The following is a 130,594-nucleotide window of genomic DNA, read 5'->3' as shown; positions in this document are numbered from 1 at the left end:
TACAAAAGCTAAACGCTCAGTCAGATCGGATAGAAAACATCTGCGGGCTTGAGCTTTAAAATCTTACTGCAGATTCTCAATTGCTTTTTGATCTGGCCTTTGACTAGGCCTTTCTATCACGAGAATATTTTTTGTCCAAACCATTCCATTGTAGTTCTCGCAGCTTCTTTCTAGTTTACTTCAGTGACTGTCCTGTCAGTCACTGACCTGCGTTCCTGCTGAAGAAAAGCATCCCCACAGCATGATGCTGCCACCACCTATCCTCATAGTTGCAATGTTTTGTTTAAGCGGTTGATTTTTTTTGGGGGGGGGATTTTTTTTGTGTGTTTTTTTTTTTTTAATAACCGCAAGGCAAAGAACCACTGCTGTTAATCATTTTGTAAAGAAAGAAAACATCACTAAACAGAACTAAACTTGCAGAGCAGATACTGAGACTGGTCTGCTAATCCACTAAGAGCAGAATTATCCCATCAAATTGTCAGCGGCCGAGGGTAATTAGTGTGTTTTTTTTTTTTTTTGTCATTGTCAAAATTCGCTCAGCACTCCAACCTCCCAAGCAGGCTGTGCGGCCCGGTCCCATGCCTGTGTATCTGCCTGCAGCCATTAGACGTGGACCACGGAGAAGCAACAGAAGGAGTGTCGACTGGACAAATCCCTGTATTGACCCCCTATCGCTACAGCATCTGCTGTTTTCTACTTTGGCCACAGACCTGACTATCTATGTCAAAGACAAAAATAGGTCCACTGAGAAGGTCAGCAATGGCATTACATCACTTGGCAACGGGTTTTAAAGAAAGAAGATATAAAAAGCCCTGAGTGGGTCCAAAGTTTGTGTCAATTATGAAAGGGATCATTCAGGACTTTTTGAAGTGAGCTTCTGTAGGGAGGTCGTTAGCAGTTATTTATTTAAAGGGGCAGTGTTACCTAGTGTTACCTTTAGTTGCTATAAAAATGCTTTATGTCAAACATGACGTAAAACAGTGTTTCTCAACCCTGGTCCTCACCGCCCCCCTGGCCTGCATGTTTTAGATCAGGGGTGCTCAAGCTACCATCCTGCAACTTTTAGAAATATCCTTACTCCAACAGACCGGGATCAGCTCTAAACAGGCCTGGTAAGGAGCCTTTCATTTGATCCAGGTGTGTTGGAGCAGGGAAGCATCTGAAAGTTGCAGGACGGTAGCTCTTGAGGACTGGACTTGAGCACCCCTGTTTTAGATGTTTCCCTTCTGCCACACACCTGAATTGTATCTCTGGGTGATTAACAGGCTTCTGCAGTACTTGATTCAATCATTTGAATCAGCTGTTCTGGAATAGAGGCACATCTAAAAGATGCAGAGCAGGGGGGGGGGGGCGGTGAGGACCAGGGTAGAGAAACAGTGACGTAAAAGAAATTTTAATTTGTGATTTAACACCTTGAAATTGGGCCTCTCTCTCTTTAAGAAACTTATGCTCTTTCTGAAACTCCGCTTTCAGGAAGTCATCTCGACATTGCTCCTCTATTAACCCTTTAACATCATTTTTACCAGCGTTGCACTGAGAAGTATCTCATATGATGAGCTCAGCAGATGCGCCGTTCCACCAGGTGTTTGCTAATTGCTTCTGGCTAGTCTGAAGGAGCTGAGTGGGGGAGACATGAGGGAGGGCTGCTCTGTGAGACTGAAGCTTGAAAACTGCAGCTCTGAGGAGGTGCTTCGTCCTTGAAGGCGGAGCTAGATTCCCCCCAGGCGTTTTGAACAGCTGAATGGTTGCCGTGGAGTTTATAGGATTTTTCAAACATGCATGAAAGAATCAAAGCAACACTCCAGGTATTTTTTTTTTTTTATGAGGAAATAACATAACAACATAACGTTGATTTTATATTTAAAATCTTGAACTATCCCCTTAATGTTCTGTTTGAACTGAACTGGGAACAGAGTGTGTGTGTGTGTGTGTGTGTGTGTGTGTGTGTGTGTGTGTGTGTGTGTGTGTGTGTGTGTGTGTGTGTGTGTGTGTGTGTGTGTGTGTGTTACTTTTATCAAGACTGGCAGAAATACGTGTGAGAAAGTCAAATTGTCTTAATTGGCCTTTCATAATACAAGGAGAGCAAGCCTAATTAACCACGCCGTGTGAGTGTCATTGAACGTCACACCGCGGTCGCCGCCGCTGTCTCTTTAATAAAAAGTTCAACGTCGAGAGAAAAGTCTGCGAGAGAGCGAGTCCAAAATGGATCTGAAGGAGCTGGCTGCGAACGCGTTGGCCCAGAATAAGAAAGCGGCTCTTCTGGTCGGCGCAGCCGGAGCCGCACTTCTGGGATTTGGACTCGGATATAAATACATGCGAAAGCCAGAAAAAGCCGTTCGCGTGGGCGTAGTGTCGCAGATCCTCATTCACCCTCTCAAGTCGGGCAAAGCGGTGCCTGTGAGCGTCGCAGAATGCCAGAAAATGGGGCTGAAGGCTGGAGAGTTGGAGGATCGGTGAGTGTGGCTACACCAGCAGGTTTTTTATTTTTATTATTTATTTTTATTTCAATCTGTTAGTAATGTCAGCTGTCACGGTTTTACTCGGACACTCAGGAGAAAGTGGTTCGAGTTGTGCAGAAACACAAACATGCAATAAAAACCCGTGATGACGGCGATGCTGGATAAAAAGCAATAACCAAAAATAAACACGGAAAACGTGTTTGTGTAGATCTACGGTTCTGTTTGCGGACCGCAGATCAGTTGGGCCTGAGAGGAGGTGTTGGTCATTAATGTGCAGCTTGAACTTTGAACTCCTCTACAGGTCAGAGCCTTATCTCCGCATAACATTGCTTTTGATGCTATCATTAATGTTTATTTAGGCTAATTGTTCATTTCACTTTCACATTTCGTTACGTTACTCCAAGATAAAGACGTGCATGTCTGTGAAGCAGATTGACGAGAATCCGCTTTCCAAAAATGTTTTGGAAATGAAAATCTGAAAAGTGTGGAAGGCATTTTGCGCTCCAGCACAGTCTTAACGGAAACATCCAAGACAGACTCTTATGTAACCAGTGCAGGTTCTTGTTTGTGCAAGTTCAGAGTGCGGAAGTTCTCATCGCCCGAGTTTTGGAGTTGATCCAGATATGCTGATTGTTGCAGCTGTGAAAGGTCCACCTGTGTGTATGTTTGTGTGTGTGTGTGTTTTCAGACACTGGCTGGTGGTGACGGAGGAAGGCAACATGGTGACGGCCAGACAGGAGCCCCGTCTGGTCCTGGTGTCCCTGTCCTGCCAGGGCGGCTACGCTGCTTTGAATGGACCAGACATGGAGGAGCTGAAGTTCCCAGTGAAACAGCCTGAGAATCACATCCTCGACTGCAGGTTTCATGTCCTCCACAGTTTAGCTGCAAATTTAAAAACAAAAAAATCTCCAATCCTCCAGAATTTTCCCCTTTCTTTCCTACCAATCCCAGAAGCACACACAGTAAAGAGTGCCAAGTTACAATAAATAAATGACATGAAATAATTATTTAAATGTGTCATTTAAAAAAAAAAAAACTGTGAATAAATACAGAAGTAATTTATTGGATATATAATCAATTATTTGTGCCTCTATTTAATGTATTGATTTCATTTTAAAAACTAGATACAATAAATGATTTTATGTTCTGGAGCTAAAGCACATCATGAATTAATTTGAACTGTCCCAGTCAGCCATCAAACTCAGTGGGCAAGACTATAGCAGACCCTGACATCTGATTGGCTGCTTCAGACAGGAAGTCAAGACGATTCCTTCCACGTTTGTTAAAACCCTGAGGTCAAATCATGAAATAATCTCCACATTTTACTTTGTAAATAATCTCTATATTTTATTTTGTATTAAAGTAGGTTTCACACTCTGCTCCTTTTCACGGCGGTCCTTACAATGTACTCATTTGAAAGTTGTTTTCTTGCTTTGCAGAGTGTTTAGCAAGGACATTCAGGGCAGGGACTGCGGCGACAAGGCGTCCCATTGGCTCACCACTTTCCTTGGAGGCGAGAAAACGTTTCGTTTGGTGCATTATGAGCCTCACATGAAGCCAAGGAGGCCGGCTGAGAGCGAGCCTCTTTTCCCCCAGTTTGAGGTAGCCATTAAACGCTGCTGCTGAGTTCAATTCCCAGATATTACAGGGTGTTCTTACACCTGGTAGTCCAGTATACCTGGTTCGATTGGGGACTAAATTGGCAGCATTTGCTAAATTTTTAGCTGGAGCGGTTTTCTGTGTCAAACCTGCGGAGATGCACCGATCCGATATTAATATCTGTATCGGTCCCAATATGGAAAAAAAATCCTAGATCGGGTATCGGTGATAATGTGCCTAATCCATAGGGGCGGTTCTATTCATTCTAGTTCTAGGTTTGTGCTCTGAGCGATGTCATGCTTTAATATTTTAAATTATATTTAGAATTCCTAATTGCACTTTCAGAACCATTTGAAAGAAGTTGCATGTTTTACATGTATAGTTTTTTTTTCGGTTCCTTTATTTATTTATTTATTTTACATTGGCTGTTCTCCAGATTTTACTGACAGAACAAATTAAAATTGTTTTTACATGTTCAAGCTTGTGAAGCTGTTGGTGTATTTAAGTGTGCTGTACTGGTGCAGAGTTATCAAGTAAATTTGTAATTCAACACATTTATGTCTGTGCTTAACAAAAAAAGAAACATTTTAAGTCAACTCGGCACTGCTTTTTTGAATTGGATCGCTACCGGCCGATACCAGATCTCAGATATCGGTATCAGAAGTGAAAAAAGTCGGATCGGTGCGTCCCTACGTCGGAGTTTGATTACGCGTTCACACCTCCCCAAACTAACCAAACTTTCCAGATGAATAAACCCGAGTTTGACTAAACAGCACTGGTGTGAATGCACCCTGAATCTACTTCACCTCCTGAAAATATTAGTTATTGGGATTTAAAACCTTTCATCCAGAAGGTGGCGTACCCAGATTATGGGCCCATCATGCTGCTGTCTGAGGCATCTGTTAAGGATCTCAGCAGCAAACTGGACCAGGAGGTCACCACGGAGCGCTTCCGCCCGAGCATTGTGATCGGCGACTGCGAGCCGTTCGATGAGGTGTGTTGGTTAGTTGGACAAAAAAAAAAAAAAAAAAAGCTATAAAACATCTTTAAAAAAAAAAAAAAAAAAACTGATTTAACGTCTTTGCTGTACATGTATTTGTTATTTTATCTCCTGCTGCCTGGATAAATTCTCACTCGTCTGTTTGTTTCTGACTAATATCTCGCCCTTTTCAAGGCGAACAGCAGGGACTAAATTTATCTCCAACTGCTTTGCTTTTTCAGGATTCTTGGGAAGAGATCCAGATTGGCAGCGTGAGGCTGCAGCGTGTAATGTCATGTGGAAGGTAACGCGGTTGGACGCTTCGCACAAGAACCTCCTCATTTGCCGACAAAGCCAGCTGCAAACGAGCAACAGTTTGATGAAAATGGAGGCAAACTCACCTGCAATCGGTTTTTATGTTTTTTGTTTCTGTTTTTTGTATTGTTTCCAGGTGCATTTTGACCACAGTTGACCCAGAGACGGGTGTGATGAGCAGGAAAGAGCCTCTGGAAACTCTGAAAAGGTGACTGTACTGTGTTTTGCAGCTTGGATTGTGCTATGAGGATTAAACACTTGACAGCTTGTAATTGGTGGCAGTATGGGATTTAATCCCACTCTCCTTATGTTGGAGGGTGGTACATGAACTGGGATTTTAGTGATACTTTACTAAGAAAGTTTTCAAGAAAAGCTTTTATTAGAAGCTGACCCTTGCAGTGTTGCAAGACTGCTCCTTTTTTAAAATCACGCTGTGATCGATCTGCTTTAATCACAGCTCCTCTGCCGCAAACCGTGCCAGCTGACATTCAGATCGCTCTTACAGGCGCTAATTTTTTCTTTGTTTTGTTTCCTAACAACCGGCTATTAATAGTTGCACACTAGTAGAGTTGCCAGAAACAACCAAAGGAAACGGTTAAACAATTTTACTTTTAGTTTTGTGTTTTTTTTTCCTGTTCAACACTTGAGGAAAGTTGGTTGCAATCTACAGCTTTGCCACTAGATGGCTCCAGATCCTTCCACATTGCTTTTTTTTTGCTCTCCGCTGACATTAATATAATTTTCCCTATTGAAAGCTACTCTAGTATCATGGTGTATAATTGTTTATAAGTCTGTCTTCAAGCAGCTGTTCAGTTTTTCTTAGCAACTCAACTAAACAACCTGAGTCAGATTGGATGAAAACCATCTGTGAACATCAATTTTCAAATCTGAACATTGAAATTTGATGAGGTCACGCTAACGCATTTAACCCCTTAAGTGGCAGTACCAAAATCACCAAAAACATCTGACAAGGCATACCCAAATTAAATCAGTTGCTGTTCTTGAACAATTTGGAGTACATGCAAAAGCTTGGTCTCTTTATGAAGATGACAAGCTAAATTTTCTATTTTTTCAGTCAAAAGTACTTCAACTGTAAGTAGTTTGTAGCTATTAAGTTTATAACACAAAAGAAATTGAAAAATTTTGCTTCACCCAGATTTTTCATTTTTATTTCTACATAAATAGACAAGACCATGGCCTCGGATTTGGAGGCATTGATCTTGAGCCAGAAAAGGGTAGAGTGCCTTCTCCGGGTCAGAGGGGTCGTCCTGCCCCAAGTGGAGGAGTTTAAGTATCTTGGGATCTTGTTCACGAATGGGGGAAGAAAGGAGCGGGAGATCGGCAGGCAGATTGGGGCAGCGTCTGCCGTAAAGCGGGCGCTGTACCGGTCCATCGTGGTGAAGAGAGCCGAGTCAAAAAGCGAAGCTCTCGATTTATAGGTCGATACATCAAGTGTTGAATGTATGGACTGGGTTTATCAAGTAAAAAAAAAAAAGTTTGTAAAACCTTAAAACGGTCTTTTTACAGTGCAGCGTAGCCTGACGAGAAATTCTTTCCACAGCTATCGACTGTGTAAGCCATCAGAGAAGCACATCTACAAAAAGGCTCCGCTGTTCGGGCAGCTGCACACCGTCAAGAAGACGGGCGTCCTACATGTTGGCGCCGAGGTCTACAAGATCACCAGCTAAACGCATAAATGTCAGATCCAGCCGGAGAAGTGTTTTGATATTAGCACATTGGACATGTCCGCGCAAACCGGAGCATATCAGTACAGAACGTGCTAATAAGAGGTAGATCTAAATTCAATTTTGTAGCATAAAAACTACTTTTTAAGTGGCAGTCATAGATAAGGTCATGGAGAAGCTGTAACTGTATTTTTTTTTTCCTGTAATCTGTTTTCTGTTACCTTAAACTTAATCTGAATCCCAATCACAGCTGAAACGTGAATAAAGAGCATTCTTATCACTTGCCCATTGCGTCTACTTATTGATAATTTTGACGATACGTTATCCTGATAACGCTTTACTTCGTACGGAGGGTCTGGTCTCTAGGCTTTTGAGAAACGATTGTTTCCTTAAGGCATGGACTTTGTTGGAGTTTAAAATTTTGCCCAGTTGCTACTTTAGTGTGTTAGTTTCATGTTATGGAGCTTTACAGAAATGGCCTGCATTGTAGCAAACTGAGAACAGAGAAGTACTGAGCCGAACGAGGAGGCTGGTAATGTTAATTGAATATTTGGAAGCGTGGCACACGAACTGAACGGCTTCGTTCACTTCCTCCGCTTCAAAGGCAGGCTACAATTGAAAAACAGCGCAGAAAATCGTCATCATTCACTTCTCCTTCTGTTTGCTGATTGGCCCAGTATATAATCTACTGGAGACAATCCGAGTGAAAGAGAGAAAGCCCAGACTGTGCTGTAAGCGAGATTTTGTTTCACAGGAACAGGAAGGGAAGGCAATGGCTGCTAATGGTGCGTCGCTACTGAACGGTGACGCAGTCAAAAAGCACAAAAAATATGATCTTTACTTCCATTTGTGCTAAGTGCTCTTAGCTAAGAGCACAAAAAGGACAAATCATTGGTTCATGTTGTGTTGACTTTTCAATGAACAATGAAGCTTGAAAAGTCATGAGAACAGAAAATAACCAGATTTGATTAAATTCAGTCTTTATGCTCTTTTATCCAAACGAGAACTCAGCTTAATATCACAAAAAATTATTTTTAATGTAAATTTCAACTATCTTGGAGATTTGAGAAAACAGTTTCTGTGTGTACAAGAGGAAGAAGAAGATTTTGGGTCATTACATTCTACAACAACAGATAATGAGTCAACACATCCACATACTTGCTCTATCATTACCAAGCGACATTGCCTTGTGTTTTAATAATTTTAAATACATTTCTTTCACCAGAGGGTGGAATTATCTCCACAGCATCATTTATTGTTACACTTCGACTTGGTCTGTCATGTGTTGGTGAATCCAGACGGTGTAGCTGTGGACTTCTGGATCTCACTGCCCCGAAGTCTGGCAGCGGAAGTAACGGCATACTGCCATACCGAAACTCATCGTGTTCAGTTTGTGTTGAAGTTGACTTTACCTCAGTTGGTAAATGTAGTGATCTCACAAGCTCTATTCCAGACAACGGCACTCCTGTACAAAATCTACTGGTTTTTACGGGGTTTTTTTCATGTGTATGTTCCCAACTAACAACATAGAATTGCTTGTGAATGAAATTAAAGGTCTCATGCTGAAATTACAAAAACCGTTTTTATTTACTTCCGTAATTGCGCTCGCAGTAGCGGGAAAACGCCTCCCCTGAGCCCTCACAAAACACACAGCAATGGTTCGGCCGCAGAAAAACTTCTGACTTGAGTTTCTCTGGCTGACCCACTGCTGGACTAAATGTCCGGTGCGTTACTGACAGGGAGACAAATAAAAAGCCCCAGTCTTTGAAACTGGTTTAGTAGTGATGGGGTTATTTACTATTTTCTTCTTTGTTTTATTTTATAACTATTTTGCACTAAAATGGTCTTGCAACAGTTTTTTTCTGTTTCTTTTTTATTCTGTTAAAAAGTTAAAACTATATGTAAAATTCAATCAAAAATACTTTGAATGAAGGGGGGGAAAACCCAGTTTATTAGGCTCAGAAGAAAATTCTTTCAGGACCTTATGGAGAAGCTCCGGGTCCCGCAGCCTGGAAACGCCCCGCCTGTCGCAGCAGTAAATCTCAGCCGTCATATTTTTTTTTTTTTTTTTTTTTTCTCTCTCTCTCTCTCTCTCTCTCTCTCTCTCTCTCTCTCTCTCTCTCTCTCTCTCTCTCTCTCTCTCTCTCTCTCTCTCTCTCTCTCTCCTCTCTCTCTCTCTCTCTCTCTCTCTCTCTCTCTCTCTCTCTCTCTCTCTCTCTCTCTCTCTCTCTCTCTCTCATCAGGTCCAGTCTGAGGCTGAGGTCTGTACTTTGACTGGGCCACTACTACAGTTTGCTGCTGATTGGTTAACCAAGTGCATGAGGCTCCTAAAAGCATCGGTTTTATTTGTTGTCATTTTGAGCTTTTGTATTTTGACTATTTTTAATCTTCAGTAAATAATGACCGTGTAGAATCTGTTGTGTACATTTATGCTTTTGGAGGATTTATGTCATTTTAACAATTCGGTAAGGATGAGAGAACATTTATTACTTACTTTTATTTGTATTAGAATAATTTTATCTAACAAAATTACAACGTGTGACATTTTTTTATTAATATTCACTCCTGAATTTTAAACTTTAAATTGTAAAAACAGTGGAAAGGAGAGACAGGAGTTTACCTTTCTACAGCAATTCATTGTTGGCTCAAATTACTGAATTCAAACAAAGTGTTATGTCAAAGCCTCTGATATCATGAAGCCTCTGAAACTGCTTTTAAAGCATGGAGTGGTTTCTTTATAGCTTCAATCAGTATGTTATGCAACAAAAAAGACGATTTTCTCAGAAATTGATTGTTTTGCTTATTTTTCTCTGTTTGTGCTTTGCCACATTATGACACCTCGTTGTTTCGACTTTCAGTTTCAGTCATTTTCTCTTTGATAATTTCTTTACGGTCTTTCTCCGCATATCTCACCAATTTTAGTTAATTCCTTGTGTTAGTTCTGTTGTTCTTAATGTCAGTGATTTTTTTTTACATTTATTTATTACACAGTATATGTTTCTGTTACCGTTTAATTTTTCTCTACATTCTTTTTTATTCTTATACTCTGCTTTTAAATTAGCTTCCCTTCCCAGCTGTCAGTCATCTCCACCATTTCCACATTAATTATTCTCCACTGGCTCCTTACGTCACTTCCGTCCTCTCCTTTGGTCCCTTTGTTCCCGCTGAGCGCCTACTTTCCTGGTTTTGTAAGTTTGCTGTTTGTTTAAATAAACTTTGATTAAATTCACTCGCAACTCCAGTCTACATGTTGGTCCTATACCACAAAATCGCACAATGTCAAAATATGAATCTCAAAAACGGACGTTTAGCAGTTATTTATTAGAGGACATGTTTATAGTTTTGTTTGGTTCTTCAGTACAAATGTATCTTACATTTTTTGAAACCTGTTTTTTTTTTTTTTTTTGAAAGGGACACTGAAGGGAAAAAAACAAAATAAAATAAACTTTATGGTGCGCACGAGCTAATTTGTCCTGCGGACCAAATCTGGTTCGCACGAGGAAGTTTATTTTCTCCTTCAGTGTTCCTTTAGGGACTCCGTAAAAGTCTAACATTGGAGGGGAGTAAAAATAGTTGTCGTACATTTATAACTCGTAACTTCCGCTGCCTTGTTTGGATAATTAAAGCTTCTACTACGTGTGGACGGTGGGGATAATCGGCTCCACGTGTTGCTATAGATTCAGACTGTCTGGTCTGTGTTGCCGCTCCGCTTCGTGACCCAGTTCATCTCTTACATAACTGAATCAAGATCAGACATACTCTTTAGGGGGGGTTCGCATCACCAAAGCAAAGAACCCACCCAACGCGTTGAAAGTGAGAGGTCTGACTTTGATCAGGGGTGATTTGTTTGACTCTCACAGCTGCAGTGCAGCGTCTTACACGGGAGCATCGCTGGAAATGAGAGTAATCAGAGCAGGCCTGCAAAATAATGGGAAGAGCACGAAACTGACAGCTTTCTAGCAGCCAGTCATTTACTCAAAGAGGACCAGTGTAGACGCTTGTTGTGCTCAATCCAAGCTTATTAGTGGAAAGTTAAGTGGAAGGAAAACGTGTACAGGTAGAAATGGGTACACAAATGGGTACAAATAAAAAAATGTGTGCGCCTTGCCACAGCTAACCACACGTGACCACGCTGCCTGATTTGATAAAGAAAAGATGCTCAATTGTGCTTTTTAAGGATTCACCTTAAGAGTTGTTTCATGTAGTTGAATTAAGTTTCTCAAACACGATTTAGGTTTGTTTAACATGAAAACTCAATAACTGTAATATTTACTTGGATAAACTTATTTTTGATTCACTTGTAACAAATTAAGTCAGTGTTTTAAGTTGGATCGCCTGTTCTCTTTTAAATATTTTTCAATAAATAGGCAAAATTCTGAACAATGTTCAGCCAAATAAAGATGTTTCACACACAATATTGTTCTCCGTGTCTAATTTTTATTTGCTGTAGCATGAACTCGGACAATGTTATCTTTAAATCCAAAGCAGCTCAATTAATAAATACAGTAAATGACAGCCATTTTGGGGGAGGGGGGAGAAAAGAAAAAGTCACATTTTATCATTATTTTCAATCATATGACGGGTGGGATGACTATGAATTGGGGGAAAAATGTAATTTGATGCAATTGACCAAAAGAACGTATATGGAAAAAATCTCCCATGTGCATTTGTACTGAACCCTCTTTACCCTGATGCCTCTAAATAAAACTATAGTGCAGCATTCTAAAGTCATCAAAAGATTTATGTGGGGGGGGAGAAAACAACCTAGGACATAAAATCCCAATTTGATACCTTGGAGACCGGAAGGTGCTTTGTTAGAAACATTTTGTTCAAAAGTGCAACGCAGAAGGGGGTTTGGGGTTTGGCAGCCTTTGTTGACGTCTCTGTTTCTAGTATTGGTGGAGAGGGGGGAAAAAAAACAAAAGAGGTAAAAGAAAAGAAATTGAGTTAAAAATGTCACTTCAGCTGTTTCTTCTCAGAAGCATAAACTCCAGCTTGAGATTTATGCGACCCCGGAGTGAAGCGCCGCACGTGGAAGTCAGATGGCTTTTAATTTACTGCAGTCGTTACGCGAAGCCACAGTCACCGCGGCTGCGCTGACGATCCGTGCTGCGGCGTCTAATTACAGAAGACCGCGGACATGTACGGACACTTTAAATGTTTATTTTTAACCCCCTGTGTGGCCTGTGAAATCAGCCGCGATCTAAAAATGCTGAGCTCAGTGTAGTTATTGTCGGGTTCTGTGCGTGCCCGGTTTTTTTTTTTGTTGTTTTTTTTTTTTTTTGATACGCTCCAGATACAAACGGGCGACAGAAACCAATGGCTCTATAATGGATAAAAATAAAACGTAAAAGAAGCTGTGTAATTACACGCGTAGCCGCGTACGACCGCGGCCCGCTGCGCATTAAGGGACTGGCTGGATATTCTGGCAGACGCAGAACGATTGTTGTGGATTCTTGGGAAACTGGAAGATGCGGTGACCTTGCAAAAGTATTGTCACGCTAAAGCCAAATTCTTATGTATTTTATTGGGTTTTCAAGTTTAATGCTTGTTTAATGCTCCCAAAATCCCAGATGTCTGCAGCCTTCGCAGTCCAGAGTCCGGATAAATGAAACTCGTTGAGAGCCGACAACTGATCAATTTTCATATCTTATACAGGAAATCTGCTGTAGAACTTTAGCAAAAAGATGACGTCTATATATTTTCTTCTGTTGGATGTTGATATTTCCGGAAGGAAGAAAAAAGATCTAAAAAAAAATATGTTACTGCTTCTTTTTGGTGTCGTTTTGTTGTTGAAATGTAACGCAACTATTCCATGAAAACGGGGCTTCAACTAAGAATTATTTTAATAATCGATTATTCAATTGATTCATCTGACAATTAATGGAGCATTCTGAAAATTTTTCATTTAAGAACTTAAGCCTTTTTTATATTAGAAATACACTTAATGCAAATAAACAATTCAATTTCTTCCTTCTTTTACATAAAAATAATCATTTTATTGCCTAAAATGCAGCAACATAGGATTTTATTTAGCATATGCTTAATCATGTGTGGCAAAGGATGCATCTGCAGCTAATAAACATTCTTCTAACATCAACATGTGAACCGGTAATAATGTTTGGATTAACCGATAAATAACTGAATAGCAAAAGGTACTCAGCTTTTAAGATTTTTTTGAAAATCTGAAATGTAAAATGTATATTTAGTTTGTGCAGTTTTGGCTTAATTACTGCTCTGACCGTGTTGTTCTTTGCTAAGCCTGTAAACTCCCGGTAACGATTAATCGATTACTAGCTCAGTTGATGATTATTTAGGAAATCGATTCATCAGAGCTAATTCGATTAATCATTTACCTGGTGGTTCTGGAGCTGCAGGTTCCTCTGCTCTGTGACAGACCGACACTTAGATAAAATCCAATCCAGTTTGCTGCATTCAAAAGTTATCCAAATAGTAAACACACATCACCTGCATCTCGTACACATTTGAGCACAACTTACTGAACACCTAAATCATTAGCTTAGCATAAACTCTCTGCAGTCTGAGGAAAAGGTGGAAGGTTGTGGCAGTTTAGAAGCTGAAATCTGCTAATTATGTGTCCTTTTGACCAATGGCAGAGAAGCAAATAAGCATATTTTTACAACATAAAAGCTTAAATATACAAAGTAGCGATGCGCTAACTTTTTATTTTTATTTTTTTCTACAGTGTTCCGGCATTTTTTGTGTGCTTGCTTCTCACCCAAGGCAACTTCTTTTGTACTTTGCTTTTGACGTTTGTCTTTGTTGCGTTGCTGAAGACGAGACGCTCCCTGTTGGATGCTTTTAGGTTTGGTCCCGTTGTCATGCGTGGATTACTCCTCTTCGAGGTGATCTTGTTTTCCCTCAGGTTCTCTGACAGCTTCTTACCGTTTAAACCGTCTGTGGCGGTCTGGGTCGCCTTCGGTTTCGCAGCCATCTTCTTTGTTGGTGGTTTCGTCTTCCTGTTCTTGTTTATCTCTTTCTCCTTTAGCTTTTTCTCTTTCTGCCACGATTTGTTCTTATTCTTGCTGACCGGCTTGGTGGGTGTTTTCCTGTCCGGCTTGGCGGCAGCGGCTTTGGTTGTGGTGCTGGCTGCAGTCGTGGTGGATCCGTGCCGACCGCTCATCGCCGGCGGTTTGGTGGCCGGTTTGTATTTTCTTAGTGGTGGTCTGGTCGGTTTCTTGTTGGTCTTCAGCACAGTCTCTGGAACGACACACATGCTAGCAGTGAGTATTTGTTTTTTAACAACTCTGCAGCCATATATTTTGTACCTTATAAAAATGGAACATTTGGCAATCGAAATCGGGTTGGGGAGTTTGAAATATTTGGCATTTCCCTTTTTAAACGTGTTTGATGTAAAAACGGGAGACCGCTTTTAATAGTTTTATAATGTACCTAATGTGGCTGTGCATCTTTGGTGTAAAAGGGAATGAAACAGAGAGAGTACGGTTTTCTAAAGACAAGTACATTATGACGATACTGCTCAAAAATTTATTTATGTGTTTAATTTTTTGTAAAAGTATATTTTGAATAACTCTTTAATATATTTTTTTTACTTAAGAAAAACTAAAGAAATGCTAGGCTAGCCTAATTCTGGTAATTTAAGTTATATAATTTTATCCACTAACTTTTTTTTTTTTCAAATAGAAACTGATTGAATTTGATGTTTAATTTATGAAAACTTACAATAATTTGTTCACATTGTCTTTTCTCCTGTCAGTCACATCATTTAAAAATCTTTATACCATTTGAATAGAAAAATTGGTTTCTGAATCGAATTGTGACCCTAAAAATTGGAATAAAATCGAATCAAGTGTTCACATTAAAGTTAATTTACTTTTATATCAGGATTGTTCGAATGTTTACTCTGTTTCACACAGGAAGATTATTGATGGCTCACCTCTTCCTAGCTTCATTTCCAGCGTGAAAAATCATCAGATTTAGTGTAAATGATCACCAAAAGCAAAGCTGACAACAGTTCAAATGGCTTTTGGATCAACCGCTGTCATGTTTTTCAGATTGGATTTGTTTTAAGAAAGACCAAGTCCACTTTGGTCTTGGCTCTTCTCAAACTGGCTGTCAATTTTAGCCTTTGGGACAAACTAATCTGTATTTATATGAAATGAAAATGCAAAGGCCGTCATCTGCTGCAAGACAGGAACTACTTAGAGCTGACCTTTGACACACACATAGTTACTTTTACTTCAGCTTCATATACGCGTCTTGTAAGTAGGTGTTACTGACGATCTAATTACAGAAAGGTGTAATTTACTAAAATATGTGTGTGAACCAGTATGGATGAGTCTTCAGACGAGGCATGTCCCAGCTGGTTATGGAGTCTTTTTTTTCTTTTTTAAAAAGCAACATTTTTATTCACTTAAGTTGATTTCAAGGTTTTGGACAAATTTGTCTTTCTTCAGCTCCAGGTATCTTTGGATTGGAAAGCCTCAGATGCAACAATCTGCTTTTAAATCACATGATGGTATATTTTTGTGTGTTATTCACTCTGTCATCTTAGTGCTCTGGGAGCTCAGTGCCATTTTTGATACGGTAAACCACAGTATTATTTTTATTTTTAAGACTTGGATCATGTTGTTTGTAATTAAGGGATCAACATTGCGATGGTTTTGAATCTCGTCTTGAGGCCATATCGTCAGAGTTCAACTGGTTGATGCGTAAGTGCTCGTCTCTCATGTGGCGTCCCTCAGGGCTAAATTGTTAGACGTGATCTTTTTGCCCTTTATAAGCTCCATCTTGGTTAAACTTCTCAGAAAGCACAGTTTCACATCTCATTAGAAAGCTGATGACATTCAGTGTTGATGAGCGTTTGACTTACGTTCACTGGGGACGAATGGAAACTTTTTCCCTTTCACCTTGACAGGCAGAGGTTTCTCCTTGCATTTCCCTGGAGGAGCTCTCCTGCAAAAGTTCACGAGTTAAACTCATTAAGTCGTCTTTTAGTAGTATAACTGCTATTTATAACATAAAAAAAACAAACTACATTTGATAATTTTTTTTTTCTTTTAGGTTGTTAAACTAAGCCATAAAACGCACACAACTCAGCTTAAAAAAGCTCGTTTGTTCTTCGACTGGCAGGAAGTGCAGGATTAGTACCCTCACTCTATTCTGAGACCCGACAGATGTTCCCTGGAGCAAAAGCACGCAACCTCTGTAATTTCTCCCTCCATCTATAGATGTGTACTATGTGCTATTTACGTAGTGTGTGTGCTTAAATTGCTCACTGTCGGCAGTGTACTCAGAGTTTTGAGATCAGGGCAAATTCCTCCACTCGCTCCTCTGTGTAAGTCTGTGAAACAATTATTTGAACCTGAATAATCTCAAACACAGCAAGGAGTAAAAAAAATGTTAGTGAACAATAAGGTTACACGCTTGTATCCAAACCTTATTTCTATCTATTTTTTTATCAGAGAAGCCTGAGATTGTGCTGATCCCAGAGACATCTGTGTTTCCTGACTCTGGCTGATCTGGAAAATAAGTTTTCCAAGGTTGCTTTTTATTGACCTTAGTTCTACTTTCAATATGATGATGCCACAAAACCTTTTAGAGAACCTGGGGTCACTTAGCATCAGCGTTTCTTTGTGTAGCTGGCTGTAAGGCTTCCGCATAGGCAAACCCCCAGACGGTACGTTTTGGGGAGAAAAAAAAAAACACCTTTAACGCAGCCATCATGATCACTGGGGTTCCGCAGGGCTGTGTTTTAAACCCCTCAATAGCGGTTTTCTCCATTGAACACGTAGTTGCGCAATCTGGCTCTAATGGAAACTGTTGGCTTTGTTGACCTTTGACTGCTACGCCAATTATGAGCTGAATTACATCATGAAACATAACAGCAGTGCGCCTCATCGGTAATAAGATGATGACGCAAACAGAGAGGAAGTTAACCGACTCAAAGCCTGGTGTGGCAACAATACCCCAACAAGAGATCACTGTTGACTTCAGGAGAATGTGAATGCCACAACAGCGAGTACGCTGGTGGTCTCCATCTTCACCACTTCCATACAGGAAGTCCATTCTAAGCACGCTGACCTGAGACGTCTCAGTCTGATTTGGTAGCCGCTCTACCGCCGAACAGAAGGCGCTTCAAAGAGTCGCTCCCATCTGTTCAACAACTACGTTATTTACATTGCCAGAGCAGATCTACCGAGTTTATAAAAGATCTCACTCACCCCACACTGTTAGACTGTCTGCCCTCTGGAAATGGTTACTGCAGCTGCACTGCAGAACAACTGGATTGAACAGGAGCTTCTTATTGTTGGTAGTGGCCATATGTGTTGGCACACACTGTCTTTTGTCTTATGTTGAGCTTTAAGAAATACAATTTCGTTCAACTCTGTCACATGGTACGAATGACAATAAAGTTCGCTAGCTCAATAACGTGCTAAAGTAAAAAGACCCAAAACTGATCAGGACTGAAAGATAATTACAAGTCAGATAAACTTGATAAAGGTGGGATTTGGTCGGGTTTTCTACTTCAAGAAAAACTGATCTGTTCAAGTCTGATCAAACACAAAACTGTTTAAAAAAAACCCCAAAAAAACAGATTTATCTTTTTTTTCATGCACTATTCCTGCAACAACCACCACTATCTTTACAGAACATACACCCAAAAATAAATAACAGCTTTTTATTTCTGCACCAATCTCTCCAGTGACTTTTGAACTGTCTTGCATTCAACTCACACCATTATAGTTTCAAGCATTATTCATTAAAATATGCCTCACTCTTTCCATCCTCATGTATATATGGATTTATCCAGTGGCTGACACAATGTGTAAATAACAGATTTTCTTCTTGAGTTTTTTTTTAATTATCCATGTAGGAAGTATAAATTTACACACTTTTTTTTATTTTTGTGATGATGCATTTTAGCCCTACGAGGAGGAAGGTGTTGCACTTCATTCAGAGTCGTTTTCCTTTTCTGCACAGCATATTTGAAATGACGAGGCGTGCCGGTGCTTTGCAGAGAGCCAGCTTTCCCAGAGTTAGTTTGGGAGAAATGGAGGAGAAATCCTAAAAGCTCCTGTGCAGAACTCCGACTGAACAGATGCTGGAAACGTGGCCGCGCTCAAACCTGTGTAAGGAGTTTACACCGGAAACTGCAGGAGCGAGCCAAATACATATATATTTATATTGAATATTTAGTCGCGATGACTGATTATGATTTTTCCCGGTATTTTCTTCGCACCCCTCAGAGAAAATAGTTTTTTTTTTTTGCTTTAATAAACTTTATGGAGTATTTTAAAGCATTGCAAATAGCGCTCCACATTCCTGAAGCATCACAACTGCAAGTTGCCAGTTTTTTTCCCCCCCAAGTCCAATACTGTCCAGATGTTTTTTTTTTTTTATCTTCTTTTTTTTTATTGATTTCAAGTTGGGACATTTACTTGAAAAGACTCGGTCATCAGAGCGAAAGAGGCCTCCAGAGGAAAGACGACCCCGTCTTGCCTGTCCTCTTCATAAGCCGATGCGAGGACTTCTGCATTTCTAGACTTGAATTTTGCACATAAAGTACATAAAGTAAGAATACTCGTGTTGATTACTTAATTAAACGCGCAAACTAAAGTTTGAGCATTTCGTTTGCAGCATCACATTGTGGAATCCTGCATGTTTGTTTTTCGTTTACACACATTTAAGTCAATCATGGAGGCTGGTGGTGACAGAGTAATGCTACTGGAGAGATGAACAGATCACATAAATGAAATATTATTTTACTTAACTGGACATTTTATGTCTGTACAAAGTGCCTACAAAATTTAATCACGTTGGATTTACATGAAGACTGAGGAGCAAAGTTGCGTTTTTGAGCTTTTACTCTATGTTCAACATTTAGACCTAGAGAATTGATCTTAATGTAAATAAAGGAAAGCAATATCTCAGTGTTACGCATGACACCCCAAGTCAAAACCAGGAACCAGAAGTGGAGAATAAAAAAATAATAAAAACCATAAATTCCTGAGAAAATAAGAAATATGTTAGCATAAGACACAAAGAAACCACCCTATGCTTTATGTAGCAGTTTTAGAGGTATAAAATGACAAACTTTGTGTTTGTGTTGACAGAGTGAACCTGAGCCGTTTCAGTGTGTTGGGGAAACCGGCAGCTGATTAACAAACCGGCTTTATTTGGCTATTTGCACACTTTACAGTTCTTGCTTTCAGCCAAAACGCTGCACGCTTGAAAGGAATACATGGCTACTTATCGGCGCCACAACATCTGAAGAAGACAGATGGTGAGATGGAGAACATCCACAATTCTGACTGTGAATGCTACAAGAGAAGAAAAGAAGATTCTGTCCAGATCTAAATCCAATCGGATATTTACAGCAGACATTAAAAGGAACAAAAAAAGTCCTTGACAAGACTCTGTCCTGCGAAGTGCATCCATCAGCTTGGTGTGTTGGAACCTGACTGATTGTTTCTCCAGATTGAAATCGAAGACTCAAAGAACTCTGGGTCATAAAAGCCAGAAGGGGAGCAGCAAAGGAGTCATGTGATCCGTTTCCATGGATGATGGATAACTTCTCTGAACTTTGAGTTGTATAGCCTCTACTTGATTTGTTCTTTATGAATGGTTCTTACAAAGCGAGAAAGTCAGACTCCAGCTAATGGGCTTGGTGTCATATCTGAAGTATTTTATTGCACAGTCTCTCTTTCGCTACGAAGTCACAAATCTGGCAAAATGTCCTCCAGCAGCACTGAGTATCGTTGATGCGGTAAAAGAAACATTGTTTGAGTAACTTAAGTAGCGTGTCTTGATAAGTACCACTTTAAATATTTAACATTGAATTCAACTTTTAACAACCAAATTGGAAATTTGCACAAAAAGAAAAACAAATTTAAATTTGTTTCAAAAGTAAAACAAAAAAAGAAAATTTCGAAACTCAAATTTTTTGTCGTTTTTTTTTTTGGGTTAGCAAACTTTCGACTTTTCAAATTAAAAACTTTCTGAAATTTTTTCTAGACAATTTCCGAGATTAGCCTCAGAATTATTAGATTTTTTTTTGGAGCAAATTTTTGACTATTAAAACTTTCTTGATTTTTCTAGAAAATTTCCAATTAAACTAGGCAGAAATTTTCTCATCTTTCTTCTTTTTTTTTCTATCTACAATGTCCTTAATACACCGCCATTGTATTCTGTAATGCGACGTGTAATGAATAATAATCTAAAAAGGTCTGTGCGTGATGCCGTACCTGGACGGGTCCATGAATTTAAACACCGTTCCAGTCGGGGACATGGCACTGGGGTACGAAGTGGCCAGAAAATACAGCTCCCCTGACAGGAAATCATAAACAGATGGTCGAATGGAGGACGAAGTGTTGGAACTCGTAATGAGGAACTGAGCAAAGCCAACCTGCTTCATCTTCAGCAAAGGAGATGATGAATTTGTGGTGATGATTGATGAGTCCAGGGAAGGAGCAGGTTGTTGTACTACCCATGCATATGCTCTTCTCTTTCCAGGTCCCTGCTGCTTTGTTTTCCTCCAATGCCATGAGCCGACTAAATGAACGAAAGGAAAAAGAAAAGTCACAGATTTTACTGGGAAGTGTATTCTGAGTCTATATTCCTTCTCTTAAGGAGCAAAAAGCCTTTATTTTTAGTCTGAATTTGGCTCAGACTAACACAATCTTACCCAGTCATGAAGTCTCCAAAAATGTACAGGCCATTCAGATTTGGTGATTCACATCCTCTGTACACATACCCCCCCGTCACAGACTTCCCAACATGATGGCTATATGCAAATATGGGGAGGATGTCATCTGTTGTGGCAGAGAAACGCACGTCAGACTTTACTAAAAATCTAGCGGATGGGAAAACTCTTCCGCCAGAAACGGCAGGTGATGAAAGTGTCGGAAAATGTCTCCTAGTTTCCACTTTTAACGGGAACAGGAAGGAGTTACTTACTCAGAGAGGCGTTCTGGCACAGCTTGATGTCGTAGCACTCAAAGCCCTCCTTCGCCCTCCATCCGTAGTTCCCCCCTTTGACGATGATGTCGACTTCCTCGTAGCGGTTTTGACCGACGTCTCCGCAGAAGATCCGGCCGCGACCGTAGCCGCTCACCGGGTCGCCGCGGTCCACCGAGCATCGCCACATGTTCCGTACGCCGTACGCAAACACCTCCGGTCGAGCATCTGGGTCTCTGGAGAACGGATTGTCAGGTGGGATCCGGTACGGTTTTCCGACTGGGTCGCTTCCATCCACATCGATGCGCAGCACTTTGCCCAACAGAGCACTCCTGAGTAACCAGATTAAAAAAAAGGAGGGACGCACAATATTGAATTTTTCGTCGATATCCGATATGCTAAAACTCATTTGGCCGATAACCGATATCAATACCAATATTTTTTTCCCTACACTTACTAAAACTACATAACTTTCTCTACTGTGGAGTTAAAATACTGCATTACTTGCTGCCAAATGCAAATGCTAAAAACGGAGGCTGAAAATGATGCAACACTTTCAACTTTCATTATGTTTAATGTCAAATTTATTCATATTTACAGTTCAGGCAGGTACAGCGCTCATGATTCTGGAAAACTTTCCATAAATCAATGACAAACGAACGGAGGAATGTATAAGAACATTCTAGATAAGAAGCTGAAGATGAATAGAGTGTGTATGTCTGTGCGGGCCAGCGATGTTTCAAACATCAAGGAATCTCTTCATTTGGTTTCAGAGAAACTCCAGCTGCCAGAACGGCCTAGTCTGACACCGAACTCCCATCCAATTGAAAAATGGAAAGATCATAGTTCACAGAAAAGACCCAAAGATTGCCAACATCTGGAGTGAGTTTTATTTCTACAGCACCATTAGACATTTAAACTGAGAAAAATTATCAATGCTTATCTGACCCAATGCACATATAATATCCATCGTTTGTATTGGATTTATTGTTACCAATCGTGGCTAACGTTTGGTCTGTCGCAGCTCTTCCATCTGGGGAAGCCGATTGGATGCCTCCCCCTAATGAGGTCGTCCTTCCACCTCATTTTGGGGTAGTTACCCGTGACCTCTCTAGCGTCTTCCTCAGTCTTTATGACTGTTTGTTCTCTAAAGTTCTCCAACAACATCAGTGAGGATTTGCCCTGATTTACACCCTAGATGGATTCGATTTTGATGTGTGAAACCTGATATCTGAAAAAGAAATGGATGCTGTTGGGATTTGACACGCTAAGTGAACCTGACTCAAGGTTTTCATCACTTTTTGTCACAACAAAAGACGACATTTTATTGCTCTTTCAGACCATATATCTGCTTTCTATAAAAACTAAGCTCCTTATTCGTCAGACTGTCAGTTCCTGAAATCGCCGGATATAAATTCCAGATTCATATCTGGAATTATAAAAAATTATAAAACTCGTAGGATTAATAATGGCCAGCTGTGTAAATCTAAGACAGGTGGCAGATTTTATGCATTATCACAAGCATCATTTTCATTCTTCTTTAAAGCCTTTCAAAATCAAAATCAGACAGGATGCACTGTTGGTTATTCCAGGTATGTCAGAACAATTTGAAACAGTAACAAAGATAGAGTAACACATTCTGTGTGAAACTAATTGGTCTCCTTCACACTGCAGTATAAACCTGGGTTGATAAAAGGAGGCTGATCTTCCAGTTCTCCAGCTCGGATTGTTAAGGGATTTGGTATTTATTTGTATCTTACTTCTTTTGTTTTAATAAAAACTTCACAATAAACATTCTAATTTTTTAAAAACCTTTAGAAAAGAAGTGATATCAATAACAGACCTGTGCCTACTTTGTATTTATGGATTATTCACGTAAATGTAGAACAAAGTAGCTTGTTTTTCTCTAACATATAGAAGTTAAGCTTGAATAATCGGTTCTAAGTCTCCGTTTTCTGTTTCGAGGGACTAAATGTATGTTTTAAGGACGGACAACTTTTTCCACATGATTGGATATGAAATGGAGCTGTGACCTTGTGTTGACATTTGTTGTGAACTTGTACTAAATGAACAACAGTGATTTGATTGTGTGTCTACATGTTCTCCCAAGCGTGAAGCGATCCGCAGGCTCCCACCTGTTCTGTGCGTTGCCGTACTTCCCAAATGGATCCCCGGCTTTCCCACCGTCTCCTGTGAAGATGTACAGGTAGCCGTCTTGACCAAACAGCAGCTGACCCCCGTTGTGATTTGCAGCCGGCTCCTCAATTTCTAAAATAACTCTGCGTATGAGAAAAGGATGAAGTTCATCATAATCACGCACACTAAGGAGCCAAAGAAGTTCATGTTTATGCCTCCAGATCGTGATTGTTAGTGAGCAGAAAACCACTGTTAGATTACAAGACCAAGACCAGCGCCCCGCACTACATGATACGATAAAATGTGAAATATGATCAAAATTGCTTCTCAAAATTGATCTAAAAAATCCATATTCCCATAAAAACACCCATAAAGAGTAACAGAAACCCCTAATTGCTTGGATTTTAATCAGTGCGTTTTGCATCCACTGAAAACAAAGATGTTAACAAATAAACTGGACAGTATGCTGTACGCTTAGTGATATTTTCACAGTTGCGGTCTTGACTGGTCTTGTAATAAAATGCCGAGTCCTCAGCGCCGGAGACCGAGACAAGACCGAGACCAAATGAAATGCGGTCGAGTCCGAGGCGAGACTGAGACCATCAAAAAATGGTCTCGAGACCAAGACCAATCTCGAGTACTACAACACTGGTAACTGTTGCCTGCAGTTGTTCTAAAAATTTTGTATATATTAAATGTAACTTTTAAAAAATTTGACTTTGTAAATTAAGGCCTTGAAATTGGGCCTCTGTCTCTTTAAAAACTCCACCTTTTTCTGAAACTGCCTTCAGGAAGTCTTCACATCATGGCTCCTTTATTAACTTTTTTAACAACATTTTTTTTTACTTTCTTTTTTTTTTTTTTTTTTTTTTTTACCAGCGTTGCTCTGAGAAGTAGCTCACATAATGAGCTCAGCAGATGCTCGGTTCCACCAGGTGTTTGCTCAGATGACAGCTCTGATTGTTGCGTCCTCTAAATCCTGTCGGATTATAAAATACTTCTCAATATACGAGTGTCATTTTCCGTCGTCTCTGCAACTTTGAGGTGCATTATTATGCACCTTTGTTGATCTGTTAAATGGCAAAATGCGGGGAAAAAAAGTTCAAGGGAGAATACATTTTTTTACAAACTGCTGTAAAATCCTGCCAGGAGTTTATATTGCAACTCATGCTAACACATCAAAACACCTTTAAAACCGTAGCTGAAAAAAGAGAGAAAGTAATTATTGAAGTGTTTCTGATTATAATTAGTCTTATATTGAAAAGAGTTTTCAGAAAATGCTCTGCAGAAGTGATGTGACATGGATTGGTGAGGGGACACTCCTACTAAAACGCAGCATAAACACTTTAAATCCAAGTAGCTACGTGTGATTTGCTGGAAAACACAGAATGCTCTGCAGCGAGTTAAGCCTGCACGCCAGCCAGGTGGTAACGGAGAAATATTTCTTCATGAAATATGACCCGCAGGCGAGCTTTCATCCAAGATTTACTCCTGCTTCTTTCATGTCCGGGGCGTAACTTAACTCTAATGCCCTATTTGCTGACAGATGCCTGAGGCGTTAGAATGTTGCATCACCCAAATAACTGCAATAAATAAATAAATAAATAAAATAGTTCTCATGTTTAAATATTAGTTAATGACATCTTAGATTTCTTTGGCATTTGTTAAGTTTCGGGGGATTCTGCCCCAGAGAAACTGCCCCCGCCTCAACGGGACGTCAACAATAAATCATAAAACACGTCAGTGCAAGCTTTTGGAGCTTTTACAACATATTGTTATATTGTATGCACTTATACACAATAGCACATTTTGCTGGAGGTTAAATTGGCCCAATAATTGTTGCGATAAACGATAACATTGTTGCTTTGAAACCATTTCAAAGTATTATATTGATAACGGCATAACGCAAGCTGTCTCTATGAAAGACCAATAAACTTTAATTTTGTAAAGAGGCAAAAGAAAACACACCAACCAAAGAACTATAAATAAAATGTTAATAAAAACCACTTAAACTAAGCCTGTCACAATACCCAATCAGTCAATCAGTCAAATGATAAATTAAAAGGAGCTTGATAATTTCCATTTTGATGATCAATATTTTTTGAAGGGCATTTGGTTTAGGTTGTAAGTGGTTTTTATTTCAATTTTATTAATCCTTAAAATATCTTCCAGTTCCAGTGAAGTGCTCTGTACAAAATTAAAGTTTACTTGTTTACTTTGAAACTTGCATTATCGTGAAGTCATCAATATAGAAATTAAAAATGGTCTTGAAACAACAATATTATCAACAACAATATTATTGTTTATCGCAATAATTATTGGGACAATTTATTGTCCAGCTCAGTTTCTTATCTTAACAGGCCTACACAACCTAAACCAAATGTATTATGAGGTCTCTGTAAACAAAATTGCCTTTCAAAATATTACTAATCATCAGAATGGAAATCATCGCTTTCCTTTTAATTGTTCATGTGATTAGTTGATGAATTGTTTAACTATATATCGGAATCGCATCAGAGGCCAAACTTTATCGCCTTACCTCTCCGAGTAAGGATCGGCGACGTTCATGTCGCCGGCGGACACTTTCATCTCGCTGATTCGGATTTTGTCCACCTTGCCGTAGAACTGGATGGAGTAGTAGATGAAGAAGCGGCCGTTGCGCCGGTACTTGGGGTGGAAGGCCATGCCCAGGAAGCCCCTCTCGTCCCCCAGCCAGGGAGTGGTCAGCACCTCCCCGCTCATGTCTAGGAAGGGCCGCTCCAGCCGGCTGCCGTCGCGCAGGTACACCCAAACAAAGCCCAGCTGTTCGGCGATGAACATCCTGTGCGTGTCGTCGCCGCTGTGCAGCATCAGCACGGGATTCCTCAGGCTGTTGGCCACCTCTGTCAGGCACACCTGGAGACACCCTTTGGGGTCCTCCACCACTTGCCCCAGGTTGCTGTTGAGGTCGGTGCTCTTCAGGACCCTGGGGTAGCAGTAGTCTTGGTCGGAGAGGTCGACGAGGCTGCAGAAGGTGGCCATGTCCCGTCCGGACGTGTCCAGCAGCAGCTGGTTGTCGGTCAGATATCGGAGTACGTGGCGGCACTTGCTGTGAAACTCGGAGCAGTAGCCGAAGCAGAGTCCCGGCAGGTCTCTGACCGGAGTGTAGGGGTCTTCCGCGTCGTACAGGTGGGCAGCGTAAGGAGAACACTCCTGGTGATTCATCGGAAGATGTTTTAGGAAATGACGAGATGACGACAACAACAACAAAATATGTCGAATGAATCACACAACACGATGCACTGAAAATGTCAAAAGACTCCCTTTAAGCTTTTATTCGGGGTTGAGGTCAAATAAGTAAAACATAAACGTCTCCAAAGAGTTAGTTACAGTTCTAAATAAACTAATTATCAGTGTGGATGATGTGTTAATTTAGAGTTCTTAAAGGGGCTGTATCATGTATTTTCCAGGCACATAGTGCCGTTTTATAGTACAATCAAGAAATCGTCACCTTCAGTTCTAAAAATGCTTTATATATCAATGACTTAAAAGAAATTTGACTTTGCCTTGAAATTGAACCTCTGTCTCTTTAAGAAACTCCTGCTCCTAGCTCAGGTGTGACGTCATTCCTAACTCCAGAAAAATCGAGCGCGCTACCAAAACCAGTTTCAATGTTTTTGTATTTTAGACTCTTGTATTTCTCTTGTATTTTAGACTTTGTGAAGCCATTTGTGATGCAATTTTCACTGAAAAGTGCTTTATAGATATATTTAGTGACTTTCTTGACACCCTGCTGAGTTCAGGTTGATATGACGTAAAGTTCATGAACGCTGAGGCTACTGCTAGTGTGTAACACACCTGCTGTCATTAGCGTCATTTGTAACTAGCTTACACCGTATCACTGTTATTATAGCTATTGATTTTAACCATACAGGAGAAGCAAACTAAAAATAAAATAAAATATTTGGATTTTGATATGTAGAGTGGTTTTTAAGTGTTTATGTTAACCATTTTAAAATAACATCAGCTCATAAACACCAAATTTACATTAAAAAGTAAATAAAAACTAGCTAAAAAATAATATAGAAATCCTTTTTCCATAGCATTTAAGTTTTGTTATTCAATGTTATCCAAAATGTATGTTGTTTTTTTTTCTTTTTATCATGCTAGATTTTTTACTCTTGTACGCCCCCTGATGGTGTGGAGGGCCTAAGGAGTCACTTACCTCGCATTGCCTTGGGCCAGCTCTGCATCAGCACCACCAGCTCCAGAGCACCCTCAGCATGATGCTGCCCCCACTATGTCTGACATCCTGACTGATTCAAACATACTCCTGATCATTGTGGTGCAGTAGTTTAATTTGCGTTAATCTGACTACAAAGCTTTCCTGCTGACAGCTTTTGGCTCGTCCACACAGCCAGGCTGTGGGTTTCAGTTGCGCCTGAAGGTGAAAATTATAGAGCGGGCACTTCTTTGGTGGTCAGGGCCTTCTCAGTTAAACTCTCTTCGCTGTGGACGGCGGTCCAGTTAATGCTGGATTTGTTCTTAAAACATCACAACAAATTTCCTGTAATCTGACTGTGAAGGTTTGGGTCCGAAGGGTGGGACTTTGAGCCAGTTGAAGGTTTTTTTTTTTCCAAACAGACGATAATCCCAAATACATACTGCTTTATTTTTTATTCTTCCTTTGGAATGGATAAAGGAGGCAACATAAAAAATCTGGAACACCCTCCCCAACATAAACGCTGTTCAAAATTTATGGACTACAGTTTAAAGCCTTTTCTGTGGTGGGAAGCCAGCCAGTTTAAAGGAGCTCTATCAGTTCTGTCAAGAAGAATGGTTGAAAATACAGGGAGGAACTTCAAATCTACAAAAACCAGTGATTTACGTGCAACTAGCTAATCCACACTGCAAATCCTCAGAGGTTAATATCTCAAGTAACCTTTCAGCAAGAGCTTGTTTTAAGTCAATAATTGCTTAATGTTGATGATAAAGTTCTTCTTCCATTGGAAAATTATTTCACTTATGACATGGGAAAAATGTTGTGATAAGTGAAATAATCTACGAATGGAACTAGAACTTTTTCATCAATATTAAGGAATTATTCAAATAAGCTCATATCTCTTGATGAAAAGTTACTTGTAAGTTAGTTTTTCTTATTTAAAATGCACTAAGATATTTGCACTAGAAACTAAACTAAAAATATCTGGTAAGATTTTGTGTTTTTGCAGTGCAAACATCAAAGGATCAGTATATGCTTGTATGTTTCATTTTGACTGTATTGAGCTTGAAATTTCAAACTTATTTTTAACAGTCAGATTTTTTTGTACGTTGTACAAAAAAGAAAACACCTTCAATGCATCTTTAAAAGCCAAACATGACTTCAACACAGTGATGATGAATGCGCAACCTTGTGTCAAAATTTCACGCTTATGTTGCATTTTCACATACTTTTGCGGTTCATCCTCTTGACTCACCAGCTTATGCATTATGCACGGCGTCAACAATTAATTATTCACCTTCACCTTCGAGGTCATGCTGTGAAATTCCGCCAGAATATTAAATCCGAATCCATCACAGCGTCGTTTGAAAGCGAAATCACCGCAGCTGTGGAGGTGGTGTACAGCAGGCTCACCTGGCACATGATCTCCTTCAGCATGTCCTCGCACAAGTCGTAGCCCGCCGTCTCCAGCTGCTCGATCACGTCCCAGTATCTCTCCGCGATCACGTTGTCCGTCCTCTGGTCGCAGCAGCCGAACTGCTCGTACTGGGAGCAGAACTCCAGGTGCCACTGCGGCTTGAAAGGGGGCTCGAAGTCCAGGCACTGAGGGTGAGCTGATGCCGGCTGGATGGCGGCAGACAATATCACTGAGATGATGATGATGGTGAAGATGATGATGTTGATGAAGATGATCTCTGGTGCGCCGCGTGCCTGCTTTGGGGAAGCACGCGCCGCCGCTGCCTCCGTGCGTAAAAGCGCGCAAACGGCACGGCTCGGTCGGAGAGCATCCCTCTGCTTCCTCGTCATCGTTACCGTCTGACTCCCTGAGGCTCCTTTACCATTGGCTGCCAGTTTATATAGGCGGCCGAACTCGCGCGGTCGTGCACGTGCGAGCACACGCGCTCTCAAAAGAATGCACACAACTTCTTGTGGCAGTTTTTTTTTTTTAAACTTCAATTACGTTTCCAGCCAGGCTTATTAGTAGTTCAATTAGCAGAAAACAAAAGTGAACAAATAAAATTAATGATATTTTAATGTTATTCCAAACTTATTTGTGTGGTTTCTGCACCGCAGCAAAAGTTGGCAAAGCTTTTACCCATAATTGCCCAGAAGGGGGCCAAGAACACACGCACGCACGCACGCACGCACGCACGCACACACACACACACACACACACACACACACACACACACGCGCGCGCGTGGTGTCGAGGCATGCACACACAAAAAAGGGTCAAAGCAACACAAACTGTAATTATGTCGCAAAGCGCCTCCGGGCAGAGCTGGATGCCCGCACAATGTATAAACTGTTCCAGCATGTCAGGAGGTATTTGAATATAAAGTCTAGTCAGGTGTGGATTACACAGTTTTGAGCTGCTTCCAAGAAAAAATACTGCTGATAGAAAATGTAGGAGCAGTGACAGACCATGCAAGAAAGAAAGAAAAAAAGGCCCACCTTGGTGATTGATAGATATAAACAGATAAGTGGTTATGAAGCTTCATCTGGCTTAAACTGTCTTCCATATGTAAGCTGTGTTCCCCTTTGGTTCTTATGGACATGAAAATACACTGTAAAAACACTAAATCCACCATCACGCCGTTTTTAAACTCAATCCCACAGAAAGTTTCTAGTCAGAACTAAAAAAAGGTTTTTGATTACAGAGCGACCAACAAAAACCTCGTCTCTGTTAACTGCAAAAGCACAAAATCGTACCAGGTGTTTCTGGTCCAGTTTCTAGTGCAAATATCATGAAATAAGACAAATTGAACTTCCAAGAAACTTTTCAGAAAGAAGTAGAGGCTTGTTTTAAGTTGATAATCTAGTTCTAGTTCCACTGGCAGATTATTTCATTTATAATATAGGAAATATGGTTTTGTTGTCAGTGAAATAATCTGTCAATGGAACAAGCACTTTATCATCAATTTTGAGGAATTATTGACTTAAAAGATCATAAATCATGCTGAAAAGTTACCTGTGAACTAGTTTTTCTTTTTTCAAGTGTACTAAGATGTTAGTATTAAACATTAAACCTAAAATACTTGGTAAGACCTTTTGATGCCTGCAGCTGTTTTTTTTTTTTTTTTTTAATGCCTGCAGCTTGTGGTGCCCTCCTGTGGTGGGGCCACTCTGGGCAGAAAGCCATATCTCTCATATTTAAGAGCACCACCATGGATTGCAAATTTACAGTTCCAACTTTGTTTGCTGGCATCTTAAAATATAGTTTCCAGGTTCTCTTGAGACCTACTTTTTTTCCCCACATTACTTCATACATTTCTGTTGGCTGAAATGTCCGTGAGTAAACAAATGGAAAATCCAAAACAAAAATGTAGATTTATTCATGCCTGATCAGAAAAATAAGTGAACTTTGATAGAGACCGGCAGGTTGGTGGAGGCTTACCTGACGATCTGCTCCAGGACGTTGAAAAGACCTAAAATCGGCTCCCTGCTGTTTGAGCTTTTAAAGAATTTGGGAGAAGAATGGAAGAAAACACCCCAAATCCAGATGTGAGAAACTTGTAAAGGTATAAAATCTACTTGTATATAAACCAAAGACATTTCAACAAAGCACTTAGTAAAACCTTATGGGCATTGGAAAATGTAAAAAAAGAAAAATCAACTTGAATAACACAGAAAATAAGTGTTGAACACATGAAGAGAAGCATATGAAAAAACGCATAAAAACTCAAGAAACTGAAGAAACTGAAAATCAGTCAAGTTTATTTAAACAGCACATTTCAGCAACATGCCAGTTAAAGAGTTTTCCATTGTGAAAACATAAAATATATATGTATATGTTGTATAATATGTAATATATTCACTTCTGTGTGAATGAGATGTGCAGCATGTTTAGCTGTTTCATAGCAAATTGATGTGTCACCTGGTGGCAGAACAAGATTAAAACTGTAAGATAATGTGCAGCTGCATTTACTTATATTGGAATTGCGCTTTATTATAAATGATCATTTAGTAAATGGAAATTAATAACACGTCCACAATGTTGTTTTCCCCGCACAATGTGATAGCCTGCATGATTTGCGTCTTTGGACAAAACACATTCCTGCTTTAGAGAAGTCAATGAGTTTAGAATAAACAGCGCCTCCTACAGTTACGATGTAGAATGGTCGTAGAATTAAGTGACTAGGTGACTGTCTGTCTAAATAAAAAAATAAAAATTAAAAAAAACATTTTCTCAGAAGCAGCGTTTTGTTTACTGTGTTTAATAGGGAACAAAAGTTAAGTAAAATATTTCCCCATTTGATTTGGGCTCAAAAATCAAAAATTGTGCATTTATCACAAATATTACATGTTGCATTTTCAAATGAAAGTATTTTTTTCTCTTTGTTTTCTTTTTATTGTGCACAAACCCGATGTAAAACGTCCTTTCTTTCTGTTCAGCTCACTTATCAAGATACATTGTAGTGACAGTATCTGTTCTGCAGATGGCAGCAACGAGCTCAATAGGTGCAGCAGGACGAGGAAGCGGAACTACGTCACTTTCTTCTGGCATTTGTTTTGGTCAGAACAAAAACGTTGAAACTTGCCGAAGAAATACATAAACATCCGCACGAGCTCTTCAATTTACAGCTCAGAAAGTCACATTTTTACCCAGTTGACTTCCAAAACTCTAAAACAGATGAGGAATCCTTATATACATATAAATAAATAAAATGATAAGCTACTATATTTTTCTTTATCTTTTAGCGTTTTCCAACAAATACAGGTAAGACAAAACTATTTCTTGCAGTGCTGTTCTTTGTTTTCAACACGGCTCTGGTGTTATATTTTCAACAACAAAAAATGCTTCATAAAACTTAATGAAAGTTATGAGATGAAAAGGGTCATAATGACGCTTCTTGAGATTTCTTTCCTCGTGTTTGTTTTTAATCTGAATCTAAATTGGAACCCACGTACAAACCGTAAGTGGGTTCCAATTTAGTGGTACACAAATACAATTTTGGTGTTAGCTTGCTAAATACAAAAAACTATCTACTTGTGTGGTCGTTTCTGAAGTCAGAGGGTTTATCCACTCAGCCAGCTGTCAAGCAGTTTGTAGCAATAAGTAAATGAGTATGTTATTCCTAGCAGTCAGAGGAAGGTTGGCTCACTCTTTTTGGTATAGAAGGGATTCACTTTAAACTTTAAACCGTACAAAAACGTTTTTGATGAAACTTTATAGTTTTGACTTTTGAAAACTTTGGGACTTGTAGGTGGCCTATCTGCTTCTGAGTAAACGAAACACAATTATACCTCATCCTTCAGTTAATAAAGCAGCATCAGTTTATACGTTTCTTTTTCGTTATTTATTTATTGTTTGTTTGTTTATTTGCTTTTATCACAAAATACAAGAAAAAACCCCAAAACGTCTGTCCTAATGGCGGAATCTGTACAGAAGAACCGCGGATATAAATCCATGTCGCGCCTTTATTTTGAAGGGTCAGCTCCTGTTTCCGGTCAGATAGACGCTAATCCCGGTCGTCTTGATGGGCGGCGTAGAGGCGCTGCCAAATCTGGCAGCAAAATAGATTTCCACCACCGCACCTCCACTGCTACAGTTATCCGTCAAGGCACCTTAAGCGTGTAACGAACTCGACGTGAATTTATGCTCGGTAGCTGACTGTATCCTGTCTGTTTCCTACGGCTGAGCTAGACGCTGACCCCACCGGAGACACGAGCCGCGGTGCGGACGGGCTGAAGCCGCCACAATGAGCTCTGAACACCAGAGCGACAGCGAGGACGCCGACGAGTCGCAGGATAGGCCCGGCAGCACCGGCAAGAAAGAAGACCCCGTTGGCAGACCGACACAGTCGGAGGTGGAAGAAGACGCCCCGCAGAGGGTCTGTGCTTCGCCGCCGGGGAGCAGCAGCGAGGACCAGCCGGAGGGAAGCGCTGGCTCCTCTCCACCCCGCCTGGAGGATGAAGAGCGCCGCAGCTCACCGGGCGCCGCTCCGCAGGCGGGGAGCGGTGGGAGCACCAGTAGCGAAGGCTACAAGGGGAACAGCCTGTTTTCCTGGCTGCAGAGCAGGACTATTAGACGGGGGCTGTTTGTAGACCCAGCCAGGGATAACTTCAGGACAATGACCAGCTTGTACTGCTCTATGAACCCGGCTGTGGAGTCGGTCAATCTGAGCTCTCAGACCCACGGAGCTGTATTCAATCTGGAGTACTCACCGGACGGGTAAGTACTGAGATGTTTTAGGACGTGGTCGTAGACCTCGCAGGTTTCACTGATTGCATTGACACATGCAACAACTCTGTGCTTCACAATTTAAATCCTTCATCTTTTAAGTTTGATCTAAAGTTCACGTCACATGCGTGATGTAGTGCTGCATGTCTTTAGAAAGCTCCCCACAGCAGTCACAGCTAATGAGGACAGTCGAGCCTCCTTGACTAGACACCAGATGCAGGACCTAAATCCTGCAGCCAAACCGGGTCAAGCTGTCTTGTCTGGGTCACGTTTGTTTGTGTGCTCATGTGACAGCGGTAAGTCCTTCCTGCACACTGTTGGCCTCAGCTGTCTGAACATACGCAGGTGCATCTCAGTAAGTTCGAGTATGATCGAAGTGAGTCAAACTCGAATATAGATTATTCGCACACAGAGTGCTTTACTTCTGTTCATTTCCGCGATAATGGTCTCCAGCTAATGCAACCCAAAATTCGATTTGGGGTGAAACGATTAACTGATAAATCGATTATTGAAATAATCGCCAACTAATTTAGTTGTTGACTAATCGTTAGCTGGTGTAGACACACTCCTAAAATGCCATTTGCTGCTGTACATAATATATATATTTTGGATTTTAAATGAAAAATCCCACTTGAATGAAAATATTTTCTAACTGAACTCATCAAGTAGCATCATATTAGCTTTAAATTCTGCCAAAATCTAATATTAAGCATTTTTTGCTGTGGAATTGTTAAAAACAGTCAACAAATCAGCCTACTGATAAGTGAACCAAAAATGAGTTAAGTATTTATTTCGATGCTGAACTGACTCCAGACTTGGTCAAACTCAGCGGACACACAGTTGCAAAAAACAACTAATTATGCAAACTGTACACTGAGCACTTTTTCGTTACTTAATATTTTTAGCTTAAAATTGCAAAATCAGACTCATTTGTAAACGGTCTTATACAAATAGAAGGTGTCTATTTGTATAACGGGCAAAGAAACAAAGAGTTTCTTTGCCTGTAAACTATAATAGTCAAAATTAACAGGAATATATGGTTGATGTGTTTCTTTCTGTGTGCAATTAATCTGCAGTTATACTTTCTTATACTGAAAGAAAGTAACTTTTCCATATTTTAACACGTTGGTGTTGTGATGATGATTGCGATTCGATATATTGTGCTGCTCTATGCTTACAATTTACTGAGATACACCTAAATGATGTAACTTGGAGCATTTTATCAGTACTTATTCTCTATCTTTCCATGTTTTTACTACTATCATTAGAATAATAAAGTTTTCGTTTTACTGTTGCACTCTTCCCCCACCTTCCTAAATGTAGAATAACTTGGATGATGACACAGTTAATCCCTGTCTTGTGGTGGTCAGTAACTGGTTTGTGTGCTCCCTGCTCAGGTCTGTGCTGACGGTGGCCTGTGAGCAGACAGAGGTCCTCCTGTTTGACCCCATTTCATCCAGGCACATCAAGACCCTCACAGAGGCCCATGAGGATTGTGTCAACAACATAAGGTGCACTTCTCACATTTAATATCAGACATTTAGGGTTTTTAAAGCTGATCTGAATCACAAAGGGTCACTTGGAGAGAAAAAATTAAGTTGGACGGATTTTTGTTCCTGCAAGAAATGGCAGTTTTCAGCATATCCCTCACCTCTTTGCTTCCAAGATGTTGTTTCCACATTACTCATAATGTTTTTGACATTTCAAGTTTTTTCCTCATCCTTTTAACTTTTTATTCACAAGAACAAATTCTGACTCAATTCTAGGTGTGGGCGTTTATTGTATCGTTTGCCATTTATCGTGATAAATTTCTGTTGATGATAAGAATTTTGATTTTTTTGTCCCTATAAATTCCAATCAGTGATGTATAAAACCTCCCAATGAAAATATCAACATATGATTAAATTCATTTACCATGTGCTGTGTAGTGACACAAGTCACTTTTCTTTATGTGAATGGTGTCGTACAGAAGTGTGTTATAAATGATTTTCAAGAGCAGTATTTATGTTTGTGGGGCTATGAATGCGGTCATACAGTCACAGCCATACAGTTACCTTTAAGAAAAATTATAATTAATAAATAGTTTTTATCACTTTTATTATCAAAATATTACCATAAAATATCATAAAACTATATATTTATAGCTGTACTTAATTCTTCATATTTTCAATATTATGTAAAAAAAAAATAAATAAATAAATAAAACTTCACCTTTTTTTCACCTCCTATTGACCTTAATATAGTTTGTATGTAAAAAGCTACTTGGTTACTTTTACTTTATTATTCTACCTGTACAGCACAAGACTGCATCCTAAGTTGATTTTAAATGTGTCCTATATACGAATGAATGAATAACCGAGGCTCAGAGGCCGAAGGTCGGCTGAAACCATCTCGTCTCTCTCCAGGTTTTTGGACAATCGCCTGTTTGCCACCTGCTCCGACGACACCACCATTGCATTATGGGACCTTCGTAAGCTGAACTCCAAGGTCTGCTCGCTGCACGGCCACGCCAGCTGGGTGAAGAACATCGAGTACGACACCAACACTCGCCTCCTGGTCACATCCGGCTTTGACGGCAACGTCATCACGTGGGACACCAACAGGTTGGTTGGGCTTGCTTTATGCAGGACCTCTGCATAATGCAAACATCCACTCAGTCCTATACTTTCCACTTTAAGTTTTACAATTTTATAAAATTGAAAAAAGAAAAAAAAATCTTATTTTTATTTATTTATATTGATTTATTTGTGTCACCACTGCTCAGAATGAAGTCCAGCTCAGTCAGTTTGGATGAGAAGTATCAATGTATCAGTATCAGTTTTCTAGTTTTATTGGCACAATTTTTTATTTTTTATTTTTTTAAGTTTACGGCTTATAAAGATTTTTGCATGATATGCATGGCAATTAAAAAAAGTTAGTAATCATCTCTAAACTACAGCATAATGGCTGTTTTTCAGTGAAGTGCTTCACGTTCCATGTAGTCGGTTTAATTACTGCAAAATTTTACCTTATTTGGTTGCTGGGGTTCTATAAGGAGGCTGTAATTTATTTAATTTTGAGATATTTATGCCTCTGAAAGTCTTGTGAAATCGACATCTTTCCCTTTGTCACCTCTGTTAAGTAATAAGAGGAAGTTTAAGTTAGTTTAGAGATGAATAAAAAAGTTTTTTAGCAGAAAATGATCCTGTAAACATCTGAAATGTATACTTTTGACTCACTCCTCAGGCCATTTCCTCTTTCATTTACCTCTTTTGTTTTAATCCAGACTGCATGTGTTTGATTATTGCGAATAAACTGAGTAACAAATGCCCTACAAAAAATGTTATTCCAACATATTAGAGATGTTACTGTATTGTCAAACGTAATAAACGTCCTCCCTGGCAGGTTTACGGAGGACGGCTGCCCGCACAAGAAGTTCTTCCACACTCGCTATCTGATGAGGATGCGTCTGACTCCCGACTGTTCCAAGATGCTCATCTCGACTTCCTCAGGGTACCTACTCATCCTCCATGACCTGGACCTCACCCAGTCGCTGGAAGTGGGCAGCTACCGCATGCTGCGAGCCCGACGGACCCCGCTCAGCTCAGGTCAGAACGCAGTCGTCGTTTAAAAACAAAAAGAAACGTGGAAGCAAATTTAAACATCTCCAAAGACCGGCATCCTTAAAAAGTCTGAAACGCGTGTATCTACAATAAAGGCTTTAAAATGTCTCAAATTTATGTATGTAAAATTAAGGTCTTAAAATATGTTAAATTAATTGAAAAAAATAATTCTACCTTAACTACGTTTTCTTTTTCTCATGGGACTTTATTGTGCAAAACTTTGGGGAGATCATGGACCTTTTCACTGTATTTGCTGTTTTTGTTTGTACATTTCTGTCATGATACAGGTCTTTAAGTTTCATTCACGTTGGTCTTAAAAAGTCTTAAATTTGTATATCTAGAAATAAAGGTCTTAAAATATTCCAAATACATTGAGGAAAAAAGTAAGTTAGTAAAAGTTGTCCTTATTCTGGCAGAACTTTACTATTGCACACAGACGTTTTCACTGTAACTCAGTGAAAACGTCTGTTGCTACTGCTGGTAACTAGTTGCTAAAAGCTAGCTTGTTTTTAATGCCAATTTTTGCAATTATCATTACTATTATTTGTATACTTCTGACATAATACAGAAGTATACAGGTCTTAAGTTTGATTCATAATGGCTTTAAAACGTCTTAAATGTGTATCTAAACATAATGCCTTAAAATATCTTAAATCAGTTGGGGGAAAAATAAATTGGCTTTAAATATTTTCTGTTTTTTTCATGGGACTTTACTGTTAATCATAATGGTCTTAAACAAAACAATAAAGTTTGTGTGTGTGTTTTTGTTTTGTTTTCTTTTTGTTACAGACGGAGGCACATCGGCGTCCAGATCGACCGTGACGCCCCGTCAGGGACACGACTCCAAGCTTCATCCTCACAGAGAAGGTCAGGGATGATCTTAGCCGGATGCTGATAGCCTAGCATCACTTCGGCTTCCAGGACTGTGATCAAACTTCCTCTCTCCTCAGGTCTGTCCCCACGGAACAGCCTGGAGGTTTTAACTCCTGAAATCCCGGGGGAAAAGGACAGAGGGAACTGCATCACATCCCTGCAGCTGCATCCCAAAGGCTGGGCCACGCTCATCCGCTGCTCCAGCAACATGGACGACCAGGAGGTGAGGAACCTCTCACTCCGTCACAAATCCAGATCTAGTGCCTCGTAAAAGTATTTCTGACCTTCACCAGTCACCTAATTTGTAATTTAGTCCATTGGGTTTTATATAATCTCACTATAAAATCCAGCTGGTCCCTGAAAGCCTCAGAGGGTTTATTAGAGCAAATTATGGAACACACGGCATCATGATGACCAAACAACAGCGCAGCTGGGTTGGGGATAAAGCTGAGTAAAATGTAAAGCAGGGTAAGTTATAAAACATCTGTCTATGTGCAAAGGTAGAGATATACCCAAGAAATCTGGAGTTGTCTTTCCATGGACAGTTTCTACTTTTTACATCTTCATCTTTTGAAAAATTCTTTCCAATTCACAATGCTTCACGATAATGTGTTGACTTATCACATAAAATGCTCAGCTTTATGGTTCTAACATGACAAAATATGACAGTTAATGGGCATCAGTACTTTTCCAAGATGCTGCATTTTTAAGCCACAGGAGTTAGGATGTAACCATCTGTTTTTATATCACAGCAACTACAGCTTGATTTCATAATTCTCTAAAAATCTAAACGGAGTGATATAGATCATTTGGCATAAACTTTATCGTCAAGATACCTCACACTTGTTCCTCCTTTTATTCTTCCTTTGTTCGCTTCCTCCAGTGGACCTGTGTGTATGAGTTCCAGGAGGGGGCGCCCACGCGGCCGCTGGTGTCTCCCCGCTGCTCTCTGCGCCTCACCCACTACATCGAGGAGGCCAACGTGGGCCGGGGCTACATCAAGGAGCTGTGCTTCAGCCCCGACGGACGGCTCATCTGCTCCCCGTACGGCTACGGCGTCCGCCTGCTGGCCTTCGACGAGCGCTGCAGCGAGCTGGCCGACAGCCTGCCCGTCCAGACCAGCTGCCTCCGGGAGATCCGCTCCATCTACTCGCACAGCGACGTGGTGCTCACCACCAAGTTCTCCCCAACGCACTGCCAGCTGGCCTCGGGGTGCCTGAGCGGACGCGTGGCGCTTTATCAGCCCAAGTTTTAGCATCCGGCGTTGTTTTAAAAAAAGGAAAAAAAAAGTTTTTTTTTTTTAGTTTTTTTTTTTTTTTTTTTACCCGATCACTGCAGACCTGGGGAAACGCATACCAGTCTAAACCGCTGTATCGAAAGGGGTGGAAATGCATCATGGAGGTGTTTTACAGATAGTTACTTTTTGCACATTTGTGCACAGGATTTGCTGAAGCTAACCAGAGATGCACTGATCTGAGTTCTATTGCCAATCTCTAATTTCTTCTATTTGTACAGCTTTAACCTGCCGATGCCGACTTTAGTCTATTCCAGTTTCTGTTTGAAAACTAATATATAGTGTAAGAACATACAAGAACAGAATTCAGGATATGTTTCTTCCTTGTTTACTTCCCTTAAGCTGCTATTATTTATTTATATTAGGAGCAGAAACTATGTTTTGAAATAGCATAACCATATATTACAGCTACTTCTCTTTTACAAAACTAAAATTCTGGAGTTCATATTTTAAATGACCTCTGGCATTTTATAGAAGTGATTTGCATTACTAAACAGAAGCTGTATTCTGTTCAGCCTTCCTGTTGTCTGTGAAAGTCTTGCTCTCTCTTGCTTTGAGGCAGCCTTTATGAACTTCAGACATATATTGTACTTAGTTCCCTTTCTTACACCTCTTTGCTTCTTCCATCTTAATTTTAAGCGCCTCACTGATTCTGAAACTAGCTAACTTTGAGTCTTCACTCAGTAATAGCATACACTCTGAAGAGTATTTTGTGCAATCGGGTAGCACTTCCGTATGGTGCATTCACTGACTCGAAAAAGGTTGGATTTTAACGCGTCCTCCATTGGCCAAAAAAAATTGTCCAACAGATTCCTTGATGCATCTCTACATTTAGCTTAAGAACATAGTCTGACTACGTGACAACCCAGGTCTGCAGCTGTTAAACGGGTCGACTTCGTTTAGGTGCTAGCCGTCAAACAGTTTGATGGCCATTAACTGGCGTAAAGAAATGACAGACTGAAGCTCTGGGCTAATTGCCAGGTTGCAGCAGAGGATGGACACTTTGAGCCCTGAATTTAAAGACATGACAGAAAAGCAAGCTCAAAATTGAAATACAAAGAAATTGCATTTTTGTTTTTGCGGACGAAACTTTCTGAGCAGAAGATGAATGCAATTCTTGATGCAACTTGACATCAGGCAACGACAAACTGTTGGTCGTTTGTGGCTCCTTTAGTTGCCGAGTTGCTTTTGGCCTCTTTAATAGTAATTTTTCTTCTTCTTTTGAGATTTGGCACATCCATACGCTGCCGTCTCAGGAGGACAACACTAACGGTGCAAAAAAAGTCAAGTATTGGTGAACCCGGGAGACGAACAGACTTTCGTGTACGCTGTCTGTCACGTAAACTCGGCATCCCGCGCTGCGCCTGGTGCCGCTCTCTGCTGCTTCACTCATGCCTTCGCCACAGGTGCTGCTTCTGTGCTCATACAATCTGAACTTCAAGGACCTACCCTCCTTTACCTGCCTGCTGCTTGATTTTGTTCCCAACATCTTATCTCTTTCCTCTGTCCAGAACCTCTGTCGTTTCTAAGAGTTTTACTTGGTGTGTTAATGTTGGCACTAATTGTTGCACAGCGTTTGATTTGATAATCACTTTAGAGTTGTTGCTCTGTAATCACCTCTTTACTTTCCCCAAGGCTCATGCTTTTATCTTAAGTCTTTAGATTGAAACATCCGGCCACCTGGAAAAATTAGCAGTAGCAAAAAGGCGGTGAATATTTCTGCATCAATGCAATTTAAAGATGCATAGTTTTACCCTCCTGTGGATTTAGCGCTGTGCTCTGTAGGAGCAAGGCGGATGTCAAGTTTGACGGGGGTTCTCCCATCACTGTTGGTTCCCGAAACCACGTGCACACACACACAAAAAAAAAAATCGGAAAAGAGCACGCAAGGTCAGCGTGACCAGGATGGACCACGCACAGGGTAAAAAGCTGGCGGGGTCCCAATGACTCCATCTCTTACGATCGCAGGAGGTTTAAGAACTACTTTTTATTTTTAACAGTAAACAGAATTTTTCCTAAATACTTTTAGGCTACTTCACATGAGTTAAAATGTTCCTAGAAGTTTCTAGAAGTTAATTGTTTTTATTAACAACTATTCAAGTAGTATAAAATAGCACAACAGATGCTTACAAACATTTATTACAAACCTTAAACCAAATTACATATAAAAATCTTGAGAAAAGTTTAGAAAAAATAACCCATGTCTAGAAATATTTCCTACTACTCACTGAGTGTGTGGGCCAGATAAATGTTGATCTTCTAGAAATATTAGCCTATCAGCTAGCAGTTAAAAGAAATGGACTTCTGTCTTACATCGTGTTTATACCCCAAGCAAACAGGAAATCTTAAAATAATTGAATAATTGAATGACTTGTTTTACCTGCCTAAAACATATAAAGGTGTTTTACCCATCATGGGTGAAACATGGTGGGTAAATATCACAACCTGATATCCAAACTATCATTTTCTGATGGTTTATATTAGTAGCTGAATAAACTATCAGGTTTACTCATAATAAACAGTCGGATTGAGTTTGCTTTAAGTGTTCATTAATGTCCTTTTACCGCCACCTGTTGGGAACAGCCACACACTGCAGCCATTTTATTTTTGGTAGTAAAACACTGTTATCGCACTGAAAGACTCCAGGACACATTAGAAGTTAGCTTACGTAAAACTATTGCTATGCACATCAGCCTTTCTGGTGATTCTCCTTTATTATTTCTGCTCTATGCTGAGCTGTCAGTTGCCAAAATATGATTTATGATGGATGAAAGTGAGCTGAGAACTTCTGCTGGTATAGATTAAAGAAAAGCTATTTAGATTTCCTTTTCTTTTTTTTCTTTTTTTTGTAAATGTACTTTTCTCTGCCCTCTGAAGAGGGCGCTGTTGCACTCCCATTTATTCCGATTTTAAAATTACAGAAAAAATGTGTGATTACAACTAGTTGATTTCAAGAAACAAGGGATTAAAAATCTGTGTTTAATAATTATTATAACATCAGAGTTGGGAGGGAAATGCGACTGAAGCCGTTTTGACCTGAATTTGACTCTGAGGTAAAGGTTTAAAAACAACACAAATTAGATTTTCAAGTTTCCAGCTCCAAGTTTTCTCCCGTTAGCATCAAACCAGCACCTCGGTTAGCCGCTTTCGTAACCTGCAGTTTGCCTTCAGCTCGGTCAGTCGTTCGGTTCGTCTAAACACAGACGTAAACATTTCGTAGCCACATGAATGGTGTCTCGACTGATATGAGTGTGAAGGGATTCTGTGTTTCCTCCGCTGCTTTTACTTCAGGTACACTCACGAGCTCTTTGAAGTGTCTTATCTATTTTCACTCTGTATTTCTACGCAGAAAAACAGAAAAAAAAAACTGGGTTTATCATGGTTTGTGTGTTATTTTTGATTGTTGTTTTGGATTTTAACTTGTATCTAGCCATGAGTTTCATGAATGTCCACACTATTACCTTTTTTTTTTTCTTTTTTCATGTGTGCACCAGTAAGTGATGAAGGATGGGTAGATGAAAATAAAACATGGTGAAATGCTTAAAGTTGCTTCCAGCATTACTATTGCCTATAAACCAAGTACTCCAGGAACGATGGTTAGAACAAAAGGTGAGTTACTTTACCGCTACTGACTTCCATGTATTTAACTTCAGTATTTCTGTGTACATTGTTTTTGCATTTTTTTGTTAGGTCAAATCTGAAAAGTGTGGTGGTCATTTGTATTCTTGCAACACTTCCACAAAAGCCAGATTTATGGAGTGCACCACTAATGGTTGCCTTGTCAACAGATGAACCTACCAAGACATGACCCTACACTAAATTCAAAAGGAGAGCATTAAACAGGATGCCCCGGTTAATTCTGGTGAAACAAACAGGATATCTAAAAAAAAATAATAGAAGCATCTTTTTTTTCTTTCTTCTTTTTTTCCTTTTACATTGTCTTTTATATTAGATTCTTGCATAAAGTCCAAATGTGTTGAGGACGGGTTTTGCTTTGCTTTAGCACAGTGTTTTATTTACTGGTACGCCTTGTTAAATTTTACATTTTCAAAGTATTAACATCTTTCTAGATGCAGCTCCATAAAAAAGTATTTACCCCTTTACACATTGAGTAGGATAACTTACTACCTATATCTGTAAAAGGCACTTTTCTGTTATGAAGTGAGTCTGTAGAAAAGTGAATGAATCTAGTTTTTTGCAGAGGTTTTGCTAATTTTGAACAGCTCAAAAATGAAAATATTTCAAGCTGTTATATTTTGTCATTTATATGATTATGGCTTATGCTCAGTAAAAACCCCCAAATCGAATCTCTCAGTAAATTAAAATGTTATTAAATTTCCATGAATTATAGTACAACGTGGCATGGAGGCCATCAACCTGCGGCTCCGCTGAGGTTAATGAAAGTCCAGGTTGCTATGACAACAGCCTTCAGGCTAACTCCATAGAATCTCTATGGGGTTAAAGTTCAGTAGTGGTGGTATACTGTATTGAAAAAGAAGTACATGTTGTTATGACTGAGAACACCAGGTGGCGCCACCGTTTCGCGGACGCAGCTGCAGCGCTTTTTTTTATTTATTTTTTTGAGTTAGAAACTGAAGGCTGCCGGAGCGGACCTGCATCGTCTCAGTAAACTTTTTTTTTTTTTTTTTTTAAGTAGGATTGAACACTCTGCATTTTATTAACATTCAACTGATACTTTATTTCTGTATCATTTATTATAAACTTTGACATTTTGCAAGATTAATTATCACATTTATTTGGGAGTTTGTGGTCCTCAATGCAGAAAGACAGTGTGATATATCAGACCAGCTGACAGATTCACATTCTACTTAGTATACAAGAAAAAAAGAACAAGGGGAGAAACTGATTTTTTTTCTAATTATCCAGTATGTGTGATGTTTTATAAATAGCTCCATGCTCAGGTTTTGACACCCCTAAAACTTTTTTCACATTTAGCTACGTTACAGCACCACAAACTAAAACTGTTGTAATACAAATCCTGAGAAATTACGCTTTTAGGCTGATATTTTACTCTTCCGTAACAAGTCATTCACAATAATAACTTTGTGTTGGTTCATCACATAAATTTCCCAATAAAATGACTGTATAGCGCAATGTGACAAAGCTTAAGTGATTTTGCAAGGCACTGTAAAAGTTTGTGTATTTTTGGATATTTGTTTTTTCTCGGCACAGCTGATCCTGCAGTAGAAGACAGTTTTTCATTAAAATCAGTTACATTTCACTTAAAAATGTTTTAACCTATAATCCATTTCATTTCAGAGTCTTCCTCGGCCCTTCGTCCTCTCCGATTCCTCTCGGGCCCTCATGAGGAGCGCGCCCGCCTCGTCTGGCTCTCTCTGCGGCGGTTGATGGCCTTGGTGCTGGCGCGGAGCTTCCTCATCCGGAGAGCGCGGAGCCGCAGCTGCAGGTCCCTCGGGATCTTCTCTCCTTTGGCCCGGAGCTCCTTCAGCCTCTGTATGGGCGTTTTGGTGAGGACGAAGTCGCAGATCGTCGGATGAGGCTCCAATCCGACATGGCAGCGACGCATGGACGGGAAGTATCCCTCTGCCCAAACGACCACCTTGTACTCGCCAGGGTTCAGCAGGCGCCAGTAGTCCCCGTCGGCGGCTGTACGAGGTTAGATGAAAACGTATATGTTGGTGGGAATGTCTGGTGCTTGAACAGCGAAAACTGGAACATTTCACTGTCTAGCAGGAGAGATTGAGTGGATTTTCTGCGTAACCGAGGATAATGTTGGAATTTTAGAGCTCGCTTTACTGCTATGTTCCAAAATTTTGCCAATTTTGCAATTGGTGTCAGATAACCTGGGTAGAAAGCTGCGGAATGCAACTTTTATTGCTTAATGGAAACAGAAATTTCGGAGAAAAAAAACTAAAATTTTTCAATAAAAAAGTTCTCTGGTAGGATTACATGGCTTTTCGGCCGTATCAAGATTAGTGTATTTCGCAAAACTGCGATTGAAACACTTTATAAGCGTCACACGGGTCACGTGATCAACAACCGGATGTTACCACTGACGAACAAGACGATGAAGACAACAAAGTGATAGAGCGATAATGGCTCGCCATGTTTTGTAACAACTTATTGCGTCAACAAACTTATTCACGTTTGATTTTAATCGCGTTTTTTATTTAATGGAAACACAGCAATTGAGAAATTGTGTTTTTTTTTTCCTCCTTAGCGGAATACTGACAAAGTTTAGCGCACATCTGTAATGGAAACGCAGCTACTGGCTGACATCTCCAACACTCAGTCAGTGAATGTAACTTACATACAAACGCTCTCTTTGGGTAGAAATACAAGATTACAGAAAATGAATTTCTCCTGGGGGGGGAAACACTCCATGTTTCCACTTTGTGAAGCTAAAAGGCTAAAAAAAACAAAAAACATCTTGAAATCAGCAAATAATGTTCCTGAGGTTGATTCAAACTGAACGATAAATAGAGAGAACCACCAAAAAAAAAGGTACATTTCCCATCACATTTTCATTTCCCTTAGTAGAAGGGAAGCTAAACAGCAGGTTGAATGAAAACTGCAGGACTGACCTGATCTGATGTCATGGTCGTGGTCTTCCACCTTGACCACAGCGTTTTCTATTCCCTGTTTGGTGCTCTTGTCTCTGATGACGCCTTTAATTCCTCTGTGAACCTGAGTGAGGAGGAAACCTGGCGTTGAGGCCGATGATGAGCTGCAGTCCCAGTAAGAAGCTCACACACACTCCTTCATGTTGCACTTTTTGTATAACCATCAACAAGCTGCTTATGTCTGGCTAAACATTTGAACAATATTGAACCTACTAGGAATTTTGTTGTTATTTTAAAAGAACCATGATTTTGTTTCCATTTTTTAAAACCCCTTAGCTGTCATGAAGATATGGGTTTCCTTAAGGATCAATCCACTAACATGTAATCGTTTTGAGGGTGACAGTTAAGGGGTTAAGTTTTAAAATGACGAAACAATTTAAAAGTTTGTAAAAAAATAAAATAAAATAATAATAATAATGTTGCTGATATTTATGGCGATAATGAAAAAAAATCCCACATACTAAAGAGTTGTTGAGACTGACCTGCTCCATGTAAATTAGAAGAGATTCCTTGTTGTTCTCCCACTCCACTGGAAGCTCCCTGGCATGAGGGAACTTATCGCAGGACAGCTCCACGGTCACCTCCAAGCAGTTGGTATGCAGGTAGCTGAAGTCGTTCATGCCTGCAGAAAAGACACAAAGTGAAAATACACCAAGCCGAATCTAACAGACCATAATCTCAAATGGCATAGTCATGTTTATTAATCCTTATTAATCCTTTGCCACCAAACAGGAAGTGACTGTATTTTCCGTCAGGAGTCCGATCTGAACATGACTGAAAGTAATTCTTAAGGTTTGCTCTCAGTGCCACTGTTGGAATAATAAGGAAATGTACTAACATGCAGCTATGCAGAAAGTCCTAAAATATCCATCCATCAATTTTCTTTCACCCTTGTCCCTCAGTGGGGTCGGGAGGGTTGCTGGTGCCCATCTCCAGCTAACGTTTCGGGCAAGAGGCAGGGTACACCCTGGACAGGTCACCAGTCTGTCGCAGGGCAACACAGAGACACACAGGACGCACAACCATGCACACACACACTCACACCTAGGGGCAATTTAGACAGACCAATTAACCTGACAGTCATGTTTTTGGACTGTGGGAGGAAACCGGAGTACCCGGAGAAAACCCACCATGCACAGGGAGAACATGCAAACTCCATGCAGAAAGACCGGGGCTGGGAATCAAACCCAGAACCTTCTTGCTGCAAGGCAACAGCTCTACCAACGGCGCCACTGTGCAGCCCGTCCTAAAATATGTTGATAAAAAAATCTTTCATAACTTTTGGATTTAGTAAATGGAAATAATTTTGATAATCCTACCTGACCTAAAACAGGAAAATATTAAACTAATCGAAACTTGGAAGTTTCTTCCAATTTTCAAAAACTCAGACATGTTTTCTAGATTCTCAGATTTTCTAGATTCTAATTTCAGAAATTCTATAAAAATGTTCAGATTCATTTCTAATTTTAGTCGTTTTTGTTGGGGTTTTTTTTTTCAGGCAAATTTTCAACTTTTCAAACTCGGAAATTTCCACGTTTTTTGGCGATAATTTACTCTTTTCTTTTATCTACAGTGGCATCGCATTGTCGTACTCAAAGATTTTTCTGCAACACGCTAAATAAAATCTGTTTTGCTCCTGAATTAATGGTGAGAAAAGACTGGACCTTTAACCAATTCAAAACTTCTGTTGTGAAGTTTTGTCTGTTACACTAAACTAAAACCAGACAATCCTCTTAACTTCCCTACTGAGCACTGGATTTTTTTTATATATATATCTCCAGTGACTCACTGCCTGGGACCGTGTGCCAGGCTCCGCCGTTGATGATGTTGTTGTGCATCTGGAAGTCTTCGTAGTGGCAGATGCGGCGGTCCGGGTTGGCCAGCACCAGGTGCGTGGAGGCGTATACGCTGGCCAGCCAGCGGAAGAAGGCGTCGTCCGCCGTGGGGGTGTTCTCCTGAGGGGCCCAGTCACGAGTGCAGTCGAAGGGATACGTGACGACCAGCTCCCCGCCATGGAGGTTTGCGCTGAGCACGAAGGGAATGTCCTGCATCCAGCTGATGACGGCGCGGGTCTCTGGCGCAACCTGAGCAGCGGCGGAAGACGGTATTAGCATTCTTAAGCTAAGTGGGGTGGGAAAAAAAAAAGAGAAAAGAAACTGAACTTTTTTACATATATATCATTGCGTTACTACGCAATGACATATCGCGTTTGATGGTGACACGCGAGATATTGAGTATTAAGTCGTGGCCTCGAGCGGTAGAATTGTGGCCAAGAGTTAATTAAGTTGTTCTCGCGAGATATTAAGACGTTCGTTGGAAGAGAGTTTCCAACGAGTTAAACAAGTCATTAGGGGCATGCCATAGCAATGCATAAGGAGAGCAGTACTGACTTGCGAAGCAAGTCAGTACTGCCTCCATGCATTGCATGGCAGGCACCTATTGTTCTACACCCAATAGAACGCCTCTTTATTAGGGGCATGCCATAGCAATGCATAAGGAGAGCAGTACTGACTTGCGAAGCAAGTCAGTACTGCCTCCATGCATTGCATGGCAGGCACCTATTGTTCTACACCCAATAGAACGCCTCTTTATTATTTATTATTCTTCCATCACCGTTAATGCGGCTCGTACCGCTGCGTGCCCACCCACAAAAGTGGTATCAAATCGTGCGGCTCGATGCCGGCATTATTGCTATTACTTTTATTGGGGATCGGAGTTACGACGGCGACGTAAGAAGCGAAAAACGAGCGAAATTTCCAACTGCCGAACCCTTAGAGTGTAACTGACACCAACTGCCGCTTTTTAGAGTGAGGAACATGGTGGAATTTTGACCCAAAAATAATTTTGAAATCGTTCTCATGGCCGTAAAACTTGTGCTATTGGTATGAAAGTTGGTCAGGAGATAGCACCGCATGTCTGCTCCGGTAAAATGTTTTCGAAATTTCTCTAGGGCTTACGGTTTTCTGTCCAGGTGCTTCAGAGCAAAGTGACGGGACATGACCAACTGACGCTCCCCCTCAGTGTTTAATATAGGTTTTTGAAAAATTACTGAGCTCACCACACACCATTTTTCTCTCATCAGTGCAATTATTGTGAATGACCTACAGATATGAATCACGGGACTATCGGAGACGACAAGTAGCCCTCTCATACGCTTCAAACGGTTTTTGGATCGGCATAACGGTTCCCGAACGGAAAGGGGTCGTTCAGACTGCTTTTTTCATTAAAAGTGACTGGGTGTTCTCTAAGTTGCATGAAGTGTCTCTCACACACACACAGCAGTTGGCAGAGGCTTGATCGCTATGGCAACTGCTGGTTTGGCCTACAAGGTCTCTGTAGTTCTAAACATGGTGGAACACCTTAATACAGAGGGCAGAGCAGAAGGTCAGAACTACAACATGGCGGATCATTCAGTTATTACAGAGGAGGGCTGAGCTGGAATTTAGAGCTACTTGCTGTTTTGGGCATTATATTGGTGGATTAACCAAACCACTGTTACACATTGATTAGTGTGTCTATTTAAAATGAAGCGTACTGAAAATTTCAAAATAAAAGTCCTGACATTTTTCACATCAGGTTATGGTCTTTTGGGCTTTATGGGACTGGTTTAAACAAACCAGAGTTGCACATTGAATTAGCGTGGTCATTAAAATGAAGCTTACTGAAAGTTTCAAATTAAAAGTCTGCCTATTCCTCTAGTGTTAGTGCACCGCCGAAGGCGGTGCAATAATATTAGCCTTTTTTATGTTATTTATTCTCAGGATAGTGAACTGCCTTGCGCAGCAAGGCAGTTCATTAACATTAGCACAAACATTAGCATTTGAGCCCCCTTGACTATATGCTTCACACGGTTTCGGATCACTCTAAAAGATCCTGAATAGGATGGAGATGTTTGGACTGCTTTGTTCAGATAAACTAACTGCTTCAAACCGTTAGAATCTGTTTATCCCTTTGTGTCTCACTCACACGATAGTTGAGCTGCTCTTTAGAACTACAATGACTGAAGGTCAGAACTACAACATGGCGGAACTCCCAAATGTCACATAGGGATGAGCTGGCTCTTAGATCTGCTTGCTGTATGGGACTTTATATAGCTGGATTAACCAAACCACAGTTACACATTGGATTAGTGTGTAATCCACTGTAAATAAAAAAGCTATTGTAAATAAAGCTTACTGAAAGTTTCAAAATAAAAGCCTTGACATTTTTCACATTATGTATTTCCTCTTTCGTGCTTTATGTGACTGGTTTAAACAAACTACAGTAACACAATGAATTGGTGTGGTAGTTAAAAAGACGCGAAATGAAAGTTTCAAAATAAAAGTCTGCATATTCCTCTCGTGTTAGTGCACCGCCGTAGGCGGTGCAATAATATAAGCTTTTTTATGTTATTTATTCCTCATGATAGTGAACTGCCTTGCGCAGCAAGGCAGTTCATTAACATTAGCACAAACATTAGCATTTCACTTCCTTTGACTAGTGTACTAGCACTTTTACCTAAAGTTAGCTATTAGATAATTTTCTCATTAATTAGAAATGTTTAGTATAGTGAATGGAGCAGTAAAATTAAAACAACATGGTCCTGTTGCTCCACATGCTACTGCCAGCATTTAGGCTAACATTGGTATATTGGCAAATTTTAGCTTATGCATTAATTTTAACATAATGAATGGTACAAGTACAGCTTAGTCAACATGCTTCTGCCTCTCCAAAGGTTAGTGACTACATTGCAGCTTTCTTTAGCATTAACGCTAATTTTTAACATCATAACGCTGCGTCAAAGCCGACGGGCACACTTTGGCATGCCCCTTTAAAATTTCTGCAGGAATTTTCTAGTTATTTATTATTCTTCCATCACCGTTAATGCGGCTCGTACCGCTGCGTGCCCAACCACAAAAGTGGTATCAAATCGTGCGGCTCGATGCCGGCATTATTGCTATTACTTTTATTGGGGATCGGAGTTACGACGGCGACGTAAGAAGCGAAAAACGAGCGAAATTTCCAACTGCCGAACCCTTAGAGTGTAACTGACACCAACTGCCGCTTTTTAGAGTGAGGAACATGGTGGAATTTGACCCAAAAATAATTTTGAAATCGTTCTCATGGCCGTAAAACTTGTGCTATTGGTATGAAAGTTGGTCAGGAGATAGCACCGCATGTCTGCTCCGGTAAAATGTTTTCAAAATTTCTCTAGGGCTTACGGTTTTCTGTCCAGGTGCTTCAGAGCAAAGTGACGGGACATGACCAACTGACGCTCCCCCTCAGTGTTTAATATAGGTTTTTGAAAAATTACTGAGCTCACCACACACCATTTTTCTCTCATCAGTGCAATTATTGTGAATGACCTACAGATATGAATCACGGGACTATCGGAGACGACAAGTAGCCCTCTCATACGCTTCAAACGGTTTTTGGATTGGCCTAACGGTTCCCGAACGGGAAGGGGTCGTTCAGACTGCTTTTTCATTAAAAGTGACTGGGTGTTCTCAAAGTTGCATGAAGTGTCTCTCACACACACACAGCAGTTGGCAGAGGCTTGATCGCTATGGCAACTGCTGGTTTGGCCTACAAGGTCTCTGTAGTTCTAAACATGGTGGAACACCTTAATACAGAGGGCAGAGCAGAAGGTCAGAACTACAACATGGCAGATCATTCAGTTATTACAGAGGAGGGCTGAGCTGGAATGTAGAGCTACTTGCTGTTTTGGGCATTATATTGGTGGATTAACCAAACCACTGTTACACATTGGATTAGTGTGTCTATTTAAAATGAAGCTTACTGAAAATTTCAAAATAAAAGCCCTGACATTTTTCACATCAGGTTATTGGTCTTTTGGGCTTTATGGGACTGGTTTAAACAAACCATAGTTGCACATTGAATTAGAGTGGTCATTAAAATGAAGCTTACTGAAAGTTTCAAATTAAAGTCTGCCTATTCCTCTAGTGTTAGTGCACCGCCGAAGCGGTGCAATAATATTAGCCTTTTTATGTTATTTATTTCTCAGGATAGTGAACTGCCTTGCGCAGCAAGGCAGTTCATTAACATTAGCACAAACATTAGCATTTGAGCCCCCTTGACTATATGCTTCACACGGTTTCGGATCACTCTAAAAGATCCTGAATAGGATGGAGATGTTTGGACTGCTTTGTTCAGATAAACTAACTGCTTCAAACAGTTAGAATCTGTTTATCCCTTTGTGTCTCACTCACAAGATAGTTGAGCTGCTCTTTAGAACTACAATGACTGAAGGTCAGAACTACAACATGGCGTAACTCTCAAATAGCACATAGTGATGAGCTGGCTCTTAGATCTGCTTGCTGTATGGGGCATTATATAGCTGGATTAACCAAACCACAGTTACACATTGGATTAGTGTGTAATCCACTGTAAATAAAAAAGCTATTGTAAAGCTATGTAAATAAAGCTTACTGAAACTTTCAAAATAAAAGCCTTGACATTTTTCACATCAGGTCATTGCCTTTTGGCCTTTATGTGACTGGTTTAAACAAACTACAGTAACACAATGAATTGGTGTGGTAGTTAAAAAGATGCTAACTGAAAGTTTCAAAATAAAAGTCTGCATATTCCTCTCGTGTTTGTGCACCGCCATAGCGGTGCAATAATATAAGCTTTTTTATGTTATTTATTTCTCAGGATAGTGAACTGCCTTGCACAGCAAGGCAGTTCATTAACATTAGCACAAACATTAGCATTTCACTTCTTTGACTAGTGTACTAGCACTTTTACCTAAAGTTAGCTATTAGCTAATTTTTCATTTATTAGACATGTTTAGTATAGTGAATAGCGCACATAAAATGAAAACAACATGGTCCTGTTGCTCCACATGCTACTGCCAGCATTTAGGCTAACATTAGCATATTGGCTAATTTAGCTCATGCATTAATTTTAACATAATGAATGGTACAAGTACAGCTTAGTCAACATGCTTCTGCCTCTCTACAGGTATTGACTACGTTGCAGCATACTTTAGCATTAACGCAAATTTTTAAAATCATAACGCTGCGTCCAAGCCGACGGGCACACTTTGGCATGCCCCTTTAAAATTTCTGCAGGAATTTCTAGTTTCCACCTGTTATTAAATATCACGCGAGATATAAATCGTGGCCTCGAGCGGTCGAGTTGTGGCCATGAGCTGTTAGTGAGTTAGTAAGTCATTCCAACGAATTAATAAACATGTCATTGCCATCTGTTATTAAGACATTCACACAAGTTAAGTCGTGACCACAATTCTTTCCCCCTCTTATATCACCAGAAACTTTAATCTCTCTATTTAGTTTATGTGATAGAGCGACACAAAGTGGAAGGAAGAGGATATATGAGTGTATGTGAATGTGACTGACAACTATTTAGTGTCACTCCACAGAGTTAGCCATTGTAGAAGAGCGGCATGAAGAAAGCCGTAGTTAAAAAATGTCATTAGAAGAAGCATGTGGAGGAAGGGCTGGTCTGGTCTGATGAGACTGAAACAGAGTTTTTTGTTTTAAGGAAAACAAGGTGGTCGCACTGCAAAATCACAACATCTTTTGATCTAGTTTCTCGTACAAATATCTTGGTATACTTGAAATGAGACAAATGTACAGTAGCTCACAAGAAACATCTCAGCAAGACATAGGAGCTTGTTTTAATTAAGTAATTCCTTAATGTGGATACAAAGTGCCAGTTCCAATGGCAGATTGGAAGCGAAAAAATTGCAGATAATCTAGAAATTTGAATCAATTGTAAGGAGTTACTTACTGCCATATTATAAAGTGTACAAAGATATTTGCACTAGAAACTGGACAAATATACTTGGTAAGATTTGTATTTTTGTGTGCGGACTTGATGGGAAGATGAAGGGAGTATCATATCAGTGAGAAAAATACCAGAATGCTAAGGCGTTTTCGCACTGCAGGGAACGGTACGGAACGATACGGAACGGAACGGTTCCAGCCCTGTTATGTTTGCATATACACTGAGAGCGCCATCGAAGCGGTACCGGAGGTCATTATTTTGAAACTAAACAATGGTTCGATGTAGCAGCCGAAGCCTTTTCCTCAGAGATCGGCGGAAAACTTCTCTTTCCTCGTTGACCGATCTAACTCATTCTGTACTCGTTCATCAGCGAGTAAGCGAGGAAAAAACCCCCCTCATCATTAGACCAGGTGATGCACTATATTGAGACGAATCCATTGCTAATTAAAATAATACAAATATTGAAAAGTCTGACTCCATAACAACCAGCGGCCAATCAGCTGCTGTTCTAAGCAAACCGATTGGAACCACAGCTCTTGTGGTTCCAAGGGTCCGGGTGGAACCAGTCGCAAGTTGTAATGCAAACACGATCGGAACCGTTCCGTTCCGTACCGTCCCTGCAGTGCGAAAACGCCTATAAAGTCCTGGGACCTGAACCAATGCAAAAGACAAGTTTTAGACTTTACTTATTAAAAATGGGAAAAGGTGCATCCATAAAATCACAACAAGGTTGTGATGTAATGTGACGAGATAGGAAAAAAGAGGGTGGAAATACTAGTGCAAAACAATGTTTGGAAAGAAAATGCTGATCTTAAAAAATGGAAACGGCAAATTCTTTCTGCTCGAAATGACAACATTAGGAATCATTTTCAGGTTTCCGGTTTCTTTTACTTGGAAAAGATTCAGCAGTTAATTTCTGTAAACAGGAAACTGACTGAGCAGGATTATTCTCAGGAAAACTTCTGGCTCTTGGCTTTGGAAATGTTTCCAATCCAATATCACGTGCCTCTAATCCAGATTTTGAGGATATACCGGTACTTCTTCATCTTTTGCTTGTGCTTCTCTTTTTTTATGCAAGAGTTCAGAGCTCAGAAGATTCCTAGCCTGTGAAACCCATTTAAAAAATCCAATGTCTGTGTTCAGAGTTATAAAAATTCAAAACTTTATTATTAATTTTGCCTCCTGTGGGGGTAAAAACCCCAGTTACTCTCCCTTACCATGGCGTCTTCCTGCGTGTAGTACTCTGGGATGGGGATGTAGTGGTTGACACTTTAGATGGATCAGCTGCAGTCTCCTGGGCATCCCAATGATGTTGTTGAGGTCTGGAAAGTTATGATTCATGTCGATTCCTTCGTAGCTGTACGCCCTTCGGCCCAGCCGGCCAGTTCTGAGCCCTGCAGCCAATCAGATCAGCCCATCAGACATGCGTCAGGAATGTCAACGAACACATTCAAACACAATGATGTACAACGCAACTGTAAGACGTCCCTTTGCCATAATTCTGTGACATTACAGACCTAAAATCAATTTTAGGGTACTTTCTTCTTCTTTTATTTGTCTCTTTCTTTCTTTTTTTTTCCACCTGTTATTAAGATATTCACGCGAGATATTAAATCGTGGCCTCGAGCGGTCGAGTTGTGGCCATGAGCTGTTAGTGAGTTAGTAAGTCATTCCAACGAATTAATAAACATGTCATTGCCATCTGTTATTAAGACATTCACACAAGTTAAGTCGTGACCACAATTCTTTTCCCCCTCTTATATCACCAGAAACTTTAATCTCTCTTATTTAGTTTTTATGTGATAGAGCGACACAAAGTGGAAGGAAGAGGATATATGAGTGTACGTGAATGTGACTGACAACTATTTAGTGTGCACTCCACAGAGTTAGCCATTGTAGAAGAGCGGCATGAAGAAAGCCATAGTTAAAAAATGTCATTAGAAGAAGCATGTGGAGGAAGGGGCTGGTCTGGTCTGATGAGACTGAAACAGAGTTTTTTGCTTTTAAGGAAAACAAGGTGGTCGCACTGCAAAATCACAACATCTTTTGATCTAGTTTCTAGTACAAATATCTTGGTATACATGAAATGAGACAAATGTACAGCATTCACAAGAAACATCTCAGCAAGACATAGGAGCTTGTTTTGATTAAGTAATTCCTTAATGTGGATGACAAAGTGCCGGTTCCAATGGCAGATTGGAAGCGAAAAAATTTGCAGATGAATCTAGAAATTTTGAATCAGTAGTAAGGAGTTACTGCCATATTATAAAGTGTACAAAGATATTTGCACTAGAAACTGGACAAATATACTTGGTAAGATTTGTATTTTTGTGTGCGGACTTGATGGGAAGATGAAGGGAGTATCATATCAGTGAGAAAAATACCAGAATGCTAAGGCGTTTTCGCACTGCAGGGAACGGTACGGAACGATACGGAACGGAACGGTTCCAGCCCTGTTATGTTTGCATATACACTGAGAGCGCCATCGAAGCGGTACCGGAGGTCATTATTTTTGAAACTAAACAATGGTTTCGATGTAGCGGCCGAAGCCTTTTCCTCAGAGATGCGGCGGAAAACTTTCTCTTTCCTCGTTGATCATCTAACTCATTCTGTACTCGTTCATCAGCGAGTAAGCGAGGAAAAAACCCCCCTCATCATTAGACCAGGTGATTGCACTATATTGAGACGAATCCATTGCTAATTAAAACTAATACAAATATTGAAAAGTCTGACTCCATAACAACCAGCGGCCAATCAGCTGCTGGTTCTAAGCAGAACCGATTGGAACCACAGCTCTTGTGGTTCCAAGGGTCCGGGTGGAACCAGTCGCAAGTTGTAATGCAAACACGATCGGAACCGTTCCGTTCCGTACCGTTCCCTGCAGTGCGAAAACGCCTATAAAGTCCTGGGACCTGAACCCAATGCAAAAGACAAGTTTTAGACTTTTACTTATTAAAAAATGGGAAAAGGGTGCATCCATAAAATCACAACAGGTTGTGATGTAATGTGACGAGATTAGGAAAAAAGAGGGTGGAAATACTAGTGCAAAACAATGTTTGGAAAGAAAATGCTGATCTTAAAAATGGAAACGGCAAATTCTTTCTGCTCGAAATGACAACATTAGGAATCATTTTCAGGTTTTCCGGTTTCTTTTACTTGGAAAAGATTCAGCAGTTAATTTCTGTAAACAGGGAAACTGACTGAGCAGGATTATTCTCAGGAAAACTTCTGGCTCTTGGCTTTGGAAATGTTTTCCAATCCAAGTATCACGTGCCTCTAAATCCAGATTTTGAGGATATACCGGTACTTCTTCATCTTTTGCTTGTGCTTCTCTTTTTTTATGCAAGAGTTCAGAGCTCAGAAGATTCCTAGCCTGTGAAACCCATTTAAAAAATCCAATGTCTGGTGTTCAGAGTTATAAAAATTCAAAACTTTATTATTAATTTTGCCTCCTGTGGGGGTAAAAACCCCAGTTACTCTCCCTTACCATGGCGTCTTCCTGCGTGTAGTACTCTGGGATGGGGATGTAGTGGTTGGACACTTTAGATGGATCAGCTGCAGTCTCCTGGGCATCCCACATGATGTTGTTGAGGTCTGGAAAGTTATGATTCATGTCGATTCCTTCGTAGCTGTAGCGCCCTTCGGCCCAGCCGGCCAGTTCTGAGCCCTGCAGCCAATCAGATCAGCCCATCAGACATGGCGTCAGGAATGTCAACGAACACATTCAAACACAATGATGTACAACGCAACTGTAAGACGTCCCTTTGCCATAATTCTGTGACATTACAGACCTAAAATCAATTTTAGGGTACTTTTCTTCTTCTTTTATTTGTCTCTTTCTTTTCTTTTTTTTTTTTTTTAAGTAACACAAAATTGAAGTATTTACATGGTGAAACAGAGCAAAAACATCTGCCAAACGTGCTTCAGGACAGTACTGTGGAAATTCTGTGAAAAGTTGTCTTTCTTTAAAGAAAGTTGTGAAGACTTTCTGACGGCTCGGTATGAACTCCGTCTAGCAGCACCCACCTTCTTGTAAGCTACTTCATGTCCGTCGGGGTTCATGGAGGGTAGCAGGTGGATCCGCGTCTCTGTGACCAGCCGTACGACGCGCTGGTTGCCCTTCTTGTACTCTTTGCACAAATACTGCATGAGGTTGAGGACGAGCTCTCGACCCAGTGCCTCGTTTCCATGCATCCCCGCCACGTAGCGAAACTCTGGCTCACCTGCCAAGAGGAAAATTTAGAGGGTCTCTTTGATCATCAAGAAATAAATGTAACTTACGGTCCGGGTATAAATATAATTATAATGTAATTATAATGGGTCGGCAGAGGGATGATGGAGTTTATTTAAACTCTGGCTCTTATTTTTCTTCAAAGTCCAGGGGGAAAAAAAGGAGCAGATTCTTCACTCAGATTACATTTTTGGAGTTTTGAGAAACACTTTTGAACTGGACCACTGTCGAGCTCTGATTACCTCAATTACCATCGGACATTCCTGAAGGTAAAATAAAAATAAAAATCAAGATCCCTCAAAGATTTCACATCGGCTGTGTCTTTCATGTTACCTGAGATTTTATTTAATGGAGCGATGTAAAGTGGTGTGATACTGTGAAGTGGAAAGAAAGTAATGTTTTAAAAATCTAAAAATTGTGACAAGCAGTGGTTTGCTGGCGCTCTGATGCCTCTAAATAAAATGCAGCGCAGCACATCGCCACCAGGAGACATCGTTTAATCTGCCTTTGGGATCAAATTTTGGAGCTTAAATTTAACTGAATTTGAATAAACCAACTTGTTTTCAGACACAGATTAGCCACTGGAAAATTCAAGATGGCGGTCATTTTTCAAGACAGTCACCAGGGTCGTCAAGAAAGATTTATTTGTACACCAAATATGGCAATATTTATCACTGATTTTTCTTTTGGGGGGGGGGAGTCAAATCGTGCATAATTGGACCAATGCAATCACATTTATTGATAATGTTTGGATTTTTCAATATGGCCACCGTAGTTGTCATGAAAAATGAATTTTTGCAATAAAATTACCAGTTAAAATAATCATAGCTACTTAGTTTGAACCATAGGAAACATAAATTTGTACTAAAATCAGCAGTGGGCACAGTTAACCAAAACGTTAGCTTCACTAACCTGTAATTAGCTAAACAAGAAGCTATGCTAACGTTAAATGCATAACAAATATTAGCAGAAGCTAACGTTAACCAGACATCTTAACCTCTATCCAGCTGATGACTGGCTTGAGACTTGCAAATTGCAAAGTCATTAACTTCAGTTTCTGACTTTTATCATTTTAAGTTGATACATTTTATGGCAATAATTGGTTTTGAAAAATGGCCGTTGTCCTGAAATTCAAGCAGCTTATGGGAAATATGGAAAACGTACCGAGGTGTGAGCATGCTATGCTAAGTTTGATGTTTATATCCACACTTGAATGTTTTTTACAGCTGCAGTATCTGCAAAGTTCTCAAAAACTACAAATCTTCATGCCTTCCTTGTGGTTTGCATCGGAGTTACACTCAGCCACAAAACCACTTTTATTAACAACAGCTGTAAAAAGGAGAAGAAAAAAACAGAACAGAAGGATTTACGAAATTTATTTTTCTGAGAACAAAGCAGAACATGCTGCCCCACATTTAATTTATTTGTGCTTTTTGGCACACATGGAGTAACCAAAGCTAACACTGAAGCACAAGTCTGAATGTCTGAAGACAATATAACAAGGAAATCAAAAAGTTAGTTTACACAAGCGAGGCCCTCTGTAGAGTCTAGGCCTCCCCGGTCGCTCTGCTGAAGGAACCAGGCTGTGTAAACACTGCAGCTGCTAAAATCTCAATAACTTGAGACCTTTCCTATAAAATCATGAATGAACCTTCATGGGAAAGTGTTTTCAGTTTAGAGATAAATTTGCTAAAATATTTCTCAGATGAAAAAAGCGGGAACACGCTAGAGATTTTACAATCTAATGTTTAATCTAAATTAGTTTAGAAGATGTTAAATAAGGTTTATATTTCAAGAATCAAGTTTGTTTGGGTTTTCCCCTTAAGAAATAAATCATTTGAAAGTGAATTTTGTATTTATTCAGGTAACCTTTGACTTGTATTGAAATATGTTTGAGGATCAGATTGATAAATTGACTGACTTTTGACCACTTACAATGAGAGATGAGAGCTAGTGAAGCAATTGGTGTATTTAAGTGTGTAGACCTATTGAATACAACTGTAATTCAATATATTTATGTCTGTGTTTAAAAACTAAAAAAATAAACATTTTAAATCAGTTTAGTACTGTTTATCTGTATCGGATCGGTATCGGCCAATAATAACCCTTAGATATCAATATGGATATCGGTATCGGAAGTGAAAAAAGTGGGTCGATACGTCGCTACGTTCAAACACCTGGTATCTAAAATCGAGGACTCATCTCATCTCTTTAGCAGTTCTTACCGAGTTCATGTTTCCCAGGGTTATCCGATATCTCCATGACGTAGAGTTTGAGGCCCGTGTAGCTCTTGCCGATGGTGTAGATGCGGGTGATGTCCGGACACTCCTCAGTCACAGACTTCATGAGCTGCAGCGTCGGAAAGATATGCTGAAGTAGAAAGCCTTTGGAGATGTTAAATCTGGAGTCAATCTGCTAACAGTCTGACTAAAACCTTCTGCTTCAGTTTTATGGGAGTTGCTGTTACTCATCGTCTGGCTTTACCTTTCTCATCTCTTTGTAGTCATGGTGTCTGAAGTCCAGATTATCCCTCGAACCTCTTTCCTGCTGGTCAGGATACGGATCTGTTGGATCTATGGGGAAAGACCAAAAAAGGTGTCAGTAACTTGGCTTTGCTGACTTGGACTTGCCTCAGGTATAGTCAGTGTCCTGTTTTGAAAGTCAAGGATGGCAATGACTCACTAGCGGTGACACACTCTGTGGTTCAAACCCGGTAAATGTATGCGTACCGTGGACACGGCAGCCGAGTATCTCGGCCCTGAGGCAGACGGTCCCGTTGGAGTACCAGGTCTGAGGGTTGATGCGGATGAAACGGGCCACGGTGGGAACAGGAAGGAGCCCGAGAACAGGAGCCTCCGGGTTCTGGTTCCCTTCGAATATCTGTACAATTCAGGGAATGGTACACAACCACTAAAAGGATTTTAGTTTCATACCTCGAAGGTCTTACGCTTGTAATTGTAGCAAAAGTTGGTATCAAGGGGGTTGAATCCAATAGAGACCCACCATAAAATTAACATAAAATCCCATTAAAATACCTTAAGGTTTGTGACAGCAATGACATTAAATATGAATTAGTTCAATACTTTACCATGCCACTGTTGGGTAGAAGATTTAGGACATTAAAATTGATAAAGTATTCAATGGAAGTGACTTTCTTGTCAGGCATGATTATAATGGCCACCTACATTTCCGTCCAAAAGCTTTTACTGTAAAAATATATATTAACAATAAAAGAAAGCAGCAGTGATCACAAACAGAAAACAAGAATTTTCATTGGAGTTGAAAGGTAATAAATAACCGACAGCCTTATTTTAAAAAAATAACGTGGTAAGTACTGACTTATTTCCACAATCTATGTTCTATGTGAGGTTAGTATACAAAGTATTTTGTTTAGTTTGACCCTCAGTTTATGTTTTTTCTGTACAGTAAATCTTTCTGCAAACAGTAAAGAAAACTACGGATCAGAGCCATGCTTTTATTTTCCAAAAGTCTCCACATGTTTCAAAGACAAACCGTCTGAAAACATGACCTGCTTGGCATCAAGAGTTGTCTTGGAATGGAACAGAAAACAGAGTAGACTTCCCCTCCTTTTTCTCCTACTTTTTCCTGGAAAGAAATCCGATTTTTCCCAAAGATGGACTTGTGGTGTTGAAGGAAAAACAAAAATGCTTGAGGTAGATTACAGACTCAGAACAAACCCTGGATGACTTTGGGCTTCAGTTTAATTTATGTTTAATGTCTGATTTTGTCATCATGAAACAGGTGAATTTTTTCTTGAGTTTGTTTAAGTCTGTCTCCTTCTTCACAGCTGTTTTTTGTTTCCTCCTGCATTATATCACCGGGAAAAACTCATTGAGATCAGAAATCTCTCTTATGAGAGAATCCTGACCAAGATTTATTTGCTTTTAAAATAATCTTAAGATGGTGAAAATTGGTTTGTTGGACATTAAAAGTTGACAGTATTTGATTAAACGCACCAGAACAATATCATCTGCATAAAACTGACATTTTTCACATGGTACATTTAAATTAAGATTAAACAAAAGTGGCCCCAGGATATTTGTAAGAATTTGAAGTTAGACCCCCATACTTGAACCTACTGAAATAGTTCAAAGTCAAATTCAACAATAGTTTGTTGATAACAAAGGGAAGTTAAATGCATATTTATTTAAAACTAATGTAAAGAGTTATTGTAAACAGTAATGGCTGCAGGCAGAAAAGATCTCTTGCATCAGTTTGTATTAGTTTGAATTTGAATTTGAAGAAGCCTCCAATTAAAAACACCTTATTTTTGGTAGAAATGAACGTATTAGGACAGCTTCAAAAGTCTCTTCAGATCAGATGACAGATCTTACCGCCTCCTCTGTCCCGTTCATGCAGGTCTGCCACTCCACAGTGTCGTTACTCAGCTGAACCTTGTAGGTCTCAACCCAATCCCAACTGCAACACCAACCAAACGCAATACATTCAGTCGCTGATGCAGCAAAAAATGAAATGTGATTTCCACAAGAGTAAACTGATTACCATATGTATTTATTTTTACTTGTGTGTGTGTGTGTGTGTGTGTGTGTCAGTCATAAAGAACAGTGATAGTACCTGACCTCCAGATAGAGTTCCTGCCCTGCAGGATGACTCCGGTGAACAGGGTGAGGTGAAGGGCGTCCACTTCCAGCCACTGGTGCTGGTCCTTGAACGCGGCGCACCAGGCTCCGTCGTACTGATCTCCGTCTTCAATCCCCGACTAAAACAAACAAAAAAATAAAGGGAAGGAAGAGGAAGAAAAGCATGTCTTTCTTCTTTATTTTCCTTTGTCAGCTGCAAAATCCATCAGAGGGAAACATTGCATGGGAGTTTTTCAGTGTTGCATAAGTTGGCCTACTTACAGCTTAACTGCTTTCAGATGGCAGACGGAGGGCGGAGGAATGGGGAGTGTGCTGTAAATGTAAGCTCTGTGTTAAACCTAATTTCTCACAGACCTCCTGCGTAGACCAACTGTTTAAAAGTCAAGAACTTGTTATAAAAACAAAAGCTACCTGCTTTGCGAAAAGATTCATACTGTAAGAGATCAGGACAAAGTGAGCGTGAGGTGAACCGATGCAAGGTTTCCAGTATTGATTATGGTTAAAATTCTGAAAAGTGTGGCGTGCATTTGGCCGTCCGCTGACAAGCCGTACAATAAGAGAAGCAGTCCAAGGTGACTCTGGAGGTGACTGTGTGTTGCAGACGAGCACGGTGGTGGCAGCATTATGCTGTGGAGACATGTGAACTGGCCTTCAGAGTCAGCTGTTTGTCACATATACTTTCAGTTTGGCTGCGGCTGACACTAAACACATCTGTATTAACTTACACTGAAAAAAGAAAACGGATGATTCAAAATCATCATAACTAACAGAAGTAAAGGCTTTCAAACATCCATCTGTGTGGAATTAATCTATTTTTGTGATAAAGTTCCTGATATAAATTTACTGCTTAATAATACTCAAATTTATTGAAAGGGTATTTAGTCTCATTTCAAAGAGTTAAAAATATACATGTGGTTTTTACCGTTACATGCTGTGCATTATTTCTATAACAGGGAATAATTTTACCGATGTTGGCCCTTTTTCAAGATCTCAAGCTGTGAGTTTTCTGTGTTTTTTTTTCAGTGAGCTCTGCCGAAGGCTGACCTGGATGTTCAGCCTCCCTCTGTGGGGACCCAGACCCGTCCTCTCCTGGGACGAGGCTCGTATCTGGCTGTCGTCAACTCTCAGCGACTCCAGGCCGAGCGGAGGGCAGTCTGCGAGCAAAACAACAAGTTAAGAAGACATAAAATATGACGTCTCCAAACGCAGCTCCTGGGCATCAGTGGGAAACTGTGGCGACTTGATTAAGGGTTAAGAGCTCGCTTTCTGGTTTGTTGACGAATGCGAAACACAAGATGGATGACGCAGAAATGAGGTTTTGAGCGGGTTGTTATGTGAAATACCGCTAATCAGCTCAGTGGAACGTTTGAGGCCTTGACCTCCTCCAAAGGCCGGGTCTGGATGGAGGAGGACGCAGATAAAACCAAGTGCCAGAGGGTTTGGATGTAATCCGAGACGAGCCAAAGGCCGAAGTAAAGAAAAAAAAAATGTTTCAGCTCCGGCTGCAGAGAGGTTTATGGGTTCTTAACGATGAGAAATGTTGTGGTTAATCAAAAATGCATTTTGTGTTCGGGTGTAGGATCTGAAATGCACTTCAAAATAAAGGAAGACACTCTTATGGAAAAGGATTAGGACCACTGAAGAAGAGTTTTTTTTTTTTTTCCTTCCTCAGAATTTTGACTTTTTCCTCCCAAATTTAAGATTTTTTTCTTAAAATTCTGAGAAAAAAGTAATCATCTTTCAATCCTCATCTTCTTCCGTACACCTTAAATGTCATTGGAAATGAAAAAAAAATCTTGATATGATCACTGTTTGTCAAATAAAGGTTTTTAGCAACATAAATGTACTATTTGACTGAACTGATACCTCTGCTGTCCTTTGAACTATAATAATCTTCAATAACTGTTGTGGTGCATTTCAACAAACTGTCCTAACTGGGAAGCATGGTGGTGGGAGTGTCATGCTGCGGGCTCTTTTCTTTAATTGGGATAGGAAAGCAAGTCAGAATTGTTAAAAAAGATGGATACTGGGGATTAAGCTTCACTTTCCAGGACAGAAATTACCCTAAACAGCCAAACCAACAATGTGTTCGAATGGCCCAGTCAAAGTGCAGGTCTAAATCCAATTGAAAATGTGGTCAAGCTTAAAAGAAAGTGTCGTTCAAAGACGCTCCCCACCCAGTTTGACCTCGTCCTACAAAGCACCAGCCTTTTTACACTTCTGTTTTTGTAAAATCACTAAGAATCACCAGTTATTTTCCTCCCACTTCACAATTAAATGCCTCTTTCTGCTGGCCTGTGTCAATCTAATATATTAAAGCTTGTGGTTAAAGCGAGACAGAATGCGAGACATTTTTTTCCTAGTTTACTTTTTTTTTTTTTTTTTTTTTACAGAGCACTGTATGCAACGTGTGTGAGGTTATGTAAAGTCAGATTCATCTCTCTGCTCCTCCAGTGAAGTGGAGGGTTGAGCGAGATTATTAGAAGAACAAAAAATTCAAACTTATTTATTTCACAATATAAAACGCAAAGTGGTTAACTGACACTTGAAATGTGAAGTCCCTGAATGCATCAGTTAATTGTGGGTTTAATTGAAATTGAGTAACGTTCACACACAGCTTCAAGAAAGGACTTTTTTTCTTCTTTTTTTTCAGCCTTACCCAGTTTTGCTTTCTTATCATCTTTTGTGTTGGGATCCCCTCTCTCCTCTTCTCCCTGCTTGTCTGCCCTGACGTTGCGTTCACTGACCGCAGGTCTCGCCGTGGAGCGCAGCTGCTCTGTTCCTGCTGTCGGAGTCGCTCCGTCTCCGCTCCGCTCCGCCGCAGTCGGAGCCTCGGTCCACTTCGCTGACTCAGGGGTCGTATAGTTCGGTAAAAGAGAAAAACTTTCTGCCGTCGATTCAGCTGCCCCTATAAAACCAACGAGAGAGAGCAAAGAAGCCAAAACGCACAATGACTTTTCCATTTTACTCGGGGTTTTTTTTTTCTTTCTTTTCTTTTTTTCTTCCTCCTGCAGAGTTGTGATGGAGGAGAGAAAATCCTGGGTAGTTAATACCCTGATGGACCCGGACCTCCAACCCTCCTCTTTGAGTCCCACCTCCTTCTCTTTGCCCATCTCTCTCTCTCTCTCTCTCTCTCTCTTTCTTTCTCTCCTTTCCTCCCTCCCAGCTAAAATTCCAGCTCAATTCCCACGAAAAATGTCAAACTCAGAAATGACTTATGAACGAATTTTTGCATGAAATGTGCGCCATGGTGGCCAATAATGACTCGCGTTAGTGAAGTGTGTACTTATTTCAAAACATTTCCACCTAAAATGCTTAAACAAGCATAAACTAAAATGAAGTGTGTGTGTGTGTGTGTGTGGTTGAAGTTTATGTAACAAAAAGTTTGTAACGGTCAATAGGCCTCCAAGTCAAGTCTGTAAATATCTGATTAGAGGTAGTAGCTGTGATTAAGGTTTGAGGAGTAGTGAATGGCAAAAACAGTCTTTTTAACAATAAATATGAATTGACTTCTCTAAAAAGAAAATTGGCGGCAGACAAAGAGTTTGGCCGAGATCAGAGCCTTGTGGAACTGATGTTGGTTTGTGTGCCGAAAAAATTTACACATGTACTAACAAAACATCCTTGTCTGTATTTTTTCTTTATTTATTTTTGGAATGATTCCTGAATCTTTAAATCAGACGAAGCTGTGGATATCTAACATATATTCCACAAAATATATTGCGAAAATCCTCCCTTTATTTAGCTTCAATCCCTTCGGTTAGCTTTTTTTCTGCTAATGCTAACTGAGTAGCCTAATTGCTGTGCCTCTTGTGACGTCATTGTGCCCTTATAAGTGACAGAAAGTTACCACTGGATAGCATCTTATATCTCTATATACCCACAATATTTGGCATTTAATGCAAAAAAAGAAAAACAAAAGTTGTTTAGAAAGTAATGCATCTTTAAATGCTAAAAGTGAATATTTTTGCTGAGCAGGTGCATCCTGTGTTTCAGGAAGACAGGAAACAGTTACAGCGTACCAATTTTCATGTGGCAGGTGATATTTGATGTCAGTTTACGCCAGCAGATCTTTTACATATTTTAATCATAATCGTGACTGATCTGTATTGGTGTTAAAACTGACAGTGTATGTTCATGTCATCTAACCTGAACACTTTTAGATTTAGACATTTTCCGTGGACACATTCATGTTTTATCTTCTAAAGTTTCCACCTCTTCTACCATACTTTGAGTCTCTGACTCTGCAAAAATGTCCGCAACTATCACGCATTACCTGTGTGAACAGAACACAGTAGCTAAATGCACACAGATTATGTTACTGTAACAAGTTTTGTCTCTTGGACAGACTCTAGAGAGTATATCAGAAGCTGACATTATTATTATATTATTCAAGGAACAGAAAGTTGTTGTTTTTTTTCATGTGATCAGAGTTTAGATTTAATAACCTGTGTTGTATGAAGAAAAGCTTCCTTCCTCTTTAGAGATAAGACATGCAGCTTATAAACTGATCAGGAAATGCACCAGTTCATTTTCTTAGTCACCTCCTGTGGCATGATGCAGAGCAGCTGCGTGGACGTGCCAGGACTCGGTGTCTTGAGCAGTTCAGTAAAAAAAAACAAACAAACAAAAAAAACTAATCTGTTTTGCTGTGAGAATCAGTCAGTCAAAACCACATTTAATGACTCAAAACAATCAGGAAGGCAACGGCACACATGATTTTTATTTTATTTTTTTAAGTGTCAGTAAAAGAGTGATTTGAAAAATAACCACGGATGCATAAAGTCTGAAAACCTACACTGTGTCACAAAGGTATTTATACCCCCTACAGATGTTCGTTTTTAATAAGTAAAGAACCACGATTTAATTCATTTTTCAAGGTTTTAAAACAAAAGAAAACATAAAACTTTTGGAAAAAGAGAATAGAGATGTTTTCTTCTTCAAAATATTGACAAGAAAAATGGTAATAAAACAAAAAAAATGTAAGCATATGTTTTCTTGTACTTTTACTTACATTCTGTTGTGGAAATTCAATCCAATTTTCCGTCCATTGTCTAGACCACCATGACAAAGATGGACTCCATAATTAAAAATACAAAGCAGAAATGTTTTGTTTTGCCTTTTCCTTATACATACATTTCATCAATAAATGCACATACAGTGATACCAACAACCCAATTTAAAGAAAAACTTCTAAAACCTGCATGTTATTACATCTATATTTTCATAATATTGGTCATTACGTATAACGTGGAAAAAATAAGAATAAGTAAGGTACAATATTAGTTTCTTTCTCTTTTTTTTTTTTTTTTTTTACAACGTCAGACATTATACAACCATTTTACACCTTAAAATTGAACAAAAACGACTGTAAAAAGTGAGTATTCATGTCATTCCTCTTGACATAGCTCGTGACCAAAGGAACCTCAACCTGATTGGCTCTTTTTTTCTTCTGACGTGTACACGTCAAATTTGCCACGCAGGCGCACTGAATCATAACACAGCATATGAAGTCACTTTACTCATCCTCATGTCGCGCGGGTCTTACCGCCTTATTTATCGGTTCCAGTGACAGGTGTAGCTATAGTTCGTGAGAGGCCGAAGTTGGGGGATGAACAGCTGGGCACGGCTGCGAAAATATGGTCGCTGCGAGGGCTGACCAGCTGGAGTTAGCTTTGGCTAGCAAATGGCTGCTCGGCTGGGACGTCTGCCACTGTGAGAAGTAAGTGAACCACCGCTACTTTTAGCTGCTTTACCACAAACATCCGCTTTATCACCTACCTCAGCCTCTCATACTGTACAACTTCAAACAATAAAGCAAGACTTTGCCTTTGTTTTGGGGGTTCAAAACGCAGAGTTGTAGGCTCTGGGTCCTTCCTCTTCTAGCTTAAATTCTGTTTGTTTGGTTGTTGATTTCTTTTTAGATGATAAGACACGGAAAAGTGTATTGAAGCACAGGGAAACCTGAGCCTCCCCCCTCCCCAAACAAGCATGTGACAAACGGGCTCCAGTGTGACCAAAGACTTGGTTGCAGCCAAAATGCCTCGTCTGGACGAAGTGGCCAACATTGCCCTCAGGGTGCCCAGCATTCTGGTTCTGGACCTGCTGTATAAATGTGACATTGAGGGTCTGACTGAAAACCTCAAGGCTAAAAACGAGGACATGCTCTTCAAATACAAATATGTCATCTGGAACATGTTCTATCTTGGTAAGTTTGGCTTTATCTATCACTTTTAACAAATTGTGCTGTCCGTACTGATCGAAAGCATCCCTGTGGCATTATGCTGCCACCACCGTGTTTCACCGTGGAGGGGGTACGCTCTCATGAATGCACGTTGAACAAAAAGTTTGATTCTGCGCTCATCTCTAGAGCATCTTTTTCAACATGTGTGGTGGAAGTCAGTCATTTAAACCCAGCCATAATTAGGGCTGAAACGATTAATCGCGATTAATCGATTGTTGAAATAATTGTCAAATAATTTAGTAATGGTTAACTGGAGTGTGCAGACTCGAAAAGAGGCCGTTTGCCGAAATAATAACATATTCAGAACAGCAATTAAGCCAAAACTGTACAAAAAATATATACATATTTTGCTTTTAAGACAAATAAAAAAAATTAAAGTCAATTAGACCAAATACTCTGGAAAAACATGAAAACTAAACGGAAAACGATTTTAAAAGTTGTCTATCTTGTTACCGTAGCGCTTAGCAGATGGAAATATTTTTAGTAATCTTAACTCGCCTACCACAGGAAAAGTTTATCCTGATAAAATGTCACAATAAAAGGGCCTGAATCCAAATTTAACTGTGAAAATAAAATGGCAAACCACATATTTCGTTCCATTTCACATTTATGTGTTACGTGTGATGTGAATCTATTTTTTTGTTTGTTTTGGAGGTGCTGTACCTGAAGGTTTCAGCTTCTTTGTCCTCAGTTTTAGTGAATCTATTGAAACTTGACTTCTGTGCCCGTCTCTGTCCTCCAGCTCACCTGACAAACCTGGTCGTGTTGATCCTGCCGCTGAGGAACATAGTTACGCTTTACCTTCATGTCCTCGTTGCCCTCCTTCTGTACATGGGGCATCAGATTTCCAAGTGAGTTTTTACTTCCTGTTTTCTCTAAAATGTCAGGATATCAGGAGCCACTCTCATTACAAAAAAAAAAGTTTGTACAGTTTTTCACTATGAACCTCTTCACACTGTAGATAAAGTATTCTTCCTAAAGTGAATAAGGTCATACTCTGAATTAGCCAAAACTTTGTTTAGCTAATTGTGGCTATGCTACATTATGTATTATCTTAATTGCTCTGCTCCATGTTTTTACTTTAATATGAATACAGATTCAGTCCAGAAGTGGAAAAATAAAAATATTTTATGAAGATTTAAAGCAGACTTTGATGTAGCATTAGATTGGGTATCACTCATTTGTTAGCTAAGCTAAGTGAGATATCCTGTAATAGGATCATGCTATTTCTTCATCTCTTTGTTTCCCGTTTCTTTTCCAGGGATTATGTTCGAGAGGAGGTGCAGCTGGGATATGAAGGGGCGATCTATCTCAATTCTTTGGCCTTTAATAGATTCGCCTCTGCCATGACTAGTGAGTATCTGAGCCAAGTTGACTCTAAACGTGAACCTTTAGAAAAAGTATTTTCTCACACAGACTCCTGTTGCTTTTTACCGCGGCAGAAAAAGTTTTGTTCCTTAATTCTTCTTTGTCAACTGGTGCTGAAGTGATTAATCGGATTAATTGTGAAGAATTGATTATTGAAATCATCGTCAACTAATGTAGTAACTGATTAATTGTTGGTGAAAGAATATCATCATCAGACAATGGTCAGCAGATTAGCAATAGACTATATTGATAAGTCTAACAGAAAGGCTTGAGGTTTTCACATGTTGATGTTAGATGTACTTTCTTTAGCTGCAGATGCATCCTTCACTACAAATGATCAAGAAAACGCTACAGGAAGGCTATGTTATTGATTTTTTTTTTATTGAATCTCTAATATTATATATAAAAAAAGACTTGGGCGGTTAAATGAAATATCTGCAGAATGTAAAAAAATGTTCTCGATTAATCGTCAGAATGATCGATTAATAAAATAATCACTAGGCACAGCCCTGTTTTCAACTTATTCTTGTTTTTGTGTGTAATGAATCTAGGAAATAATTCTCCAATATTGTATAAAAATATATAAAAAAGACTTGAATTAAACATCTGCAGAATGTGGCGATTCGCCCCCCCCTCCCCCACCTCCCGATTAATTGTCAGAATAATCAATTAATAAAATAATCACTAGGCACAGCCCTGTTTTCAACTTATTCTTGTTTTTGTGTGTAATGAATCTAGGAAATAATTCTCCAATATTGTATAAAAATATATAAAAAAGACTTGAATTAAACATCTGCAGAATGTGGCGATTCGCCCCCCCTCCCCCACCACCCGATTAATTGTCAGAATAATCAATTAATAAAATAATCGTTAGGTGCAGCCCTGCTTTCAACTTTTTCTTGTTTTTGTAAATAATGAGCATAGGAAAACTTTTTTTTATGTTCTTCAGGTCTTATGAAAGGTCTTAATTTTGTTTTTATTTTTATTTCTTTAACAGGGGGTTGATGCGTTTGTCTGAAAATGGCGATTGGAGCAGATTTCTCACAATAGTTAAAATGTTAAGACGGAAGAACCGAGGGGGGAAACGATTTTACTACAGCTACTTAAAAAAAAACCAAGAACAACATAAACCAAAATGTTTGATCTTTCTGTTTCTCCAACGACAGGTCAGATCATCCTCAGCACACTCTGTGCCTTCCTGATGAAGACTAGAAAGGTGTGGCTATTTTCCACTCACATGCTCCCCCTGCTGGCCCGACTCTTGGCCGTCCCTAATGCCACGCTGCTGACCGTCAACACTTTCTCCATGGGCTTGACGGTGGCAGGAATTGGCCTGTTTCTCCTCGCCAACCTGTTCGTGCCATATCGCCTGGCGAGGGCCGCCTACTCAGAGCTGCTTCACCTGGAGGTATTCACGCCCCGAAGCCGTGGAGACGCAAAAACCTCGGCCAGAATGGTTATTTCGCGTCTTTTCATATGCAATACCTCACTAAACTAAAACACCGGTTGTTTTTGCAAACTTTTTCTTTTGTTTTATAAATTTTTTTTATGTATTAATTAACCAATTGGCATGTACAAGACAAACATTACAGACCAACAAACAGAGGTATGAGCTTCCATTGACTAAATAGTTACACAATTTAACAAGTCGAAAATAAATTAGCGCCATGGAAACTTTTTTTTTTTTTTTTTTGGCTGTATCAAAATTGGTTTATTTTGCGAAACTGCAGTGAAAACACTTTTTTCACATCATGCGAGTCACGTGATCCACAAACAGATGCTGCAGCTGGCGGAAACTACGAGCAAAAAGAAAACAGGAACTAGCTGAAGTATCATATTTTTTAGCAACTTATAACATGACACTTGATTTTTGTCCATTTCTTATTTAATGGAAACACCACAACTGTAAATTTAATGACATTTTTTTTTTTACATTAGAGGAATATCGACAAAGTTTTGCGCACATTTCCAATGGAAACACAGCTACTTTAAACTTTTCGGGCATCTTTTCATGCTCCGCCCCCCCGTCATCACCTGGGGCCTCCTGTCTCCTAGGTGATGGAGCTGTACAGACTCCTGGCGTTGGGGATCTCTCTGTGGAACCAGTTTGCTGTTCCGGTCCTCTTCAGTGTCTTCTGGTTCGTTCTGTTCGCCGTCCAACTGTGCTCGGACGCCATGTCCTCCAGCATCTCCGCAACTTATCAGGGAATCATGTTCTTTTTGCTCACTAGGTGCGTTTATTCCTTGATTTATTTTGCACTCTCTTTTTTTGTGTGTATTTTCTCCTGAATTTATAGTCTTGTTGTATGTTTGCTGAACCGTGCAGCATGTCAGAATGTTGCGCCACGCCGTACTCTCTGCTGGGTCTTACCTTCGTGGTGTCCTATCTGGCTCTGGGACTTCTCAACCTGTGCAAGTTTTACCTGGGAGGTTTTGCTGCGGTGCAGAACGAGAACGTCATGCACAGGTGAGAGACTGTCCACCAACTTCCTGATTGTTTCCACTTTCAGTTTGCATCAAGCGACAGCTTGAATTGTTTGAAACGTCGCGGACGCTGGACTGTGTGTCAAACGTTAGCGTTTATATCACCAGGTGTTTTTTGACCAGATTCAGTTGCAGTCAGACACAGGAATTTGTGATGGTTTTTGTATTTTTTTTTGTAGTAGAAATCACTAACTTTGTGTTGCTCCTTCAGAAATATTTGCAAGGAATTTTGCAATATGTTCTCCTTATTAAACCCCTTTGAAAAAATATGCATATTGAAGAAACATAAGGCTGAGGCAGCAGTACAGTAGAATTAATAAATACTGCCCCCTGCAGGTGGGATCTAGCAGTCAGTAAACCCAATGCTTTTAACAATTTTTGCTGGTAAATTTGCAATAAACTTGCAGTTATGTGATGCTGTGATAAAATCTGCAGATTTCTTGATTTTTGGGTGACAATTTTTTCAGTTGTGGAATCATGAAAAACTGGAGGGACTGATTAGGCTGTTATTAAAATCCATGCGGAGTCATCAGGCCAAATTCTTTAGCTCAATATGCAAATAAACATAAAACAAAAATCACATTGAGGAACAAATTTTGTCCTTTGAAAGCAGAATGCAACGTTGAGCAGTCGGGTCAGACAGCATGGAAAACATCCCAACATGTTGGCTCCGTTACATGCAGTTGAATCACGTTTTTTTTTCTCTCTGCCTTAAGTTGAATCTTAACCAAGTTTTCTTATTTTAGTTTAGTTAGAATTACTCAAATTATTTGTATTTGTTAGATGCCAGAAAACCTGGTGAAAACGTTTTTTGTTTGTTTCTTTTGTTTTTGGTTTTTGTAACTTTCCTTGAATTTAAAAGTTTACATATATTGGTCACTAGAAAGGATAATTGTGTTTTATAATGTATGACTTGTGTCAAACCTTTTGGGTTTCCATCCCGGATACTCACCAAATGTATGTAAACTTTTGGATTTGAGGAAATGTGCAAAATAATTCTTAAAAAAAAAAATTTCTTGCCAAGTTATTTGGCATTTAACAAACAGAAATAATTTTTGGTACGTCTAACAAGGCTAAAACCAGAAATGTTTGATCTAATTTATCTTGAAACAGTGAGGAAAAAATATTCGTTGACCTTTTTTTTTTTTTTTTTTTTTGTATCCTCACATCAACTATCAATCACTTACAAAAAGTGCCGCGTCCTCATTTGATTTTGACCTTTGTTCCATGACATCTTGTGCAAAATTCTGTTCACCTATGAAGATTTCTTCACAAAATGTGTTTCTCAATTAAAAAAAATAAAACAAATTAAACAAAGATATGTCCTTAACTTCTCCTTGTGCTTGTTTGGTCAGAGGCGTGACGGAGGGAGTCACTCTGCTGCTGCTCGCCCTGCAGACGGGCCTGCTAGACATGCAGGCGCTGCAGCGCACCTTCCTCCTCAGCATCATCCTCTTCATTGTGCTGACTTCAACCTTGCAGTCCATGATAGAAATAACAGATCCCATCATTCTAGCCCTGGGCGCGTCACGCAACAGGTACCAATCATTCAGCGAATTTCACGTCTTTGCAAGCGAGTCAGAGCTGAGAAAAAGTTGTACAAATATATATATATATTTTTTTTTCTTTCTGCTGTTCTTTGGTTTTAGAAGTTTGTGGAAGCACTTCCGTGGCCTCAGCATGTGTCTGCTTCTGCTGGTTTTCCCGGTGTTCATGGCTTATAAAATCTCCCAGTTTTTCCACATGGACTTCTGGCTCCTCATACTGGTTTCCAGCTGCATGCTAACCTCCCTCCAGGTCTGTTTGTCGTCATGTCGTATAAAAATAATTGAGACGCATTTCTTTAAGTCTTGTTTAGGATGGAATTTCTTGAAACATAGTCCCTCCATAGTACGTAGGATAATAACATCTTATGTTCTTTTTAAATTACAAAATTTGACATTCGTGCACAAATTTTATTCAGTTGGCATGGAGGCTCGATACAAACTCTGTTAATCCATGGATAGGTTCATGTTTCCCTCTTTCCTTGTTTGTTTTTGCTTTCTTTGGCAGCAGCCCAACATCAGTAACCAGAACCAATGCTGGACGAATCTCCATATTTTTTCCTTTTTCCGTTTTTGTGTTCAGGTTTACAACTCAGTTGTGTAGCTCAGCAGTTATATTCAGTTCCATGCAGTTGATAAAATGATCAAAGTGTTATTTTAAAGACACCTGCTGTCACTTCAAGCTAATCAGATGGCAGCTGCGCTCAAATACTCTCACCTTCATTTGGCTCAGACACTGGGAAAAAAATGTGCAGTTTATTATCATGGCTAAACATAGTAACCATTGATTTAATTATGAATCTGACTCTCAGATACCAGCGTCTGATTTAACTGACAGAAAACACAACAGTGAAAAAAGGAACTTGGTAAAAGAACACATTTTCTTCCTTGAGAAAACTTAGGTTCACAAACAACAGCGCTGACTTTCTGCTAGAGCTTATTTTGTTTTTCTGGCTAAGTCAGACTCTTCAACGTGCCCAGAAAATAAACAACTTTACCACTTTGAGTTAAGAGTAATATTAAAAAAGTTTTTTAAAAAAAAGCTGACTCTCCCATGTATTAATAGTTCCTAGAAACAATGACGACGACGATGAATCTTGTCCAGGTCACAGGCACCATGCTGATCTACTGCCTCTTCATGGTGGAGCTGTTCCGCATCGACCCGATCGAGAGCCTGGACGAGGTCATCTACTGGGTGAACGCCATCAGCAGGGTGCTGGAGTTCCTGGTGGCGCTGTGCGTGGTGGCCTACGGCACCTGGGAGTCGCTGTTTGGCGAGTGGAGCTGGATGGGCGCCTCAGTCATCATCATCCACTCGTACTTCAACGTGTGGCTCCGAGCCCAGTCTGGCTGGAAGAGCTTCCTGCTCCGGCGGGAAGCGGCGAAAAAGATCAACTCCCTGCCCAGAGCCACGGCGGAGCAGCTGGACCAGCACAATGACGTCTGCTCCATCTGCTTTCAGGTGAGTTGCTCGTTCCACAAGGGCTGATCGCTGCATAGCCGGTAAAATGGGATTTAAACAATAATATGTACTGTAATAAGCTGTGATCTCAGTTAGCCGTGGATCTTTATTTTAAAGATCATAGCTTGCGCTAGCGGAGCGATAAAAAAGTAAATTGGAGGCATCAGTAGTTGGTGCAGCGAAACATGTTCTTTCTTGTGAATAACCTTCAAAGGTCTTAAATTCATTGGCCTTAGCGTCTTAAATCCGTTAAAGAAACTAAGTTGGCCTTTAAATACATTAATCTCGAGTCTTAAATTTTGTCGCGGCTATGTAGGTCTTTTCCTTAATCGGGGTTCAAAGTTTGAGTTTCATCATCACTCACAGCATTCTGTGTCTCAAGGCAGTTAAGGCTGTCGGTAACAAGTTGCTAATAATTGCTAGCTTGCTAGCTAGCTAGCTAGCGTTTTATGAGTATAAATTTATATGCAGGTGGCTGGACAACATTCACAAAAAAATATTTTAAAAATCTCAAAACGGTTAGCTAACAAAAAGACCACAGAAAATTCACACTGTTGGTCCCCTGAAAAAAAGAAAAAGAAAAGTGCATTTCTTTTGTACATTTCTGTCATAATATAAGTCTTAAATGGTCTTAAAAAGTCTTAAATTTGGTGAAACCTGCAGAAACCCTACCAATGGTATGATTTTATGGCTGTTCTAAAGACCGTAAAACCATCATAAGATGCCAACAAATACAACAAACACAGTTTTCTCTGAATCTCCCTGCAGTGATTTCTCACATAACAAACAGGCTTACACTGTTGTCTTTAAAAGACTGAAATTTTCACTGGGAAAATAAGAGCATGCTCAGCATGTAATGCAAAGTCTGTTTTTCACCTGATACGGGACTTTTGTAGAAACGTATGAAATATTGTGCTTGTGAAAACATTCATCCAATGAAAAAATAGAAATGAATACAATTCTGATGCGTACACATGTTTTGGACCTTTCTAAATTCTGACCCAGACAGAGATTTCCAAAGTACATATGACGCTTTTAAAACCATAGTGTTATCCCAAAGTGCTTTACAAATAAAAATTGAAACATTACAAGCAAGATACAACAATGACATATTTATAGTTTCCCACAATGTATTAAAAGCCTGGCAGGCCTCCATAACCAGTTAAGTCAGCAGTGAATTTATTAGTTTATCTCTAAAAACTAATATACTCGTTCATTTCTGATTATTTTTTTTATTTACCAGTTTAATGCAATTTTGGAGATTTTAAACTGAGTAAATAATTCAGAGATTAAAATTGGTCACTTGAGTTTTCACAAAACAGCTGCTCTGATTGAACTGGATGAACACGATGTTTAATAAAAAAAATCCCAAGTGGATGAGGGATTTAAAATGTCAGTAAATTGTGTCTACAGGAGCGCAGTGTAGAACTGGAGTCTGGAGCCGTTCTGGTCGGTTCGGGCTGCAGGTCCGCTCTGTAAACAAACAACAGTAGTACAAAATGCTTCACGCCAAGTGGGGCTTTTGAGACGTGTTCTTCCTGTTTTTCCAGTTTGACTCCACCTTCTTTAGTTCACGCTTTTGTTTTTGTTTGCATCACTGTAAATGCAGATGGAAATCTCATAATATTAATTGGACAAAAGATGACAAAACCAAGCTAATTTAAAATTAGAGGTGATTCTCTACAGAGAACTGCAATTCTGAATTGATTTAAAAAAAATACACTCAAAAATCGATTATAAAATGAGTTTAAGTTGTACGTTTTTGACGCTCATATTTATGAATGTACTGCATGTCCCACTGTATATATTTTTGAATTATTCTTTGAGATTTTATTTTTAAAAAAAAGTCAGGCAGCTAAGCTAGCATAACAACAATTAGGTTAGCAAAAACAGGTTTTTGTTTAAATATAAATTGATGAAACGTTGGAGAATTGTTTTAAATGATAAATGTTTTATTTGTTTACAGCGTCTTTTCCTCTGGTCTTATAATTTAAACAAAATTTCTAGACCGTTTAAATAGAAAACTGGTTGCTGAATTAAAAATCGCTTTTGAATTAAATAGTTTCTGAATTAAATCGTGACCCTAAAAATCTGAGTCGAATCGCCAGACACTGAAAGATTTGCATCTTTATTCAAAATATAAAATAGAGCATGAGTTTACTCTACTGTAAATTAGCAGAGCCAATGGATTTTATTATTTAAAGCGTTTTCAATGATGGCAACAAAATTATCAGAAAAACTTTATTGACAGTGGATGAGAACGAGCAGGCTCACATGTTGTAAAATAAAAATACAATTATGGAACATCCAATCTTGGAAAAACAGTTTCTTTAGTCAAAAGCTACTTCAAATTGCAGACTGCTACAGGTGTCAGCATGTATCACCTTCTACACCAACTCTGAAGAATTAATATAGGTTACAACATTTAATTTCCCTTTGGGAATCAATAAAGTATTTTTGAATTTGTTTTAAAACCAGATTCGTCTTTCTCTACAGGAAATGAGCTCTGCCGTCATCACGTACTGCGGCCATTTCTTCCACGGCAACTGTCTCCGCAAGTGGCTGTACGTGCAGGAAACGTGTCCCATGTGCCACCAGACCGTCCGACCGACACCGGCCGTTCAGAGCCCAGCTCCGGGTGATGAAGACCTTGCCTCCCAGGAGGACCCGGGGCCAGATCCGGCGCCGCAAGAAGGAGAGCAGGACCTGGAAATGCCGAGCGATGAGGGAAACCCGGATCTCGCCCAGCAACAGCCGGAGAAGGAGAGCGAGAGCGAAGACTGGTCGTCTGAACCTGAAAGCGTAGTCGTCCGAGATCTCGCGTTCAGATCCGACGGCGAACTGGACGTTAGGTTTAGTTCCCAGAACCAACTGGGAAGAACTTCTGAGAACTGTCGCAGCCCGTTTGAGATGAACGGCACAGACTCATCTTCACGAACAGATCTTGGAGCCGTGAGCGAGAACCAAACAGCCTCCGAGTTAACGGGACTCTGCGGTTTTGCGTTCCATCCCAACCATGACAGGACGTCTAAATCGAGCCACAGCCTTCATTCACACGAGGGAAACGTTGGTGATGAAAATCAGAAGCTGGTCTCAGGTGGCGCGAGTCCTGTCGGCGCCCAGACATCTCTCGAATCATATAATCAAAACTCTGCCGACTCCGTGAACAGTCGTCATGGTTTCAGCACGCATTCAGATGTGACCCTCAAGACGCCGTCCTCGGGTACCACAGATTCCCAAACGACGGTGGCCGACTGCGCTCCATCTGTGCCTTGATGGGTTTGAAATCCAAATTTCCTTATTGGGCTTGATCATCAAACACATCTGCCTTCTCTATATGAATATAAAAAGACTCAAATATCTCTTGTATGGAATGTTCTTCACACTAGCAAAACAATATGAGTATTGGACCTATCTGTGTAGACTTACCGTACAATTGTAAAGCAGGACATCATTAGAATAATTATCATGAACTATAAAAAAATCATCTTGAAATTATATTTTGTCTTTACTATTCATTCCACTTTTATCATCCATTGTCAATTGATCTATTTTTGAGTTAGTCTAAACATTGCCATCATGCAGTTTACAAACTCACTTTGACCAACGTTTTTTTTTCTTTCTAAAATGTGAAATATTTAGAACATGAACGTCTCAATACATTAAAATGTGATTTAAAAATTATAACAGTAATTAACTCAAAAGGTAAAACTCAACAGATTCATGAAACAGTTATTAGTTTTATGTCTCAACCTCGAGGAGCAATGAATTTTAATGAGGGGTTTTATGTGATAGTTACTAAATAATGGTTGGAAGATCCTTAAACAAAAATGTGTTATTTAAGGATCCCCTATTAACTGCAACTGACTGACACGTTGCTCTACTATAAAACCTTTATTACAACTTTTATGCTTTTCTTTTTCTTACAAATAGCGACTCAGAAAACCCAAACACGAAGCATCACATGTCAATTGATATTTTTGGCGTGTTTACAAAGGATTAGATTTCACGACTGGTCCGACTAGTTTAGTTTAACTGTGGGCTTGCACCCAATTTGCCATCATATCCGCTGCGTCACACGCGGTTAGGACCGCCTCCCATCGTCATAAAGCTTCACATATATGTAGACAGCCGCTAGTTACCTAACAGCGTCGACCGAAACCAAAACGAGAGGAGCGCAGTCGACTAACGACTTTTTTTTTTTTTATCGATACAGGCACTTATTTAGTTTCAAACGTGGATATCAAGAGTCTTATATAAGTAACTGCCGCTGTGCGAAAAAGAACAGTTTATCAGAAGAGAGCGTAACATCTGGTGTTTGAACTCCGCGCATACGTAGTTTTAGCACGCTAGCTAGCCAGCTAACTGCGCTAGCTAAAGAAGAAAGGCCGTCGAGTTGACCCAGCGTCAGTTATTCCAACTGAACGAATCGCCCTGGCAGATTACAGCTGACATTTAGTAGCTGGACCGAAAAACCTTCACCCTAAAGACGAGAACACCGAAAAAGGATGGCTCTGAAAAGGATTCACAAGGTAAGACACCGTCTTTAAAATGTTAGCTAGTCGCGTTAGCCGGACTAGCCACCCACAATGCAGCCGTATCCTGTGAAACCAGGCGGTGATGCGTGTTCGAGGAAGCGTCAAGTTCACAATTCTTTCACGTACGCCACTTTGATGAATTTTGAGTTTAGTTAGTCACCGGTTTGTGTGTTTCTTATAAACTTCGTTCTTACCGGCTAGGGCTGACATTCGTTGGTTAAGGTTTATTCGCTAAACACCAGTCGGCTCGTTGGCTATTGTTAGCAGTTCAGTTACAGGCTAACTTTGTTCATCGAGACGGGTTGACAACAAGATGTCGCATAGTTGTCACAGTTCTTCATACCTTCACACACAACGCGCTGTTTCGGGCCCTCTGGTCGCCCAGAGCTCGTGTTAAAGTACGGCAGTTGCGAACATTTCCAGTCGCGATACTCTTGACTCCATGACTCATTTTCTTTCTCTTTTTTTTTCTTCTTTTTTTCCCCCTTTTTTACTTTCTGAATCCATCTTTGTACTCTAAGCCGGGTGAAATGATACATTTCCTGGGAATTTGCTCATACTCATTTACCTATATTTACATTTACGTCGAGCTGTTAAATGGACACCAACGCTAAAAGTGTTGACAGGTCGGCTTCATTTCTTCACTCTAGAATATTCCTTCAAGGAAATCCCTTAACTTGTTTGTGAAATGGTGTCTGAAGGCCGGGGTGGGGCAATGCTTCCACCTCACTCCAAAATAGCTGTATACCCATAAATAACAGGGTAGCTTTTACGGCTCATACATGGGGCGAATTTTCTAGTTTACAGTGTAAAATGATGGTAGGTGGTCCACAGATGCAACTGGAGAATAGAAAGGGTGTCAGTGGATGTTTGGGAAAGGAAATTATTTTGACACTTAAACTCGGGGTTTTAAAAGCTCAATTCCTTACACTGCTTTTAAATAGTAATAGTGACCTTCCACTGTCAGCTAATTGGTTGTTTTAACTATTTTTAAAATTATTATTACAGGAACTTAATGACCTGGCTCGTGACCCTCCAGCACAGTGCTCAGCTGGCCCAGTGGGTGATGACAGTAAGTTTTTAGCTTTCATTTTCATTTTTCAAAAGAACCCATTAATTTACTAATGTAAAATAATTAGTAAAGATGTAAAGCTCTGGCTTATCCTGACCTACCAGTTTAAGTTTTGATCTTTGTTGTTGCTCCTCTGCTGTATTGTTTTAATTTAAAAAAAAAATTGCTGTATTGATGTTTTGAATTTGAAAGAAATGGAGGGGGGGAAACCCTCAAAATCAAAACAAAGTGGATCCGAAAACATGGCTATTGGAATATGTAATAATTGACTAAAATGCCCAAACTGTCTTCTCATGTCAAATTTAAAAATAGGGAGGAGGTATAATAACCATTTTGATTGGTCGACGAAAGCAGAATGTGCAGATTTTAGTCTTCTGTATATAAAATGTATTTTACGGTGTTGCCCAGCCAGAGGGAACACAAACATTTACTGTCGGGAAGCTATGAGAAATCTCCGGCTGAATACTTCCCGTCAGATCACATACCTGTGACCTTTCACCATTTCTAACGCTTTGCTTTCTGTTCTCCGCAGTGTTTCACTGGCAGGCCACAATCATGGGACCAGTAAGTATTTTATGACATAATAGTTGTGCACTGACATAAACTGGAATGGCGTTCTAGGCTGCCTTTGAATGCGTCCGTAAGATAAAAGGTCAAAATTTGACTTGATAATGTTGGAGAGCTGCGTTCAGGAAGTGTTCATGAATCCTTTCTAAAGCAAAAACTGTGTCCATGTTGTTTCAGAGCGACAGTCCATATCAGGGAGGAGTTTTCTTCTTGACAATTCATTTTCCAACAGACTACCCCTTCAAACCACCCAAGGTAAGCTGACATACCACATGGTCGTGGTGAAAATATATATATATATTTTTGTAAAGTTACTGTCTTTTTTTTTTCTTCTTTTTTTTCTTCTTCTTTTTTTCATCAAACGCAGCTCTTGTAAATCAAACTGGTTTTTGGAAACCTGTGACGCACTACCTGTCATTCCAGAAGCAGACAGTCACAGCTCTGGAAAAAGGAATTTGAAATATGTAATAAGCGTGTGCAGCTTTGCCTTATCTGACATTGCATTTGTTTTTTTGTTTTTTTCCTTTCCTCTTTCCCTTAAGGTTGCATTCACAACAAGAATTTACCACCCAAATATTAACAGTAACGGCAGTATCTGTCTGGATATTCTCAGATCACAGTGGTCTCCAGCACTTACTATTTCTAAAGGTATGAATATTCACGTGACTCAAGTGGTGAGATTTAAAGTGTTTTTTTTGGGGGGGGGTATGCACGCGTATGAAGTCTTAAGTTTATATTTTGACAAGATTGTCTTATGTGGTCAGGTTAAATGACAATGCTAGATACAAAAGACACTGACAGAAATGCTAAATGGCTTCGTCCTTTATCAACACTTGAGGACCCCAAAATGTTTCACGTTAGTCACTCACACACCGATGGTGGTTATCTACTGGACAGTAGCCACAGCTGGCCTGGGGCAGTCTGACAAAAGTGAGGCCATGATGACAGCATTTAAGTTAAAAATGCAGAAAATGACATTCAGTATCTAGAATGGCTTATTTGTAAAGTTTTTATTTATTTTTCTTTCAGTTCTTCTCTCCATTTGCTCACTCCTATGTGACCCAAACCCAGACGACCCACTAGTGCCAGAGATTGCACGAATCTACAAAACAGATAGTCAGAAGTAAGTACACATGTTGAATAAACTTGAAAATGAGCCAGTTGTGTATCTGGTTAACAGTCATTTCAACTATACATATATATTTATGGTGTGTTGGGAACAATATTTGACTCTTTTTATATATAGTTGTAACTTTAAAATGGTTGGGATCTGTTATGTAATCTGGTTTCACTTTGTTAGGTACAATAAACTAGCTCAGGAGTGGACAACAAAATATGCCATGCTTTAGGGTAAGGTGAAGGGCTGGAGCTGCATCTTGGCTGTTGCTATGAGACTGGATGTGCTGCCATGCTCTGACCTCACTGGCCTAACCAGAGGCTTGTGTCTGTGTTTATAAAAGGGGAAAAAACATTTTAGTCAAATTGTTCCATAAAATATACAGGGACCTATTTGTTGGTCTTACGGTTTTGATTTATGCTTAAAAATTTTACCCATTTTTATTTTGACACTGAGACACAAGATCATTCTGTGCGAAATGAAATTCAGATTTTTTTTTCTTTTGGTAGAGATGCACTAGTGCTGGACAATAAAACAATTTATATATTGCTACGGATACATTGTCAATCTCAATGCCTAATAGGTCTGATTGAATATTCTATCACCAAACTCTGATCCGGAACAGCAGATCCAGATCAGAGGAAAGACTTTAGCCATTGGTGATTGGTGTCAACTAACTCGCTCTCGTTACCTAGCAACAATGTGCTGAGTAATTTGCCCAGCAGTAGTTTAAGTTTCCTCTCAGAACCACTTAAAAAAAAAAAAAAAGCATGGAGTGAAAACTGGCTAAAAGAGGAAATGTTATGCCACCATTTCATACATTTAGAACAAAAGACCTAATCAATAACCAACTGATATGAAACGCTGGTATCATGATACATTTTTCAGCCATATTGTCCAGCCCAAAGATGCACCAATCAGATTTTTTTTGGGCCAATTTTTGCTGACGCCAATATTGGCAGATTTTTATTTAATTTTTTAATTATTTTGATCTGATCTGTAATGTAAGAAAGGCATTCAAACTTGTTTATAGCTTTTAGTTTATGGATTAGTTGGCCTTCCCATCTGAAAGCAGATGGTATAAAACTCTTTTTGAAGCAAAGACGAGAGATTAACCAACATCTGTAAACGGTCTTTGGCATCTTCTAATAATGATTGACAAAGTCAAAAGCAGTGTATTTATTTATTTATTTTTTTCTTTAAGATTTCCAAAAGGCATCCAGCATGTTGTAACTCAGACATGTTGGACATTAAAAAGGATAAATCTGATGGTAGAAAGCTATTTGATAGTAGAAAGTCGTCTTTATTTAATGTCACCCAAACTAAAGTGTCTTGTGTATCAGTGTTGCCTGGTAGCAATTGCTTGGGGTGCATTCAATGATCAGGAAAAAAGATCAAATTTTTGAGTTTCCAGACGGGCAGCCGCTGAATCGTTGGTGCATCTCTATTTATCTGTGAAACATACAAAAAAAATGCCAACATCTTCCATATATGGATGAAAAGTGTTCTAAAATAGTCTTCCATCATAAGGCTTTGTATTTTAACAAATTAGAATGGGTTATGTGTGCATGTGAAAGATTACTAACTTCAGCATGAACATAATTTCTCTCAAGTCTCCATTAATGGAAATGGAGACAAACCCTGACATGCGAGTGAATAATGTAGGACATGTTTTTGACCTGAAGGTGCATGTGTTTAAAGAAGTCTAAAGCCAGATGGCAACCTCACTGCAGAATCTGAAATATTGGTTTTAAAAATTAAACTGTATTTCTCCTCACAGATACATCAAAATGGCAAAAGAATGGACACAGAAGTATGCAATGTGATGACATCGTTTGAAGAGCAGGTGGAAATCGTTGCTGGTTCAAACTTAAAATTACGGGATTCAGTTTTGTTTGTTTTCTTTTTCACTGTATTTTTGGTTAATCAATGCATTTTACCTCCCCTCTTTTTTTCTTTTCTATTTTTTTTCCCCCACCTGCACGCTCATAAGAAGATAGTGTTTTCTTAGGTTACATGCCAGTTTCTGTCAAATTGTGACTCCTTTTTGAGTTGAACAGAAAGAAAAAAGAAATCATAGGGTGAGTGCGCTCGACACATTGTAATAATTTCCACACTTCAAAACTCTGACGCAGCTGTTCTCCTGAAGCGTGCTGAAAAATCAATCCCACGATGCTCTCCAATTTGTCATCTGGCTGGATTTTTGTCTTGGATCGCTGCATTTCTCTTCGGGAAGCCAGGTTTCCAAAAATCCTATTTTTTTATTTAATTTTTTTGAGCTCGCAGTATCTTGAAAATTTCAAGGTTTTCCCCTAATTGGTATAATTCTGCATTTTATCAGATAGCAGAATTTGAGCGTGAGGAAACTGGTTGCATCTCATGAACTGAGGTGACATCAGTATGTTTCTCTGATCAGTAGTGTAGGAATCTGTTATCTGATAAGTGTATCTTATTCCACTGTCAAAGTGTGTACAGAGAAGCAGAGCAGCATATATCAATGTTAAGGAAACGAATATAAGAACTTCAATGTTGTATTTTATGCATGTTAATAAAGGTAGGCTATTATATCTGATGTTTCTGCAAATTAAGTGAATTGTAAGGTTGAACAGTTGGGGAGAAAAAAATTGGTTCTTCGCAAATGCTTTCCATTTCTTTTTTTTTTCTGTTATTTAGAAGCCAGTAGATGAGCATTTTTCTTTACTTTTCATTTTTATGCCCACTCAAACACTGTCTTCTTGTAGCCCTGAAATATTGATGCAAAGCTGAAGGGTTGATGATCGACTCATGGCTCTGTTTCTTTTTAGTTTTCCCTTCAATAAAGTTTCTCCAAACTATATTCTTTTGATGCTGTTTTTCATCAATGACAAACGACAAAAAAAATGTAATCTTTGCTCAGTTTGATGCTGTGGGTAAAAATCTGTGGAACTAACTGCAATAAAGTGGTTTGATTACAAATAGGATTGAATACATTGTGATCAGTCTCTGAATGATTCCATGGAAAATACTCAAGTTCTGAATAGAAGCATATTTTCGCACCTGCATCTAGTGCTGAAAGTACCCGTTTCATTGGGTTGGAAAAAATTATTTCATGTATTCATGAACTTAAAAAATTTAGACTTATAACACGTCTGTAGTTGGACAGCTGCCTTTCAAATGGTCACCATGACTTGTCTGAAAATACTGGCTTCTGATTGGTTGATCTGTCTGCCAAGCTTTTGGCCCCGCCCTCTCCCGTTTAAGGCTGAGAAAAATGTCCTGCGGCAAACGAAATTTAACTGAAATGGCTAATTTTTCAAGTCCTTGCATACAATTTTTTTGGACTCCTGTTTCTAATTTTAAATGAAAAATGTAATTGTTGCTGTGGGATTATAAAATTTGGTTTTGCACCAGTTTCACCCAACCTATCTAATGCTTTAAATACTCTCAAAATGCTACTTTAAAAAAATGTGCGACATTGGTATTTAATGTTTAAAAAAAAAAAACTACCAGTGTGACGGTGTTCTGTCAGATAGCCATACATGTCAGAATAGCATACATGTAGTAAGTGCGCATGCGCACGCATGCGCATTCTGCAGGAGGTCTGCGATATCGAGAGGAGCCGTCAGCTCATCATACGCGAGAAGAAAAACAAGACCCAATAAAAAGTAAGTAAATAAATCAAATTTAATGCTGCTGCAGCTGCAGTAAACTACAAAACAAGCCCCGTTTAAATTCACGTTCCCCAGTTCATTGATATTTTTGGGTTGGATAACACGTCTGCTAGCTTGGATACAGTGATGGCTTTCCAGATAGGACTTCGACACATAGGTTTACTTATTAGGATTACTTAAAACTCTTAAATGTTGAATTTGAATTATTTGTTTATTTTTTAACTTTCCTTATCGTTTTTTTTCTTCACGCTACCAGACTGTACAAGCAGAAACCGTATTGGTATGGGTATTACCCACACTGAAACTGGGGCAAAACCAGTGTTTCACCTTCGAAATAAATCTTATCTTTATTAATGTATATGAAAGCATTCATGTTAAGTTTGTTTTTATATGTGCTTCACATTTACATATATTAAGATTTTGCAAATTGAGGTTGCTTTTGGAACATGAAGGCTTTTCTGGTTCACAGATCACATACCCGAGTACAGCCCCTGTGTTATGTAGCCAACAGTCACTATCTGTGTGACTTTTGCCTCAATTAATAAAAGACAGGAGATGTTCTTGAGTCACTTGAAGTCCCTGTGTCCACCAAGCGTTGCCAGGAAGGACATGGTGTCCACCAGTGTTGTCAATAAAAATTGGGATCTGTCAATTGCATTTAAACTCGCTGTTGCGTTTTCTGCAGTATTTCAAGAATTGTATTGTTGGATGTACATTCATAAACATGTAGATTAGAAGTTTTTTTTTGTGAATGTTCGGAGATTTATAGCTTTGGACAGCTATGATTCTAAGAAGTTTTGGTCAGAACACAAAAATTATATTAATGTTGGGTATAAAGAACCAGTTCCCCTGTTCAGGGAACTGTGGAAGTCTGTGTGAAACCTGTTGATCAGTTTTTGTTAATATTCTAACAATCAAAAACACAAGATGGCTTAGGAGCATATCACAGAATTTCTCATTCCAAAAAGAACAAATTTTCCCATAGGCCATGCAGGAACAGTCCAAAGCATTAAAAAATCCAAAGATATATGAAATACTAAATTGCAGTATTTTCTGTTATGTACAAGTAGAACATTATGGCTTGTCAACAGAATATAAAGAGATAGTACTTGACTATTTTTGGTAAAGTACACTCAAAATGCCTTTATTTGTTCCCAGACAAGGTGGAAGAGTACTGTGTGGCATGCAACATGCTTCATTATAATGCAACAGAGAACATCATTGACATGGTAAACAATTAAACTGTACAATTTAACACTTCAAACACATTACACTTGCTAACTCATAACTGTTTTCTTTTTCTGTCCACTTCACAGATACAGTGTGACTACTGCTCAAGGTGGACACACAAAGAATGTGCCACAGACATGGGTGACATGTTCAAATGTGAAAAGTGTAACATCAATTAAACAGTTTTACCCCACCAGTGACAGTGTGGATTATTAAAAATACAGAAGTAAAATGTTCTATATTAAATATATTGCATTATACAACTGATGTCATTGGTATTAATCAAGAAGTTACATAGTCGCTAACAACAAAGTGTATGACAATCAGACAGGTTAACTGAGAAATCAGGATGTCATACAGTAGCTAATAATAAAGTGTATGACAATCAGACAGGTTAACTAATAAATCAGGATGTCATACAGTAGCTAATAATAAAGTGTATGACAATCAGACAGGTTAACTGAGAAATCAGGATGTCATACAGTAGCTAATAATAAAGTGTATGTCAATCAGACAGGTTAACTAAGAAATCAGGATGTCATACAGTAGCTAATAATAAAGTGTATGACAATCAGACAGGTTAACTGAGAAATCAGGATGTCATACAGTAGCTAATAATAAAGTGTATGACAATCAGACAGGTTAACTAATAAATCAGGATGTCATACAGTAGCTAATAATAAAGTGTATGACAATCAGACAGGTTAACTAATAAATCAGGATGTCATACAGTAGCTAATAATAAAGTGTATGACAATCAGACAGGTTAACTAATAAATCAGGATGTCATACAGTAGCTAATAATAAAGTGTATGTCAATCAGACAGGTTAACTAATAAATCAGGATGTCATACAGTAGCTAATAATAAAGTGTATGACAATCAGACAGGTTAACTAATAAATCAGGATGTCATACAGTAGCTAATAATAAAGTGTATGTCAATCAGACAGGTTAACTAATAAATCAGGATGTCATACAGTAGCTAATAATAAAGTGTATGACAATCAGACAGGTTAACTAATAAATCAGGATGTCATACAGTAGCTAATAAAGTGTATGACAATCAGACAGGTTAACTAATAAATCAGGATGTCATACAGTAGCTAATAAAGTGTATGACAATCAGACAGGTTAACTAATAAATCAGGATGTCATACAGTAGCTAATAATAAAGTGTATGACAATCAGACAGGTTAACTAATAAATCAGGATGTCATACAGTAGCTAATAATAAAGTGTATGACAATCAGACAGGTTAACTAATAAATCAGGATGTCATACAGTAGCTAATAATAAAGTGTATGTCAATCAGACAGGTTAACTAATAAATCAGGATGTCATACAGTAGCTAATAATAAAGTGTATGACAATCAGACAGGTTAACTAATAAATCAGGATGTCATACAGTAGCTAATAATAAAGTGTATGACAATCAGACAGGTTAACTAATAAATCAGGAAGTCATACAGTAGCTAATAATAAAGTGTATGTCAATCAGACAGGTTAACTAATAAATCAGGATGTCATACAGTAGCTAATAATAAAGTGTATGACAATCAGACAGGTTAACTAATAAATCAGGATGTCATACAGTAGCTAATAATAAAGTGTATGTCAATCAGACAGGTTAACTAATAAATCAGGATGTCATACAGTAGCTAATAATAAAGTGTATGACAATCAGACAGGTTAACTAATAAATCAGGATGTCATACAGTAGCTAATAAAGTGTATGACAATCAGACAGGTTAACTAATAAATCAGGATGTCATACAGTAGCTAATAAAGTGTATGACAATCAGACAGGTTAACTAATAAATCAGGATGTCATACAGTAGCTAATAATAAAGTGTATGACAATCAGACAGGTTAACTAATAAATCAGGATGTCATACAGTAGCTAATAATAAAGTGTATGACAATCAGACAGGTTAACTAATAAATCAGGATGTCATACAGTAGCTAATAATAAAGTGTATGACAATCAGACAGGTTAACTAATAAATCAGGATGTCATACAGTAGCTAATAATAAAGTGTATGACAATCAGACAGGTTAACTGAGAAATCAGGAAGTCATACAGTCGCTAATAACAAAGTGTTATTACATTAGCAGCTGTATGACGGTCTAACACTGACTTAATAAAGATGATTAAATATAAAATATGGTGATCATAGCGTACAATTGTCTGACAGAAATAGCTGTCAGTTTGTCCTACGTGTATCGCGATCTGACAACGTATGATGATCCGACAGATATAGCCATCAGATTGTCATACGCGTATGACAATCTGACAACGCATGGCTATCTGACAGAACAACGGCCTTTTTTGTGTGCTTAAAAGAAAACGCTCGTTTTCGCGCCACTATTATTCCTCCGCCATCAGCTGACTGTCACAGGTTTTGTCACGTGACGAACACGGAAGAGCTCTTCATATATCAAGCCAACCAGTCACGGGCATGTAAATTATGCCTCCATGGCGCAGGTTTGGACTCCTTTAAGCTGGGGTTTGCTGTGGCTAGTTGTCGGAGTTCTTCCGGCTCTCTCTTCAGCAGAGGAGCAGCGACTGCAGCTGAGTCTGAACGGAAAATGGAGGCTGTCAAACTCCAACGGGTCGCTGCATCTGCCTGCGGAGGTACCTGGCTGCGTTCACTCCGCCCTGCAGCGGCAGCAGTACATCCAGGTAGGAAGGAAAATTATATTTTTATGTATCATGAACTCAAGAGTTAATTGTAAAGCTGCCAGGTCTCTGGAGGAGCGACATCCGTAAACATTTTTGCTAAATTTACTAAGCTTACGGCTTGTATAGAAATTTTCGCAGGAATAAAATTCGTTGCTGGCATTTCCTGATGCAATGCAGAATAGTCCCTAAGCTTTAGAGGCAGTATTTGCAGAGTAATAAAAAAAATGTAAATTATGTTGAGTTATTGGGATCCATAAATTTAAATAAATGTAAAAAAGGGTTTTTTATTTAAGTCGATTTAAATTCAATTCATTTAAAAAGACTTTACCAATCCCAGATGGAAGTTAAGTATAACTTGTATCATCAAAGTATCTTAAAAGAGCCATTTTGGAATATTGATACAAGGATTCATGTAGCAGTCAGCCTTGCAGCAAATCTGTGGAGGCCTCTGACTGAAGAATGATAATCTCTTCAATGTCATGACATGCTAACAATTCATTATCTGGACAGCAAAGATGATGACATGTTCTGGGTGGTGGTGAGTTGGCAAAGTATTGCTAATCCATGTCGTTTGCTTTTGCTGCCCCTCTTTAAACCTCTGTCTGACCATATGGTTAGAAGGCCAAACAGAGATACGAACATCATCAGACTTAACTGAAATTTCTAATTAGTAATCCATGACTTTTTGTTACCTTGATGAGACACGGATGCCAAATTATTCCTTGAGAGTTTATACAAAAAAATGTAGCAACCTCTGGCAGAAAACTGAAAGTGGATTGTTGGTGGTTCTTTTGATTGACTTTCTACACCAAGTTCAATTCACAGACTATAGAAAATCAGTGAGTTGAGCTGAAGAGAAGAGAGCATGAGATAGAGCACAGAAATCTGGACGATACAGAGGGAAGAGGAACAAAGAAATCTTGACATGACCTTTGATTAAAAGTTCATCCATAGTCTATACCTGCTAAACCTTGGAGAACCACCAGGGGCCATTTTATGGTGTCAAATTTACACCAGAAGTCGTGGTTTTAATTCACCACAAGCCTGTATTGACTGTCCCCATGCATACATGCACAATTCAGTGACCAGGAGCGCATTGGACACTCAATGCACGCGTGGAGTGTATAAGTTTGCCAGGTAGTCTTACAACAGTGTAATGTCAGTGGATTTTTGCTGTATTTTATGGCGTTCTAAGCCATAAGCAACTGGTGGGGGGTTTTGCGTGACATGTTGTAAAATTACCAATTTATGGCCCATGTGGCTTTCCATACAATGCTCTTGTGGTCACCGAGTTACACCCTCATTGCACATTCAATGCATGCATGTCGAGTGTAATACACACACTTTATGATTTAAAAGCAGTGCTCCTTTTGGTGTAAATTTGACGCCATATAGTTTAGACAAACCAATTAACTGAATACTCATGTTTTTGGACTCTGGGAGGGAACCAGAGTGCCAGACAGGGAATTGAACCAGGGACCGTCCTTCTATTAAAGTTTTTTTTTTTTTTTGTGCGTAATTGTGAGAATATGATGTTGCTTTATAAGCTGAATATATTTTATTCAGTTTTAGACATAAATACCATAAAACTTAATGTACTAAAGCAGGCATGTGCAATTATTACATCCAAAAAGACATTTTTGCTCTCAGTTGGACTAAATAAAACTCATTTACAGCTCCAAATGTTAAATTACCATTTAGAAAAAAGGCATTGTATAATTTGTCTTACACATATTCTAATTTTGTGCGTGAGTTGCCGAGAAAAATCTTGTTTAAGTTGTTAAATAGTTTTTTGATTGGTGATGTCAAATTAAGTCATGTTTTGTTTTTTAATTCTAGGATCCATATTTCAGGTTTAACGATGTTTTGTACCGATGGATCGGCCTTGACAACTGGACGTATACGACCACATTCACTGCGTCTCCTCAGATACGGTCAGTGTTCGCGTTTGTAATATTGTCGGTCGATTTTTATGACCCGTTTTTTTTATTCTCCGCTACATCAGGGTCAAACAGAAGGCGCTGCTCGTCTTCGACGGCGTGGACACAGTCGCATCCGTCTCTCTTAATGGGATCGTCCTGGGGAAGACGGACAACATGTTTCGCAGATATGTGAGTTCGGCTCGAAAGCGGGTCAGGTGTTGATCTGTACCAGTGTACCATCTCTTTAAAACTCTCTCTCCTTTGTGTGGAGAGCAGGACTTCTCCGTCAGAGATCTGCTGAAAGACGGCGAGAACGTTCTGGAAGTGGCTTTCCTTTCTCCGGTCCTGTACGCCGCGGAGCGGAGGGACGCTCACTCTTCCTACGCCGTCCCTCCTGAATGTCCGCCAGACGTCCAGAAAGGCGAATGTCACGTCAATTTCATTCGAAAAGTAAGAAGGAAATATGCTTTTGCCTTGAATACAAAACGTCAAAATTTTGTTTGTAGACAAAAATTTCAGCTCGTACTTTGTTTTCCTTTCTGTCTGATTGACTTGAGATTCTCCGTCTGATGTGGGTCTGGACTTCTGACCGGATCATTCTCACACATGCATCTTTGGTGTCGCGCCGCAACTAATGGTTATTTAAGTAATCAACTATTCTGACGATTAAGCAGATAAAAAGTTGGTTATGCCAGATAAGAAATACATTAGAAAAAATACAAATAAATGATTCCATTCCTTTTTAAAATAAGAGAATAAACATTATTGCGTGAAATGGAGTGACATTTATATTTTGCTCAAAAGATGAAGCTGAAGCTTGAAAAAAAGTACTTAAAACATTAGCACGGTGTAGATGTACTGTGTAGTTGGTTGTTACATTTTTTTGTACCAGGTGAAACTAAAACTGTGCGTCTTCACTGATAAGTTACGTTTTTTTTCTATCAAATACAACATATATTTTTTGCACAGTTTTAGCTTAGTTACTGTCTTGTTTTGTTATTTTGGAAAAATGTAAATTTTTACCTGTCTGAAAACTCATGCTGACGATTAATCGATTACTAAATTACTCGACGATTATCTCAATCCCGATTCATTCATCGCGATTAATCGTTTCAGCCCTGCTTTGTTGTTTTAATCGTTCTGTTGTATGTTTTCGCTCATGCGAAACCAGTTTCAAGTTGACTTTTACCAGCTTTCCTGTTCCTGTGAATAAACATCCCCACAGCATGATGCTGCCACCACCGTATTTCACCGTATTCATGCTCTGTTCAAGCTGCTTCACTGTGTTTATGTCATTTATCTCAACTTCTTCAATCCACAAGTTGATGCATCGCTGCCTGTTGGTTTATCACCAAAAAAAAAGAAAAAATCCTAAGAATTTCCCTTAAAGTTTGTAGTTCTCATGTGAAAACGTCACTATTTTTCTTTAAAGCTGATCTTCATCTCCGTCCTTTTTAATGCAGGAGCAGAGCTCCTTCAGCTGGGACTGGGGCCCTTCCTTTCCCACCATGGGTCTCTGGAAAGGTGTCCGACTGGAGGCGTTCGACATCCTGCAGCTTGTCCAGCTTTCCTCTCTTCCTCTGTACAGTAAGTTCCATCTGATTTTCGTCACCGACTCATTTTCTTGCTCAAAACTACAAATAAAAAAAGAGGAAACATGCTTTCAGACATGGGCTGAATCTTAAAGGAATCTCAGAGGACATTAAATGGGCCGGTTTGTTTCTTTGTTCTGCTGGTCCAGATCGCAGCTCGTCTCAGTGGAGGCTGCAGGTGGAGCTTCTGGTTGACGCAGTTCAGTCGTTCCACGGCAAAGTAGAAATCTCCGTATCTGAGCTGAACTCAAAACGAGCTGCCCCGACGACGTTCCTCCAGGGAAAGTTCAACTACAACTTCACCTTAAACATCAACCAGGTGCCCTCTACAGCGCTGTTGGAAGTTTTTAGATTTAAATAATCCCTTTTCTTATCTTTTTTTTTTTTTAAATCCTCTTTTGGGGTTTTTGTTTCTTGTTTTGTCCAGATCAGAGAGGTGAAGCTCTGGTGGCCCAGTGGACTCGGCGATCAGCCCGCTTACCTCCTCACTGTCAGGGCTTTTCTGGGGACGTTTCTGATCCTGCACAAAGAATCCAAGGTCAGGCTCTTCTTCTGGTTTTCAGACGTTTTGCTTGCAGTGCAGCTGGCTGACATTTACGACCAAAGTATCATCTTACCGTCGTGAAAATTTTAGTATGACTACAGGAATTAGGATTTATTGTTACAGTGATAAATTACAATTAATGATGTTTGAAAATGGTTATTCCATTTTCTCCTCTGTTCCCTGAAAGCATCAATAAATCCATAAATCTCATTAAATACGGTTACTACATGCAGTTTAGTAATAAAAAACACTTCTTTGTGTAACTAGTGTCCTAGCGAAGCCTATTTAGTGTTTTTATGAGCAGTGTTTGTGTTTTATGGGCTATTTTTCAGTAACATGCAGTCTCATCCATACATTTGATTAAAAAAGACTGTAAAGAAGTTTTAAATCCTTTTTTATTGTCACTTTTATTGTAATCACAATAAATATCACAAAATATAAACTTTTAGGTCTGTACCACCCAGCCTTACCTCACACACCCTGCAGGCTTCAAAATCTTAACTTAAATAAATTTCCCACCACAGGTTTATGTTGGAATCGAAGGAAACTTGGCTGCTGGAAGTTATTAGATTTGCAGAATTAAACTTAAAATAATAAAAAAAAATTTAATATCTTCAATTATGATCTCTGTTGCAGGTATTTTTTCGCACTGTGGAACTCATCCAGGAGCCCGTCGTCGGTTCTCCGGGCTTGAGCTTCTATTTCCGCGTCAACGGCCGACCCGTTTTTCTCAAAGGATCCAACTGGATACCAGCTCACTCCTTCCAGGATCAAGTGACGCCAGCGAGGTCAGTCGCTCCTTTTCAGAGTGCTACTTAAATAAACTCCTTTTTTTTTTACGTCACATTCTTCCTAAGATCTCGCTCCGTTCGTCCTGCAGCTTGAGAAATCTGCTGCAGTCGGCTGTCGACGCTAACATGAACGCGCTGCGGGTCTGGGGAGGAGGCGTGTATGAACAGGACTTGTTCTATGACATCTGCGATGAGCTGGGCGTCATGGTAACGTCTACCGACTGCACAGATTCATCACATCCAGTCAGTAGTGAGAAGATGATGTTCAGAAACTGCAGTGCTCAAACAGCAGAAACAAGAAGCGCAAAACTGAAGCTTAGAACTGGAGCTAATGTCTATAATTATGTAACTGTTTTAAAAACACATCTTAAGTTTTAAATGTACGAAAAGTAGCGTGTTAATATTACATAATGTGGGTTTAATCATGACCTAAAAGCCGCTCCCCCATCTCTCTGCCCACTTCCTGTCTGATTACTGTCAAATAAACTCCACCAGTTCCCAAAAAAATTTCTTAAAGGGGCAGTACCATGTGTTTTCCAGTCACAAAGTGTTATTGCACAATCAAGAAACCCGTTTACTATAAAAATGGGTTTATATATAAACTACACAAATTTATAAATATTTATAGCATTAAACCATGTGTGTTTAGGTCTGGCAGGACTTCATGTTCGCCTGTGCCATGTATCCCACCGAAGACGACTTTGTTCAGACGGTGAGAGAAGAAGTGGTCCAGCAGGTGAGACAACACAGCGACACAATCCGCTTTCCGTTTGTTTCCCGTCTGTAAACGGGAACGTTTGCACGTTGAAACGCAAAGCTGACCAGAGAAACATCCACGCTGTGGACTGGTGGCGCTCACTGTTTTTGCTTTTCAGGTGCAGCGCTTGAAGTCGCACCCTTCCATTGTTATTTGGAGCGGGAACAACGAAAATGAAGCTGCCTTGGCGACGAACTGGTTCAACATCCCGGCTTCCCTAAAGCCGATATACTTGAATGACTACGTGACTCTTTATGTAAACAACATCCGGCGGATCGTCCAGCAGGTCAGAGTTTGAGGGGTTTTATTTAAGGCCATGTCAAGATCATGAATGTTCTTAATTAAAGGGACGGCCGTGCCGGAACATATTGATGAAACCGAGTAACAGACTGGTAAAATAAAAATAAAAAAAGAGCTCTGTCTTCTTAAAATTAAATCACTTATTACACTGATCCGTCCCTCAAATATTTCACAATGATTTTTATGATGATCTGCTGTTAATTTAGAAATATTTGCAAGAAACGTAGCACATATAGCGGTAGATTTATGGAGCTGAATTGGGGCCACAAAGTTTGTTCACAAGAAAAAAAAATGACAGAAAAAGATTTGAAAGTGGAAAAAAAAACTTTAAACTGAAACTAAAATCAACTTTGAATCTTAAATGTAGTTGTTTTTTTTAGTTTAAAAATGTTTTTCAGGTTCAAATATTTTTTTTGTTAAAATTATTTTTCAAACTTTATGGCCTCAATTTAGCTCTATATAATGTGATTTTTTTTGCTATGTATCCATCACAGATTATAACTCGATTATAATCTGTCTACACCGATATTTCTTCTATCGGTGTAGTAGATAGAAGAAATATTGCCACCTGCAGGTGGGAGTTGGCATCACAGAAACCCGATGTTTTTGAACATTTTTACTGAAAATTAGCAATAAACACAATTAGGAATTTGCGCAAAAAATGTGGAGATTTGTTGATTTTGTGTGAATTTTCCACGATATCAGAATTTTGAAAAACTTGAACTGCAGGATTTCCCTCAGTAAACCTGCTAAGCGTCAACTACGAACCTAGCTTAATCCGTCTTTACTGTAACTGTTAGTTGTGTATACAAAACCCTATTAAAAAAACCAGGCTAATTATACACTGGGAGAAACGTTCAAGTGATTGATGTGATTTGGTAGCAAACTGATCTAAACTGTTGAACATCAATCTGACTTGATTGATGTTATTAAGCACACAACTGTTTTCTTAATTTATGGGTCCCACTGAAATCTAGAGGGCCATATAAAAAGCTACGGCGAACCGGTTTTGGCCCCGAGCCTCGAGTTTGACACGTGGTTTAGGTTTTAACGTGTTAAAAGGGGAATATTTCTTTTAATATTTGAGAAAATCATATTTAACAAAACATATCCGCTCCAGGAGGACCCAAGTCGTCCGTTTCTCGTCTCCAGTCCAACCAACGGGGCTGAATCGGAGCAGGAGGGCTGGGTGGCAGCGAACCCGTATGACCCTCACTACGGAGACGTTCACTTCTACAGCTACTTCCTGGACTGCTGGGACTGGAAAACGTTCCCACGGACGCGCTTTGCCTCTGAGTACGGCTTCCAGTCCTGGCCGTCTTTCTCCACTCTGCAGCCGGTAATTCAACAGAAGTGTTTTCTCTTACGCTTTCAGAAAATTTGATGGGTTTTTTGGGGGGTTTTTTGAAGATTTTTGCTAAACCAATTCAAACCAGCACATAATTGTGGAAAATGTATGTATGTTTTCAAAAATCTGTCAGGCTTTTTGTTTCTTTCAATCGTGCACTCCATAAATTTAGCCTTTAATGGAAATAAAGTCATCGTTGATAGTTGACCAATAAAATTCCTATTTTATTTAGGGATAAAAGAGTATATGGGGCAAAATCCAAATGCGGGCCACACTTTTCATATCATATGTAAAAAGATTTGAAATGTATGTATCAGTGTTTATCCTCTGCAACATTGTGTGCTACTTTGTCGTAGTTTTCTGCATAGGTAACTGCATCTAACTAAAATATGTTGGAGTGGTTGTAACGGGGCGAAATGTTTTCTAATTCCACCTGAATGTAAGATACAAAGTTAAAGATATAAAACTGACCACGGGGAGAGGAAGGAGGCATAGAAATGATCAGATCTGAACTAGTAAATCTCACTTATTGGTGGGTAAAAATTTTGAAAAAATACAAAATCTTACCAAATATTTTTGATCTAGGTTCTAGCACACTTGAAATCAAACAGAAGTAAATTACAAGTAACTTCTCAACAAAATCTAAGAGCTTGTTTTAAGTCAATAATTATTTAATAGTGGTTTCAAAACTTATATTTTCAAAACTTGTATTTTTGCATTTTATAAGTAAAATAATCTGCCAGTGAAACTAGAACATTTTAAATAATTATTGACTTAAAACAAGCTTCTGTGTCTTACAGAAAAATTACTTGTAAATTTGTTTTGTTTTATTTGAACTATTAAGATATTTTGCACAAAAAACTAGACAAAAAATACTTGGTAAGATTTTGCATCTTTGCAGTTCGCCCTTTGAATTTTTGAATTATGAGGAATAAAAACCGACCTGGTCTTCCATATTCACTTTTCACAGTTTGAATCTTTTTCCTGCTGCCGTGTTTTCAGGTTTCCATGCAAGACGACTGGAGCTACAGCAGCAATTTCTCTTCCCACCGTCAGCATCACGAAGACGGGAACCGCCAGATGTTGCAGCAGGCCGCTCTTCACTTTATCCTGCCGAACTCCACGTTTCCCCTGAAGAGATTTACAGACACTCTGTACATCACTCAGGTAAACCTCTCAACACACCTGGTGTCCTACCCATTCAAAGGCGCACGGAAATTATAGTTTGGAAACATATTTTCATCTCCTTTACAATTATTTTTTTCTTGTTTTTTTATAGCCTCCTGGGGCTTTTGGTGTAGTGGTTATACAAGGGAAATGTCCATATAAAAGATCAATCTGTCATTAATCCCTTTAACGCCTAAAGTCTCATTTTTGATACGACTATTTCTTTAACAAAATATTTTTCTAAAACAATCTGCTGCATCGCGTAAACATGTTCTATATATAAATATGTAATATACTTCTTAAATTGGTAAAAGTTGTGAATGCTTTTTAAGTATCATTTAATATTGGTTTTATTGTGTTTATGGAAGTTATGACGACGAAACGAACGCAGAACCCTGACATATCAATTATACTACAAAAAAATTTAGAAAACAAGCCGATGAGTCAAAAACTGTTTAATGAAACACAATGAGTACATAATTAAAAAAAATCTGAATTTATGATAAATGTTTAACAGACTTTAAAGGGTAGACATATAACAAAATGAAAGTTATTAAAAAAAAAAAGAACCTCAAAGATCTGTTTAAACCTTATGTTTAATTAAAATATATCGTGATTTATTTCGATAATAAAAATGTGATTTCAGTAATCTGTCTTGTCATCTCCCTTGTGTCTTGATTATTGCGCAGGTCATGCAGGCCGAGTGCGTGAAGACGCAGACAGAGTTCTACCGGAGGAGTCGAAGTGAAATCATTGAGGGCAAAGGTCACACAATGGGCGCCCTCTACTGGCAGCTCAACGACATCTGGCAGGCGCCGTCCTGGTCATCAATCGGTGTGTGAACCTCTATTTGTTTTTACTCTTTTGCAACCCAGTTTAAATTTTTTGACCAACATTTTTCTGACCGTCATTTTAATGCTTTCAAGGAGACTAGTTGAACTTACGAAGCAGCGCTGCGGGTTTTGCTTTCTCTTTGTGCAGAGTTCGGTGGGAAGTGGAAAATGTTGCACCACTTTGCTCAGAACTTCTTCGCTGCCGTCCTTCCTGTGGGTTTCGAAGGCGACGACGACACGCTGTTGGTCTACGCCGTCTCGGATCTGAGTCGTGACCTGGAACTCAGAGCTGTGGTTAGCTTCGACTTGTACACTTTTGAACATAAAAGTGTGTTAATTTTTATGTTCAACAGAACATAAAAATTAACACATTTTTAGGTGATACTTTCCAAAAAGTATCAGTGACACATAACTGTGAAGAGGAGAGACAAGGAGGCAGAGATTTTTGACCTGTTTTATATTTTCTCATTAAGAAGATAAATAAAAATCCCTTCAACTGAATTAAACCTTTGATTTCAGTTAAAGAAAATAAAATGTCCAGTTTATCTACAAATTAAAGAGAGCATGAATCTTATTTATCATTTGATTAAATACATTTTTGAACCTTAATGTAAAAACAAAGATATAACACAACATTTCAGTTTTAGACATTTCATACTATGTCAGTTTCTTCTCACCATGGCAACAGTTTGCAATTGCTTTCGCAGCCTGTGGTTTTAACTCATAGCTAATAGCCTGCTCATTTTCTGCTGTAAGGAAATTTAGTGTTTGACTTGAGCAAACATCATCTATAATGTATAGTTTTGGTTTGATCAGGAGTTTATTATCTCTGTTTGTTGGCTCAGTTAGGGGCGAGAATCTCTAGGCCAGTGGTTCTTAACCTTTTTTGAGGTACCGAACCCCCCAGTTGCATATGCGCATTCACCGAACCCTTCTTATTGAACACACAAAATACTTTGCGGTAAAGGTGCGACTAAGCAGCAGATTTATACTATAGAATTTGGTAAAAACTGTGAGTTTTGCTGAAGTAATTAAAGACAAAAGTTCAAATCCATGCTGAGAGTGGAGCTCCTTCAATCAGGGCTCCTCCGCAGCACTGATTGGCCAAGCAATGTAACGTGATCCTCTGCAGCAAGTGATGGCAAAGCGGGGCGTCATCACAACTTTACACAAGTGTGTCTTTACCTCCGCGGCAGAGGCTCCGCCGAACCCCTGAGACCGAGTCACCGAACCCAGGTTAAGAACCACTGATCTAGGCGATTTAGAAGGATATGACGCCATTTTTAATTTAGTTCAACAAAAAATACAGAGGACACCTTGAATTAAAAAACAATCCATTTAAAAAGTCATTAACCATCATAGAGCTAGAGCAATAGCATTTCATCAAACTTCTCTTTATAAAGACTTTAAACTTTGGTAGTAAAATTTTACAAGTTTTGAAATCACAATTGTTTGAGAAATTTTGCACAAAACATACTTTGTGTAGTTTATGCCATGAGGAATAAACTAAATATTTATAGATAAAAAAAAAAGGTACAGAAGTATAAACAAACTGTATGTATTTATGGGGCATCTAATAGGACCATAATGCCTAGTAATTTTTTAAGATGTGTATTTTTTAAAATATTTGCACATTTATTTTTATGTTTTTATGGATTTAATCTATTACTGCTTTTAGAGTCTTTGCTTTTTTATGTAAACCACTGTCAACATGTCTTGATTTTTTTTTTATCAGTCACAGATCAGCAGAAACAATGTATTTTATTTTTTTTTTCGTCTCTGTGTGTGTGCTTGTGTGTGTCAGGTCACAGTGTACTCCTGGGCTGACCTGGACTCTGTTTGCACGTTGACATCAAGCCCGCTGCTGGTATCTGGAGGCAGCGCCACCGTCATTTACAAACAGTCTGTTGCCGCCCTGCTGGCCGGGTGCGGTCACTGCACCCGCCTCACCTGCCTGCTCACCTTCCACCTACAAGATGAAGACGGCGTGCAGCACGGCCCAACAAACCGCCACTTCCTCTGCTCACCCAAAGACGCCGTGGGGCTGCAGAAACCCAACATTACTGTAACTAGATATCCTAAATTCATTTTAGACACATAATGGATGATAAAATCCACAATGTTTTGTGATTTTTAAATTTTTTATTAAATTTTTTGTAAACTTCTTATCTGCCAATTTTAGCCATTTCCTTTTTCTCTTTAACATCTTTGAGAGTCAAAGAAATGTTTTTTTCCCCCTCTGGAAAAGGTGAAAACTTAACAGACCTAACCACATTTTTATTGTAAAGTTAACACAAAGACTTCCTCAGAAACAACCCAAGGTTTCAAAACTTCACCTCTGCATCATTGAAATTTTGATAATCCAGACAAATCCCTTAGACCGTGTCTGTACTAACAATCAAAACATCACGATAGTTATTATAACATGAATAAACACTGTGTCCATCTAACTTTGAGAAAATAACTGTGATTTATGGTTACTTGTTAGACAGATAAATCATTCATTCAATGATCGTAACATTAAAGTATATTAGAGCTGACATAATGTGGAGAGATGCGTCAATGCTACACAGCTCCGCAGTTAAACTCATTTTTAAAATTTTAAATGAGAAAATAAAGTAATTAGTTAGCATTGTAAAACTTTTATTAAGAACTGCAATGGTTAGCACTATTAGCATGGTTGGCATTGCAAGTACCATTTACTTGTATGTTTTCCTGTACAGTGAGTTGACTCTTCAATTGACTGAGATTTCTGAACGTTTCCCAACACATCCTACTTCAGCACATTCCTCAACCTACATTTGGTCTCCTCAAAATGATGAAACGCAGCAACTTAACAGTAGAAGTTCACTTTCCTGTTGGCTGCGACGTCGAACTCTCCCGAATAAACAGACGCCACAGATCTCTGGAAGTTGGTTTCCTTTCTAGAAGCTTCTAAACTGTTAGTGTTTGGTTTTGAAAACCACAAGTACCTATAAGGAAAACAACTGAGTCTTCTCTACTCGTGGTTATATCTACCACACAGATGAGCGACTGCTTAACTTTAACTTTTTGAATGAAGTGTTAGTTGATTTCTTTTTTTTGTTTTGTTTTTCTTCCTCTGCCAGGCGAAGGTTCAGGAGGACGAGTCGGGCTTCACGGTTAGCCTCCACTCTGCCGCCGTGGCTCCTTTCGTCTGGCTCGACGTGGGAAACATCCCCGGTCGCTTCAGCTCCAACGGCTTCCTGATGGTTACAAGAAACGCAACCGTCAGGTTTGATACCTGGCGCCCCACCAGTGTGGGAGAACTGTCCGGATCGCTCACAGTCACAACTTTAACGGACGTTTACTGATCTGAGACCCGCCGGTTGCAGTGGATGTTTAGATCCTTTGTTGCCGTCTTCTGGTTTAAGATGTTTTACACTGGTGGGACTTTTGATGCTTCCGATCAGGAATTTTTTTGTTTCCTAAGCCTACTGAAACAACAAAGATAGGATTATTAGTATTTGCTGCTTTTGAAACAGGGTGAGGTCCTGCATGTGCTGAGCAGCTGAGTATCTCAGGGATGTGAAATTTTTACAGTACATGAAGCATTCATACTCCCAGAAATTGTCGGGACTGCCATAATGCAGAATGACTTGCATTTCTTTTTTTTGCTTGATTTTGCACATTTTTTGTCGTATCAGTCTCTGATGCTTCCCACCAGGAATGTTTTTTACCACAGACATTTGACAATTAAATGTAAAGATCATAAAAGTAGCTGCGTTACAAATGTGCCCAAAACAATGTCGATATTTCCACCAATGTAAAAACAACACAATTTTGTAATTGTGCAAGAAATGCAATGAAAATCACATGATGAGCTGACATAGGTATCCTAAATTCATTTTAGACACATAATGGATGATAAAATCCACAATGTTTTGTGATTTTTAAATTAATTTTATTTTTTGTAAACTTATCTGCCAGTTTTAGCCATTTCCTTTTTCTCTTTAACATCTTTAAGAGGCAAAGAAATGCCCCCTCCCCTTCTTGCGCAATTTAGTAATTGTGCAAGAAATGCAATGAAAATCACATGTGAGTAAGTTTGTTGTCGTAAGAAGCCGCTGCACCATCATCGCCTTACTACTTCCTGTTGTTTTCTTACGGGATTTGCGGCAACATCCGGTTGTCAATCATGTGCCTCGTATTTCCATTGCGGTTTTGCGACATAAACCAATTTAGCCTAAAACCACCTCATCCTAGATTTAAACTTTTCTTTAAACTAGTTTTTTCGAAATTGTGTGTCCATTAAGCAAACTTATTGTCGATACGTCAAATTATATTTCAAAATGTAAATTATACGGTCAATGGAAGCACAGCTAGCGTTGTTACTTTTTCCTGATTTTTTTCACAATAAATATCTATCCAGTCATTCTTTGCCTATATTCACTCGTTGATAACATTAATATGTGGCTATCGGTCAGTTTTAAAGTGAATTTGACTTTTTGAACTCGTCCTCAGTTGCTGCTTTAGCAACCGCCGCAAGATACTTTAAAATGTAGTTGAGGCCTGGTGTTGACATTGTGTTGCTCAAACAGTGTGACCCGGTAGGAGGGCATCGCTGGGACGGACTGATTCACACATGATGCACTCATTCTCTTCAAGCTGCTAATAACCGATTCATTATATTTGTCATTATGGTAGAGCACACTTTTAATCAGTTCCTGTAAGGACTATTTATTTATTTATTTTTAGATTTTTGCATACCCCTTCCCAGCTTGACGGCAAAGTGGCTTCAGTCGGTCAGGAAGGTAAACATGTCACAGATAGCGGTGAAGGAGTGACAAACACGTGACTTTAACTGATCTCTAACTCTGAATGCTGTAACATTTTCAGCTTTTTTTTATTTATTTATTTTTTTTACATTTTATCTTGATAAAACCTCAAACCTCAATTTATTTAGTCTGGAACAAACTTCCAGAAAACAGCCAAAACAATGAGTTCCTTTTTATTAAGGCTAAAACTCCAGTTGCTTAGAGCTGCCTTTGATTCATAATTCAGTATGTTTTCTTGATGATGGCATTTGTAACATTTATTGCATTTTTAATTGGTAACTGAATTGTGTTTTTATGGTGCAGAAGTATCGATGCTGGATTGGACATCTAGTGATGCACACCTGCAAGGCTCCATCCATTACGATGCATTAAGTCATGGCCACAAAACCAAAGAGTCGAAGCAACTTGATATGTTATCTGACTTCTATAAAATATGGCTTCATTTGATTCTGATAAAATTGCAAATGTTTTAATAGAGCACTTAATAAAGCTCACTTCAGCCTAGGTGCTGAAATGAGCTATACAAATAAGGTTGACTAAATGCACAACTGCACGTTTGGGTTCTGCACAAAAAGAGAAAGATATGTGGTTTAATTATTTTTGACTCTACTTAGTTGGGGAAAACCACCCAGAAGAATTTATTCTATTCTCAACCTTAAGAACAGATTTAGCCAAATTTACCTATCCTGCTTTTAACTCTTAAGTAATTGGACAGATGTGGCCCTATTTACTATGAAAGAAAACAACAAATACTTTCTTACATTTTCCATTGTAAAACAATTTTAATTGGTAATAATTTTGCCCTTAATTACAAAAAGAAAGTTTCTGTCTGTATCAATGTTCTGTGCTGGCAGGGCCAAGTTTGAATGACTCTTCATATCCAATCCCGGGATACAAAAAATCTGTCAGGAGGCCACAAATGGGCCCCTGAGCCGCACTTTTGAACACCCCTTATATATCTAGTTAGTTAGTTAACCATGTGTTGCCACAAGGGGGCGACACCACTTAGTGTTCTTTACGTTTACTATGTTTATATGTCACTGTCTACACGAAGATATTATCAACTAAAGACGTACAGCGAGTCATACATCCCGCGCGCGCTCCCTCAGTTTTGTCACGTCACACATTTTCCAACAGAACCTGTTGAATGTCATACTCTACTTTCCTCACTGTTTGGCGTGAGCGCTTTGTTGTTGATTGAGTCGGGATTTAAATGAAGCGTGGAAAAGAGCGTGCGCGCGCGGCCACTTTCGCTCGGTCACCTCACCCCGCCTCCCCCCGTTATTTCTGGTTGGATCTTTGAACCTCATCCACCTCAGAGAGCAGGGACTCATCCTACCGAGCTGCTCAAACCGCACGAGGAGCCCGTCGAAATAAAGTCATCACGAGAGAGGAGGGGGGAAAATCTCAGCAAAACTTTATGGCTCAAACTCCACGGACGTCGTGATTTTTACGGGGCTGATTTAAATGCTCTCGCGGCGGCTGTTGTAGTGGGTTTTATTCTCGGGAGAAATTGCACTCCGGAAAAACAAAAAGAGTTGAGATGTTTGATGTGAAGTGGCTCACCGCGTGCGCTCTGGCGTTGAGTGCGGTCACCCACGGCGTTGAGGTGGCTGGGCGGAATGGACAGGAATTTCTGGAGAATATTTTACACTTTTATGGTGAGAATAAATCAATTACGACAGAGAAGCTCGAAGATATGCTGCTGTTGATCTCAGCCAGAAGGTCTGAATCAATAAGTGAAGGAAATCCGCTGGAAAGCAAAGAGGTGTGTATTCCTTCACTTTTGTGAACAGTTTTGAGTCTTTTTCATTAATTTTCTTTTCTTTTATTTGTAGAAATACATTTATTTATGGTTGTCAGGGAACATTTCACATGTTCCCATTTTTATTTTCCTTGTGAATATGATTAATTATTCTCCTATGGCAGCTTTACAGCTGGATGGACTTAGCTCCACCCTCGAGACGCAGCTCCCCTGCAGTTTCAAAGTTTCCAAGCTTTTGCCTCACATAGCAGCCTGACTCCCTCACTCAGCTCCTTCAGACTAGCCAGCAGCAATTAGCAATCATCTGTGGAACTTTGCATCTGCTGACCTCATTTTAGGAGCTACTTCTCAGTGCAACGCTGGTTTAAAAAAAAACCAAAAAAAAAAAACCATTGCTTAAGGGTTAATAGAGGAGCCATGTTGTGATGACTTTCTGAAGATGCAGTTTCAGAAAGAGCAGGAGTCTCTTAAAGAGACAGAGGCCCAATTTCAAGGCATTAAATTACAAAGTAAAATTTCTTTTATCTCATATTTGATATATAGTTTTATACCAACTGAAGGTTGCAGTTATTTGATTGTGCTATAAAATGGCGCTACATGCCTGGAAAACACATAATACTGCCCCTTTAATTATTATTATTAAGGAGCTTGATGAATTGTTGAGCTTAAACAAATAGAGAGCACAATAAGGAAAGAACATTATGTTGAAATATTGACCATCACAAACCGCTGATCTCATTAGTAAAGTTTATTTAATGGTAAAAATGAGAAAATACTTTTTTATGTTTTTTTTTTCGTTTTCCCCCAAAACAGCTAAAGTTGTAAAAGAAAAATGTTTATGAAACCTACGCATCTTCAGAGACTATTTTTAAACTCTGTCCATGTCTATGTGTAATAACAATTAAACTTTATGGTGCAATATAATGTCAATCGGAGCATCCAGGTGGAAAGAGAAACTCTCCAAACAGCAAAACACCAGAAGCATGGAAGAAATGAATCTAATATCCTCTGTGTGCCCCTCAGTGTCCCTCAGCGGAGCAGATTTTGTCCCACTTTGGCTTCGGTAACGTCACTGAGCTGACCGTGGGACACCTGGGGCGGATCTGTCCCGCCGTGTTGACCCAGGTGCTGCTGCCCTCCTGCCCCTACGTCAACCCGATAACTGTGCCCTCTGTCGACTACTCCGGTGAGCTGCTGCGTTTCAACACCTGTTGGACTTCTTAATAAGGCGAGATTAGATAGGCGGTTTATTGCCTTAAATTAGAAATGTGGCAACATTTTCAGCCACAGTGACTCGGATCCCTTTTTAAAGGTTACTGAGGTTTTTCTTTGTGTAAATGAAAATGGGAGGGTCAGGCAGAATGCATCACAAGTAGCATTTTTCCTACATGATCTCAACTCTAGTTCTATAAAAAGGTCAGAGTCAGAAATTATATTAGTTATAGTTACATACTGGTTCTGCAACAGGTTGTTGGAAATCTGCCCTAATTTCCTGTCCCACCTGTCAGGGCCGGATTTAGAGGGAAAAAAGGCCCCTGGGGTGGAGCCAGTGTTGGTGCCCAATCCCTCCCCAAAAATTAAAATATATATTTCACTCATGTAAATTACAGAACGTTAACAGGTAGGTCGACAAATTAGCAGGTACAAGTTGATGGATGGATGCTTGGTTAAAAATATCTAGCAGATAGCTCCAGGTTGGTCCAGAAAGATGTGCTGCAACTTTATAATTTTTATATTTGAGTGTTGTTTAGATAAAAGAAAAAAAAGAGTTTAATATGCAGCACAAAAAACAAACAAAAAAAATTGGGGGTGCCCCTCAAAACTTGACTCCCTGGGTTACCGCCCTTGTAAGCCCTTTCTAAAGTCTGGCCAAATTGCCGGCAGACTGTCATTATTAGTGTTTGTATTATTTTGTCCCTCTTGGTGAAACAGATGCATTTATACCACCTTGAACTTTTCAACACTTTGTCATTAAACAACCAACAAACTTCAAGTAAAAATATCACATGGGTTTGTATTCAACCACCTTTTGGGGAGAGAGTTACCAGTTTATTCAGAGCTAAGTTATCTAACTTAAATTTATATCACTTAAAAAAAAAATTCTTCTTCTTGAGTCTTATTATTAGTTTTGACGTCTCATGACGGCGTCCGTCATCCCACTGCGTTCTGTCTCTATTAACGTCCGTCATTGATTGTGGCGTGATTCCAGCAGTAAGCGCCGCCGCAGCCTGACTCATGGAGCCACTGACCTGCCAACCCGGTTCCCCCTCTGAGCCGCTGACACAGATATGGCTCGTCCCCGACTTTCCTCTACTGGCTTGAAAAGAATTTACCCTCTCCAAATAAAACTGCGTTCATTAACCTTTTCAGATTTCCTTTCAAATAAAAGAGCCAACTGTGACAAGTTCAGTCTACAAATTTATCCTTGATGTCTGAAAACTGTTGTCTCTGTAGGAGTGGAGTTGTAAATGACTCTTCCAGCCGCGAGTTGAGTCATTTCTGTAGGAACTACTGGGGGTTTTCTCCAGCTTCCTGTTTGCTTGGTGAAGGCGTTGTGGTTGCAGCCTTGCTATGCTTGTTCTGTTACTCACATGACATGGTGTTTTTAAGCCACCTTTTGCATCTGATATTAGCAATTAGCGCTTTGCTAACCACAGACTGTCAACATTTTGAAACAGAAAGAAAATAACCAATGTCAGATGCTCAAAAAGACAAAATAGAGCAACTTGGCCTTCATTAAGCATCCCTATCAGATGTTGTTTTATCAAATAAATTCAATAATTGTTTGCTAAATTCCAATGTTTTGTTCAACGTTGTGACAGTGTGGGGTTATGGATTTCTGGCTGTTACCATCATCAACCTGGCGTCCCTTCTTGGTCTGCTGCTGATCCCCTTCACCAAGAAGCCTTATTTCCCCCAAGTGTTGACTTACTTTATAGGCCTGGCCATCGGGACTCTCTTTTCCAATGCTGTGCTTCAGCTCATACCAGAGGTCAGTAAAGATTTGGAGGTGCCATTTTGTTTTGTTTTTTTTACTTTTTTATTGGGTCAAAAAATTCAAAATTTAAGTAGATTTTTGTTGCTTTTGTAATAGAGTCGAATAACAAATAATCAAGTCGAGAACACCTGGTTTCTCAACCACTAAAAAGCTCTGTTTTGTTTTTCCTTCACAGGCTCTGGGCTTTGATCCTAAAGTAGATAACTACGTGGCAAAGGCAGTTGGCATATTTGGAGGATTTTACCTTTTATTTTTTGTGGAAAAAATACTGAAAATGTTCCTCGGGATTGGCCTTGAGGTGAGCTGTGTAGAAAGTGAATTTGTTCACTCTCTCTTTTATAAGTGATACTCTGTTCCTAAACAAGCCCACAGTGTATAGTGTTTTACTTCATTTAATTATTTTGTACTACAATATAGAAATAATAGCACATTTTGCTTAAGATTTAAATTTGTATAAAACTTATATTAAGCAAGCTCAAAGCCATACCTGGTTACATTTAAGCCACTGATGATGATAATACATTTATCTCTGCATTCTATACACTTCTATTCAAAGTTAATAATTAATTTGAAGCAGATTTTCCCCCAAATCTTTATTTTTAATTGTGCGTTTAGCATTAGCATGTTAGCAAATGACTCATGCTAGTATTCCTCACTTAGTAGAGTAGCTTCCTTTCAATCAACAGTTTTTAGTAATACAAATTTCCATTGGAGTGTCCACTTTATGGTGTATAAAGGACATAAACATAGCAAATGCAGCATCATGCTAACTAGCTTATGAACTGCTCATTGGATTTGCTACGTCATCTTAGATTTTGGATTTTTCTTTGGGAGCTTGCTAGATTAGAAAGATTTTGCTTAAATATCAGACTAATTTTTCCTTATGCAAACTGATAATTGACAAAATTAGTAACTTTTAAGGTTTGAGTTTAGTGTCTAAAGGAGAAAGTTGTGGGTGGGAGGGAGAACCGTTTGAGGAGAAAAAACAGAATTTGGCTTTAACTGAAAATGACAGAGGGTTTCTACTGTCTCACAGTTGGACATTTTTACTTTACGGCACAAAAACAGAAAAGGTAAATTATTTCAATGAGAGCAACTCCATTAAGCACTGAACTATAGTGGCATCATGTGAGCATAAAGGGGAAAATTTGCTAGCATCCTGCAACATTTAGCAACTGCTTTAGGGTAACCGAGCAACAAGTAGGGGAAAAGGTGTGCTGCGCTATTACGTAGGGCCTAGAACTTTCTCTGGCATCTGATTAAAATTACTGTAAACTTCAGGAGTTATACATCAGAAAATGTTAGCTGTTTTGAAATTGTAGCTTTCCCACCAACTTCTTTGGAAGTAGTTGAGGCCAGTAACTGCATCTCCATGCCTTTGAAAGCACTTCATCCTGCTTACTACTCAGGGTGAATTGTGAAAAATAGTGTTTGAGTTATTATTTCAAGAGAGAAATTTAAAATACTTAAGTGTTTCAATCCAGTAAAGCCAGTGATGTTGATCTTTTAAAGCTCTAACCAAGCCTGGCTTATTGAACTTTAATATCATTTTTTCCCCATTTTTATGGTCTTGCTATGACTGTTTTTTTGATATAAACTTATTTTGGTTGTTGCCATGTAAAAAGCATAATGTCATTTTACATTAGTCATTTTTTACTGTTAAAATGTGTTTTTTATTTTTATTTTTTTTTTGTCTTTTTGGACGCTTTTATAACTTTCCTTCTCCAAAAAAATCCTCACCGATTAATTAGTTTTAAAGATCAGTGAACTCTGTCAGACTGACCTACATTAATTGGCTTGACCTCAACCTTGTAATCCATTTTTTTTATTATTATTTCTTTGATGCCAGTGTGAACCTCAGATGTGAAGTTGTCTGTACTTTTACCTCTGACGAAGTCTTTCTGCTCATGTCAGATTAACCTAGACAACAACAGCCTCGTGCTCAGTTCCACATTATCTTATGAGTAGCTAGCTCCCTCCGGAGATAAGATTATAAAAACAGTTAGCTTTCCTGAACTGTTATCTGCAGGTGCCATGTGCTTGATAGGAAACTGCTGCTGAAGACGTTCCACTATCTCACCTGACAGGATTTAATCACTGGGATTAGGCTGTTTGTTCGACCCAATTAAACAGTGAAGATGGAGCAGGAGGAACCGCAGTGACACTTTCACCCCTTGCTTTTCAAAACACAGGACTTTTTTTTCTTTACTTTTATTTTAGTTTCCCTATACAAACATCAATGTTCCGCTTTCTCTTTGTTACCGATTCTTTAATTAACTCATCTGATGCTTTTCGTCTGTGTTTTCAGCACGGCCACAGCCACTTCACTCCCGCAGACCTGCCTCGGGAAAACAGCGTCCAGAACGGAGACGCTTGGGTGAAAGGCGACTCTGTGGTTTTGACCAACGTCGCCACCGTTTCCACGGATAAGAACAGTCCCGCCGTCGAGCCCCAACAGGTTCCGTCTGAAACGCGTGTCGTTTTTACTGAAAAGCAGTGATAAAACTGTTCTGTAGGTGAACAGGACTGATTAAAGTTTAGGAATTGAATGGGGAATATTATTACTCTTAGTCTGCCGTAAGATGCTCAAATAACATCCCATTTGTGGCTTGTTACTAGGGCAACAACTAGCGATTATAGTAGAAATCAATGAATCTATCGATTTGTTCTGACAATCGGTTATTCTGACAATGGATTATTCTGTTGATTAATCAGATTAAAAATGTGCCGCATTCTGCAGATTTTTCATTTAACCACTTCAGCCTTTTTATACAACCTTTGAAATACATAAATGACGAAAAAAAAAAGTACGTCTGCAGCTAAAACGATACTTAAAACCATGTGAAAAGCTCAGTGCTTCCTGCTTGACTTTGCATCAATACAGTGAAGAGCTAATATGTTGTTCTTTTTTCCCCCAACTAATAATTGGATGGCAGAAGGTGTCTAATAGGGATATTTGAATGGATTTTTTTTTGTGCAATTTTGGCTTACCCCTCTGAGTATGTCGCTCTTTCAGCATTTCTGTCTCTTTTTTTTTTTTTGAGTCTGTATACACCAGCTAGCGATTAATCAATTACTAAATTACTTGACAATTATTCCAATAATCTGATTCATCGTTTCAGCCCAACTTGTTACCTTTAAAAAGACTGGTTGATGGGACTCCTTTGTTTCCTCATCTTGGCTGATGTCTTAAGTGTTTCTGGAAGGCTTTCTAGAAGATTTAGCAGTGTGTTTATGGGACCAGCAAGTTCAAAAACAAGTGGGGTAGGGGCGCCGCCACGCTACTCTCATCTCCAATGGCCAGGGACTTTAATTAGTCGGATTGACAGGATGGAAAACTTTAGCGGGTTTGAAACGTGCACTTTGAAACCTTGGTTTTCCTCGTATCAGGAACTGGCCCACATCTAAGAGGGAGACATTTATGAAGCTTTTACCACAGATAAGTGCAGGTCAGAGATTAATAAGGTTAATAAATTACAGTGATTTGTCTGTTAACACATTGCTTCTGGTTTGAAAGGTATGTGAAAACTAAACAAACACGAAAGAAAATGATCAAGGAGGAGAAACTAAGCTGTGAGGAATCCGATCCCCCATCATGGTAAAGGGGACCCATTGTCCGACTTTTACACAAAGAGCCCTTGTTGGTCCATGGCCGGTATAAGCTTCTTTTTGTCTCTTCAGAGGGACTTCAAGCAAATGCCAAGAAATCTGTTTGTGTCTGTGCATTCTCCGACTTCCTGCTAGCAACACCCGAGCCATTATTTTTCTAATTAAAGAGATCTGTTGCAAATTGTTAAGTGCAGAATAATCAGTAAGGACAATTCAAGTAATCAATCTTTTTTTTTCTTTCTTTTTTTTCCCTCTCTAACAAGTTAGAGGAACAGCAGTAGGCAGTGATCCAGGACTCCTGGAAATCATTCTTTGACTGTTTCTTTATTTTCTGGTTGAAGCGGACTTTGGCGTTTGAGCTTTGTCATTGATTCCATATGTTTGCTTTGACATGACCAAACACAGGCGCTGGCTGCATGCCTTTTAACCCTCGTGTCGCCGTTCCAGGACGCCCAGGTGTCGGAAGTGATGTGTCACTGGCTGCGCGGGAAGCGCATCACCAGCATCAAGACGGTGGCCTGGATGATATCTCTGAGCGACGCTGTGCACAACTTCATTGATGGTCTGGTCATCGGCGCATCGTTCACCGTGTCCGTTCTGGCGGGGTTCAGCACGTCCACCGCCATTGTTTGTGAGGAGTTTCCCCATGAGCTGGGTGAGTGACACTGATCCAATGTCACACTGTGATCAGTCATGTGGCAGTGTGCGATGCCTTTGGTTTTACCACTCATTACTCTATTCCGCCAAAACAGAATCTAGTGCGCCCACATTCAAACCCAACTGATGACTCTTCAGTCTGTCATCTGAAAACGCATGTCGTGGTTGCTCAGTCGACCTGACAGGCCCTGCAAGAGAGGTGGCTAAGAGGTCCATACAACATGTCAATGAGTGAAAGATGATGTAGTCAAATAATCCGGTAGACTGTTCAATTGGGGACCAAAATTAAAGCATTTGTTACATTTTCAGCTGCTGCTGTTTGCTTCTCACACAACAAACCAAACCCTCTAAAAACACATGCTTACCCCCCTCGGATGTTCTGGTGATGCACCAAGAACCACTGAAGAAAAAGACACAAAATCCTCTGAAGAAAACACTGAGTGCAACTTCTTTCTTTATAAAATCTAAACAACAATAGAGTGGTGTCAAATCTTTAGCGTTTGTAAGATTTCTGTTTTGTCGTCGGTAAAATGCCACGAGCCATTTTTCCCGCTGGCAAGTTTGTCTTCATATTTACCCAGAGTGCCCTGTGCTGTAGTCCTCTTCCTGCTTTTGGAGCGGTCTCCGGTCCGCTTGGTGTTCACATATGCATTCGAACTGTGTCCAAGTTCACTTCAACCAAACAGGAACCTACTAGGTTTGTAGGCGGACCATAGTTTGCTTTTCTGGTCCACATCGGATTTTGATTGTGCATCTACAATCGAAGACGTAGATATCTCTGCAAATGACCCTGACTTTCTAGGCATACGGATTAGAGTTTGATTAAAGCAGAATAAACAGTTCTGGTGTGAATGCACCCTACAACTGAACTTTCTGGACTGCACTCAGTGTGGCGGAAGTCCGAAACCACACATCACCCACCGCATCCCATGTTCAAGGTGTAGTGTGGTAGCACCATGAGGCTGTAGGGGTGCTTTCTTCAGCAAGGATAGGGAAAACTGGTCACAGGGGATCAGAAAACACGTATTGTTAAACCCCATTCACCTCTTACGACCCTTGTCGTAAGACAACAACAAGGGTCGTTGTCCTAAGACAACGACCCTTCACTCCAGAACTACAATGGATCAATTTGGATAAAAGTAAGGTTTCTGTGCTAGAATTTCCCAGTTAAAATCCAGAACAGACTCAGAAAAACAGTGTTCACAGTTGCTCTCCATCCAATTTGACTTTACTTGAGTTGGAAAAACGTTCTCTCCCTATATGTGTAAGGCTAGAAGAGGCATACCAAAGAAGAGCTGTCGATCGAGGTGCGACAAAAAGTGACTCCACGAAGTATTGGCTTGGAAAGGAGGAATGCAGTCACCTGACTTCATATTTGTATCATTTGTCACTGTTTTGTGTAAATCGAGATCACTGGTGACAAAATGTCAGAGTTCACGGGTTGTGAATACATTTGCAGGGTAGAACACCATCCTCAGTTCTTTACAGTAGAATTTAGCCAATGGCTTGAGTTCAGAAGAAGCAGAGTTGTTCCTTAAGCTTTTTTTTTTTTTTGATGCAGCTGGTTTTAAATCAGTGTTTCCTTCTCTGCAGGCGACTTTGTTATCCTGCTGAATGCTGGAATGAGCGTCCCGCAGGCCGTTTTCTTCAACCTGCTGTCGGCAATGTCCTGTTATGTCGGCCTCGTGTTCGGCATCCTGCTTGGAAACAGCTTTGCCCCGAATCCTATCTTTGCCATCGCGGGAGGAATGTTCCTTTATATTGCACTAGCAGACATGGTGAGCTGTCCACCTGACCTTGTGATTTTAAACGTTTGTTTTAAGTTGTCCGGCACTTCAACCGACTGACTCCTACTTAGGAGAATGAAACTTGTGTCGTCTGAGCGTTTTGTTTTAATTGATTGCTTTCTTTAGCATTACTCTGCCAGCTGTTTCAGCTGGGAAAGCTCTTGCAACACACTCTGCTCATCAGTTCAGCCCAGATGCACTTGCTGGGGTCACCAGTGCAGCATATGCAAGCTAAAGATATAGCTGTTTCACCTCTGGCGGTCAGTGGAGACCGGTGTCGTATTAAGTAGAAAATATAGTCAATGTTAGACAGAAAAATAATTAACCAGAGACTTGGTATTCCGCAGAAATAAATATCTTATGAAGTTAAACTAAGCTAAACACATCAAACCTAGTGGTTAAAGCTTGTAATGTCGCCCCCAAGTGGCTAAATTCTAGACCTACAATGACCTCCAAAGCAAAATATGTTTAATTTTGACAGGACAAGCTGAATTAAAAAACAAAAAGAAGGTAAAAAGATATCTCTGGAAATTTTTGCAAGATGAGACACATTTGGTTTGATTTCAGATTCATAAATATTAATCACTCACATGATGTGGAAAAGAGGCCTAAAAAAGACATTTTGACTAGAGGTAAAAAGGTGAAGGAGCTGCTCCTTACATTGTACACCGTATCTTTTCAGGAAGCTCGTTGATATTAGAAAACTCCTAACAGGTTTTTCTACAGCTGAACCATTAGTTTACATACACCTAATAAAAAGACACAAACACTTTTTTTTCTCAGTCTGAGGTTAAGTCAGACCAAACATCTCTTGGTGTGGCTCAATCAGAATTGCCAACATTATTTCTATTTGCTCAATGCCACAATAGTGAGAGAATATGTCAGATCCTTCTTTTTTTATTAATGTCTTCAAAATCAGAAATTTACACAATTTTTTTTTCAGTATTCATTGGCGCTGTCTTTGATCTTTACGACTTGGATTAAATCTCTTAGGTTTCCTTCTACAAGCTTCTTGCAATTGTTTGCTGGAGATCCTTTCTCATTATTGTCATTTAACAGATGGTAATAATTTTGGTGATTCTAACTGACCCAAAACTAGAGTAGTTTGAGTTGCCATAACTTCAGTATGTGTCATTTTTGTTTTCTTTTTGGTTTCAACTGGCTGTTTTGTCCAATATCATTCGGTTATAAGTATAATTTCACGTTTCTCCTCCATTGCAGTTTCCAGAAATGGACAGTATAGCAAAGGAACAACAAAAAACTTCAAGCAAGATCGTCTTCTTTCTGATCCAGAACGCCGGGCTGCTCACCGGCTTCGCCATCATTCTGCTGATCACCATGTTTGCTGGGAACATAAACCTGGGATAGGAGAGGAAAACAAACATCCTCACACTGTGCCTTTTTTTTGTTTGTTTCTGCTCACACACAGGTTGGACTGAGTGTGAACGTAAAATGAATGTACAGACTAAACCAAGTGTTGAATGTGTGTTGAGCTTTTATACTTTTTTTTTTGGACTATCAATCTAGTGAAATTTTTTCTCCATAAGAAGGGAATTTTTATACAATCAACATGTAAAAAAAAAATCAAGAACATTTATCTTAAAGAAACAATAAATTATTTTTAGTCTTCAAATGTGAAATGGTTTCCATTTACCTAAAGTGTGTTGCATACAATTGAATAAAAACTGATGATTTTTAGCTTTGCTTCATGCAGTTTTTTAAACTCTATTCTGAAACAACTTGTGCATTACTGTTTATTTGAGTCTTGTTTTCTTGCTCCCAAAACTTTCAAAGGTATATTTTGTTTATTCTTATGCACATTTTTGAATATATTGATTTTTTTGGGACTCTTGAAAATGATCAAAGTGTACGTGAACATACTTTTCTATATAAAATAATGTCTATGGTTGATGAATTGTTTATGCACACAGTATACGCTCTCTTCAGTACAAAAATCATGGAACTGAAATGAACAATATCTTCTAATCAAAGGAAGAACAGCCTCTACAAAATTATTAAGCTTTTAATATATATATGCATGGGTGAAAGTAGTTTTAAATTTTTGGGGGTACTATGACATATATATAGCTTCTTTGTGTGCTTTGGAGTTTCTGTGTTGATGAATTTTTTTTGTGAAGCGATAAAAGCTGGTAGCTCTTGAATTGCTACAAAATAAAGCTGTATTTCCTCCCTCAGCCCACTGGCTGCAATGTTGACACCTTGAGATGCCATGAGACCTAAATTCTGAACATCATGGCATGGAGTGATCCTAGTTTTTCATGTCTGGCATATAACCATTAATTTTAGCTTTTAAACTATTGATTCTGTGTCCAGACGGTAATAATCAGTAGCCCAACATCATGACCTGTTTGTTCTGAAGATCCTGCAGCTTCCACTTCTCTTCCTAACATGGCGCTTCCTCACCCTGACTCTCATACTGATAGGAGGAACCACAGAGCTCTGTTAGGTTAAAGCTCATCTTCTGAAGATGGGATATTTTTCCTCCAACATGTTCCAGAGGAATCACCTCAAACCAGATGTTGGACTGGATTTTATTTCAATGTCATTTGTGAATGTTAGCTTCTGATTTTCAAAAGTGGAGCTATAATGGTTGAAAAAGGTTATTATTTTGGAGAAAATCTCATCAACATCAATATTTCCACTAAATAAGAGGCAAAACAAATTTGTTTGATAAAGGAAAAGCCTCTCGGACTCTGAGCTCAAAGCACCAAACAATTTTTTATGTCAGTGTCTGCTCAAGGGTTTGTCTCCCCCTTTTGTTTTGGGCTCTTCAGAGCCCAACAGGGGGATGTTGAGATGCTTTACCAGGTCGAGAAAGAGTCACATGTTGTTAGACAAAGGACCCATTGTAAAGAGTTACATTTTTGATTCTGTTAGACACTAAGGCCCATTTCTCAGAAAAACAGAAACTTATCAGGCCACAGAGACATGGTGTGATTTCAGGGAGTGTCTTCAGTCCATATAGTCAGCTACCCTCGTCCTTCGCCTCAGACGCTGCACAGACTTTTTTTGAAACTCTTCTCGAATGTAATAGTAAAAACGTCTCCTTTCAGCGCTGAAAGTGAATAAAATAAGTAAAGTCTGAATGCTTTTGTTAGCTGATTTTATGCTCCATGTGTCAATACAAATTATGATTCATCGATTAAGATTTCCATTCTCAACATATGTAAAAAAAGAAAACCATAGAAACATATTTTATAAAATGCATAAATATATGCAAATGCAAATATATGTCAGTTATGACATCACTCTCTCTGTGATATAATATCATTCTCTTTTGTTATGACATCATAAAACAGTCTCTAAGTACTTCAACTTTCCCAAGATCTTTCATTCGAGCTCTGAAGAAAGACTGGAGACTTTTAAAACTTGTAACATGGAGAATCCGGAGTTTATTGAGGACCTTGAAGAATTTTATATTAGGGTTCAAAGAAGGAGGTTAGAATATTTAAATTCTAGGTGAAATTGCAGGACTGATGAAAAAACTTAAAAGATCTTACAATTTAAATGCATCAGATGAAGATGAAATAGTGGAAGCTATTCTTCAAAATTTTAATCAAGAGCAGCAGCGTCCAAGCTGGAGTATGTGGGGCTTTTTATCTAATTGTGGAGAGTCGTTTATGAGCGGGTTGAGTTTTGGCCTGGGTTTTGGGGCAGCTGCAGGCATTGTTCTGATTGTATGTACAAAACTCCTGTCCTAAACTGTTCTGTCCTCTTCTGAATCTGGATGGAGCTTGAGGGAGGGGTCCCCGTCGACCTCATCTTCAGTTGCAGAACCTGGCTCTTGGGACGTGGAATGTCTCCTCTCTGGGAGAGATTGGGAGAGGGGTTCCTGCCTCAAGTGGAGGAGTTTAAGTATCTGGAGATCTTGTTCACAAATGAGGGAGAAAGGGAGCAGCAGATCGACAGGCGGATTGGGGCAGTGTCTGCTGTGAAGCAGGCCCTGTACCGGTCTGTAGTGGTGAAAAGAGAGCCAAGTCAAACAGAGACAGCTCTCGATTTACCAGTCGATCTACGTTCCCACCTCATCTGTAGTCATGAGGGTCATGACCAAAAGAACAAGATCACAGATACAAGCGACCAAAATGGGTTTCCTCTGCAGGGTGTCTGGGCTCGACCTTAGAAATAGGGTGAGAAGCTCCAACATCTGAAGCTGCTGCCCCATGACCCAGAAACAGCGGCGGAGGAAAATGGACGGATGGACAGAGGTTTTTGTTATCATGCAGTTTCTAAGGGCTCGGCATGTAAGAGGATGAGGACGTTCTACAAACAATTCTACAGATGATTTTACACTTTCACTTCTTTTGCATGACCTGTGGAGGTCAAGTTTTATTCACCAGTTAGTTGTTTTCTCTGTTTAATTCCCTGAAATTGATTCACTTACCTGGGGATTATACTGTTTCTTCGGTGGAAACTGAAATCCCGGGTACGCCTCGCTGGAGGAGAAAGGTTACTACTTATCTGACAAAATGAATACAAACACAATAGAAGAAAAGACTAAATAGATTCCTCAAAGTGAGGTCCTTACCTTGGTCCTTGGGACTTTCTGTTTGGAAGCCATAAGGCTACTGGGTCTTTTGGACCTTCTTTACTGGCATGAAGAGAAAACGACGTTACTCACCTTGAATGTATTGATTCTTTTTGTAATGGACAACCAGGTTGTTTACCTGTAATTTTGGGTTTTGTTTGGTTACCTGCAGCATCCCCTGAATTGGGTGGTTCATTTGGAGGTACTGGTTCTAAAAAGTTTTAGATACTTTGATGGTAATGTGAACTGCACAGTGGCACAGTTGGTAGGTAGAGCTGTTGCCTTGCAGCAAGAAGGTTCTGGGTTCGATTCCCGGCCCAGGTCTTTTTGCATGGAGTTTGCATGTTCTCCCTGTGCATGCGTGGGTTTTCTCCGGGTATTCCGGCTTCCTCCCACAGTCCAAAAACATGACTGTTAGGTTAATTGGTCTCTCTAAATTGTCCCTAGGTGTGTGTGTGCATGGTTGTTTGTCCTGTCTGTCTCCTTGTTGCCTTGCGACAGACTGGTGACCTGTCCAGGGTGACCCTGCCTCTCGCCAGCAAGGACAAGGATGGATGGATAATTAATTATTAAGTTTGCATGTTCTCCCTGTGATGGGTTTTCTCCGGGTACTCCGGCTTCCTCCCATAGTCCAAAAGCATGATTGTCAGGTTAATTGGCCTCTCCAAATTCTCCCTATAGGTGTGAGTGTATGTGTGCATGGTTGTTTGTCCCGTCTGTCTCCGTGTTGCCTTGCGACAGACTGTCGACCTGTCCAGGGTGACACTGCCTCTCACCCGGAACGTTAGCTGGGGATAGGAACCAGCAAGGACAAGGATGTACAGAAGATGGATTGAACCAGGGGTGAAAGTAGTTTTAAATTCTTGGGGGTACTATGACAAAAAAAAAAAAAAAAAAATATATATATATATATATACAGAGCCTCTTTTTCAACAGTGGAGCTATAAAGTTTGAAAAAGGTTATTATTCTGGAGAAAGTCTAAATAAATATTTAGCCCACTAAATAAGAGGCAAAAAAAGTTTGATAAAGGAAAAGTTTCTCAGACTCTGAGCCTGACAGCACCAAACTATTTTTTATATTAGACAATTAATTTAATTTCTCATAATTATCGCGTAAGAAGACATTTGTTTGTTAAATACTTAGTGAAAAATATTTATCGTGTTTGATGTTTGTTGTAAATGACGTAAACTCACAAAGAACGAGGTAATTAGTCCAAGTTTGTCGTTTATTGAACGTTCAGAAACTACAGCGGCTGCGATGCGCCAAAACAAAGGAAAAAAACCTGAACAGGTGATCAACTCTAAACCACTTGCACATTTTTACTCTCCGTCTGTTTCTGTGTCATTTAAACCATGGCAACCTCCTGCGCTCCACAAGCCGACCAGAGATTATGTTAAAAACATAACATTCAGTCCGTTAGATATCGAGTTTGCAGACTTGATATTTATTTTGCGATCATTAATAAGCCTCTCTGAACACAGCGGTGGTTGATTAGTTCATTTTAAATTCCTGCTCTGTTATTTTGGTAATGGAACCGAAACCCACAGAATTGCGCAAAACCTTGTTGAAACAATAATTACTGAGATTATTATTGTTGTTGAGTCATTAATTTGAACACGTTTTGTTGATTTTTTTTTGCTGTTGTTCTTTGACAAAGTTACGAACGTTTTAAGCGAGTCAGAGGAGGACGTGCTGGTCTCAGCCTCCTGGCGGCGTTCAGTTTGTCACCTAATGCCGAGATCGACTCAAAACCTTCCGCGATCAACGTGTGGCAGCCCTGGTCTAGTAAAGCACTAAGAGTTCAGAAACAATATGAAATGGGAAAAAAAGCTATTTATCAACGGATTAAGTCGTGTTTTAGATTGTTCTTGAAAAACGAATCAGTCACGGCTGATTAGTGGGTGAATTCACGGCTGCACAGTGAACCCATTCATGTTTTACAGCAGACAGCCGCTCCCCTCTTGCTGTATGTTTCTACCCCTGGAATACCAAAATGTCTGGTTAGTTTGTTGTAGTGTACAAAACATAAAATGTATTTAGTTAATTTTTACAAAAGAAAATGGAAGAAATGTGTGTAAATAAATGTTTATTACTTTTTAAGGCTTAAACAGCAATGCATGTTTACTTAAAGTTCTAATTTGGGGGTTATTTGTACTTTTTCTTTATGTAGAATACATTTTTTGAACGACGTGTATTTAAAAAAAATTACTATAATGATAAAACACGGAGCATTAGAAACACCAGATAGTCACACAGCTTGACCTAAACTCCGGAACAAAACTAGTTTGTACCGCTTTTTGTGTTTTTACAACAAAACTGCCACTCACAACATGGCTCCCCCGTTGACGTAAGATCCGGAAAGTCCACTTCTCTGTCTATGGAAGCGCGCAGTTCACTTGGAGTAGACTTTGGCTGCAAGAGACCTTAAACACCATACTTGGGCATCACCATATAAGCAAGTACTTTGTGTTATCTTCCTTTGTTGCTTTTATCGTTCCTTTAAATCTCACTACGACGTTGCAGCTGCTGGATTAGCAATGATGCTAGCTACTGTGAGCTAATCTAACTTGTCATTTCTTAAAGGAAAAACCGTTTGCATAATCTGACTCGTGGTTTGACGAGGATTACGCAAATTTACGTGGAAAGTTAACATTACTTATTTTTGACTAGTTTACTAAAAATCTGGTTAGAAACCATCATGACCTCTTATGTGATCAGCATGAGGGATGTTGCTGGAGGTCATCATGGGTAAAATGCAATTTCAGTTTATATATTTAAATAATTGTACTCTTATCATTCGTCACACAGTGACGTCATATGGTCAATTCAGGCGCTATGAAAGCAACAAAGTAAATTTATTCAATTCTCTGTATTTGAGATGATGATGACACTATATCTAATTGCAAGGGAAAAGTTATGATTTCTGTTGACCTCTGGCACTCTAGCAACACACCATGTTAATGTAAATGCTAAACAATGTACAAACCTAAAGCCTTGACCAATTTGAATCCCATGCTGCAAGAAATTAAATAGCTAAGCTATCACTCAGTTTAACCAGCAGTTTTTTTCCTCAACTGCTGGTTGGAAAAAAAAGAAAGTTTTTGATTCCTTGAGAGATGGCAGTCAAATTCTCATCACAAGTGTGTTTACAGTAAGCATATTTTCAGGCAGGTAGTTTGTGGTCTGTCAGGTTATTGCTGCTCCTTCAGGTTTGTTATGGTGTGATGCACAGCAACAAGTGGGGAGGGGCAGCTGGTTAAAAGAAAGCCATTGCAGTTTCCCCTCGCTACGAACTGAATGCTGCTTTTCTGTGTTTGGTTCTGGTTCTGGGGATGCAGAGCAGACCAGAACCAGAAGACCTGTGTGGTCTGGAAGGTTGATACAATGACAACAGGTCTTGAATGTGTTGTGGTGCTAAGTCATTCAGTGATTTATAAGCCAACAGAAGTATTTAAAAGTTTATTTTCTGAGCTACAGGGAGCCAATGGAAGGACTATAGAACTGGGTTGATGTGTGCTAGCTTTCTAGTTTTAGTGAAAACGCTAGCAGCAACTTTACCCCTTTAACCTTACAAAGGCCGACTTTGTAACTGTCTTTATGTGTCTCTGAAGGTTCAGGTCAGGGTCCATCACTACACCCAGATTTCGCGTCTGATCGCTAGTCTCTAGCTGTAATAACTGAAGTCGTGTGCTGACTCTAGATCGTTCCTCTTTAGATCCAAAGATAATGTTTCTGTTCAGGCAGTTATGGCACGTCCATGCATTGATTTGTTCTGCGCCTCTACTGTGTTTGAATGGGTTCATGGTCACCTGATATCGTAATGCAGAGCTGTGTACAGGTGTAGTTATGGTAGCTAATTTTATTACTTGCTATTTTATGAGCTAGCAGGAGCATATTGATATTAAATAGGAGGAGACCCAGGATGAAACCCTGGGGTACCCCACATGCATTTACAAGTCATATAGTTTGCCACTTTTAAATTTTTTTTTTACCTTTCTGTTTTTCTGGACCAGCTGAGCCATGGCCAACTTTCAGATCCGAAAGTACCGGGATGAGGACTCTGAAACCGTCAAGGAGCTCTTCACCTCAGGGATGAATGAGCACCTGCCTTCGTCCTTCATGCACGTCCTGAAACAGCCGCTGACTCAGATGCTGCTCATGTGCACCTTCTGCTCGCTCATGACCACCTCCCAGTCCTTCCTGCTGCCCGTCCTGGCCGTCACCCTCCTCCTGGCCGGAGTCCGGCAGATGATCGTCTATATGTTCAACGGCTACATAGACGCGTCTTTGAAGAATGACCTCAACGACATCAGCGAGACCTACCTGCGGAAGAATAATTCGTGTTTCTGGGTGGCCGAAAGCGACGGTCGGGTGGTCGGGACGGTGGCGTGTCTCCCCGCCGAGACAGCACCTGGGTTTTTGGAGCTCAAGCGCATGTCGGTGCGCCGCAGTCACCGGGGGAAGGGAATCGCTAAGGCTCTGTGTCGGACAGTAGCGGATTTCACTAGGGAGAGAGGTTTCCCTGCCGTCATCCTTTTCACGTCTATGGTCGCTACCGATGCTCAAAAACTGTATGAACACATGGGTTATAAGAAGATGAGCCAGTTTCCTGTACCAGAGTTTTTTGCGAAAATCATCAACTTCACTCTGATTGAGTACAGACTCGATTTAGAGGAAGAGAAATAAAGCGAGTGAAACCGACAAACTCTTTAAAACGTCTTTGCAGTTAGTCTATTTCATCTTTTTTTGTGACTAGTTCAACTTCCGCTGTTACTGTCTAAACAACGCCCATTATGCAGCATGTTTTCTCCTACCGCTTTTGAGTTGTTTATCTACGCATTTAAAGATGTCAGTAAACAATAATCCCAGTAAGGAAGCCATATTTCTCTTTTTCTGATAATCTGCTGTTGTGCTGCCATATATGGACATGGTGGCTTCTGGTTGTTGATGTGAGTGTGTGCAGGTGCATGGGGAGGATCTGGGCCATGTGTGGGGTGTGGGGTGAGCAGTTTTTCATTGAAAATAATGTACAAATATGCTACATATTTCAGCTCCAATAAACATAATGGTAATCACTTGTTACCAAGTTCTGCAGGAACCTGCAAATAAACTGATTTAAATCAAATAAGGAATACCTGGCATTCATTAACGAGCCAATCTTTGGTGTTTGGAGTTTAAGGTAATTTAATGTAAAAGTGTAATTTACAGATGTAAACATTATTATATATAGAACCCGTTTGTTTTCAGAAGTCACCGGCGCACTTTCTGGGTCGAAACGTGTTAAGTTCTAGCAAAGGTGAAACAACTGGAAAGCTGCTTGACCCATCTGAACATCGAATATTCCGAATTATCAAAGAATAACTTTGATAACTGCATCAACGGTCATAAGCATAGAAGGAAGTTCCACTTGCTGCGTTCAAAGCGCCTCGGACATGACGCAGTGTTTACAGACAACCCTTTCTGAATTAATTTGTTTTTGTTGTAACGCCATGAAACTTTCAAAATCCTCCAGGCAACATTCATACAGACAGCAGAATAACGGTCTATATATAAAATAAATAAATAAATGAAAAACAACTTAAAACACCTTTTCTGTTTTCGTTTTTCCGAGTACCTTTGAATGCACCATTATTGAACTGAAGTGGGATTGGAAGAAGAGGAAGCAGGTATGCAGCGGAAGCCTTGATGGGGTTTTAACAGCAGGAAGAAACGGTCTCTGTTTTCATCTCATGTATTAATATAAGGTAACGAATTTGTGTTTATTTGTTTGTTCTTTTTCCGCTGCAGAATCCCATAGAGCGTTGGTGTCAAATCCTCCTTAGCTCTGTGAGGCTAGGAAGAATGCTAGCAGCTCTTAGCCAGTCTGTTATCAGTCGTTAACGGCGCTCAGATTTATGACGGTTTTAATAACGGGCACAGTGCTGACTTGTTTATTTGCACATTAAATGGCCTGCAAAGATTTTTAGCAGCTTGCTACTGTAACTGTTACGAAGCATTCCAGTCAAAAGCCCTTCAGTCATGTAGCTTATTTGAGGTCAGTGTGGTTAAAGGTTAAACTGGTTTATAATCTACCAGCGACCAGTTGTATGTTTTGCCACCTGGATAATTGATTTAGCAAATAAATACAGTATCATAGTCTTAAACCTATTAATATTTTTGCCGCCGCAGCCACAAACTTTAATCTATTTTGTGGGGATTTTATGTAACAGACAAGGTATAGAGCATAGTTGTGACGTAGAAGGAAAAGGATACGTGTACAAATCTTTTATGCAAAGTGACACAAATAAAGAATATGTTTATGAAGTAATATTTTAATAGGTTACAAACTGTGACCTTTTAATATTTTTACATCATCTGTAAAAATTGAATGTCCCACTGAATATAATTAAACCTAAAAGAATAAAATTCTCACTTTAAAAACCTAACCAGTTTTCCAATAATAGGTCTTATAAAAGCAAACTATTTCTAAAAGAGTCGTGTTGGTGTTGTGGCTCTACTATTGATTATCGGGCCTAAGGTTCCTGACCTGAATTGACAGGTAGACTGAAGCATTCAGTTTAGTCTCATTTGAGGTTTGCCAAAAGGACAAACTTGGAATAAAGTGTTCAAGGGGGACTGAATACAAATGCCAAATTTTTTATTGTTTTATTTGTTAAATGGTTTGAAAACTTCATAATTTTCCTTCCAGTTCAGTTACGCTCTATTTTATATTAGTTTTTCAAATGAAATCTTCCCCGTAAGCTGTTGTTCACAAATTTCTATATTCTTCTCTTGTCGAAAAAACCACTCACAATCTCGCAAATTAGAATCACACATGAGCAAGCTTGTTCATTAAATAACTCATTAAAAATCATGTCAGACGGATGCTACATGAAATACATTTGAGTGATTCTATAATTGAAGATACATTTGGCACTTCAAGAAATTACAAAAAAAAAATTAATTTCTTAAAATGTTTCTTAGGTAGTCTGTTGAAAAGGCATTAAACTTAAAAAAAAAATCTGTAATTGCCAAACATTAGTATTTTATAATTTTTTCTCAGAAAAATACGTATGTTTTGCGGTATGTTATGTCAACTCTGTTACGGACAATATAGACAGTGAGTGAAAAAAACAATAAATTCTAGCAGACTAAAATATTTTTATTCCATTACACCAAGTGTCCTACAACCCCAATACTTTAAATTGAGTTGTTTTACTTAAAAATACAATTTAAAAAATCAAAATATACTCAACTTTTCACAGAGTTGTTCGCATAGGGGCAAATGTTTTTCATTAAAACTCATTGAAAACCATCATTCTTTTAGAAATAAAATTGGTCAGTAATACTAAATCACAGCAGAAGTCAACCAACAATGTCTATGGTGCTCTAGACAACAGTTTTCCTTTTTTTTGTCAAAGTATGTCATAAACATGTCAACTCTATTACCTAACAGAGTTGGTGTTAGTAACAGAATTGACAGGACCATAATAATTTAGAACTGAAAACTCTGTTACCATCAGCTCTGTTACCCTATTTGGTAACAGAGTTGATGATAACTGAATTGACAATTTCAAACATTTTTATTAAAAACTTCACTTGTGAGTGGAAATGCTGAAAATACATAACACCAATGAGATAATGGTTTAAAAACCATTAAATAAACTTGTCTCTGATCAAAAATCTGTGGTATTTTTATCATGATACTTTGGTAACAAGACTGACATTGAAAAACATAACCCCTGGTGATTGTGATTTTTAGACTAAAATATTTCCCAGAGAATGGCACATAGACCTCTGTGTGTTTGCTCTTATCAGTTAAAGTAAGTGAACTAATTTTATCCAGTTTATATAGCTGTAGAAGGCAATTCCACAGATTTACAGGGACAAAACCATCATTTACAACATCAACATTTTATTCAGGCATTTTAACGGCAAGCCCCGCCTACTTGGGAACAGCAACTGCGCTGCGTTTTGGGGAAATTGCAGTCGACGATACAGATGGATGGATTCAACAAGTTTGAATGACACGACTTTTTATGAATATGCAATGTTGTGAAGGCTCTGCACAAAAACAACAAACGAACAACCAACCTCCTACTGCTACTTTCTGTTGTCTTTGTTTTTGTTTCTGCCAGGAGAAACATCCGGCTGTTGATTACCTGACTCCTGTGACACAAAATAAGTGTTTTCATGGTAGTTTTGCGAATTGCGTCCATTTCGATACATTCAAAAAACTTTTATAAAAATATAAATTTTTCCATTAAGTTATTATTTATTTATTTTATTTTTTTTGTAATATACACATTTATGGTTAATGGAAATGCACCTTAATTAGATACATTGTAGTATGACTCAGTGATCTGAACTCAACTTTAAAAGAAGGCGTAGACATTATGTTGAGAAAATGTTTGTGTTTTTAATCAAATAGTTTGCAGTATAAAGGTTATTCACAATCTCTTCACATTTGTATCTTTTTTTTTTATTTCATTAATTTCATTGACCAGCAGAGCCATGGCCAACATTCAGATTAGAAAGTACCAGGACGAGGACGCTGATGTCGTCAAGGAGCTCTTCACCTTGGGGATGAGCGAACACGTGCCTTCGTCCTTCACCCACGTCCTGAAACAGCCGCTGACCCAGATGTTCCTCATGGTCACGTTCTGCGCCCTCATTACCAGCTCCAAGTCCTTCCTGCTGCCCGTACTGGCCGTCACGCTAGTCCTGGCCGCGGTCCGACAGATGGTCGTCTACATGTTCAACAAATACATAGAGACCACCCTCAAGAAGGACCTCGACAACATCGGCAGGACCTACCTGCGGAAGAATAATTCGTGCTTCTGGGTGGCCGAAAGCGACGGTCGGGTGGTCGGGACTGTGGGGTGTCTCCCCTCCGAGAGAGCGCCCGGGTTCTTGGAGCTGAAGCGCATTTCAGTGCGCCGCAGTCACCGGGGAATGGGCATCGCCAAGGCTCTGTGTCAGACGGTGGCGGATTTCACTCGAGAGAGAGGTTTTCCTGCCGTCATCCTTTACACATCCGTTGTGCAGACTGACGCTCAGAAACTGTACGAACACATGGGTTACACGAAGATAAGGGAGTTTCTCATTCCAGAGTTTACGGCTAAAATCCTGAACTTCACGCTGTTTGAGTACAGACTTGATTTACAGACAGATAATGAAAGAGACTGAAACAGCAACATTTTTGGGTTGATGGTATCGTTCAGTTATTCTCCAGCTACCAAGGGATGCCACATGCAAAGAAAACTGTTTGCATACCACTACTATAAAACAAACACACTAAAGAGATCAGTAAATCACTATTGGTCTTTATTAGAACATTTTTAGGATACTATTGTTTAAACAGTGTCTCGATCCGATTTTGGTATTGGTCCGATATCAGCCAAAAAAGTGTCGTATTTTATCTGCCGATAGAAGCCCTGCACTCCAGGATTTAATCTGGCCCAGGATTTCTGTTCAGCAGCGCTTCCACCCCGCAGCAGACTATTGGGAAATAATAAACTGGTCATTTGTTGACTATTGCTCTTTTGAATACTATCACTTGATCAAGCATTTTCTACCATTCCACACTACAAAATAAGTAATAAAAGTATGGCTGATACATTCTGATGTCATATCTGGTCAATATCGGTATCGGCCAGTACTCAAATCAATATCAATATTGTATCATAAGTAAAATAGTTTTATCGGGACACCTATGCCATTGTACAATAATATCTGAGAGGAAGTTAATGGGTGTATGCTGACTGACTTTTATGATAATTATTTTATTATTTATTTCCTAACTGCTTAGTTTCTTTACAACTATTTCAGACATTTTTAGGTAATCCAAGCTGTGCTCTCGTTAATCTTTCATTAAATCTCTGATGTGCCCAGATATAAAAACTTCTTATGTACTTTGTTCTTTATATAAATGTAAGGGGTTTGTTTTCTTCTCTTGATCAGGTGTATTTTACCCATCAGCAAACCTAGTTCCGATTTTGCTACTTCTAATCTTGATATTACCTGTGAATGAGGTAGTTAAGGATGAAAAAGGACAAATGTAGATTGAGTTGGATGCCTAAATCCATGTTAAAATAAAAATAATCAGGATTATGGTTTGATTAATGTTTGAGTCATTTTCAGTAAAATGAATGGTATAGATTTGCAGAAGAAGCTTTGTCACAGTGTCTTATTTTGATACATTTTACTTCACCTTTCAGAAGGTGAAGGTACGAGAGGACTTTACAACAGTTAACCAGAAATATTCAATTTAATTAAAATTACTGATACTGATAGCAAATGTCAAAGCCAAGAAGTTAATTCAGTCCAGTTATACCAGTCCAGTTATATTCTGAGTCAATTACAAACATTCAAATTGATCCTAGTTGTCAAGCAATGCAGTCAAGTTAAGTTTATTGTTAAAAAAGTTATCTAAGGAAACAAGAAGAAAAATGCAGCAGAACCAGAACCTGGCTCAGTATGAACAGCCATCTGCCAAGACCGACTGGGGGTTTTATTTCAGAGAAAGGATGTTATATCAACGGTCACACACGGTGGTACTGTTATGGTCTGGGGCTGACCTGGAAGTCATGCTGTCACTGATAAAACCAAGAATCTGACTGGTCGTCTTCATGACCATAAACTCAGACTCATTTAGGGGATATAACATTAAATACGATCTGAGAAACATTCGCAAACCTACTGTTCATTTGCTCATAAAAGCAAAATAATTGGTTTGAAATGGCCTAGTCAAAGTCCAGA

At 39.4% G+C, this 130,594-nt stretch overlaps 10 protein-coding genes and 2 long non-coding RNA genes across 19 annotated transcripts; 10 read left to right on the top strand and 2 right to left on the bottom strand.

Moving 5' to 3' along the window:
* Positions 1-2,094: 2,094 nt before the first annotated feature.
* On the top strand, positions 2,095-7,322 carry marc1 (mitochondrial amidoxime reducing component 1). Of its 2 annotated transcripts, none has more exons than XM_008398857.3 (7): positions 2,095-2,453; positions 3,148-3,318; positions 3,899-4,061; positions 4,912-5,052; positions 5,280-5,341; positions 5,489-5,560; positions 6,914-7,322. In XM_008398857.3, exons 1-7 carry the CDS (start codon positions 2,203-2,205, stop codon positions 7,038-7,040), a joined length of 987 nt encoding a protein of 328 aa, XP_008397079.1. In that variant the 5' UTR covers positions 2,095-2,202; the 3' UTR covers positions 7,041-7,322. The 2 variants fall into 2 exon arrangements, with proteins under 2 accessions (XP_008397079.1, XP_008397078.1); XM_008398856.3 differs by having other exon boundaries at positions 2,100-2,453; positions 4,909-5,052.
* A 4,132-nt stretch (positions 7,323-11,454) lies between these two features.
* On the bottom strand, positions 11,455-29,213 carry hhipl2 (HHIP-like 2). The gene is made up of 9 exons (XM_008398854.3): positions 28,729-29,213; positions 25,654-26,306; positions 23,114-23,257; positions 20,979-21,310; positions 20,707-20,833; positions 20,428-20,573; positions 20,267-20,348; positions 15,892-15,974; positions 11,455-14,258 (listed from the first exon to the last, which is right to left on the bottom strand). The coding sequence occupies exons 1-9, from the start codon at positions 29,119-29,121 to the stop codon at positions 13,738-13,740; spliced, it is 2,481 nt and encodes an 826-aa protein (XP_008397076.2). The 5' UTR covers positions 29,122-29,213; the 3' UTR covers positions 11,455-13,737.
* Positions 29,214-32,526: 3,313 nt separating this feature from the next.
* wdr32 (WD repeat domain 32) lies at positions 32,527-42,813 on the top strand. The gene is made up of 7 exons (XM_008398853.3): positions 32,527-33,490; positions 34,897-35,010; positions 35,905-36,102; positions 36,884-37,086; positions 37,891-37,968; positions 38,052-38,197; positions 38,858-42,813. The coding sequence occupies exons 1-7, from the start codon at positions 33,018-33,020 to the stop codon at positions 39,227-39,229; spliced, it is 1,584 nt and encodes a 527-aa protein (XP_008397075.1). The 5' UTR covers positions 32,527-33,017; the 3' UTR covers positions 39,230-42,813.
* Positions 42,814-43,941: 1,128 nt separating this feature from the next.
* On the bottom strand, positions 43,942-65,578 carry LOC103458201 (putative carboxypeptidase X1). 2 transcript variants are annotated; one of them, XM_008398852.2, is made up of 13 exons: positions 65,138-65,578; positions 63,523-63,632; positions 62,458-62,597; positions 62,212-62,296; positions 60,586-60,736; positions 60,341-60,429; positions 60,082-60,205; positions 57,652-57,848; positions 57,113-57,292; positions 47,663-47,957; positions 46,356-46,495; positions 45,835-45,937; positions 43,942-44,896 (listed from the first exon to the last, which is right to left on the bottom strand). In XM_008398852.2, exons 1-13 carry the CDS (start codon positions 65,439-65,441, stop codon positions 44,592-44,594), a joined length of 2,223 nt encoding a protein of 740 aa, XP_008397074.2. In that variant the 5' UTR covers positions 65,442-65,578; the 3' UTR covers positions 43,942-44,591. The 2 variants fall into 2 exon arrangements, with proteins under 2 accessions (XP_008397074.2, XP_017157849.1); XM_017302360.2 differs by lacking the exons at positions 63,523-63,632; positions 65,138-65,578 and having other exon boundaries at positions 62,453-62,583.
* Positions 47,839-64,813, top strand: LOC145549981 (uncharacterized). The gene is made up of 2 exons (XR_014085785.1): positions 47,839-47,977; positions 63,502-64,813. It is a non-coding gene; the product is annotated as an uncharacterized LOC145549981 (long non-coding RNA).
* Positions 65,579-67,947: 2,369 nt separating the features above from the next.
* On the top strand, positions 67,948-79,078 carry LOC103458200 (RING finger protein 145). Its single transcript, XM_008398850.2, has 11 exons — positions 67,948-68,200; positions 68,403-68,686; positions 69,465-69,573; positions 69,984-70,075; positions 71,257-71,498; positions 72,146-72,321; positions 72,417-72,557; positions 73,930-74,112; positions 74,224-74,371; positions 75,224-75,580; positions 78,077-79,078. The coding sequence occupies exons 2-11, from the start codon at positions 68,518-68,520 to the stop codon at positions 78,854-78,856; spliced, it is 2,397 nt and encodes a 798-aa protein (XP_008397072.1). The 5' UTR covers positions 67,948-68,200; positions 68,403-68,517; the 3' UTR covers positions 78,857-79,078.
* A 617-nt stretch (positions 79,079-79,695) lies between these two features.
* On the top strand, positions 79,696-85,710 carry LOC103458199 (ubiquitin-conjugating enzyme E2 D2). Of its 2 annotated transcripts, XM_008398848.2 has the most exons (8): positions 79,696-80,112; positions 81,127-81,190; positions 81,723-81,754; positions 81,935-82,012; positions 82,300-82,405; positions 82,787-82,880; positions 83,058-83,107; positions 84,655-85,710. In XM_008398848.2, exons 1-7 carry the CDS (start codon positions 80,089-80,091, stop codon positions 83,104-83,106), a joined length of 447 nt encoding a protein of 148 aa, XP_008397070.1. In that variant the 5' UTR covers positions 79,696-80,088; the 3' UTR covers position 83,107; positions 84,655-85,710. The 2 variants fall into 2 exon arrangements, with proteins under 2 accessions (XP_008397070.1, XP_008397071.1); XM_008398849.2 differs by lacking the exon at positions 83,058-83,107 and having other exon boundaries at positions 79,700-80,112.
* A 787-nt stretch (positions 85,711-86,497) lies between these two features.
* Positions 86,498-87,950, top strand: LOC145549989 (uncharacterized). 2 transcript variants are annotated; one of them, XR_014085802.1, is made up of 3 exons: positions 86,498-86,518; positions 87,683-87,753; positions 87,841-87,950. It is a non-coding gene; the product is annotated as an uncharacterized LOC145549989 (long non-coding RNA). The 2 variants fall into 2 exon arrangements; XR_014085801.1 differs by lacking the exon at positions 86,498-86,518 and having other exon boundaries at positions 87,343-87,753.
* A 2,175-nt stretch (positions 87,951-90,125) lies between these two features.
* manba (mannosidase, beta A, lysosomal) lies at positions 90,126-104,085 on the top strand. Its single transcript, XM_008398846.3, has 17 exons — positions 90,126-90,438; positions 92,278-92,372; positions 92,444-92,549; positions 92,637-92,810; positions 93,824-93,947; positions 94,102-94,271; positions 94,380-94,490; positions 95,133-95,284; positions 95,377-95,494; positions 95,937-96,023; positions 96,163-96,330; positions 97,465-97,683; positions 98,695-98,859; positions 99,549-99,693; positions 99,841-99,986; positions 101,497-101,757; positions 102,800-104,085. The coding sequence occupies exons 1-17, from the start codon at positions 90,232-90,234 to the stop codon at positions 103,022-103,024; spliced, it is 2,673 nt and encodes an 890-aa protein (XP_008397068.2). The 5' UTR covers positions 90,126-90,231; the 3' UTR covers positions 103,025-104,085.
* A 128-nt stretch (positions 104,086-104,213) lies between these two features.
* Positions 104,214-117,494, top strand: slc39a8 (solute carrier family 39 member 8). The gene is made up of 8 exons (XM_008398845.3): positions 104,214-106,256; positions 107,277-107,439; positions 109,076-109,245; positions 109,427-109,549; positions 111,560-111,709; positions 113,308-113,515; positions 115,111-115,295; positions 116,526-117,494. The coding sequence occupies exons 1-8, from the start codon at positions 106,032-106,034 to the stop codon at positions 116,670-116,672; spliced, it is 1,371 nt and encodes a 456-aa protein (XP_008397067.1). The 5' UTR covers positions 104,214-106,031; the 3' UTR covers positions 116,673-117,494.
* A 1,176-nt stretch (positions 117,495-118,670) lies between these two features.
* Positions 118,671-124,982, top strand: LOC103458195 (putative N-acetyltransferase camello). 4 transcript variants are annotated; one of them, XM_008398843.2, is made up of 2 exons: positions 118,671-118,763; positions 123,868-124,982. In XM_008398843.2, the coding sequence occupies exon 2, from the start codon at positions 123,875-123,877 to the stop codon at positions 124,538-124,540; it is 666 nt and encodes a 221-aa protein (XP_008397065.1). In that variant the 5' UTR covers positions 118,671-118,763; positions 123,868-123,874; the 3' UTR covers positions 124,541-124,982. The 4 variants fall into 4 exon arrangements, with proteins under 4 accessions (XP_008397065.1, XP_081459041.1, XP_008397064.1 ...); XM_081602915.1 differs by lacking the exon at positions 118,671-118,763 and adding an exon at positions 121,108-121,144; XM_008398842.3 differs by lacking the exon at positions 118,671-118,763 and adding an exon at positions 122,156-122,313.
* Positions 124,983-128,347: 3,365 nt separating this feature from the next.
* LOC103458191 (putative N-acetyltransferase camello) lies at positions 128,348-129,948 on the top strand. Its single transcript, XM_008398829.3, has one exon. The coding sequence runs from the start codon at positions 128,348-128,350 to the stop codon at positions 129,020-129,022; it is 675 nt and encodes a 224-aa protein (XP_008397051.2). The 3' UTR covers positions 129,023-129,948.
* Positions 129,949-130,594: the final 646 nt, after the last annotated feature.

Source organism: Poecilia reticulata, chromosome 22 (assembly GCF_904066995.2).
Source record: "Poecilia reticulata chromosome 22, P_reticulata-male-v2, whole genome shotgun sequence".
Taxonomy (NCBI): Eukaryota; Metazoa; Chordata; class Actinopteri; order Cyprinodontiformes; family Poeciliidae; genus Poecilia; species Poecilia reticulata.
This window is presented reverse-complemented; position numbering and strand designations above follow the sequence as displayed.

What these genes read in the sequence shown, in the direction of transcription:
- marc1 (XM_008398856.3), top strand. Translation starts at nt 2,203, where the DNA reads ATGGATCTGAAGGAGCTGGCTGCGAACGCGTTGGCCCAGAATAAGAAA. An exon ending in CTCTTTTCCCCCAGTTTGAG is followed by an intron (nt 4,062 to 4,908) that starts GTAGCCATTAAA and finishes CCTTTCATCCAG; the next exon opens with AAGGTGGCGTACCCAGATTA. An exon ending in CGTGTAATGTCATGTGGAAG is followed by an intron (nt 5,342 to 5,488) that starts GTAACGCGGTTG and finishes TATTGTTTCCAG; the next exon opens with GTGCATTTTGACCACAGTTG.
- hhipl2 (XM_008398854.3), bottom strand. Translation starts at nt 29,121, where the DNA reads ATGACGAGGAAGCAGAGGGATGCTCTCCGACCGAGCCGTGCCGTTTGC. An exon ending in TTTGGAGACTTCATGACTGG is followed by an intron (nt 20,574 to 20,706) that starts GTAAGATTGTGT and finishes TCGTTCATTTAG; the next exon opens with TCGGCTCATGGCATTGGAGG. An exon ending in AAATTCATGGACCCGTCCAG is followed by an intron (nt 15,975 to 20,266) that starts GTACGGCATCAC and finishes GAACTTTTGCAG; the next exon opens with GAGAGCTCCTCCAGGGAAAT.
- wdr32 (XM_008398853.3), top strand. Translation starts at nt 33,018, where the DNA reads ATGAGCTCTGAACACCAGAGCGACAGCGAGGACGCCGACGAGTCGCAG. An exon ending in GCTTCATCCTCACAGAGAAG is followed by an intron (nt 37,969 to 38,051) that starts GTCAGGGATGAT and finishes CTCTCTCCTCAG; the next exon opens with GTCTGTCCCCACGGAACAGC. An exon ending in GCAACATGGACGACCAGGAG is followed by an intron (nt 38,198 to 38,857) that starts GTGAGGAACCTC and finishes CGCTTCCTCCAG; the next exon opens with TGGACCTGTGTGTATGAGTT.
- LOC103458201 (XM_008398852.2), bottom strand. Translation starts at nt 65,441, where the DNA reads ATGGAAAAGTCATTGTGCGTTTTGGCTTCTTTGCTCTCTCTCGTTGGT. An exon ending in GAGGGAGGCTGAACATCCAG is followed by an intron (nt 62,598 to 63,522) that starts GTCAGCCTTCGG and finishes TGTTTGTTTTAG; the next exon opens with TCGGGGATTGAAGACGGAGA. An exon ending in ACTACAAAGAGATGAGAAAG is followed by an intron (nt 60,206 to 60,340) that starts GTAAAGCCAGAC and finishes CCGACGCTGCAG; the next exon opens with CTCATGAAGTCTGTGACTGA.
- LOC103458200 (XM_008398850.2), top strand. Translation starts at nt 68,518, where the DNA reads ATGCCTCGTCTGGACGAAGTGGCCAACATTGCCCTCAGGGTGCCCAGC. An exon ending in ATGGGGCATCAGATTTCCAA is followed by an intron (nt 69,574 to 69,983) that starts GTGAGTTTTTAC and finishes TTTCTTTTCCAG; the next exon opens with GGATTATGTTCGAGAGGAGG. An exon ending in ATTCGCCTCTGCCATGACTA is followed by an intron (nt 70,076 to 71,256) that starts GTGAGTATCTGA and finishes CTCCAACGACAG; the next exon opens with GTCAGATCATCCTCAGCACA.
- LOC103458199 (XM_008398848.2), top strand. Translation starts at nt 80,089, where the DNA reads ATGGCTCTGAAAAGGATTCACAAG. An exon ending in CTCTGAAAAGGATTCACAAG is followed by an intron (nt 80,113 to 81,126) that starts GTAAGACACCGT and finishes TTATTATTACAG; the next exon opens with GAACTTAATGACCTGGCTCG. An exon ending in TACAAAACAGATAGTCAGAA is followed by an intron (nt 82,881 to 83,057) that starts GTAAGTACACAT and finishes TCACTTTGTTAG; the next exon opens with GTACAATAAACTAGCTCAGG.
- manba (XM_008398846.3), top strand. Translation starts at nt 90,232, where the DNA reads ATGGCGCAGGTTTGGACTCCTTTAAGCTGGGGTTTGCTGTGGCTAGTT. An exon ending in ACTGCGTCTCCTCAGATACG is followed by an intron (nt 92,373 to 92,443) that starts GTCAGTGTTCGC and finishes CCGCTACATCAG; the next exon opens with GGTCAAACAGAAGGCGCTGC. An exon ending in GCCGTCCTGGTCATCAATCG is followed by an intron (nt 99,694 to 99,840) that starts GTGTGTGAACCT and finishes CTCTTTGTGCAG; the next exon opens with AGTTCGGTGGGAAGTGGAAA.
- slc39a8 (XM_008398845.3), top strand. Translation starts at nt 106,032, where the DNA reads ATGTTTGATGTGAAGTGGCTCACCGCGTGCGCTCTGGCGTTGAGTGCG. An exon ending in TGCTTCAGCTCATACCAGAG is followed by an intron (nt 109,246 to 109,426) that starts GTCAGTAAAGAT and finishes TTTCCTTCACAG; the next exon opens with GCTCTGGGCTTTGATCCTAA. An exon ending in CCGCCGTCGAGCCCCAACAG is followed by an intron (nt 111,710 to 113,307) that starts GTTCCGTCTGAA and finishes TCGCCGTTCCAG; the next exon opens with GACGCCCAGGTGTCGGAAGT.
- LOC103458195 (XM_008398843.2), top strand. Translation starts at nt 123,875, where the DNA reads ATGGCCAACTTTCAGATCCGAAAGTACCGGGATGAGGACTCTGAAACC.
- LOC103458191 (XM_008398829.3), top strand. Translation starts at nt 128,348, where the DNA reads ATGGCCAACATTCAGATTAGAAAGTACCAGGACGAGGACGCTGATGTC.